This window comes from Bubalus kerabau, chromosome 21, assembly GCF_029407905.1.
Source record: "Bubalus kerabau isolate K-KA32 ecotype Philippines breed swamp buffalo chromosome 21, PCC_UOA_SB_1v2, whole genome shotgun sequence".
In the NCBI taxonomy this organism is placed as follows: Eukaryota; Metazoa; Chordata; class Mammalia; order Artiodactyla; family Bovidae; genus Bubalus; species Bubalus kerabau.
In genome coordinates this window covers 37,662,580-37,793,223 of record NC_073644.1, presented here as the reverse complement: position 1 = coordinate 37,793,223, position 130,644 = coordinate 37,662,580, and the positions used below count along the sequence as shown (strand labels likewise).

The following is a 130,644-nucleotide window of genomic DNA, read 5'->3' as shown; positions in this document are numbered from 1 at the left end:
GATGATGGAGAATTTAAACTGACCTGCCTATTCTTTTCAGTGTCTGTCTTACCAAGGCTTGGATCTTTTAAAATCACCTTATCAGTATAATTCTTTAGAGAATGTTAGGTCGTTCTCCTTTAAGGATAAAATTGCACAAGCACAGCCCACCATGATTTGGTTAATACAACCCCTGGTGTGTTCCACTTCGAGCCTCGCCAGCCCTTAGAGTATCATGGTGTGAATGTGTTCACTTGGCCTGCAGAATAACTGACCTATAGACCTGTTAAACCCTGCCATATGTGAGGGTTCCCACAGGTTAATACTGAATGTAAACTTACAATGAGAACTGCTGTATTCAATTTTTTGGGTTGTAATTTATGCAATTGCTTCTTGTGATTTTTAGAAAAGGAGGCACCTGTGTTACTTTATTACTGTAAAGTTTCTTAACCAAAATTTGGTGAATTTCACTAGTCAGTCTACCTCACATTTTGTTTATGATTCTAAATTGTCTTGTGTTGACAGTACATTCTTGTCCTTTCATTTAATTTGGTGAATGTATTAAATTCTCCCCCACCCCCTAAGAAGAAAGTGTGTTTTCTTTACATTTTCTGCTATGTTCAAAAATGGAATGAGCTGGTTCTGCCAATGTCCGAGAAAGGCCACAAGTCCACGTCATAAGTTGGATAACTCTAAGATTCTATTATTCTGGCTTAACGGTGCAAGAAAGTGCTGAGTAAGTATTTGTGGACTGAAAATCTATAGCTTATCCAAAGAAGATACACACGTATAAAGTATCTACACACCATGCCCACTTGCAGAGTGCTACATAATTATGAATAACAGAGCTAGAAATGATTAAAGAAATGTTAGAAATATCCATGGTACATCCCCGAGCTTTTGTTTTATGGATGGCAACTGTATTCATTTCCATGTCCCATGAAGCAGACTTTGGGATGGTAGAATTGTGTAGTATAACCTAAGGTTACTCTCCATTTTATTTCTAAATTCTAATTTCACCAGCTTTAGCGAATTAACTTCTTATTCCAGGGGGGGAAATGCCTTTCAGTTCTATTACGTTGACAGTGCTAAAACAGCCTTTGATATAGAATGTAAAAACACTCTTTAGGGTCCGAGGTCCCTGGCTGTTGCCTCAGGAGGGCCAGTAGCTATCTTAAGTCTGCTGACAGACCCAGGAGCAAGTAGGACGCTGCCCGTGTCCCACCACACACCCCACTGAGCTGCCCTGGAAAGACTACCAGCCGTGAAACTGCCTGCTGTAGCTCTGTATTCAACTACGGAGAGCTGAACAATATCCAGAGAACACACATGCCTCAGGCTTGTCTTCAGTCATGGCAAGAAGCTCATAAGCTCCCTCTGGGTCTAAGAGAATATCGATAAAACAGTGAAACCCTGGCTTCCCTGAAAAAACAAAAAATCATCACTAAAGATGCAGGAAGGACCTCTGGGACCAAGGAAACACTGTAAATTCCTGTGTCTTAGCTGCCAAGTATTAAGCTGAGGAAAGAATCTATAGTTGACCCTTCAACAATACAGGTTTGAACTTCACAGGTATACTTATACACAATTTTTTTCAAAAAAAGAAAACAATGTACTACAGTACTACACAGTCCCTGGTGGGTTGAATCTACAAAGTGCTAATATAAAGAGCCGACTGTAAAGTTATACCTGATTCACGACTACATGTGGGGTTAGCACCCCAACCCCCACGTTGTTCAGGTGTCCACTGTACTTCAGTGATTATGATAGCAAATGGAATAGGAATAGTTAGAAAAAGCAACAATTAAGTTTTCTTACCAATTCTTTGCTGTTCTAAGACAGAATCTTCCCTTGATCTGCTAGAAAGCCCAAGAATCATGAGAACAGGTAGAAGGCATATGTGTCTGCAGTCGCTACCCCAGAAATCGATTTAGCCACCTTCACCGCCAGCGAACTAACTACAGCCAGGAAGGAATGTGGCTGTGTTCCTACCAAGATGCCCTAGCTGGGCAGCCATGCAAACTAAGTGACAATTAAAATATCAGTGTATGTCTGCTATATTTACTGTTCTTATGATAGTTATGATTTTAGTAGATATATCAAGTTCACTCTTGCACATTATAAACTGATAAAATACTGATTTTTATAATGCTGACAAAATGAAATAAAACCATTGTATGTCCACGTAAGCAAGAGCATAACGTGTAAGATCACAGCGTGTCTGTCTATACTGGTGGGTCCTATAATGTCAATATATTAAACATTCAGCCCAACTATTCAAGGGTAGCTGAGAAAACATTTACAGGCACCTTTATATAATTAGCAATTACAGAATCAACCTGTTGACGTTTGTGACCATTAGCGTTTACTCACGGTATCACTGGGACCTCCACAACTCCAGGGAGACCATGACTCTGTTTCTGTCGTCACTCTTCAGTCTTCAGCGGTGCTGTGACAGTGTCGACGGTTCTTGAGTCTTGGTTTCTACCACTTTCTTCCGGTTCTTCCCTTGCGTGTGCATTCTCACAAGTTCTTCAATAGTCTCTTCTACCCTCTAATTTTATAAACCCCAGGGTGGAGATCTCCTCTAAATCTTCAAATAACTAAATATATTGGTTTAGTTCAAACTTTTCCTAAACTCTGTCTACATGTTCAGTTATATACACCAATAGATATCTCCACTTGGAGATTCAGCAACCACCTTCAAACTGTGAGCAGAACCAAGCTCATCCTTTGCCACCTAATTCTCCAGTATGCTCTTCTCGGCCCAAAATCCACCTTCTCTGCTACCTAAACCAAAATTACCCAGATTCTCCTGTCATGATCTTTCTCTAGTCAGTTATCAACTCTATCAATTCTTCAGTTTTAACTTCTCAGAGTTCATTTGTCTAATTTTCATCCACACATCATAGCTTTAGTTCAATCTGCGTATCTTTCACAAAGACTGCAGCTGCTCCTATAAGCTCGTCTAAATCTAGATTCCTCACCTGTAAACTCTACCTATGTGGCTGTCATAATTAACTAATGCATCACTAGGGCTTCCCTGGTAGCTCAGCTGGTACAGGATCTGCCTGCAGTGCAGCAGGCCCCGTTTCGATCCCTGGGTCAGAAAGATCGCCTGGAGAAGGGACAGGCTACTCACTCCAGTATTCTTGGGCTTCCCTGGTGGCTCAGATGGTAAAGAATCTGCCTGCAATGTGGGAGACTTGGGTTCGATCCCTGGGCTGGATGGTCCCCTGGAGGAGGGCATGGCAACCCACTCCAGTATTCTTGCCTGGAGAATCCCCATGGACGGAGGAGCCTGGTGGGCTACAGTCCACAGGGTCCCAAAGAGTCAGACACAACTGAGTGATTAAGCACAACACAAACACAAGATATCACACATGACAAACACTCAAATGTTAAAATATTATTAATAATTCTCTTCTTGGAGAAATAGCTAGATTGTAAAATTTATTTGAGGGGCTGTGTCTTTAATATAAACACAAAAAGAAACAATCTTCCTAGTAATGGTAACCTTGAAACCAACCAATAAATACAGCCTGTCTACTTCCAAGTCCCTTTGAAACCCACCGAGTATGGCTCCCCAAAGAATCCTAATGCTTATATGGGATCTGGGCCTATGTTATGAGTTTAACAGTTACTAGAACATCTATGCTACACCTGAAGTTTTCATCCTATTTTTAAAAAACCATGGGTTCCCTGTCAGGCAAACATTGAGACCAGCAATGACTTGAAGAGTCTCAAGACCAAAGAGGAAAGCAGTGTCAAGAGTTGGGCCATCATGATGAATGAGAAGAAATGGTCACACTGCCTTACCATTCCACCCTACTGACAAGTACAGAGCCTTACACCACTCAATTAATTTTAAAAGCACACATCTATGGGTGATAATGTGTGTGTGTGTATATATCACAATGATATATATGATATATACCATATATCACAATATGTTGATCTTAATTTAAAAGTCTTAATTTTTAGCTGGTTTTAATGTCAGCTCATAACATTCACCTATATTAAATCATAGTGGTGTTTTCATTCTTGGGCCATGGCTCTTTATTTCTTTGAAAGACCAGAAAATTCCCATGTTAGGATCTTGTCTTTTGGAGATGTTACTGACATACAGATTCTGCAGCAAACTAGTGAAAACTACCTTTTCAAAAACCACTGTTTTAATCTTATTTCAAGGTAGCAAACCTAACAGACTTCCTGAAAAAGCACAATAACAACATATCATTATCACATTTATCACTTAGAAAAAGCTATCAAGTATTTTATTATTTTATTCTACATTATATACAAGTCATAAAAGGCCACAGCAGTTTTTCAACATATAAACCCTTTAAAAGTAGAGGGCACTATGAAGGATAGACAAGTATCAAAATGAAGTCCAATAATGAGGGCATATACCCAGTGTAGTATTTCTGAGGAGTAACAAAGCAGATACCAATTCATACGTATTTAGCTTGCAACTATCGCACAGGTTTCTATGAACCTCTGTGGGACTGCGAATGGCCCAAGTGTGCCAAGTTGATGTTTATCTTAAAAAGTGAAACCAGAATGAACAAATAAATAAACTACAGGGCACCATTCTAACTCCAGTCATTCGTAGTTCTCCAAGAAGGAAAGCTTCAATTCTTTTCCACCTTCTGCTTCTTGATGACAGCAAGAAGCAGAAAAAGAGAAATAGAAGAACAAACTCAGTATTTCAAATTCTCTCTTGCTAAAGGAGCTTTGCTTTTTTTGTGATGATTCCCTTAAAATATGTATCAGACCCTTTAAGAATTAGTTTTGATTCCTAAACACATAACTCACACCCTTCTTGAATAATGATGTAAAAACATTGGTTTCCACTCTGTGAAAATACAATCTTTAAAACTATAACTGGTATCAGCAGATCAATATAAAAAAAATACAGTACCAAGCTACACTGGTATATTGCCACAGTTAAGAACTTCAAGTTATACTTATCACTGAGACCATAGTCCTTGCATTAGTTTTCAGTCCACTATGAACAATTATCTGCTGCATGTAAACATGTCTAAATAACTATAGATAAAATACATCAATCATAAATTTCTGTAAAAGATAATAAAATATCTTCTTTAAAAAACAAAACAACAATAAGCAATTACTTCATTTTTTTTCCAATTTTATGAAAATGGAACAACCTTCTGGTTGTTGCCAGTCCTGAGTTCATTGTAATAAAAATGGCCCTAGTTCCTGGTTTAAGTCAACAACCAATCCATTCTCATCAGTAGATGTCTTCCGATGCCGTAGGCATGAGTTTATTTTAGGTGCTATTTTGTCCATTAATAAAATTATACACCAGAAACTGACCAGTGCCACAGTACTGGGTTGCAAACAGTTTTCCATCAGGAGTAGGGTCTGAGAAAGCAATTTCCTCTTTACTCAAGTATGAGCCATATATAAAGTTACTCCTGTTTGAAAAAAAAAAGGGGGGTGGGGGTGGAAGGTAAAAAAAAAAAAAAAAAAATTAAATTATTTTTAACCATTAAAAGTGGAAAAAACCTGTCAAATAATGTTGTATATTCTAGAAACTTAAAAATAATTGTTTTGTAAAAGCAACAATGGTTATAAAAACATTTACCCCAACATCTTTTCAGGATAAAAACACTCCAACAACTCTAAATAGAAGGAACTGATAAAGAGCATCAAAAAAAATTAAAGTTAACAGTTAAAAAAAAAAAAAGACTGAAAACATCCTCAGAGATCAGGAACAGGGTAAAGCCATACTGCTCATACCTCTTCTATTATCAGGACAATCAGACAAGCAAAAGAAATGAAAAGCAACCAGGTTGGAAAGGAAGAAGTAAAATTATCTTTTCACAGATGACATGATCTTTTATATACAAAAATTCTAAGGAATTCACAAAATAACAGAGCTAATAAAACATGAGTTCAGCAAGTTTGCAAATTATAAAATCAATATTAAAAAATGAATTTTATTTCTATGACCAATTCAAAATGAAATTTAGAAAACAACACTGAAACACACAGTAAATACTCAGTAATCTAAGTAAATACTTAGGATTAAATTTAACAAAGACATGCAAGACCTAAAAAATGGGAACCATAGAGCACTGTTGGAAGAAATTAAAGGAGACCTTAGTAAACAGAAAGACATCCCGTGATTATGAATCAGATGACTTAATATTGCTAAAACGGCATTACTCCTCAAATTGATCTATAGTTAGTGGTTTTTCTGCAAAAATTAACAAGCTGTTCCTAAAATTCATATGCAAATGCAAGAGACAAAAAAACAAACGTAATTTTCAAAATCTCTATCCCTTTGATTAAAAATCAAGCGAGTATTACTCAGCCATTAAAAAGAATACATTTGAATCAGTTCTAATGAGGTGGATGAAACTGCAGCCTATTATACAGAGTGAAGTAAGCCAGAAAGAAAAACACCAATACAGTATACTAACGCATATATATGGAATTTAGAAAGATGGTAACAATAACCCTGTATACGAGACAGCAAAAGAGACACTGATGTATAGAACAGTCTCTTGGACTCTGTGGGAGAGGGAGAGGGTGGGATGATTTGGGAGAATGGCACTGAAATATGTATAATATCATATATGAAACGAGTTGCCAGTCCAGGTTCGATGCACAATACTGGATGCTTGGGGCTGGTGCACTGGGACGACCCAGAAGGATGGTATGGGGAGGGAGGAGGCAGGAGGGTTCAGAATAGGGAACACATGTATACCTGTGGCGGATTCATTTCAATATATGGCAAAACCAATACAATATTGTGAAGTTAAAAAATAAAATTAAAAAAAAAAAATCAAGCAATATATATATAACTTTGTATTTTCCAAGTCTCCTGTAAATGTGTTATCATACTTTCATACTTTAAAAAAAAGAAAAAAGGAATAAAATCAAGAAAAACTATTGAGAGACTAAGATTATTTACAAATATTATTCTTAAAAATTTTCCTAAAAGCTAAACTCCCAAGAAATTTCCCATACTTCCAACATACTGACAATCTTATGCAAATTTTAAATTAATATAAATAAAGGTTATACATTTACGATGAACTAAATGTCAATCTTTATATAAAACTCTGCTTAAATGCTAAACTACTGATAAAGACTTCAAGGATTACATCCAAGTTACCTTAGGCATTCAATCATGCGAGAAGCGATCTTCTTCCGACGCATCATGCTGAACACCCATATGCGGCTGATCCCACAAATTGCAGGCTCTGGTAATGTTGAGCAGCACCAGGCTTTTTGCCTTTCAAATCTGACCTTTTCTTCTTCTGACCTGATAACTGGAAGTTTTTCTTCTATAACTCTGTAGCCCTATATGCAGCAAAATTAAGGGGAAATTCATAGGTGATTTTTTTTAACTGAAGTATAGTTGATTTACAATGCTGTGCTACTCTCTGCTATACAGCAAAGTGAGTCCGTTTACACATACAGACATTCTTGAAGGGGGGGGGCAGGGTGTTTAAAGTGAGACTATTATTAAGTAACTGTCTCATACTGACCTTTCATGAGGTCATCACTACGTCCATCTGGCTTCTTAACAAACCATGGGAACCACTTAGCCTTTTGCTCTCATTTTAGGAAATAAACAGACCTGGATCTACATTCTGTTCTAACTCACTTATTAGTTATGTGACCACAAGATGAAGTTACTTAATTTAGCTTTGGGTTCCTTGTCTATAAACCGGAACTCTCCACCATCTCTTTCAGAGACTTGCAAGAGATTAAATAAGGAAATACAAAGCACCTGGCCATCACGGCTGGCACATAATAGGAAGTGAATGTTAATTTTCTCCACCTCCCATGTTCTAGGACCAGCGAAAGTACACGGGGTGAACTCAGCAGTCACAACTGTTTCTGTGATAGCTGTCATCGTTACAGGGTTCACAGCTGTGCAGAACTGGGACTCAGGATGGCAGAGGAATCAGAAGTTTAGGAAGGTCCTTTCCCTACACTCCTATCTCTTAAAAATAAAAAAAGTACTTTGAAAAACATACATGTCTTCTGCCAGTCTAGTGGTCAAAAAGGGATACCACCACCAGCCTTTCAACAGAATGAGGTACAAAAGTTAAAACAATTAGACAACACAACTGAAAGTTAACCAAGAATAAACAAGCAAGTACTGCATGGCTATGTTCTAATATAAACACTGCGACAAGTCATTTTTGGAACTAGGTAGAATAGAAATTAAAAAAACCACAAGGTCCCTGGTAGTCTAGAGGTTAGGACTCAGTGCTTTCACTCCCATGGCCCAGACTTAATCCCTGGCCAGGGAACTGAGATGCCAGAAGCCACTCAGCAGGGCCAAAAACCCCCGCAACACGTGAGTTTATCAAAGAACACTCATTATAAGCAACCAACCAAACAAACAAAAAAACACTGTAAGAAACAGTCAAAAAACAAGATAGATGTCTGCAATTTTTTTGGAATGCTTAGTCATTTGCCAAACAGACTTAAGAATACTCTATATAAAATTTCCAAATATCCTTATCACTCTGTGCAAATCTGACTTCAAATATCTTTTTCCCCTCCTCTAATTAACTTCGTTTCAATGATCAATTCTGTCTGAAGTTATGTCCCACATAAAAAGCGATACTTCCTTCAAGTGGGTACCTTACTATTAACCTTCCTCAGGAGTCATAAATCATGCTAGCTGAATTGAATTTAAGGGGGCTGAGTTGCTAAGGACAATCCTTAAACACACAACACAGTTATTCCATACACACAGGAAGCACTTTGACATATTGGTAAATCAAGCACAACATTGCTGATATCTTTTAAAAGTGGGACAATCAAGACTCAGAGACCTAAAGCAAAAAATAAATCTGGGGCAATGGAAAAAATAAAGCCACAAGATGTGCAGTATGCAAAATTAACTCAATTACAGGATGTCAAACTTCTATGACTTAGTCCTTTTATATCAAATTTATATCTCCAAACTACCTTGTCAGCTATTTATTTAAATCAAATTTGTGATTACCAATAGCAAAATTCATAAACTTACACAATTTCAGGTTGAATTTTTTTTTCAGGTTGAATTTTTATGTAGCTTAACATATAGACATTAATCACACTATTTGTTTCAACTCTACACCTTATTAGAAAATTTTATGATGAAGCATATATACTTGCAGGCAACTATTAATATACTAAAGGACATCAACTAAACAAAAAGTCAAGTCCAATGCACACTGAATTCATGAGCAAGAACTCAGCTGAAAATAAGACAGAATTCACAGGAGGTCTACCTCAAGGTGAGATGATTAGGAAGTCCAAAATCTTCTGTTTTCTTAAACTGGTCAAACTTGGGACCATCCTATAATATTAACGTACCAATTCTACTATAATTCTATTATTTGTTTACATTTGGCTCTTAAATACAAGCCAAGTCCTCATTAGAGCTCAACCAAAGAAGTGATGACCTAATGCAGGGGTGGGAAATTTTTCATGAAGGGCCAGGAAGTAAGTATTTCAGGTTGTGCTGCATAACTGGCCTCTTGCAACTACTTAATTCAATCTCTGTAGTGTGAAAGCAGCCACTGACAATATTTAAGCAAATCGACATAGCTATGTTACAATAAAATGTTGTAAAAGACAGGCTAGATTTTGCCTTCCAGACTATAATCTGGCAACCCTTGATTTATTTCAGTGCTGAAGCAGACTGAGACAGACATTTCATTAGTAGCCAACAAGGAAACTTCCGAAACAAAATTTAATAGTACTTTTGATTTGTAGAATTTTTAATCTTATATTTACTGACTTAAACAAATTCCCATGCAAGACAACTTCACTGTAGTAAAAAAAAATTATGCACAGGAATTCTCGCATTCATACTCTTCCTTACACAGAATGTTGAAAAATTTACCAGGATGATGTTATTGCTATAACTCTTTAAACACCAAACTACATATGATCATTCTTTAAAAGTCACTTACCCACTGGATATGTTCTGCAATTAGACAACCAACTACCTTTTTGTCATTAGAAATAAACAGAAGTGTTTTTGTTCTGGAATAGCACATGAGTGGAGCCTGCTGGAAACCTAAATCATTATCAACCATCTCTCTAATCTCGTCAACCTGCCAAATAAAGAAAAATTATTATTTTTTAAACAAAAGCATTTTATATATGTAACAATATGCTATTTCAGTTCAATAAATTGAGCATATTATTCCAAGCAGAACATCCTCTGAAGAGTGCTTCTGAATGACTATCCTGATCACTAAATGTTTTTCAAGCTCTGTGGACCAATCTGCAAAAGGAAGAAAGAATGGAGAGTAATGTCAAGCCCAGTAGTCTGGGAACAAGAGTGAGAGCTTCTCTGATAGGTAATAAGGACACTAAGGCTTCCCAGTGTAAGCATCACGGAATGGAACACTGGAGAGAACGTCACTGGAACCTTAGCCAGGCAGGCCACATTGTTCTTCGCAAGCCTTAATTTGTACTCTCATCAGTGGAGTGGAAGTGAGCACAGAGAAAAGGCATAAATGTTTACTCCTTATCAAAAGTTTATAGGGCCAGATATTATGCAAAGCACTTTATGAATATTATCTAATTTAAATCCAACACCTCTTACGGGCTGATAGTTTCTCACTTTGCATATGGAAGAAATAAAATGCAGAGGTTAAATAACTTTCCCATGTCAGATATGGGACACTGGGAACAAAAGAGCTGGGATTTCTGGGATTTGAACCAATAATGCTCAAAGTGCTTCTACCACTTTACCTCCTAGAATTCTTGTCAAGGTCAAATAGAATAAGCTCAAACTTTTGTAGGTATTCAAAGTCAAGATTTTTATAGGCACTCAAACATCTGTTCCTTTGCCAGTTAAAAAAAAAAAAATCTGCAAATATTCAGTCCAATAAACATTCATCTGTGACACTAAGTTTAAAATGCAAATGCCACCTAAGGGGGTTAAGTATTCACACTTCCGAATTGCAGAATACCATGTAACACATTCCTTATTCAGTGATGAAAACCCAAGTCCTCTTAATCCTAGAAAAATATCCCACAATGCAACACTTGACTCAGTTCCTAAAGGCAAATGACTCACAATTCTTTGGATTTTAATTTTTAACCTATTATGGGTTACTAACCAGTAACATACTGAACTGTAGGTTACTAAGAACAAGGATATTAGAAATTTACTCTCAGAATAAAATGACATCTATTAGTTTCAGTTTTATAAATTATGATTCAGATTTGTATTTTGATTCTTGAAATCACTTATGTGGCATTTACTATGTCCTCTATATCATCACTCAAATTACTGATAATATGCAACAGTAATCAATCCACTAAAAATTCATTTCACATATGCTAGACAGTAGTCACGTGAGGATGTGAGAATTGGGCCATAAAGAGGGCTGAGTGCCAAAGAATTGATGCTTTCGAACTATGGTGGTGGTGAAGACTCTTGAAGACTCCCTTGGACAACAAGGAGATCAAACCAGTCAATCCTAAAGGAAATAAGCCCTGAATATTCATTGGAAGGACTGATGCTGAAGCTCTAATACTTTGGCCACCTGATGCGAAGACTTGACTCATTGGAAAAGACCCTGATGCTGGGAAGGATTGAGAGCAGGAGAAGGTAGGGACAGAGGATGAAATGGTTGAATGGCATCATTCACTCAATGGAGATGAGTTTGAGCAAACTCCAGGAGATAGTGAAGTACCAGGAAATCTAGTGTGCTGCAGTCCATGGGATCGCAAAGAGTCAGACAGGACTTAGAAAACCAACAACAACAAATGACACACTACAAAGTTAAAGCATTCGTTTTTCAGTTGGGTTGTGACTAAATGCTGATTTCTTGTTCTCAGAATGAGGTGTTTAAATGTGCTCTGCCAGCAATACATTATACTCTTAAAATCAGCTGCAAAATTATTCATTCTGTGTGAAATCTCACTGGAAATTTACCTTTTTCAGGGCATACTTTGGATCTTCAGGAAGAACCATTATTATCCTGCCATCAGGATATTCAGCTAGAATTCTTTCTTTTTTCCAACCCTAGATACATATAAAAAAAAGAGAATAAAATTTATTTATCACATTTCGTACATCATATTCATGTACAATAAGAAAAATACATCAATGTATTTAAAAATTACAAACATGGAAAAGTATATATGCTCATTAATGTTTAAAAAGACAAGATAAATCAGCTAATTTGTTAAGCACACACAGGTACAATGTAAGCTAATTTCTTTCTACTATTCATTCAGTGATCTAAGACCACAAAAGCATTTCTAAGATATCATTTTCCATTTTAAATTAATTTTGAAAATCACACAGCAAAAGCAAGCCCCTTAAAATCAGTGACTCCCAGAACCTAAAGGATAACTCTCCCAGTTTCTTGATAAGAGAATTAAAGTCTTAAATTTCTCTGGAACATGGTTACCTCCACAAACAAACACTCGTGGTTTTATGTCTGGCATGCCAAAGACCTCCAGGAGGTTTTAAATGAACTGATTTGCATGCAGGAGCCCAATATGTAAGGAATAGTTTTTATTCTTATTGATCACAACTATCAAAAGTCACAAGAAGGATACTATAAAAATATAACTACCTTCTAAGAATCTAATAGGGAAGGAGAGGCTACGTTGTGTGTATCTGAAGTTAAACATACTCAAAAAAAGAGAGGTAATAAACTCTTCTTCAGATCCACACTCGTGGTGATTAATGAGCAGAACCTGCATGAAAAAAAAAACAAAACAAAAGCCACTTAAATCTAGTAAGATGGGACTGAACCAGAGGTTAAAACTAGGAGCTTTGAGGTTAAAAATAAGTACAGAAGGAATGAGCTTAACTGGTTGTTCCATTTGTCTTACCCAACCAACTTTAAATAAAAAGGTTTTTCAAGAAGCAATGTATTTATCTTAAAGAAAACCAGCATCTTTCTGAGATTTGTTTCAGAGTATTAAAGCTCAATGAAACCAAGAAAAAGGCAACAATATTTTTAAAAAACACTATGGCAGGTCTGAAAGGAGACTGATTTTCTTAAGTGATCCAGAATGGTCTTTTGGGAAAGGGTGGTTTCTTAGATGGGGACAAAAAGTCTAGTAACAAACTTTGTATAAACAACTGTTTGGATTAAAGTATTTAAAACCAGAATCTGTTTAAAAAATAGAGCACCCAAAAGTAAAGCAAATTCAGATGATTATTTTTAGGATGGTCATGTGTTCCCAAAATTTGAAAAGAAAAAAGGAGCAGAAACAATAGTCACAGAAGTCATTTTTTTCAAATCAGAAATGAAATCTGAATCATATCCAGACCTGAATATAGGTAAATGTATTGAAAAGGCATAAGAGATATCATCCTCTTTAAAAAACAAATTTACATTAACGTTATTTTGGGGAAAAGCTTTTAAAATAAATCTATTTTACATAAAATGAAAATGGAGACTTTTCATTTTAAAAACTAAGCTACAATTTCAATGAAGAGCTAGAATTTAACTAACTCCAACTTAACAAAGTCATAGTTTCCTGAGCTGAATTATCTAAAAATAATTTGATAAGTTACTTTCCTGTTGTCTTTAAAAATAACAATACTAAAAAAAAATAAAATAAAATAACAATACTGGCCAACATTATACTGTACCATCGGCACTATATAAATTATTTTGCTTTATTGACTTTTTTGTACAAAATTTTCTCTTGAAACAAGTTGAGACTTGCATGTTCATACAGAAAATGTTTCACAATTGGATTTGATACAATTTCAAAAAATGTTTTAAACATGGTTGTTTTTTCATGTATGTGTATAAGCAGAAGAACTGCAAAGGGCAGAGATATTGCTGCTTCTTCAGACAGCATATTTAAGAGAAAACTTTAAGAGTTCTGGATTAAAAGTTGGGGGTTTAAATCCCATTTCTTGGTAGTTACTAGCAATATAATCTTGGGCAAATCACTGCAACGCATTCCCCTTCCTGACCTAGGCTACGGACAAAACAGCTGCCATCAGCCGCATCACTTAGTAGTTTAGAGAACTGCTTTACGATGATTCCTCACACAGAGGAGCTATTCAGGAACTCTTAGGAACTTCCACTCTACCTTCCTAGTGGTGTCAAACTACAATCAATGTACTACTTTAAGAAAACACAATTAATAAAGCCCCCAAAGTTACATGCAAAAATAAGTTCAAACCTTGGACAAGGCAAAGATGAAAGAACCAACGTGGCTAAAAACTGTCAAGTAAGATACTAAAGACATTTATATGCCTCAATTGCAGTTAACTCTTTCCTGGAGTCAATAACCACATGATCCTCCTATCTTTAGAGAATTTAGATGAGACGAAGTCTGTCTGCTGCTTGAAACTGAGGCAGAGGCTGTTTGCTGAAGGGTAAATGTGATTTAGAGGAATAACCAAATAGCCACAGCTTTCTCCAAAGATATAAATTTCAATGCAGTGCCTTTACACCTTTCACCTTTAGCTCTAAGATGTTACACACAGCCCTCTGCTAGCAAGTAGTATTTTCCAAATCCCATTCTTAATTCACCTATCTGGCTGCTAAAAAGCAGAAAGCTTTACACTGCTAATAGCAATCAATGATCTTTTTTTTTTCTTTGCCCTCTGCTGTTCTAGTTATTCTAGACTTTAGAGTCTCAAGAATGGAAGGGGTTTTCCTCTTTTTCTATTTGAACAAGATTACAACTGAAAATAAAATACACTGGGTGGTAGATATATTAATGTATATACAACTGTCAAAATTCATCAATCAAACATTTAAGATTTGTGTGTTAAAATTATATCCCAACTATAAAAGTTCCTACTAATCACTTCCATTAAAGGTTGAATGGAAATATTCATTAAAAAATACTCTGAGAAATAAAATCAGTAACTAGCTTTTCAAAAAGACTAGCAACAAATATGGCAAGGGAAAAAAACCTAGAGGGAGACTCTTTAGATTAAAAGAGATTTAAGAGACATACCAACCAGTGCAATATATGGACCTTAATTCAAACAGTATAGAAAATTATGAGATATTTGGGAAGATTCTGAACCCTGAGGGAATAGCTGCTATTAAGGAATTAAAATTTAAAGGTGTGATTATACTCTTAAAATCTTGTTTATTGCTATGCTGAAGCTGAGTGAAAAATACATGGGAATTTGCTATTTGGTGATAGTGGGGGGGATGGGGACTGACTCTATTTTGGAAAATTCAATCACCCAATTGTCAAAACTGTGCCAAAGGTCCAAGGCTTAAGCAAATACCATTTATTCAGAAGTGAAAAATGAATGTAAAATGAATCCAGTTGGCAGAGTGATTAGACCTGAGGGTGAGACAAGCATTGACTGCAATGGGGGCACAAAGGGGCTTTTGAGATACTAGTGGTGTTTCTTGTCATGTGGGTGTTCACTTTGCAAAAATACACCATTAAGCTGTGCACTCGTTCATTATTTGTGTACTTCTCTTTACAAGTTGTATTTCAATTAAAATTTTATTTAATTACTAAAGGAATTTGAAAAACAGACATTTTAGTTCAACAGCAAGACTAACAGTTGTTATTTGTTTAAATATACTCCAAATACCATTTAAAATTTTTTTTAAATCTTTAGAAACAAAAGTAAATTAAAATTAGCTCATTCAAAATTCAGTCACATGCTCTTTTTGACAGTACCCATGGCACACAGCATAAAAAACTGCAGAAAAACTGCATAAGAGAAACAAATTAGACTCTTGAAATACGTAAAAATATTTCTGTTGAAATGATTTTTAAAAGCAAACATGTACTTATGAATATTTTAAAAGTCAGTAAGACTGTACACCAAGTTATAAACTAAGGTTATTTATGTGATTTAATTTTTTTCCTTTAGGCTTATCTGTATTTCCTGTTTTTTTCTACATTAATAAAATGGTATAATAAAAGTATTAATATACCTTAACTACCCCCAAGCAGAAGGTTTTAACCTTATGTTTGGTTACTTTGTAAAAATAATTCTGTATTAACAACAATACTGTTAAAGATGTGTTTCCATGTTCTCTCCAGGCATACCACTTTTCCAAATCTCTGTGTGTTCACCAACCCAAAACCTCTCTGAACCCTGTCCTGGCTTTTTGAAGGTTTCACCAGAGGTGGGACTGATTAAATCATTGGCCACTGGTAACAGAATTCATTCTCCAGTGCCTATTCCCTCCTAGGATCACTGTGTGAGAACTGAAAGTTCCAACCCTCAGTAGCTGGCTCCCATCCTTAGGCTAGTTCCAAAGGTCATCTTATTAACATAACAAAACACACTGTATCCCATCTCTTAGGAAATTTCAAAGCTTTTGGGAGCTGTGAGTCAGGAACTAAATAAATATTGTTTTTATAAGTCACAGTATCACAAGCACTGAAGATTATCTGAGACAACTTTAGTTTGAAAGTGAGTGAGGTCAATTTATTTCTGAACTAAATTTAATTGTACACACAATGTAACTGCTAAAATTAAAATAATTAAAACCTAGTATCTTATATATGTTAATTTGTGGTAAAGAATCCGCCTGCAATGTGGGAGACGTGGGTTCGATCCCCGGGATGGGAAGATCCCCTGGAGAAGGGAAAGGCTACCCACTACAGTATTCTGGCCTGGAGAATTCCAAGTGACTCTAGTCAATGGGGTCGAAAACACAACTGAGCGACTTTCACTTATGTTCTGCTAACAAGACGTGAATGATATAACTGGTCTATTAAAGCATAATTAAGCACAATGCTTTCTGAAGCTAACCTTCAAATCTGTTAGCTATATTTATTATCACTAGAGTATTTCAAGATTCATGGTTTCCCATTTTGAATGACTTAACCACTAAAAGCAAGCCAACCTGTTTAAGTTAATCTTTCATAGTTTGAAAGAAGGTATTCAGAAAAACAAAAGTCCCATGACAGTGGTTTTTCACTCATTGAGTAAGTCAGGAATAAAAGAATATACACAAGAATTTAAGTTTTACTTTAGAAAAATCGGATTCAATTCTAAAGATGCTTTAAAGACTTCATTCCGTAGGTATGCTATGACGGCAGGATCACCTCCAGTGTACTTCTCTCATTCCCTGAAATATCTGAACTGAACAGAGGCTAGAATCCCTACTCTTCCACTAAAGCTATTTGTTTTGATAAATCATGAAATAATAAGAAGAAAAACTGCTTATGTTGTAGACAGTGTTTGATTAAAATAAAACTTATTCTAATTTATTCTATTTTAAGCTGTACAGAATTAATTCTATATTAAGCAGTACAGAACTTTATTCCCAATTCCTGAACACTGCCCATTTAAAATTAAAAATATAAACAAAAGCCACAGTACAAAATGACTTCTTAGTTCTAAGTGCTTCTCTCCAGGAAACAGACACAACAGATAAACTGGCATTTAAAAAATTTAGATGTTTCATCAAACACTTACGAGTACTTAATGCAAAAGCACAACACTAGGTGCCCAATACAAGATTCACGTAAGTGACAACCCAGAATCCAGAGCTGTGGTCACAGCAGAACATCTTTAATATGGGTGTGCTTTTTTATCCTCTCCATACACTAGAAAAGAATGCTACAAAGTTCTGGAGGAGTTTCTACCTTACAATCTATGTATATCTATGTTTGAAAACAACAAAAGGTAAGAACGTTAACTTTGATGTTAGCGAAGGATGGCCAACTGCTAAACTCAATTCCTTCTCTTGAGCTTATTTCAAAAGTAAATAAAATAACCTGTAGCTCTGTCCCATCAAGAAGGGGGAGAGGGGGGTCTGGGGCAGGAATCAGTCTTCCTCAAGTTGCTCTGCTGCTTTACGGACTTGCAAGAGCCAGGATTTGTTAAGAAGTGACGCCTCCACCTTGTTCCATAAGCTAATTTCCTTTGGTGTTGTACAAGAGCAGAGTACATTATTTCCTGGTTGATTTCCTTACAGTTGGTCTCAGAAATTAAGAACTTCCCTTAAAATTAAGAACTAAGTCTTTTAAACCAAATTTCTTTATAATTTTTGGAAACTGGCTGCAAGAATCAAATAATGTAACTTGAGCAGAATACAATTCTACCAGATTGATGGATGTAAAATAAATAAGTATTTCTGCCCCAGAAGTATTCCATAATTTAGTTACCTGATAGGCCTATTTTTCTTTTTAAGTTGTAAGGATATTAACAGAGTCAAATTGGAAAAGGACAAATTTCAAATGATAAATAAATATCTAGCTATAGATACTCTATATCCACATACCTTATATTTTATTTAGTTACGTGGGAGGAGGGTGTGTGTGGGGAAAAGCAGATGGAATAAGGAATATAAAGGATCACCACAGCAGGGAACCAAAAAAGGAAAACCCCACCTATCTTGGGAAGAAGTAATTGAATAAATAAAACCACGAATATGAATTCTTCAACCAAAGATAAGGATACAAATTTAACTAAAGCCAATAAAGATCTTTTAAATCTAGTGCCTATATGAAATGAATTGGTGATCTCAGTTCAGATATCCTGGAGGTCTTATTAATGTGAGTGTACAGTACTGAAGGTAACATGTATAAAATAAATCCCATTTCAGATACGGGTAAACAGCAATTACATTAAATTACTATTTTCACAAGATATCTGAAATGGTTCAAAATTATTTAAAATTTTGCTATTTCCAAAAACAAATATTAAATAATACCCATTATGCCTCAACTGCACATACATTAAAATATATATACTAAAACATATTTACTTTGTGGGATTTTTTTTTTTTAAGTATAGTACAAATTCTGAGGTTTTAGCCATCAAGAATTGTTCAACTTTAATAAGAAAAACTCTTATGTTAGCAAAGAGAAGGTAAAGGAAATCCCCACACAATCTATTCGGTATAATATACACCACTATCAATCCCCCCAAAAAAGTTGTGTCAAGCTGTTCTGAATACTAAACAGACTTATCAATATTAACAATTAAAATCAAAGGAAATTTAAAAAAATACTCAAGTTGAAGAGCATCACTTGTTAGAAGAGGTATAATAACACTTTAAAAATATAACAATTTAAAAATTAAGTTAAATTAAAAATTTAAAAATCCCACAACATACACCAGCTGGAATGAATTGGCTGGGTTTTATGTTTGGCTTTGTTTTAAAATAAGCCTGTATATATACTACAGGGGCTTTGTATATGGTGCTATTTTCTAAAGACAAATTTTTTTCAATGACTTGAATCTGACAATTCATCTCTAATGATCTGATTCTGCATTTTAGAAGTCATGAATTCCACTTACCACGTATTTTACAGCACTTATAAACTGATTGTGGAAGAGCAGATGCTGTGTTTCATCCTCTGGATTTGAAGCAGTGTAAAGCATGCCACAAACATTACAGGAAACTGCTCCAAATCTTTTTTGTCCTGCATCCTATTTATAAAAAACAAACAGAAGGGTTTTTTTTTCCCCCACGAAAGAATAATATGAGAATATCAGTCTCTAAAGTTATAATGTGAACACAGAGTGAGAAGTGTTTAAAACAACATTCCATGTTCATGACAAAAATGAAGATGCTAACTTTCGAAATCTGTATGTAATTTTATTAAGAATTGTTTTCCATTTTAGTAATCATTCACTCCACAGCATTTAATAACAACTGAAAAGAACTGAGAAAGTATCTTTAACACTACACTCAGTTCTAAAGCCTCAAATGGCAAATACTTATAAATGAGAACTAGTGTGCATTTTGTATCTGTGATAATTCTACCACTGAAGTTTAGAAGAAATGCTTCATAGACTTTTAATTCATACTTGTGCTGTGGCACAGTAACTTGTTACAAAAGGTTTTCTATACTTATCCTCATTTAAAAAGACAAATTACAGCAATATGACCTAACTTTAATATTAATTTTAAAAGCATAATTCCTTTTTTCTTGCTGCTCTGAAACTGGGAAATTTCAACTAATTACTGAAAAAAACAAACAAACAGAATCTAAGACAACTATATCCTAGTGCCTTACAGCTAGGGCCACAGAGCAAAAAGAAATCAAATGGTAAATGAAAGATTGCATATAAAACTAAAGGGAAGCTCATTCTAAAAGACTGAAACTATTGACAAAATATTACCTGAAAATTCAGGGAGTTAAAAAAAATTGCTTGAATTATGGTTAAGATACAAAACATTGTATTTACCATGTTAACCATTTTTAAGTGTACATTTCAGTAGTATTAAGTACACTCACACTGTTGTGCAACCAATCCACAGAATTACTTTTATTTTGCAAAACTGAAACTCTAGGGACTTCCCTGGTGGTCCAACTGGTTAAGACTCCACACCTCCACCTCTACGGTCACAGGTTTGATCCCTAGTCAGGGAACTAAGATCCCACATGACGTGAGGAGTGGTCAAAAAACAAAACAAAACAAAAAACCCTGACACTCTATACCCACTAAACAGTTCCCCAATCCTCCTTGCTCCCCAGCTCCTGGAAACCATCATTCTGCTTTCTATCTCTATGAATTTGATTCTTTTAGGCACCTTTCATAAGTAGAATCATGTAGTATTTGTCATTTTATGACTGACATTTTACTTAGATAATGTCCTCAAGGTTCAATCATATTATAGTATGTGTCAGAATTCCCTTCCTTTTTAAGGCTGAATAATATTCCACCATCTACATACACACCACATTTTGTTCAGCCATCCACCCACTGGTGGACTCTTTAGTCGCTTCCACTCTCTAATTGCTTTAGTTGTGAGTAACAAACACAGATGTGCAAACAACCTCTTCAAGCAGGCAGTTTTCTTAGTAATAACTAAGTATCTACCTCGGTTTCTTTTCCTCACTGGTAAATGGAAAATAAGTCCTACCTATCTCACACTTTTTTCTAAGGCTTAACTTAGTTAATATAAGTGGAGGAAATGGAACAATGTATTGAAAAATATTCGCTGCTATCATGATCATTAACATCATCATTATTATCAACTCTTGACCAGCACTATCCAACAAAAATGTGATCCACAAAGGTAATTTTTAATTTACTAGTAGCCACATTAAAGACTGCAGAAGCAAACCAATAAAATTGATAATATATTTTATCTAACAAGACATACACCAAATGTTATAATTTCAACATACATTAAATATTTGTAAAACTTAGTGAGATACTTTACATGCTTTCTTGTACTTATCTTTGAAACACAGCATACGTGTTTACACTTGGAGCATACCTCAATTCTGGTGAGTGACATTTCAAGTGCTCAACAGTCATATGTGGCTACCACACTGGATGGTGCAGCTTTAGACTCTACTTGTCTAGTTAATCCTGTTTCACTATCATATTGATTTGACTACAGAAACAGTATTAAATTTGATGAAACAACTTTTTCCCTCACTAATCTTTCTCAAAAAGATTTCTAGACAATTCTTACAAAATTATCCCCCCATATTAAAGCTGGAACCAATTATCCAGTACCAAAAAATCCGATTACTTGTGTCACCTGGAACTACATTAAATGTTCCTATTATTTTGGGTTTCTTCATTTTTTTTATATTGTGCTCACTCATTCAAATTAGATTTTTCATCAAACTATCTCCCTCTCTTTTCTACCTTGCACCAAATTGTACTTATTTTCTATTTCAAATTAACTACCAGTTTATCTTCCTGTACAATTACACCATATACTAAAATATACATATTTAAAATCATCTGTATTTATTAAGTTCCATGTTATTTTAAAATTTAAACCAACTACTAAAAGAAGGTAGTGATCAAATGACACATTTAAGAAAATAATGTGAAATAAAGTATCAATCTGTTGTAAATAAAACTAGAAGTAAGGAAATTTGAATTTTTATTGTTATAGGATGGAATCACTGAGAGAGTGGCTGTCATAATACCAAGAATTATTTCCATGATGAAGAATTAGTGACAAAAAGGCTCTGTAGGGGAAAAACATGAACTTATTCCTTGACAACATGCATAAATAAGATGGTGTAATACATTTTAGCTAAAAGGTCAAATTGTATACTTACTATGATCAACTGTTTTTCATCAGCTTTCTCTGCTTCTTTTAGTTTCAAGTCTTTTGGAATTGTTATCTCCAAATGGGAATTACACTTGGGCCAAGAATGATTTGGTGGTATCTCCCTTTGAAAAAACAACCAACCAACCAACCAACTATTAAATGTCATTTCAAATCACTGGTAGAAAAATACTTAGGATTTTCTATACAACACTGTGACAAATAAAATTCCAAGGGGTGTGGGGGCGGGGAAATAAGATTTTAAAAACCAAAAGGAAACCCAAAGAAACAATTCATTTGCAACATAAAAACAAAAAAATGTAGTACCTACTATAGTATGAATAAGTTTTAAGTTTCATAGTTTCAGCAATTTGAGTCACTACGGTTTGTCCTAAATACTGTTTTCAGTAATCAGTAAAGCAAAAATGTCATACTAATTTATTTTGAAAGTAAAGAGAGAACAAAAGGCTTTCAATATACTGAAACACTTTTACATGTTGCTAATATATATCATGAGGCTTTTTGGGCAAAAGGAGCATTCTCATATATTGTTGCTGGGAGTATAAGACTCAACCACTTTGCAAGGAAATTTGGCAAGGCAGGTTAATTCTACAGCTATGAATTTATCCTAGATAGAGCCACATAAGTGGACAAAGATGAGTGTTTACTGCAGGACTTTTTTTCTGATAGAAATAAACTAGAAACAACCAAGGTTTCAATAGAGAACTGTTAATAAATAATGGAACATATGCACAATGAAATCTAATACAGAATTTAAAAGAATGAGGAAAGAAGGTAGAAAATATCTTTTCTATCTTCCATAACACAATGAGAAAAAACTAAAAGCTGCAAAACACTATGTGTAGACACAGAAAAAAAAAGTACACTAAAAACAGAATTTCTATCACATCTGTGTGAAAAACTGATGATTACTAATGCAGCCTTTCAAGGGAAAAAAATTCCCCAAACTCAAAACTTCCAAGTATAAAATTCTGAAGTTCTCATATTTATACTTATATTAAACTAATACCTTACCTGTTATCACTCGTCTTAGATGTCTGATTACAGAGTACACTGTGCTGTTTGGGAATCGAACCTGTGATTTAATAAAAAGATGGGTTATTACTAAGCTTTGTACTAGCCCTCCGCCTAACAGTTAAAAATTATCAGGAAGAAAAACAACCTCAATGCACTAAATGCTTTATTTTTAATAAATACCATTTGATAAAATTAGAGTCACCTTTCTAGGAATTTCTCTTCAGAGAAGAGGCAAAAAAGCTCTACAGAGCTGCAGAGAGATCTAATGGTAGATTAACAGTGTGTCTCTAGTTTCAGCAATAATTACTAGCACTGAATAATCAAGGAAATTGTTTAAATGCTTTCATAATTGTTCATAATAATGCTTTCATAATTATTCAGTCTCTAAACAGAAATAAAGGAAAACATTAGCTTAAAAAAACCTGTAGTCTCTGGAGTTTTAATCACATTGGTGGTGGTTTAAGTGCTAAGTAGTGTCTGACTCTTTCATCTCCATGGATTGCTGCCCACCAGGCCCTTTTGTCACAGGACTTCCCAGGCAAGACTACTGGAGTGGGTTGCTATTTCCTTCTCCAGGGGATCTTCCTAACCCAGGGATCGAATCCATGTCTCCTGCATTGCAGGCAGATTAGATTCTTTACCATTGAGCCACCAGGGAAGTCCTTTAATCATATTACTAATCAAATAATGCAATAACAATTAATTTTCTAGCGAATAAATGCATTTCTGGTACTCATATTATACTTCCTCTTCCCCCACTAAGGGCGTCCCTGGTGGGTCAGGGAAATTCCATGGACAAGGAGCCTGGTGGGTTACAGTCCATGGGGTCACAAGAGTCAAACACACCTTAGCAACTAAGCACTCCTAAGTGAAAAGGTTAAATGACATATGCAATGCAATCAATTATATGAACACAATATTTAGGAATTTCTTTTCTGTTATCTCCTGGTGCTTCATCTGATGTAGGTGAACAAATTGCTATTCAAGGATTCAAAGACTATACTGCCCAATTTTTTGGGCCATGCCATTCAACTTGTGGGATCTTAATTCCCCAACCAGGGACGGAACTCATGCCCCTGGAGAAAAAGCGCTGAGTCCTAACCACTAGACTGCCAGGGAATTACCCTCAAAATATTCATTAGGTTACAAAAATAAACTTTTTTATGGTAAAAGTGAACAGACTATAAGAACTGATTTAATTCAAAGATACAATTACTAAGATGGAAAACTGAGTAATTAAGGTTTAAAGATAAGAACCTGGTAAACTAGTCATTTATACTTGAGAAATAAACTGCCATCATTAATTTAAGCAGTTCATTAAATAACACTTCTCCAGAAAGTTCACAAACAAAATAAAAGATTTAAAAGCAAAGTAGTTTTGGTAGGGAGTCAAAGAATCACCTTAAGTACTGTGCTGCTGCTGCTGCTGCTAAGTCGCCTCAGTCGTGTCCGACCCTGTGTGACCCCATAGACGGCAGCCCACGAGGCTCCCCTGTCCCTGGGATTCTCCAGGCAAGAACACTGGAGTGGGTTGCCATTTCCTTCTCCAGTGCAGGAAAGAGAAAAGTGAAAGTGAAGTCGCTCAGTCGTGCCCGACTCTTAGCGACCCCATGGACTGCAGCCTACCAGGCTCCTCCGTCCATGGAATTTTCCAGGCAAGAGTACTGGAGTGGGGTGCCATTGCCTTCTCCGTAAGTACTGTACACAACCCAATTAACAGACGCAATTCTCCCCCTTCAAAGAATAGTTATCACACATTTGAAAAACATAAGCAATGGTTAAAAGAAGGATTTAACAGGTTTGATAGTGGATATAGTCTTCTGTTATGCTGACAAACAAAATCTCTGAACACTGAGAAATCTAAACAATACTTTCAAAGTATTACCTGGAAATTTGTTCTCTCCTGTATCGATTTTTGCTTGACTGAGCAGAGTTGAGACAGTAGTGGCATTTTCCACTGGATTGTTTTCAAGCTTAGATTCCAAACACAGGCTGCAATTCTAAGCACATATAATCCAAAATGTTAATATTCACTTTTGTATCAACCTTTGGGTCTTACTACAATATTTTCAGTGAATTTTAGCACTACACTAAGAAAATTTAAGATCATATATGGAGTAATTCACACAAGATATGCCTTTAAGAAGTCTCTTTATGATCTCCCTACAAGCTACCCTTCCTCTCGGCATCAACTCTTATTATTCCCCTTCATGCTAGACTGAAAACTTTACCTCTCCCACAGATACACTCCATATCTGCCAGCTCTATGCTTTTTCTGGGTTTCATCTACCTAAGTCTCACTGTCCATTACAACAGCTCATTGTTGGGCACTTAAAATGTGATATGACTAACCTGTGATTTACTGCAGATGTAAATCACCTACCAGATTTTGAGGTAAGAGTACCAAAGAAAAAGTAAAACATCTCAATTTTTAAAACTCATGACACATTGAACCATTATTTTTACATGACAAGTAAAATATATTAACTTTACCAATTTTTTTAAATGTAGCTAGCAGAAATTTTTAAACAATTTATGTGGCTCACACTTTATCTCTACTGAACAATGCTAATCTACAACAGCTTACCCCTGTATAAACTCAAGTCATTAAATATTAACCTCTTCCATGAAATCTCTTCCAAGTTTTCCATTCCTTTTCCCCAAATTTCCCAATCACCTCATCCATCTTTCATGCCCTTATCACTTTCTATTTTGAATTAATTATTTATTAATCTCCTATATACTCTTAAGTACATTTGCAAATGTATATGCTGCTGCTGCTGCTGCTAAGTCGCTTCTGTCGTGTCCGATTGTGTGCAACCCTATAGATGGCAGCCCACCAGGCTCCCCCGTCCCTGGGATTCTCCAGGCAAGAACACTGGAGTGGGTTGCCATTTCCTTCTCCAATGCAGGAAAGAGGAAAGTGAAAGTGAAGTCGCTCAGTTGTGCCCGACTTAGCGACCCCATGGACTGCAGCCCACCAGGCTCCTCCATCCATGGGATTTTCCAGGCAAGAGTACTAGAGTGGGGTGCCACTGCCTTCTCCGCATATGTATATATGTAAGTATATTTTTGTGTATATATATACCTAAGTATATAGTTTCAAGTATATATTTTTTAATCTCCTAATACTCTTAGGAGCAAGACTTATTATATTTATCCTTGTATTTCTAAGAGCTCCTAAATCAGAACTCTGTCAAAGTAGATACTCAATAACTAATAAAGGAAAATAGTGCAAACTCACACAGTAGCTATCTCAGAGGAATGGAAATGTGGTGGTGAACAGATAACTTTTTTGTGTGTGTCTGTATCTATCTGTATTGTAACTCTTACAAAGAACTCCTAACATTATTCTTGAACATTACATTTTTGAAATATGAACATTTTTGTCATTAAAAAGCAGAAAAATTAAAAACAATAAAAATAATGACATGTTAGTAATCAATCTCCATTAGGAAGCTAGAATTACTAGTTTAAAAAAAATCATAAAATAATTGAGCTTTAAAATTAGTAAAATCCAAATACTTTAAATTCAGCCCGAAGAATTCAGAAGGCCTATCAGACAGATGCTTAGCCTTACTAACCATCATCATTTTTCAGTACTTTTGAGACTGACACCATGTAATAAAAAGAAGTAAAATTGCAGACAGCCACAGAAAAAGTTTTCAAATGGTGTAAGGTTTGCTTTTTTACACTCTTCTACTTTCCCAAGTATAAATCCAGCTAGATTCTGAAGCCAGTCAATCTCAGTTGAAAGCCTGGCTCCATCACTTACATGTTACACAGATCTCTAAGCTTCACTTAAATCTCTAAGCCTCACTCTCCTCACCTGTAATATGTGGATAGTAATAGAACTCATGCTGTAAAATGTGGTAACAATTATATGAAGCTCTCCTTTGCTTAATAAAGAAGAAGTGTTCATTAAACAAAAGCTATTATGATGGCTTCACTAAACATCTTAGTACTTATGGGAAGAAGAGAAACCTCTAAGTGACTAGTACAATGTAAGTTCATTAAAGGCGGGACACAGACTATCTTCTATAGCCTTATTAGCATGGTGTCTCGAATGCAGCAGGCACTCAACAACGTCTTGAAACGATATGTTCAACACCACATCTCCTAACCACTCTTTATGATAGTAATCATATTGTTGGTATCCGTGAAAAAGTATCAGTGAAAAAGTTGGAAACAACGTAAAAGGGCATTCACAGAGGAAACCATAAATAAAGTGTGGTATATTTTTTTACAACTATTAAAATACCCGTGTATCAATGAGAATAAACAGTGATCTATTTTGGGGGCTTCTGACACAAACCCTGACTCCTTACTCACTCAAATTTGCTTCTAGACCCAAATGCCTTGAAAGAGAACTTTAAATCACTTGTAAAACTTTCAAGTGACTTTTTTTTCTCAAATGATCTTCTTATATCCAGAGTATGTCACTGTAGAAAGAATTAAGGACTGAAAATCAGGACAGCTGAATTCAAATCTATTTGTGCCACCAAACACGTGGCCTAATCCACATTCTTCTACTGCTCTCAGCTTTCTCATTATAAAATTAAATAACCGAAACAAAATTGGTGGAGTTTTAAAAATCAGTATTATAGAGTACTAAAGTTCCGCCTACTGATTTTATATATTGATATTTCAACTACATCTTAATTTGGAAAGAAATGGTTCAGCTGCTTTTATAAAGTTTCAAAACTACTTCTTAGGTAATCAAGTTTCTTGCAGATATTTAGATTCTGTTTTTCAATTTACTTTCCCATTTACAAAATTTTTGCCCACTACAATTTTATTCTTAGCCTGAGGACTGAATTATTTACATCCTTCAGGCATTTTATCTGCCAACTGTTCAAAATGGCTGCACAAGTCAAAGCAAAAGGCATCTCTGCTAGAAATATTCAAGTTTTATCAGGTGGTGAAAAGTTGACTTGTGCCAGATGAAGTTATTTTAACAACTTGATCAGAACTGAGCCCAATTTCAAGTTCCACATTTTAGTCACTCACTATGAAACAGTTTCTAATCGAAAAAGGAAACAAACCAGTGTGTTAAATGAAAATGAAAAGCTAGAATTTGACAGGTTTGTGCTTCACATAAAATTAAAATGAAGGGTGAAAATAAGGAAACAATGACAAGCATTCATGTAAATATGAGGCATCTAAAGGAGTCAGTAAGTTCTATCACTCACTACAAGACCGGGTTAATGAAACTCTCGCAAACTCCTTACCAAATGACTCTTCCATCTTTTACAACTTAATTCTTAAGCTAAAGTATGTTATAAACACTTAATTCTTATCAGAAAATACTCAGACACCTCCAGGTACATAATGAAAATAGATTACCTTATCCAGTGTTGATTCAAAAGCATCTTTCTTCTGCTTATCCAATGGTTGGTCAGGAGGTGGTTTTATCTGATTACCCAAATGACAACCTTCAGGAGCCTTTTTGGGGATCTTATTCATTTCAACTGCAATATCATTAGGTTTAACATCTTCAGAATTAACTTCTTTCGTTTCTTCCTGCTGGCAAGCTTTATTTTTATCACCATATGGTTTTGACCCTAAAAATGTACTTTGCGTCACTTGCTGATGCGTTTCTAACGCAGGTAGTGAAAAACTGGTTCGTAATAAGCCCGATTTAGGGGAAAATTGAGAGTCTAATTTATTTTGCTGCACAGAGTTAAATTTTGAGAGTTTAATTTTAGTCCAGTTGGAGTTCTTTTTAGTTGAGTTGTTTATTCCATTTAGTATACATTTCACAGGCTTTGTTTTTCTACTGGGGAAAAAACGATTACACTGAACGTCCTGATTCGTTTCCTTCTGATGAAGTATTTGTCTTTCAGTCTCTGTCTCTTCCAATTTTATTTCTGTAGGCTTCTCCTCCTTTACACTTTCCATTTGTGAAGATTCCTTTTTTACCTCTACAGTATCTGACTCAATTTCACCAGCAATTTCTTCACAGAGCTGGAGAATGCTCCCGCGTTTGCTTGTTCCTGCTTGCTCCAGCCCATTGTCTACAGTTTGTTCAGGCACTGATGGCTGTGGACTTTTTTGGGATTTTGCACTGTTATTCACTTGTGTGTGAACTGACTTCTTCATCTCGTTCTTTTTAGAGACCACTGAAGTAGCCACTTTGGATCTTTTTATCTCAGAAGAAGATTTTGTTTCTTCTTTTCTAGTATTCTCCAGACATTTTTCAGATCCTTTTATGCACTGAGAACTAGAAGTATAAGCCGTCTGATGCTCCACTTTGCGCTTTTTTCCTTTGGGGGAATTGATCGCTTCATTAGTTACAGAATTTTCTTCCTCTTTAGAATCAGACTTTATTTCCAATACTTTTCTTTTCACATGTTTCTGATTTGTTTTAGCTTTATTAGATTTACTCTGAGTATTGCTACAGTGCTCTTTTTTTGTTGGCAGCAAACTCTGTTTAACTGCCTGAGCCTGACCCTGAACTTCTCTACTACGCAGAGACCTTGTCGAAACCTCTGTTAGCTGTTGTAGTCTTTGTGATCTCCGGTTGAGCTGTTCACTTGATTTAGGGGTTTCGTGCACTGGTTTTTTCTGAGATATTTTCTTCTGTTTTGTAGATTCCTGTTGTGAATGTCCCTTTACAGTCACCATATTTTTATTAGTAGATTTACTAGCTCTTTTATCAGTGGATGCTGACCTTGTGCTCATGCATGCTCCTAATTCAGGCTGATTCACTTTACTTTCATTTGGAGATTTAACCAGTGATTTTATAGCTTCCTTTGGATCTGATTTTTTGGCTAGATTTTTTTGAGAACCTTGAACTTGTGTTTCTAAATTCTTATCTTCATTCTTTTTAATAACACTGGAGGAATTTTCTTTTGATTTCTCCTGAATGGACATCATTCCTGAGTAAGGTCCTCCTTTTCTGAGTATTTTTGAAATTTTTGTGTCCTAGTAAATAATAAATGCTGAATGTCTAGTATTATTTCTCAGCAGGTCTAAAAAATTCAACTGATAGTGGTACACATTTTCAACAAAAGTACTAGTCTGCTAAGACTTCTGTCATCCTTACGGCATGAAGGCTGAATAATATTTGCTTTACTTTGGACAAGGCAATAGATATTTGAGAAAAATTAAAATCTAAGCTGATATTTTCAGAACTTTTTATGACAAAAATTTTAATTCAAGTTTGATCTGTTTTGTTAATATTTCAATTAAATTTGTTTTCAGGCCTAGCCCTATGACTGGATAAGTTATTTATCACTGACCTGTCTGTTTTGACAAAGTTTTTGAAAATTTTTTTCTTCTGAAGTCTACAGTTATTGGACTTTGATTCATTAGAAACATGTCTTACAGCTAACACGTTTCTTTTCTTGTTTGCTGAGTCTGTTGATTTAAAGTTCTTATTTAACCACGTCCGTTTAATAAAATACTCTATTAATAAAGATTTCCTTTTGTGCTGGCATTTCTGGAAAAATAAAAAAACAAACATTAAATTTTGTACAATCCAAGAATTTGGCAATGCTAACACTACAAAGAAATAACTACAACTTACAAAAACTGTTACTCTTTCTTTCAAATACTTAGTGTGTATACTTAAAATACACTTTAAAACTGTATAAGCAATTGTTGTTGGACTGTTGTGGATCACAATAAACTGTGGAAAATTCTTCAAGAGATGGGAATACCAGACCACCTGACCTGCCTCTTGAGAAACCTATATGCAGGTTAGGAAGCAACAGAACTGGACATGGAACAACAGACTGGTTCCAAATAGGAAAAGGAGTACGTCAAGGCTGTATACTGTCACCCTGCTTATTTAACTTAAATGCAGAGTACCATAAGAAACACTGGGCTGGAAGAAGCACAAGCTGGAATCAAGATTGCTAGGAGAAATATCAATAACCTCAGATATGCAGATGACACCACCCTTATGGCAGAAAGTGAAGAGGAACTAAAAAGCCTCTTGATGAAAGTGAAAGAAGAGAGTGAAAAAGTTGGCTTAAAGCTCAACATTCAGAAAATGAAGATCATGGCATCTGGTCCCATCACTTCATGGCAAATAGATGGGGAAACAGTGGAAACAGTGTCAGACTTTATTTTTGGGGCTCCAAAATCACTGCAGATGGTGACTGCAGCCATGAAATTAAAAGATGCTTACTCCTTGGAAGGAAAGTTATGACCAACCTAGACAGCATATTCAAAAGCAGAGATATTACTTTGTCAACAAAGGTCCATCTAGTCAAGGCTATGGTTTTTCCTGTGGTCATGTATGGATGTGAGAGTTGGACTATGAAGAAAGCTGAGCGCCGAAGAATTGATGCTTTTGAACTGCGGTGTTGGAGAAGACTCTTGAGAGTCCCTTGGACTGCAAGGAGATCCAACCAGTCCATTCTGAAGGAGATCAGCCCTGGGATTTCTTTGGAAGGAATGATGCTAAAGCTGAAACTCCAATACTTTGGCCACCTCATGCGAAGTGTTGACTCACTGGAAAAGACTGATGCTGGGAGGGATTGGGGGCAGGAGGAGAAGGGGACGACAGAGGATGAGATGGCTGGATGGCATCACCGACTCGATAGACGGATGTGAGTTTGAGTGAACTCCGGCAGTTGGTGACGGACAGGGAGGCCTGGTGTGCTGCGATTCATGGGGTTGCAAAGAGTCGGACACGACTGAGCAACTGAACCGAACTGAACTGAAGCTGCTGTGGGTTAGGCTTTGCTGTGGGTGTGGGTGGGCTTGGTGCCTCATTAGGGGTTTGGCTCTATTTTACTGTTTGTGTTTCTTCTGGGGCCAAGCTGAAGGGGCAGCATACTTAAGGCTAACAGGAAAATGTATCCTAAGTATAGTCTTATAAATCGAAAACCTATCTTAAATAAACAGAGAATAGCTGAAAATCAATCTACTCCTTGAGGTTACTTACATTTCCTTTCCCACAAGAAACATTTGATCTTTCAGCCACCATAACTCATAGAATTTGACAAAATCATTCCTTATAATTTCCTTTTAACACATTATACAGCACCTAAAAGTAAAATATTGAGAAATGTTTATAAAGTACAAAGATGTAATTATTTACATCTCATCTATTAATCAATATATTAATCTATACTCCATAATTTTACCCTGTCCCTAACATTAGTTTTCAGAGCTCCATTTACACTTAAGTATAGTATTTCTAATCTGAAGTAAACTATGGCACGTGCATCCAATGAAGTAAGCTTTTCTATTTCAATTTTACATTTTAGAAAAACTTTGTAACAAAAAAAATCATCATACATACAGTGGTTAAGCTAGTAAAGCAAAATCCTACTCTGAGGAAAAATAGTGCATGTAAATAATTACATTCATAGAAAAATAGCGACAGATAAAAAGACATTTAAATATGCAACGTTTACGTCTACTCTCATGTAATACTTAAAAAAAAAGCAATAGATTAAAATGAAGGAAGACAAAACCATAAACCCAAAGGATAAAGAACAAAAGTGTAGATGACAAAAATTAAAAGTACAGAAGCTACAAATAAGGACAAATAACCTCCAAACTCAAAGAAACCTGATCCTAAACTGGAAATTGAGGAAAGCCAAGTGAGAAGCAACTCTACTTAAACCAGAGAATCTCTCAAGCAGCAGAAACGGGCAGTACCACAAGATGGGGAGAAAATGGGACTCACATAAAGGGAAAGATCCCCCACACAGTCATCTCAATTATTACCCAGGTGAATGGGGAAACAAAAATATGATGTTTCAGTACAACAGAACACTCAGCAATCAAAAGGAACAAAGTCCTTGGAGCCACATGAATGAACTTCACAATCATGATGTTGAATGAAAAGGGCTAGACACAAAGAGTACATAAAGTATTTTACTTTTATGAAATTCTAGAAAAGGAAAACTTATCTATAGTAACAGCAAATAGATGAGTCACTGCCTGGGGTAGGAGTAGAGGGAGAGAGAGACTTTTGGAGGTAACAGAAATAATCTCTATCGTGATTGTGATCGTAGTTCCAAGAACGTGCCAATCTGTCAAAATCCACCAAACTGTACACTTTAAAAGGCTGCCGTGTTTTATACATACATTATGCTTTAATAAATCTGCCCCCAAAATAGAACTCTAAGTAACTGATATGGATCTACAACCGAGAAACACAGTTAAACCAAATAAAGCAAGGTGCATAACAGGGTGGACTTCCCCTTGTCATAAAAAGAAAAAAGGAAGACAGTGGGAGGAAGGAAAGGTATAGAAACGTATGCTTGCCTGTGAACACAATAGGTTAGAAGGATGCCCAAGAAACTAGTAACAGTGAAGACTTCCGAGAAAGAGAACTATGGGACCAAGTGCAAGAAGTATGGGGAAAGAAAGCTTACATTTCACTATATACTCCATTTTATTATGTGAACATATAATCTTGTCCAAAAAAGTTACACTTCTTTGAATATATTTAAGTGTATTTGGCATACGGACCAATTATCTTTGAAGGCACTAAATTATAACAATATAAGCTACTTACCTTATTGAAATGAAAATTACATATAATTTTTTTCTTCAAGTTGATAGATGATGCTTCTAATGAATGATACTTCTAATAGCTTCCATGTGTTTGGCTGTTTATCTTAAAAAAAAAAAAGAATTCTATATAGCTAAAGTAAAACAATCTCTTAAAAAACATGAGAATACAAAAACAGTATCATCTATTAATTGTCTATTAACTATTAGAACAACTTGGACTAAGCTAGACTAACAATGGCTTAGTGACGATTTTTCACTTGATATACAAAAATCTTGCAGTTCAATATGGTTACATCTCATTTTCTTATACCATATAATAAATTTGATTTTTCTCTGAAAATAATCACGATCTTCTACCCCAAACCACACCTCCATGGAAGGAGTATATTATTTTCCTTCCCATCAGAGGCTCAGCTTGACCATATGTCTTACTTTGGCCTCATGGTGGACAGAGCATACTTCCCTGCCCCTACAGCTTTGCCATCTGATGACTTGGCCAATGGGATGTTAGCAGAAAAGAGAGAGAGAGATCTAAAATGCCTTTGTGCAATTGGTCTTGCTACCTCTGCCATTACCAGAAGAAGAGTTTCACAGGTAGATGCTGCCTCTTCAGCTCAGGCCCCAGAAGAAACACAAAGAGTAAACCGGAGCCAAACCCCTAATGAGGCACCAAGCCCACCCACACCCACAGCAAAGCATAATTCAAGTCACTTTAACATAAATCACCTAACCCACAGCAGCTTACAGATGTATAATCAACAACAATTGCTTACACAGTTTTAAACCACTGAGTTGTAGGGCAGTTTCTCATACAACAATAACTAATACATATTATAGTTAAATTTTCTGGGAAGCCCCAGATTTACCCAAGATTAGAGGACCAGAGCCTTGTATAACTCAATGAAACTAAGCCATGCCCGTGGGGCAACCCAAGACGGGCGGGTCATGGTGGAGAGATTTGATAGAATGTGGTCCACTGGAGAAGGGAATAGCAAACCACTTCAGTATTCTTGCCTTGAGAACCCCATGAACAGTATGAAAAGGCAAAATGATAGGATACTGAAAGAGGAACTCCCCAGGTCAGTAGGTGTCCAATATGCTACTGGAGATCAGTGGAGAAATAACTCCAGAAAGAATGAAGGGACGGAGCCAAAGCAAAAACAATACCCAGCTGTGGATGTGACTCGTGATAGAAGCAAGGTCTGATGCTGTAAAGAGCAATATTGCATAGGAACCTGGAATGTCAGGTCCATGAATCAAGGCAAATTGGAAGTGGTCAAACAAGAGATGGCAAGAGTGAATGTCGACATTCTAGGAATCAGTGAACTGAAATGGACTGGAATGGGTGAATTTAACTCAGAGGACCATTATATCTACTACTGCGGGCAGGAATCCCTCAGAAGAAATGGACTAGCCATCATGGTCAACAAAAGAGTCCAAAATGCAGTACTTGGATGCAATCTCAAAAACGACAGAATGATCTCTGTTCGTTTCCAAGGCAAACCATTCAATATCACAGTAATCCAAGTCTATGCCCCAACCAGTAACGCTGAAGAAGCTGAAGTTGAATGGTTCTATGAAGACCTACAAGACCTTTTAGAACTAACACCCAAAAAAGATGTCCTTTTCATTATAGGGGACTGGAATGCAAAAGCAGGAAGTCAAGAAACACCTGGAGTAACAGGCAAATTTGGCCTTGGAATACGGAATGAAGCAGGGCAAAGACTATAGAGTTTTGCCAAGAAAATGCACTGGTCATAACAAACACCCTCTTCCAACAACACAAGAGAAGACTCTATACATGGACATCACCAGATGGTCAACAGCGAAATCAGATTGATTATATTCTTTGCAGCCAAAGATGGAGAAGCTCTATACAGTCAGCAAAAACAAGACCAGGAGCTGACTGTGACTCAGACTATGAACTCCTTATTGCCAAATTCAGACTGAAATTGAAGAAAGTAGGGAAAACCACTAGACCATTGAGGTATGACCTAAATCAAATCCCTTATGATTATACAGTAGAAGTGAGAAATAGATTTAAGGGCCTAGATCTGATAGAGTGCCTGAGGAACTATGGAATGAGGTTTGTGACACTGTACAGGAGACAGGGATCAAGACCATCCCCATGGAAAAGAAATGCAAAAAAGCAAAGTGGCTGTCTGGGGAGGCCTTACAAATAGCTGTGGAAAGAAGAGAAGCAAAAAGCAAAGGAGAAAAGGAAAGATATAAGCATCTGAATGCAGAGTTCCAAAGAATAGCAAGAAGAGATAAGAAAGCCTTCTTCAGCAATCAATGCAAAGAAATAGAAGAAAACAACAGAATGGGAAAGACTAGAGATCTCTTCGAGAAAATCAGAGATACCAAAGGAACATTTCATGCAAAGATGAGCTCGATCAAGGACAGAAATGGCATGGATCTAACAGAAGCAGAAGATATTAAGAAGAGATGGCAAGAATACACAGAAGAACTGTACAAAAAAGATCTTCATGACCCAGATAATCACGATGGTGTGATCACTCACCTAGAGCTGGAATGTGAAGTCAAGTGGGCCTTAGAAAGCATCACTACGAACAAAGCTAGTGGAGGTGATGGAATTCCAGTTAGCTATTCCAAATCCTGAAAGATGATGCTGTGAAAGTGCTGCACTCAATATGCAAGCAAATTTGGAAAACTCAGCAGTGGCCACAGGACTGGAAAAGGTCAGTTTTCATTCCAATCCCTAAGAAAGGCAATGCCAAAGAATGCTCAAACTACCACATAACTGCACTCATCTCACACGCTACTAAAGTAATGCTCAAAATTCTCCAAGCCAGGCTTCAGCAATATGTGAACCGTGAACTTCCTGATGTTCAAGCTGGTTTTAGAAAAGGCAGAGGAACCAGAGATCAAATTGCCAACATTCGCTGGATCATGGAAAAAGCAAGAGAGTTCCAGAAAAACATTTATTTCTGGTTTACTGACTATGCCAAAGCCTTTGACTGTGTGGATCACAACAAACTGTGGAAAATTCTGAAAGAGGTGGGAATACCAGACCACCTGATCTGCCTCTTGAGAAATCTGTATGCAGGTCAGGAAGCAACAGTTAGAACTGGACATGGAACAACAGACTGGTTCCAAATAGGAAAAGGAGTACGTCAAGGCTGTATATTGTCACCCTGTTTATTTAACTTATATGCAGAGTACATCATGAGAAACGCTGGGCTGGAAGAAGCACAAGCTGGCATCAAGATTGCTGGGAGAAATATCAATAACCTCAGATATGCAGATGACACCACCCTTATGGCCGAAAGTGAAGAGGAACTCAAAAGCCTCTTGATGAAAGTGAAAGTGGAGAGTGAAAAAGTTGGCTTAAAGCTCAACATTCAGAAAACGAAGATCATGGCATCCGGTCCCATCACTGCATGGCAAATAGATGGGGAAACAGTGGAAACAGTGTCAGACTATTTTTCTGGGCTCCAAAATCACTGCAGATGGTGACTGCAGCCATGAAATTAAAAGACGTTTACTCCTTGGAAGGAAAGTTATGACCAACCTAGATAGCATATTGAAAAGCAGAGACATTACTTTGCCAACAAAGGTCCGTCTAGTCAAGGCTCTGGTTTTTCCAGTGGTCATGTATGGATGTGAGAGTTGGACTGTGAAGAAGGCTGAGCGCCGAAGAACTGATGCTTTTGAACTGTGGTGTTGGAGAAGACTCTTGAGAGTCCCTTGGACTGCAAGGAGATCCAACCAGTCCATTCTGAAGGAGATCAGCCCTGGGATTTCTTTGGAAGGAATGATGCTAAAGCTGAAACTCCAGTACTTTGGCCACCTCATGCGAAGAGTTGACTCATTGGAAAAGACTCTGATGCTGGGAGGGATTGGGGGCAAGAGGAGAAGGGGAGGACAGAGGATGAGATGGCTGGATGGCATCACTGACTCAATGGACGTGAGTCTGAGTGAACTCTGGGAGTTGGTGATGGACAGGGAAGCCTGGCGTGCTGTGATTCATGGGGTCGCAAAGAGTCGGACGCGACTGAGCGACTGATCTGATCTGATCTGAATTTGAGATGGAGTATCATATTCACCTAATTATATAATTTAGTGGATTTTAGTATGTTCAGAGTTGTATAATAATTGTCACTAAGTCCAGAATCTTTTCACCACCCCAAGCCCACTGCAGTCATTCCCTATCCCAACCCCATTCCAGTCCCTGATAGTTACAAATCCACTTTCCGTGGATATGGATTTCACTATTCTGTTTTATATAAATGAAATCATCAATAAACGTGGCCTTTTGTGGATGGCTTCTTTCACTTAACATTAATGCTTTCAGGGCTAGAGTAGAGTTGTTTAGTTGCTAAGCCGTGTCCGACTCTTTTATGACCCCATGGACTGTAGCCCATCAGGCTCCTCTGTCCATGGGATTTCCCAGACAAGAACACTGGAGTGGGTTGCCATTTCTTTTTCTATTCAGTAGGTTTGCAGCATGTATCTGTAATATCTTGTTCTTTACGGGCAGATACTATTTCACTGTATAAATATATCACATTTTATTTACCTATCCATCAGTAGATAAATTGTTTGATGAGATGTTTCTACCTTTTGGCTATCATGAGCAATGCTATGAATCATCCTGAATGAGTTATCATGTGAACATATGTTTTCAAGTTTCTTGGGTATATACCTAAGAATATAACTACTGGGCGATGTGGAAACTCTATGTTTGATACTGGTGGCTTGTCAAATTCATAACCTCTTCTGAAAATTCACCATGTCCACAGGTACCTGCTTTAAGAAACAAAGGTGGGGGCCTTAGGGAGTTCATAAATAGTTATATTCTGAACCTGCGGTCCCTATGCTCTCCAGCAGATTCCTGACCCCAAAGCAACCAATACAGTCACTATGATGCAAGGTTTCTGATCCTGCCACTACTAATATTTTGGAGCAAATAAAAATCTTTGACAGGGAGTATGGGGGTGTGGGCATGGAGGATGTTTTAACAGTTAGCATCCCTGTTAGCATCCTACATCCCTAGTAGCATACCTACTAGATACCAGTGGCACTTTGTCCTCAGTTCTTACAATCAAATATATTCATATTCTCAGACAATACTGAATATGTCCTGGAAGGTAAAAATCACCCCTGGATGAACATTTGGTTTACCTTGTAAGTAAGCCAAATGCCAGAGCTGCACCTTTTCTCAGCAACCTTCTGAGTCCTGAACTAACTTCTGATTTCTGTAAGGCCTAGTGTTGATGATTCCTGTTTTCTCCTTCCACAAGATCTGGCTCTACAAATACAGTCTTCTCTTCCTTATTTCTCTGTGTATCCTGCCAATCCATTCATTATCCCCTATTTAGGGTAATTCAAGTGTTTTTCATGTTCTAAAATGCCAATAAATACTTATAAATTAAAAAAAAAATGTTAAGGAACATAAAATTAAATGAATTACCACTAGCCAAAAACATATAAAATGTTACAACCGAAGCAACAATAAACCATTAACAGAGAATGCAACAGAAACATACAGGAATACGAGGTACTGTCTCTAATAAATTTTTCTCTGTTTCAAGTCTGAACATACTAAAATCCACTAAATTATATAATTAGGTGAATTTTACAGTCCATCTCAAATTACATCTCAGTTAAAAAAATTTTTTTTTTATTCCTGATCACACTGCTTGTGGGATCTTAGTTCCCTGACCAGGTACTATCCTTAATAAATTTTTCCAAACATTCAAAGACAAAAATCTCTTTATTACACTAGATTTATAATAGACATTCAGTAAAACAACGTTATTCTCAACATCATTAGTTAAAACTCTTAAGAAAGACATGGACAATTTAATTTTTTAAATTATCTTCCTCCACCAGTCTCTTACAAATTAGTATTCCCCAAGGTTTGGTTTCTTACCACAAAAGACACACATTAACTCATTTCATTTATACGTATACTTTCGATTACTACCTGTAGACCACTAACATACAAATGATAGCCCAACACAATTTCCATCCCTAGTGCTACTCAGATATCCAACAACATACTGGACATATACATCCTGATGTCTTAAAGGCACCTTAAATTCAGCTGTCAGTCAAGTCATTCCACTATCACCATGCTCCACAATTTATTATACTACTATCTACCCACATCAAGAAAATAAAGCCAAAAAAAAATGAATATGACAGCAACAATGACAAGAGTAACATTTCATTTCCTAATACCAAGTTCTTAGAACAGTTTCTAGAACCATAAGCAGTTATTATTAGTTATAATAATTAGCTGTAATAATTAATATACTGATGTAACATTTTTTATGAAAAGAAAGCATGAAAAAGAAAATGTTTGTCTTAATTATGCCTCATTTCACTTAACTATTTGTCAACTCTTGCCATATTACCATTATCCCTTTCAGCTTCCGTAATTACATTAATCTAAACTATTAAATTATTTACCTTAAAGCAGTAGTTCTCAAAGTGTGGGACAGGGATCCTGCAGATTCCAGAGACCCTTTCAAAGACTCACGAGATTAAAATCATATACCAGTAAAAGATCAATTAAACTGCAAACAGACCAATGAAATTAATGCAACACCGTATGAAAAGGATATAGGTATAGTTTCAGACTCCACACCACAGCTAACTGTTAAGAAATTACCACTTGCTGAGTTTTGCTGTAAAGTCAAAGAAGAGTATCACAATTAATTCAAAATGTTATTCAATCACTCCTCCCAACATATTCCTGTGCAGCTGGATGTATGCTTCAAACAGAACAACATAAAGACTGAATGCAGAAGCTGATAGGAGAATCCAGCTGTCTTTTATTAAGTCAAACAATAAGGAGATTTACAAAAATGTAAAACAGTTGCTATTCTTTCCCTAATCTTTTTTTTGAGGGGGGGGGGATAGTAGTTTTGCATTTAAAAAGTTATTTATGGAAGGGAGTTTGGGAAAGATGATACATGCGTTTGTATGGTGAGTCCCTTAGCTGTTCACCTGAAACTACCACAACAGTTAGTTAATTGGCTACACCCCGAAACAAAATACAAAGTTTAAAGTTCGGAAAAAAAGAGACTATGCCTAAGGTTCTCCTATACAACATGGGAGAATAAAATAATAAATTTCTAAAAAGTTATTTATATTAACCTGTAATTATTTATTAGCTATTTATTATATATTATATATTAAATATATTTAAATTAATATATAGTAACTGCCAATAGATATAACAGACATAAAACAAAAGCTATTTGGAGTCCTATATAATTTTAAGAATGTAAAGGGATCCTGATCAAAAAGCTTGAGACCACTATATTAAAGTAACACTTAAGAGAATTCCTTGACAGTCCAGGAGTTAGAATTCTACCTTTTCAAAGCCAGGACCAGGGTTCAATCCCTGGTCAGGCAATGAAGATCCTGTGAGCTATGAGGTGTGGCTGATAAAATAAAAATTTAAAAAGTAACATCTTAAACCCCATTTTAATTTATATACTGAGCTTTATCTCTTGTGAATTTCACATACACAGCCATAAATCTTTAAAGTAAGCTGAAGAGAGCAGATGACATAAATCTTGACTTCTTCAGGTGTATTATAATGCAACTAAGCATAAAATGTAGCTCTCTCAAAAAAGAAGACAGGGTGGTAAGGTCAACAGAATGATGTTATTTGTCAAAAGTAACCACAGTAGTTGATATAAAGAACTTAGGCAGAAAGTGAGCCAAAGAACTTTTACTGTGCCAAGAAAAAAGGATGCATAGAAAAACATTAAAGTCTGGGCTTGGGGAGGGGGGTGTAAAAGAGTCCTTAAAAAATTATGTACGGTTAAAATCTCACTGGAGTTAGTTTCTAACTACAGTCTCAACTTCTGATCACCTTCAGTTGAGGTTATTCAACTTACTCACAAAGTGTAATATAAATCAGGTAACAAATCTCATGATAAACATTTAACTATTAAAAAAAATCCGTTGTGCAATGCCAGTCTCCTTCATTATTAGAATAATTACAGTCAGCTTTGTGCTGTATGAATGACCAAGCTAAAAAGGGCCACTCAGCAAAAGGGGTTAATGACAATCATTAATTAGGGCCTTTTCCCAGTTCTTCTGGAAGCATAATGTATTGATTTAAAGGGCTAACACAAAATCTTGCTTGGAGCTGACAATTACTTTTTCACTACAAAATCATAATACTAATCAACGAATTTTCTTTATCCAAGAAATAGTAAGATGAGCAGATGTGCATACAGTAGGACAAGTTTTCTTCTAAGACGGGTACTTCCAAAGTCACACATCTGACCCAGGGGCATATACTGCATTCTGCCTAAAAAGGGGAAGTGTCTGTGTTACAGCTTTCTCACTTCCGCACATGCTCTAGGCCTGAATTTGCAGCTTCCAAATTAAGCACTTTTCATCCTACTCTCATATCTAATTCCACGGTGAGATTTTTTAGTGTAGTAGTCGCTAAGTCGTGTTCAACTCTTTGCAACGCCATGGACGTGGCCCGCCAGGCTCCTCTGTCCATGGGTTTTTTTCAAGTTTTTCAAATTAACAACAGTTCCACTGCCGCTGGTGCTGGGCGTACCAAAGACCTGATCAGAAGTCGCTGAATATAACATAATTCACGGCATTCAAAATGTTTTAAACTGAACTCGTGCTTTACCCAGCTTTAAAAAAAATGTTGAGGTGGGAAGAAAACAAAGTACACCCACATCCTACTGTTCTACTAAGTAGCATTCTTTTGTTGGTTTCTGCAAAGACTATTTACTGAAACGGCATTTGATAATACTATCTAAATACTCTGTGCTGCAATTACTTCCTGCAGAAAGAATCCCTTTTCAGCCATCCAAAGGCTACCGGAAAACAAGGTTCACAGTACTTATCAAACCTCAAGGCTTACTCCTTCCTCCTCCCCCTCCCCCTCTCCTGGAAAATACTGTGCGTGTGTTACTCACTCAGTCGTGTCCGACTCGGCGACCCCATGGGCTGCAGCCCGCCAGGCTCCTCTGTCCATGGGATTCTCCAGGCAAGAATACTGGAGTGGGTGGCCATTCCCTTCTCCAGGGGATCTTCCCAATCCGGGTATCGAACCTGGGTCTCCTGCACTACAGGCAGATTCTTTGGCATCTGAGCCACCAGAGAAGCCCTACTGTATTAAGGTGGGTTTTCAATAAAAAAAAATTGGGGATGGGGGAGGGGAAGCTTGAGGGTGTGGGAGAGGGAGTGTTCTCCAGTTTTTGGACTAGCTATCTCTCCCATTCTGCCCGAGGAAAACAAACCCCCATTGTAAAATAATCTTATGAACAGGGATCGAGGACTCAACTCCCTTCTGCTCGCATCTATCTCTACAAACTTCGCGATGGCCCTCAACAAACCCAATTTCTACTCCAGAGCAGCCTGGCCTGCGCCCAGATCCTCGGATCCAACCAGAATCCCTCTCTGACCTTGGACTCGGGCCACCGCTCCCCTCCCAGGCTAAGGATAGTGAAGCCGGGATCCCCACAGCCCAGCCCGCAGACTGCAGAGGCCTCGGGGTTCACGCCGGGTCAGCGGGTGGGCGGCGGGCAGCAGAGCGAGCCGCAGGACCGCAGCTCCGCCGGGGCTGGAGCAGCGGCTTCGGGGGAGAAGACTGGGACGAGGCCCGGCTACCTGCGGGCCGACACCGCCCCGGCCGCCGCAATGGCTGCACGCCGCCACGGGGCTCCAGAAGCCCCGGCGAGACCCTGGCCACGACCCCTCAATACCTTCGACCTCCCAGCGGGCCGCGGCAGGTGATGCGGCAGCCAGGCAGCCGAGCCGCGCAGGTTGGTTGCTTGCCTCCGGCGACCGCGTCCCGGAACCGCCCACTCCCTCCCGGGGGCGCCCGAAGCCGGGACCCTAGGAGGAGGAAAGGCGTGCGAAGCGACGCGACCCAGAGGGTGGGACGGGAAAGGGGAGAGGCGTCCGGCTCTCCGGAGGGGCTGGCCACCGGGAGACGAGGACGACAGAGGCGGCGGGGCGGGCGGGACGCTCGCCTACCTTCCTCGCTCCCGGCCGAGGGTCCGACGCGAGCCAGCAGACCGCCTCACATCCGGGTATCGGGAGACACTCAGCTGCTTCTGCCGCTGCCGCCGCCGCCTCCTCTCCCGCGGTACAGAAACGCCAAACTTCCGGCGACGACGGCGACGCCTAGCCCGTCAGATGGGAGTTACCTGGGACCGTCTTGGGCGCGCTTGCGCAACGCTCTTCTGCCCGAACCCGCTCCGTTGACGTGCCCAGAGCCTGAAGATGGCCGCCACGCTCGCTGCGTGTCACGCCGTTTTTCACCCCGGCCGGGACGGCGGGGCGTCGGGGAGAGGCGAGCCCGCGTCCGGCCGCAGCGCAGGCGCGGTGGGAGGCCTAGCGTGCGCGCCTCCACGGGTGGGCGCCTTGTACCCTACTGGCGGCCGCTTCCCTTGTTTCTCCACTGTCGTCTCGGAATAAAGCCACCCACGCGCCCAGCGGTGGAAGTTTATCTTGAAGATCTGTTGCCAACGGTTCTTCTGTTGTTGCAGGTACTGCTCTCTGCGACTTCCAGTTCAGATACCTCTCATCTTCCACACGAGCCAATGTACAAAAAAGGGAGACGATCGATCCGTTCTCCCTCCTTCCCGGCATTGCACTCCAGCGTCTCCCCAAAATCCAGGGCTTCCCCGTCTCCTTGCACACTTTGCTCCTTGGGCATCAGAGCACAAGAGTCGACAAGAAATTGTAGGAAGTTCCACTAAGTTTAGTAATGGCGTGTGTTAAGACAAAGCTTTGGCTCTTAGAAGCCTCCAAAGATTGAATCTAGAATTCTAGGATTCTTGATTCTACACTGCTTTTGAACACGCCCTCTGTGCTTCTCTTTGCTTATTTGTAGGACTGTGAGGATGGGTAAATGAGTCCTCTTGCCTTTGAGAATCTGAAGAGGTGATCGTAAGTGGATTCTCCCCCATGGTTCTTACTGCCCTCCTTTTTTGAAGCCAAGTCCACCCCAATATACCCTCTTAAGTTGCTGAAGCCTGGTGTTTTTTTTTTTTTTCATCATCTTCCATAAAACTTTATAGAGCTGCCTGTCAGTTTAGTCTGGAGAGGTGCTATGGTTTAAAAACCAAAATGAGAGGTCTTGGTGGGTGAAGCCATTGGCTACGACACCATATCTTCTGATAATTGGCAAAAACCTGTCTGCCGCCCCTCACCCCCACATCCCAAAACCTTGTCACGTTCATTTGTCCCTTGATCAGCACAAGTTTAAACACACCCAATTTATACGGGGATTTTTTTTTTCAGTAGTAAATACTAAACAGTCATCATCAGTTGATTGTTGGGAGGTTGTAGGACCCAGGATATGGATGGGCAGCTGTAAATTAGGCATGGCTTTTCCACTAAGCAGAGGGTCTGTGCCCTTAATGCCAGGGAGTAGACTGCCAACCTGATTAAAGCTGGTTATCTACTACTGATAAAATATCTGACTTTCTAATACATTTTCCTTCACCTTTAGATTGTCAAGACAATTGGTGGAATTTTTTTTGTGTGTAAACCACTTTATCTGTAATAACTCAAATTCTGACATACACACCTACACAAACCATATTTACAAGTTTCCATTCCCCCAAAATAGGCCTTTGTTTTTTAAAAAAGATATTTATTTGGCCATGCTGGGTCTTAGTTGCAGAATGTGGGATCTTTTCGCTGCTGCATGGGAGGTCTAGTTCCCTGACCCTTGCTTTGGGAGCATGGAGTCTTAAGGACTGGACCACCAGGAAAGTTCCAGAGCCTCTGCTTCTGAGTTCTCTATTCACTGTATCTGTATTGGCCACAATCAGGAACATGGGAATCCTTACAAAGGTTACACCTTATAAAACCATATGTATTTATTTTTGATACATAAGGAATTCATTGTTATAGTTTAGTTGCTAAGTCCTGTCCACCTCTTTTGCAACACCATGGACTGTAGCCTGCTGGTCTAATTTTACCCCTATCAAATTGTCCATAAAAAGATTGGTGACAATTAGTGTTGGTGAAGATTTGCATAAGTGAAATTGGTGGGGGTTAGCATGCTGCTCGTGTTCAGTTGCTAAGTCATGTCTGACTCTTTTGCAGCCAAAAGATTGTAGTCTGCCAGGCTCCTCTGTTCATGGGGTTTCCCAGGCAAGAATACTGGAGTGGGTTGCCATTCCGTTCTCCAGGGGATCTTCCTGACCCAGAGATGGAACCAGAGCCTCTGGCATTGGCGGATGAATTCTTTACCACTGAGCCACCAGGGAAGCCCTTATCATTAAGACATCTGCCTCTAAAAATTAATGGAACAGCTGGATTGCCCCGCTGGTTGCATTCTCATTTCCTTATTCTTTTCTTTCTCATGGCCAATCTAAATACTTGTAAATACAAAACCTCAGCTAACTCCAAGAAGACAGAGGAGTCTCATTTTCAGACGGACCCTCCAGCTAGCAGCAAATAAAGGCTTTTTCTTTGTCGCTCCATTCTTGCTGACTTTATTTCAGGACTCTTGACGGTTTTATACTATGAGAGTAAAAATTATTAAAAATTTTCAAGCTAGAAAATAAAAACAAAAATGATGGCCATTTGGTCCACATTGGATCACCAGGGGATTATTTGGAGCTGTTGGGAAGACGGGGATAGATGTTGAGAAGGTAGCACACATAAAGTCCATTACAGTCTTGCTACTCAAATTGAGATCCATGGACTAGGGGCATCTTCATCAACTGAAGGTTTGTTGCTGCTGCTGCTAAGTCACTTCAGTCATGTCCGACTCTGCGTGACCCCATGGACGGCAGCCCACCAGGCTCCTCCATCCATGGGATTTTCCAGGCAAGAGTACTGGAATGGGGTGCCATTGCCTTAGAAGTGCAGAATTTCAGACCCCATGCTGACAGAATCAGAATTTCATTCTAACATTTCCTCCAGATGACATTGATGTTTGATGAGCAATGCCTCACAATATTCAGGAATTCTGATGACCAGGGATGAAGTCCAAGCTGGAGGTACAAATTAAAGCCCTAGTTTTGGAGATCACCTGGACTAAAGTATCCAGCTGGATAAAGTATTAAGGAGAAAGTATCCATTAGAGAAGCGTAACACGATCTCTAGATCTCTGGGCACCTTTTGAGGTTTGTGACCATAATTTAAAGTAAAAATAATCAGTTAAATTCTGTGATTTTCTATAGGCACATAAAGTAATGTTGAGGTTCCTGCTGTTGGAACAGAATTAGCATAATCCTCTGAACTTCTCCCAGAACTAACTTTCATTAACGAGTAAATCTGGTGCTGCATAAAACACGGAGCCCTGCCCTGCCTGTTAAGGGGATATAATCTCAAATCTCCATTACTGAAAGTCTAAACCTGCCCTAAACACCCTCAGCAGTTGCAAGGCACACCTCCAACCGTCAGGGGCCGCAGTGGCGCTTCGCGCAGCCGGAAAGGAGAGTAGCCCAAGCGCGGCCGCGGCGTTTCCGCCGTGCGTCCGTGCGCTCGGCGCGGTCTCTACGTCGGAGCCCCCGAGAGTAAGTGTTTCCGGCCATTCATACGCCCAACCTCGGCTCTCGGTGGTCGGATTTCGTGTCCTATCGGGCCGAAAGGGTGACGGCGCCTCTAGGATGAAGCTCGTGAGGTGAGGAGGTGGCCGAGCGGAGTGGGAGCTGGGAAGGGCCCATCTGGGCCCGGAGCGGGAGGCCTGGCTGCTCCCGATGCAGGAGGCGCGAAAGCCGCGTGCGCGCGCGGCCTGCCAACGGCCTCCGGCGCCCGCCGCTGCAGCCCGGTCTGGCCCGCGCCCCCGCAGGCGCTCGGGCCTGGGCTTCAAACTGGCTTGTGCCGGGCTCCTGCCTGTCTTACTAGAGGTGGAAATAAGGGCCGGACCGGGTGTTCCTACCTAGAGTCATAGAGGCCTTAGACGTGCAGTGCCAGGCTCCCAAGCTCTTAACTCTGGGTGAAAGTCGATAGACTTTGATTGGCGTCGAACTTGTGCTCTAGTCTGGGTTACTTTTCTGTTTCGTCTCAGCATGCAGAGCCGGAAAACGAGTACTTAGAAGCTGCAGAGGTTTATTAAGAAATAATGTAACCCAATTCCGAAATGTTTCAAGTCAGGGATGGACTTTTTGATTTCGTAAGTTGTTTTCTTAGTGTGTTTTTTCCCCTCTTGTTGTTACTCCCTAGACTTTACGTTATACAGTCTGCATTTATTTCCCTGTAGAATAAGCTTTTGATTTAGGAAGAATCTCCCAACATGGGACAGAATCTCTTTGCTTTTTGGACTAATTACACAGATACTCAATATTTCTTCTGGTTCTTATCTGTGTTTAAATTTGGCCTGTTAGTTTTGCATACTGAAGACGTGCTTATTGATTGAAGTAATTCATTCTGTACTCCCTGCAAATAGATTGGGTTTGGTGGTTTTGCTTGAGACTGAGAGGTGGAACATAGAAGCAGAGGTTTCTGATAAATAAGTTTATATCTTAGCAGGCAGCTATAAACTAACTTAGCTAGTTTCCTGTCTGTTCAGTCAAGGATTGTCAGTGTCGACTAGTTTTTGGCCACCTGTTACACTGTACGTTCATAATGGATTATTTTTCTTTATTTTTTTTTCAAGGCAGGGTCCCTGCCTTGTTGGAGTTTTATGTTTTGTGGTGAAGGCAGACAAGTAGATAGTTTCTAGTACGTTTGAAATAACATATAAAATGCTCATTGTTATATTCAGGGTGGCATTTTAGAGAGTGCATTTAAGGTCAACTTTTTGTACATTGTTTTCCTTCCAGTTTTATTGAGATATAACTGGTGTGTGGTCAATACCTGCCAACCTGAATCTATAGTTAAGTTTTATGTAATACTGTTTGAAATCAGTTTGTCTCATTTAAAGACATTCTGTGTTGTGACAGAGACAGAATATTCCTATAAATTTTAATGAATGTACTGAATCCTATTCCATGTCTTAGACTATAGAAACAAAATTTCTAATACCTGAAGAATGTATTTTGCACCAGGAAAAATGGTTGTTTGGCTAAGTGGTTTGCAGATTTGGTTGACTTCTTTCAGTATCTCAGTTGGCAACATAATTATTATTTTACTGTCACCCTGATCAAAAACCTGGGAGTCATCCATGACTTATTCCTCTTGATGATCCTAATAATCTGATAAATTGCCAGGTTTTGGCAGATTTAAGTACCTAATAAGCATCTTTCACTTTCTGTTTTTTTTGATTTTTTAATTTAATAGTGTGGGTTTGGATGCCATTTCAGTGGTATACTAAAGGATCCCATTTTACCTGAATATTTAAGTATGATCTGAGTATCTGAATTTCAGTAAGCAGAAGGAATTCAGATAGTGAAGGATTTATCAGAAAATAATTTTAATTTGTCTGCTTCCTGGCTTGGATGGTAGTGTTTCCTTCTCCTGCCCTCCCTAAACCCTCCCTTGCCACTCCTGTCACACCACTAAGCTGCTCAGACTTCCTTTTTTCCCCCACCCAGTTTTTTAAATCTCACTTCTTAAAAGGTAAATGTCTCATACAATGAAATTTAGCATGCATTTCCCAATTTTGAAAAGTGTATACACCTGTAAAATCCACACCCCTATCTGGATAACAAACTTCTGGTCTCTGTTCTGTTTCATTGGTTTGTTGTTTCTGTTTCTCAGTTGTGTAAACCTTAATCTCTATAATGCTGTCTAGAAGACACCTACTTTGTCATCTAATGTGATGCTCCACTCCATTGATGAAAACCCTTCTGTTGGTCTCGTAGGAGAACTCTTTAACAGAGCTTGGGCATCCCCTGAAAGGAAACTCTTCTCTACTCATTTTCTTGGACTTACTATTCCAGCAGTAATACCTATAGTTTCTGCGTACATTGTGCTGTTTTCTTACTGTATCTTTGCTTTTATCTCTCTTGCTGCATATATTACCAGCCTTTCAGACTTCTTACTAGAAGTCCACTAAGATCTGATTCCTTCCTACTCATGCTACAATATATTCATGATAAAAAAAAAAAACCTGTGCGTATCTCCATTGTGCTTTAAATTTATGTAGTTACTTTAAAAAATTATTTTGTGTGTCTCTTCTTCCTCCTAGAGTTTGAACTCCTTGGGGGCTTAGTCTTGCTCACTTTTAATACTCATTACCAAGCACAGGGAGTACCAGGTAATATAGAATGGCATGTATTATTTATCAAAGAAATATTCTTGGACTGGATAAAACGTGTTTGGATTCAGTTCAAGAGAGACTTTTTTCCTTGACGGCAAATATGGAAAGGGAAGGGATTTAGCACATGGGTTTTTCTTTATATGAGAGCAGGTTTGAAACTTGCTTTTATACAAGATCAAGTAGTTTCCCCTTTTTTGATGGCTATCTATACCGCTTAAAAAGTTGCATTTTTAAGGCTGACTTCCCTTTAATCATGGAAACATTTTAGCCAACTCTTAGTGCTTGTTAAAATCCAAGATTAGATATAAAGTTCCTGATCCCACCTCTCAAATGGACTCTAGCTGTGGGGACATAGGGAATCCCCCCCAGTTGTTGGAATCCTGCAGTTGTGATTGATGCTGTGGTAGAGTATACAGAGAACATACTATACTATAGACCAGAAATCTTGAATATGAGTTGCATATTGGATCAGACTGTAGGATTGTTGTTCACTTTCCTAGATGTGGTTGTGAATCTGTGAACTCTTCAACTTCCTCTGCATTGTTTCATAGTAAGTTGGAGAACAGAATAGATGAAGTGAGGAATGGAAGTAAATGTTATTGAGGCACCTTTCCATACAACTAGGGAAATTGCAGTGCATACTATTAACGGGAATGGGTGCAGACAGCATCCAGAGCACGTTTTCTACATCTAGAAATTTCACTTTGACTTTGTAAACATGTTTTTGGAGTAGTAAAAGTAAAAATTTCCTGTTTATTCTTAATGTCTTTATAGATTTTTGATGAAATTGAGTCACGAAACTGTAACCATTGAATTAAAGAATGGAACACAAGTCCACGGAACAATCACAGGTATGGAGGTTGGACTGAGTTTATAACACTTTTTTTCCCCCTGTCTCTTTGACCTGCAGGCCAGAATTCTTTGTTTGGTTAATAACATTTATTTAGTACAAATCTCCTTCCTTTTGTCTGGAGTATTACATGCACCTTCTTACGTATGTCTCCCCTTAAGCTCTTGTGCTAATACCAGACAGGATTCAGGTTATCCCATGTGCAACCACTGTTTTCTTGATTTATGCCTTTTCCACTTTTGCCTGTATGTGCCCCCTCGAGTGTTACATCTTCCAAAACACATATTACTTTTATTAGAATTTTGTGTCCCCTGTTCAATGGTAAAGTCTTTGAAGATAGAGGATAGGGTTTCCGTATCTGATTATCTTGGGTAAAACACCCATGGAAAATGGGGAGGGGGTGATGAGGAACCATAATTTTACCTAAGCATAACATTTTTGAGTATTTTCTTTGTCTTTTTTTGCTTTAGTGATGTAAAATGTTTGATATGTAGTTTTATATTTAAAGCCACTATGATTTTTCACTAATAGTAGTGTTACACACACACACACCCACCAAAGAGCAGATTTTTTAAAAGAGTTGATGAAAGAAAATGCTATCTTAGCAGATAGCCCCATTCTACTCTCTGAAATATTTACATAACTGGTAATTTTTGTGAGTTTGCTAGAACTTTGCAACACCAATTGCTGTGAAAGGAAATCCATGTAGTATAAGGTTTTGATACATACTGATCGTATCTAAGGAAGCATAATTTTGCTGTTAAAATTCTGTGATTTTAAACAATGATTTAGTCTGCTCTAGCCACTCCAGTGTTTTTGCCTGGAGAATCCCAGGGACGGGGGAGTTTGGTGGGCTGCCGCCTATGGGGTCACACAGAGTCAGACACGACTGAAGCAACTTAGCAGCAGCAGCAGCAGCTCAGTTAATAAAGAATCCACCTGCAATGCGGGAGACCCTGGTTCGATTCCTGGGTTGGGAAGATCCCCCGGAGAAGGGAAAGGCTACCTACTCCAGTATTCTGGCCTGGAGAATTCTATGAACTGGATAGTCTATGGGGTTTCAGAGTTAGACAGGACTGAGCGACTTTCACTTTCACTTCTGAGCTTTGTGTTACATGTGGTAGAGGGGGCTGAGTGTTCTTCCTGCTTTTTACGAATTCAAAATACAATGATGGAAGACAAAAGTAGTACAGTGCAAGATTTGCCTCACAGATAGTAGGCACTTAATAAAAATTTAGTAAATTGGGGGAGCAAAATCTAGTGAAAATCCAATTCTCTCCCCTCACGGACAACCAGTGTTACATTTCTTATATCCTGGCTATATATTTTAGTCCTAACAGTAGGGATAACCATACCATCTACCATAGGGACATTGAGGATTAAACTAAAATGCCTTAGCGTACCATTCCTGGAACATAGAGCTCGTAAACCTAATATAGTACCAACTGTGGCCTGATAGATAAATTGGTTGCCTTCCTTTTTATGCTAATAATTGCCCTCTTTTTTCCCTCCAGGTGTAGATGTCAGTATGAACACACATCTTAAAGCAGTGAAAATGACCCTGAAGAACAGAGAACCTGTACAGCTGGAAACACTGAGTATTCGAGGAAATAACATTCGGTATTTTATTCTGCCAGACAGCTTACCTCTGGATACACTACTCGTGGATGTGGAACCAAAGGTGAAGTCTAAGAAAAGGGAAGCTGGTAAGTTTGAAGGATTATAAACATTTTTGTGTATGGTATATTTATACCCTAATCCACTATTCAAAATATGTTTATATCTGCAGACAACACAGATTGGTTGGTTGCTTTTAATTGCCTATGCTCGCCATGAGTACACCTAGAGTTTCTTACGGTTCCTGGTATTGCTGTTCAAAAGACCAGTGTTGTTTGTTCTTACCTGCTGGTCCTTTGTGCATGGCCTGGTCCCCCATTCCCTGCACACTTTGGAACATCTGGGGATGAACCCTTTATTCCTGCTATTCTGAAATTTCTTAATGACTTAGCTTTTTGTCCATTTCATTGTTCTGGGTACTTGGCGGACCCTTTCCGTATGGATCTTCTTGTATTTTAGAGCTAAGAAATTTACTTGTGTACCTTTATAAATTTCTTCTGTTTTGCTTATTCTGTTCTTTCTTCCTGGAATTCTTAATAATTGAGTTTTCTGACTGAGTCTTTTCTCTTATTATTCTCTCTGTCTTTTATTCTGAACTTGGTGGTGTTTTCTCTGGTTTCTCTTTTTATTTAACCTCTTGATATGCTCTTTATGTTGAAGGCTTTACTGTAGTATCTTGCACTTTGGCCATCCATTGTTTAAGAAGGAACCTGAAAAGAGAACTTCTGGAAAGGGAGGCTGGACTGCTTCGCTGATGGATTCAAAGTAAATTTGCTTCTCCACCAAGGCAACCCCACATTTTAGGATGTGGAAATCTTTTCTGAAACTGGTTTTCTCAGAAAAAGATTCTAGTCACATGGGAGACATGTCTGGCACCCAGCATCATAGGAGCAGGACAGGAGAAAGGGACTGATACTAAACTTAGCACAGTGATTTTGAGACTTTTCCTCTCACCCACACTAAGAAATATACTTTTTTGCATCATGACCTATTCATTCAAAATTTCACAAAGAACTGTTTAGTCTTAATACATGCAGATGCCCTTAAGTTTCCTGTCCTATTCTCTTTCAGTTAAAAAAAAATGTTCAGGCTATACCACATAGCTCAAAAAACACTGACTTGATCTCTCTCTTCGTCCCTCTGGCTCTGTGACTTTTGCTGCCATCCACTTTGCAACTGTTTTCAAATCCAAACCCTTTCTGCTTCAAGGTCTTGAGGTTAATTTTCTCTTTCCTTTCCTGCCTACCTGTCAGGGAAATAGGCTTCCGCGTTGCAGGATGGGAAGAGGGCTAGCCAGTCTGCTGCCCCACATGAGAGCTGGCAGCCTCTCCCCCATGTTTTCAGCCTCCTGCCTCACCTTACCCCTGGCTTCCAAGGTCCTAGGTCATTTTGAGGCTACTCTTCCTTTACTAAACATTTGTTGTTCTCAGTCTGTTTTCTGACTTAGAAATTTGTTGAGATGTTTAAACTACTGCGTTTTTTCTGTGCCCTCGCTCCATGGATATTTGCTATTTTTCTTTCTTTTCTATCGTGAATAGTACCTCAGAGCGAATTGGAGATAAGTGTGGTTAATCTGCCTTGTTTCAAGAGAAGTGCTAGATTTACTCTATTGCTTTGAATGATAAGACTCCGAACGATGAGTAGAAATGTCAGGGTTTTAAAAACATTCATAGATACCTGAAAATAGGAAGCTCAGAGCTAGGATGACCAGGTAACAGGGATATTGTTACTGGATTAAAGTAACAATATGATTGGGTCAGATGACTTAAGATTCAGAAGAATCATGAGGTTGTTATTTGATGCAATGTATCTTAAACTTTCTTGACATGAATTAACTTACTTGGATTCTCTTCAGTAACAAAACTGACACATAGTGTTTCTGTTCTGTTCCATTAGTATGAAATCTCTTTCATCTTTTGTGAAGTTCAGATCATTTGTGTTTCATTTTGTGGTGAATTTGAGGCATGATACAAAGAAAAAATGTTTTAAGCCTTGATGAATTTCTCCATAAATAAAGTCAAATGAAACAAATATTAAGGTATTAGGCCAGCAGTTCTTGGTTCTGTATGATAAAGTATGGGAAGAGGTGACTCTGAGATTACGTTTGAGAGAAGCCGAGTTAAAGCTTCTTTACTGCAGGTGCTGTTGGCGGTGGCCAGGTCACATCAGCACAGAAGAGCATTTACCTTGCTTTGTCTTTCTCTTCCCTCAGTTGCAGGAAGAGGCCGAGGCCGAGGAAGAGGACGTGGCCGAGGCCGAGGCAGAGGCAGGGGGGGTCCTAGGCGATAATGTCTCTCAAGACTACTATCTCAAAGTAGTAAGTATTACGGTATGTTTTTTGGTACAAGTTTCATTTTTGGCGGCCAAGGAAGAGGGCGTGGCCAAGGCAGAGAAAGAGGGAGTCCTAAGTGATAATGTCTTTCGCGATTACTGTTGCAGAGTGATAAGAATTACGGGATATTTTTTGTCCTGGTTTTGTTTATGGCAGGTGGGGCAGGAAGACGGATACCTGACAGAGGAAGATTAAGGCCAAGGCAGAGAAAGGTGAAGTCCTAAGCAATAATGTTGCTGGAGCTTACTGTTTCACAGGGAAGAATGTTCAAGTTTTTTGTACAGGCTTTGTTTGTTTGTAGCCGTTTTTAATAAACATAAATGTAACACATTTGTCCGTTGACTATATCATATTAAGCTTTTAAAGTTCATGTGTATATACTTGATATCAACACAATAAGAGCTAAGCATTACTACTAGGTAGTCCCACAGTAATTCCAATCTTAGATCAGGCTTTTAATTTTTTGAACTATAATATTTCTTTTATGAATGTATATAGAATATATACCTTTTTATTTCACATGCACTGGTGTGTTTTATTGTTTTACCTTGATTCCATTCCGTGGAACCTTTCTACAAGTAAAATAAGTCCTTTTGGATACTTCAGAAACTGAGGTCCTGTGGAATGAGGTCTAAAATTGATTCTCTTCTTCCTGAGTTTGGTCCATGGAGATGTAGTTTCTTAGTAAAGGGTGATGCTCATCTTCTAATTCAGGAGTCGTTGATTTTGTCGTCATTGTTAATGGGGGTTTTTGGGGGGGTTGCCAGACAATGTGTGGGATCCTAGTTCCCCGACTACGGATCAAACTCATGTACATTGCATTTGAAGCACAGAGTCTTAACAACTGGACCACCAAGGAAGTCTCTGTTTTACATTCTCTGCGTTGAAACTGTAAATAGTGTTCACTAGATTATCTGTTATGAGCAGTGTTGAAACTTGTAGATGTGTAATGTACCTATCATTGGCTCCTGTACCAAATACTTTTACAAGTAGTTCTTTAAGAATGAAAAAAAGGCGACTGACTTATTTGCCAGCAAAACTGGATTCTTTCCGATCATTAATAAGGATTTATTGAATTGTTTTAATAGATTAGATTTAGAGAAAAATGTTTCAGTCACCAAGTTGTATGTGACTCCTGTGCCATCGCCATGGACTAGAGCCCACCAGGCTTCTCTGTCCATGGGATCTCCCCCCAAGAATACTGGACTGGGTTGCCATTTCCTTCTCTAGGGAATCTTTCCGACACGGGGGTCAAACCCATGTCTTTTGCATTGGCAGGTGGGTTCTTTACCACTGAGCCATCAGGGAAACCCTAAAGAACGTAAGTCTCAGTACATGGTTTCTTAAAAAGCTAGTTTACTGCTATTTGTTTATAGACTAAGATGAAAACCTGACTGAGGATTGGAGTGAACTAGATTCTGTATTTTCATTTAATCATGTACTTGTGTTTGTTTGTTTAACGAGAAGGAGATATTCTGCAAAGATTGTTACCAAACAGGAGACTTAGGCCTTCTGGGAAGTTAGGTAAATTGAGATAGCAACAGCATTTGTGTGTGGCATGTATGTGTGTATCTTTTTCCATTCTCTGTTTTTGTACCTATTAGTTGAATGCAAACAGAAGGCAAAGGGACCCAGTGTTCATCAAGGTGGGGACAAACGGTAAAGCACAAGTTGTGAATAAACATATGACTCCTGACTGCATGGTACTAACAGGCTGAAAGGAAAACATATACACAATTGCACATTGTGAATACTCTGATAATACTTTGTATTATCTTGTCTGTTTTAAAACCTGTGGAAGCTCATTTTAAGTCAAATGCCACTAAGAAAAAAAATGTTTTAACTGTGCCTTTTTATTTTTTAATTTTTTTGGCTGAGCCACATGACATGCAGGGTCTTAGTTTCCCATCCAGGGAGTCAAAACTGTGCCCTCTGCAGTGAAAGTGTGGAGTCCTAACCACTGGGCCGCCTGAGAAGTCCCTTCAGTTCAGTTCAGTTCAGTCACTCAGTTGCGTCCAACTCTTTGCGACCCCATGAACTGCAGCACACCGGGCCTCTCTGTCCATCACCAACTCCCGGAGTTCACTCAAACTCATGTCCATCTAGTTGGTGGTGCCATCCAGCCATTTCATCCTCTGTCGTCCCCTTCTCCTCCTGCCCCCAATCCCTCCCAGCATCAGGGTCTTTTCCAATGAGTCAACTTTTTGTATGAGGTGGCCAAAGTATTGGAGTTTCAGAAGTCCCTTAACTGTGTCTCATTTTGTGAATTTTAATGTTTCAAAGTTTGTAGTGTGAAACCAGTCTGGGAACACCGTTTAAATATAAGGCTAAACCTAGCGGGTACAGGATTGAATTTGTCAACTTTAATAATAGCCAGTTATTCTATCAGCACAGTGACTTTAAGAATAGCCAGAAGAATTGCAATTTAGTAGCAAACTGTGGCTGAGCACAGGCAACTCCAGAGAACCAGGAAGCGGGCCTTGCTTTGATAGGGCCTGGGGGAGGGAGGCAGGGAGGCCTGGGGAGGGGCAGTAATAAGCAGCCTCTTTTGAAGGAAGAGGCCTCTCATTAGTTGGGTAACTACAGTTTCTGATTGGCTGGGCTCCCCAGGGGACAATAGATGGTTTCTTCCTACTGGATAACCAACAGGCATCACCCTCATCTCCAGATGTTTGAAGTAATTGGGTTCGAAGTGAAGCTGGCCAGTTGGACTGTAGAACTTTCCTCCTTGTCCTGTCCCCTTTGGTTTTCAAGGGTAGGCTTTACCAGGCACGTGGTATTACAAAAAGGATTGCCTTCTGTTTTTATGTTTTGGGGTTGGGTTTTTTTCCTTTTGGCCACACTACTTGGTTTGTGAGTTCTTAATTCCCCAACCAGGGATCAAACCCAAGCCGTCAATAGTGAAAGCACAAAGCTCTAACCACTGGACCGCTGGGGAATTCCCAATTTTATATCTTTTAAAGCTTAAGATTTTGTGAAATTTGGGGGTTTGTTTAAAGAAATTAATGAGTTTATGTAGAAAACTGTAAGTGAGCTAATAGAGAAATTATATTTCACAGCGTGTTTTGTTTTACTACAACTAGATTGGTTAAACAAGGATGGTTTAGTATTTTGAAATGTAATAATGTGTTTAGTAATCAAAATTCACATGGTCTTACATAATATCAGGATGAGTTCAGTTCAGTCGCTCAGTCGTGTCCAACACTTTGCGACCCTGTGAACCGCAGCACACCAGGCCTCCCTGTCCATCACCAACTCCCGGAGTCCACCCAAACCCATGTCCATTGAGTCGGTGATGCCACCCAACCATCTCATCCTCTGTTGTCCCCTTCTCCTGCCCTCAATCTTTCCCAGCATCAAGGTCTTTTCCAGTGAGTCAGTTCTTCGCATCAGGTGGCCAATGTATCAGAATAACATTTAATAACAGTCCTGAAAACCTAAAATGGACTTTGCTTATCATGTTGAGGAAGAATTTTCTATCTACAACCAACAACAGACATTTCTAGAGACATGCCAATTAAAACAACAAAAGAATATGTCTAATATTGGTCTTTATTTAATGTGAAAATTCTTGGTGAATTCACAGAATAAGAGGTGTACTTTTGAGAAGGAAGAGAAATTTTGCATTTTTTAAATTTTCTGTGCAGGACCATGGTAGTGTTCATTTATCTGAATCAGTCTTTCCCCTAAGTAAAAGTTTTAAAGTTCTGTGTATTTCCTATATTTTGAGTAAGGTTAATATATAATATGAGATTTCGTTTACAAAGGGCTTCCCTGGTGGCTCAGACAGTATAGAATCTGTCTGCAGTGCAGGAGACCCAGGTTCGATCCCTGGAGAAGGAAATAGCAACCTACTATAGCATTCTTGACCGGGAAATTCCATGGACAGAGGAGCCTGACGGGCTACGTACAGTCCATGGGGTTGCAAAAGAGTCAGACACAACTTGGTGAACAACAGAGAAGCCAAAATAAAATACACAGAGGCAAGTGACGACAAATTCCAAGCCAGGGGCCTTGGTTTTATGTCTTGACCCATGGGCAGGTTAATCTTCCCTTGGCTGCTGCTTTTGCCCAGTAAGAGCCTCTGGATCACAGACTGATCTACAGCTTGTACAATCTGAATGAGTATTTCATTCTGCAGTTTTAAGATTTGAGCCAGATTTTTTTTTTTTTTTTTTTTTTTGGTGTTATAAACATTTATTTAAAAAATTCTACGGAGGGGAGACGTGGATTCAAAAAAAACACAGAGTCATATACAGAAAAAAATGTACTGGACCAAAAAAAAAAAAGACACCATAGGCATTCCAGAAGGGAGGACAGTGGAAAACTATTTACAGGTCATTTATAAAAGGGCGAGTCTATAAAAGAGTGTAATATCAAAGTATAAATGCAAAATATAGTGGCACATTTGTTTTTATTGGGTATTTTCCCTTAACTGCACACAGATAAAGCTTATGACAATTGCTTTTTGTTTTTCCTTGCTGGAAATATCAAATGTCACCTGAAGGCATTTGGCTGATATGAATCTTAATGCATTTGTAGGTGAAAGGAAACCAGTCATCTTTCTTGGGAAACTGTATTAGTGTTCCCTAAAGAAACAGAACCACTAAAAGATATTTACATATACAAAGAGATGTATTATAATGAATTGGCTCACACAATTAAAAAGACAGAAAACCAAAAATGATCAGCCTTCTGCAAGCCGGAGACCTAAGAAAGTTACCAACGGAGCCCGAAGCCTAAGAATCAATGGTGGAAGTCCAAGTCCTGAGAACTGAGGGAACTGATGGTTGGAAGTTCCAGTCTGAGGGCGGAAGATCAGTTCATATCAATCAGTCCAATTCACAGAGCAAACTCTTGTCTTTCTCTACTTGTGTTCAGACCCTCGACAGATTGGACTGTGCCCATCCAAACTGAACAGGGCAATCTGCCTTACTCAGTCCACCAACTCAGATATTAATCTCATCCGAAACATCTTCACAGACACACCCAGAAGTAATGTTAAGGCAAATACCCACACACGTGTAACCCAGTCAATTTGACACAAAATCAACCTCATGAGAACAGGGCTTTAAATCTGTCTTAATCATCTCACTTTTGTATCTACTCCTTACTGCTAGTCAGCTTCACCTCTAATCCAGTTTCTCCCATTCATTAAGCTGTAGTTTTCTCTTTTGGAGTTATCTTCTTTGTATATTTATACTTCTTTTGGGTAACATTGATATAGTCCATGTGTAAATGTTCTTGTTGGCACCCAACTTAGAAAAACCAAATACTCTGCTTAGAACGTACTGTGCCTCAGTGAGAAGCAAGTTTATTTAAACCAGGATCTTATAATGTGATATACTTCAGATTTATCTTTCAGTAAGAAATAATGTGCTTAAATTTCCTAATTATATTTTTATAATAGGCTGCCAGCCTTTACTCAGTGTTCTCATAAAATGATAACTCTCAGGGAGTATCCCTGAAAATGAAAACCTAAAGATTATCTCTCATATAGGGGTAGGGTATCTCTTCCTCTCTCCATGTTCCTGCTTGAGTCCATAAAATACTGGCCATTGGGATTCCCTGGTGGCTCAGATAGTAAAGAATCCACTTGCAATGCAGGAGTTAGATCCCTGGGTCGGGAAGATCCCGTGGAGAAGGAAATGGCAATCCACTCCAGTATTCTTGACTGGGAAATCCCATAGACAGAGGAGCCTGGTGGGCTACAGTCCACTGAGTCATAAAACCTCAGACAGGACTGAGCAACAAACACTTTCATCAGATACTGAGGGTAGAAGAGGCTTGGCCATTTTGTTTACCTCCCCAAGGAAGACTGTTCTGTTGACATTCCTTAGAGGCATCTTTTAAGAGGTCCTCCACCCTATGACTTCCTCTTTTATTTGTGATCCAAGGATTGAGTAAGAGTGCTCTATATTCCCATAAGCTTGTTCTAAGTGTGCTTCGGGGGAAGAAAAGCATTAATTTTATCTTCCAACCCAAGTTATGTACTTTAATCTGTCTTAACCACTAATAGAGTAGGTAATCTGAACCTACCTGTCTTCTCAGTTTTATTCAAAACCCAAAGATGAGGTATGGTCATCTGTGAAATTTAAAAAGCTGAAATTTTGAAGACCTCGGGTTAAATGGGTTTGGTAGCATACATGGTTAGTCACCAACTCAATATTATGCTCTACTCTTCCAACAGCCCAGTTTTCAGGGGAATAGAAATGTGTCAAGCTCTAAAAGCTTTATTTTCCCACTCAATTTGGACTTATCAGGATCCATTTGGCCTAGTTCTGATTCAGTTCAGTTCAGTCGCTCAGTCATGTCCGACTCTTCATGACCCCATGAATCACAGCACGCCAGGCCTCCATGAACATCACCAACTACCGGAGTTCACTCAGACTCACGTCCATCGAGTCAGTGATGCCATCCAGCCATCTCATCCTCTGTCGTCCCCTTCTCCTCCTGCCCCCAATCCCTCCCAGCATCAGAGTCTTTTCCAATGAGTCAACTCTTTGCATGAGGTGGCCAAAGTACTGGAGTTTTAGCTTCAGCATCATTCCCTCCAAAGAAATTCCAGGGCTGATCTCCTTCAGAATGGACTGGTTGGATCTCCTTGCAGTCCAAGGGACTCTCAAGAGTCTTCTCCAACACCACAGTTCAAAAGCATCAATTCTTCAGCACTCAGCCTTCTTCACAGTCCAACTCTCACATCCATACATGACCACAGGAAAAATGATAGCCTTGACTAGACGGACCTTTGTTGGCAAAGTAATGTCTCTGCTTTTGAATATGCTATCTAGGTTGGTCATAACTTTTCTTCCAAGGAGTAAGCATCTTTTAATTTCATGGCTGCAGTCACCGTCTGCAGTGATTTTGGAGCCCCAAAAAATAAAGTCTGACACTGTTTCCACTGTTTCTGCATCTATTTCCCATGCAGTGATGGGACCGGATGCCATGATCTTCGTTTTCTGAATGTTGAGCTTTAAGCCAACTTTTTCACTCTCCTCTTTCACTTTCATCAAGAGGTTTTTGAGTTCCTCTTCACTTTCGGCCATAAGGGTGGTGTCATCTGCATATCTGAGGTTATTGATATTTCTCCCAGCAATCTTGATTCCAGCTTGTGTTTCTTCCAGTCCAGCATTTCTCATGATGTACTCTGCATATAAGTTAAATAAGCAGGGTGATAATATACAGCCTTGACGTACTCCTTTTCCTATTTGGAACCAGTCTTGTTCCATGTCCAGTTCTAACTGTTGCTTCCTGACCTGCATACAGATTTCTCAAGAGGCAGATCAGGTGGTCTGGTATTCCCATCTCTTGAAGAATTTTCCACAGTTTATTGTGATCCACACAGTCAAAGGCTTTGGCATAGTCAATAAACCAGAAATAGATGCTTTTCTGGAACTCTCTTGCTTTTTCCATGATGCAGCGGATGTTGGCAATTTGATCTCTGGTTCCTCTGCCTTTTCAAAACCAGCTTGAATATCAAGAAGTTCACGGTTCACATATTGCTGAAGCCTGGCTTGGAGAATTTTTAGCATTACTTCAGTAGCGTGTGAGATGAGTGCAATTGTGCGGTAGTTTGAACATTCTTTGGCATTGCCTTTCATTGGGATTGGAATGAAAACTGACCTTTTGCAGTCCTGTGGCCACTGCTGAGTTTTCCAAATTTGCTGGCATATTGAGTGCAGCACTTTCACAGCATCATCTTTCAGGATTTGGAATAGCTCAACTGGAATTCCATCACCTCCACTAGCTTTGTTCGTAGTGATGCCTTCTAAGGCCCACTTGACTTCACATTCCAGGATGTCTGGCTCTAGGTGAGTGATCACACCAGCGTGATTATCTGGGTCGTGAAGATCTTTTTTCTACAGTTCTGTGTATTCTTGCCACCTCTTCTTAATATCTTCTGCTTCTGTTAGGTCCATACCACTTCTGTCCTTTATTGAGCCCATCTTTGCATGAAATGTTCCCTTGGTATCTCTAATTTTCTTGAAGAGATCTCTAGTCTTTCCCATTCTGTTGTTTTCCTCTGTTTCTTTGCATTGATCGCCGAGGAAGGCTTTCTTATCTCTTCTTGCTATTCTTTGGAACTCTGCATTCAGAGGACCAACCCCACGTCCAGGATGTCTGGCTCTAGGTCAGTGATCACACCATCGTGATTATCTGGGTCGTGAAGATCTTTTTTCACAACCAACCCCAAGTCCAAGGAGTAGTGGCTGCGCTGGTGCAGGAGGGCCTAGAGGAGCCATCCCATGTCGAAGGTCAGGAGGGGCGGCGGTGAGGAGATACCCCTTGTCCAAGGTAAGGAGGAGCGGCTGCGCTTTGCTGGAGCAGCTGTGAAGAGATACCCCGTGCCCAAGGTAAGAGAAACCCAAGTAAGATGGTAGGTGTTGCAAGAGGGCATCAGAGGGCAGACACACTGAAACCATACTCAGAAAACTAATCAGTCTAATCACACTAGGACCACAGCCTTGTCTAACTCAATGAAACTAATCCATGCCCATGGGGCAACCCAAGACGGGCGGGTCATGGTGGAGAGATTTGACAGAATGTGGTCCACTGGAGAAGGGAATGGCAAACCACTTCAGTATTCTTGCCTTGAGAACCCCATGAACAGTATGAAAAGGCAAAATGATAGGATACTGAAAGAGGAACTCCCCAGGTCAGTAGGGGCCCAGTATGCTACTGGAGATCAGTGAAGAAATAACTCCAGGAAGAATGAAGGGATGGAGCCAAAGCAAAAACAATACCCAGCTGTGGATGTGACTGGTGATAGAAGCAAGGTCTGATGCTATAAAGAGCAATATTGCATAGGAACCTGGAATGTCAGGTCCATGAATCAAGGCAAATTGGAAGTGGTCAAACAAGAGATGGCAAGAGTGAATGTCGACATTCTAAGAATCAGCGAACTGAAATGGACTGGAATGGGTGAATTTAACTCAGAGGACCATTATATCTACTACTGCCGGCAGGAATCCCTTAGAAGAAATGGAGTAGCCATCATGGTCAACAGAAGAGTCCAAAATGCAGTACTTGGATGCAATCTCAAAAACGACAGAATGATCTCTTTGTTTCCAAGGCAAACCATTCAATATCACAGTAATCCAAGTCTATGCCCCAACCAGTAACGCTGAAGAAGCTGAAGTTGAATGGTTCTATGAAGACCTACAAGACCTTTTAGAACTAACACCCAAAAAAGATGTCCTTTTCGTTATAGGGGACTGGAATGCAAAAGTAGGAAGTCAAGAAACACCTGGAGTAACAGGCAAATTTGGCCTTGGAATACGGAATGAAGCAGGGCAAAGACTAATAGAGTTTTGCCAAGAAAATGCACTGGTCATAGCAAACACCCTCTTCCAACAACACAAGAGAAGACTCTACACATGGACATCACCAGATGGTCAACACCGAAATCAGATTGATTATATTCTTTGCAGCCAAAGATGGAGAAGCTCTATACAGTCAGCAAAAACAAGACCAGGAGCTGACTGTGGCTCAGATCATGAACTCCTTATTGCCAAATTCAGACTGAAATTGAAGAAAGTAGGGAAAACCACTAGACCATTGAGGTATGACCTAAATCAAATCCCTTATGATTATACAGTGGAAGTGAGAAATAGATTTAAGGGCCTAGATCTGATAGACAAAGTGCCTGAGGAACTATGGAATGAGGTTTGTGACATTGTACAGGAGACAGGGATCAAGACCATCCCCATGGAAAAGAAATGCAAAAAAGCAAAATGGCTGTTTGGGGAGGCCTTACAAATAGCTGTGAAAAGAAGAGAAGCAAAAAGCAAAGGAGAAAAGGAAAGATATAAACATCTGAATGCAGAGTTCCAAAGAATAGTTCTGATTAATGACATGTAAATAGAAATCTCATACAGGGATTCTGGAGAAGCTATTCTTTTCAAATAAAAAACAGAATCATCTGTCTTGGGTCTTTTACTCTACATCCCTTCCACCTTCTTCCCTGGAACACAGATGGGATAACTGGAGCTAAGGCAGCTATTTTTTACAATGAGGAAAAGGCCAAGAGAATTAAAGACCTAGACCTTCACATTCTTAAGGTGTTTAACCAGTGCCAGCAACTGTCTTCCCCTGAACTTACTGTTCTGCAACAAAAAAATACTACTTTAGAACAAACTATAGTAAATTGCTTTTTGTATTATCTGTTGCCAAATGCCATCCCTGTGTGATACAGTTTCTAATGAAAGAGACCTCTTAGCCCCTGTGCTACAATATTATTCCTGCTTTGTTCAGTTGACTTGGTAAGGACAGGATGACTTGTAAAGGTAACAATTCTACACATTATTCGAGGTTTAAAATGGAATTTGGCCAGTCTATATGTGTGACAAAGAGTCTATGAATTTATAGCTGGGCAAGTTGGTTGTCACAGTGTATCCTCCATTGCTTTGAGGGATGAGGCCCCTGTAAAAATGGGAATGTTCTACTTGATTAATCGTTTGCAGTGTATTGCTGTACTGACTAGTCTCAGTAGGATTTTGAAGTGGTTTGGTAGATAGTAATTGATTATATTCATCTTAGAATAAGTATTTCCTAGTGGAATTATACTCCACTTTCATTCTGTTTGACCTTTCACACACGCAGAATAGACTGGTACACTGAGCTCCCATAGAGTCACTACCCACCTTCAACAATTGTCAGCTCTGGTCGAACTTGTTTCATCTGTACTGCCACCCATCTCCCCACCCTTACCCCCTGTCATGACCCACTGGATTATTTTGAAGCAGATGTGAGATATTTCATCTATAAATGTTTCAGTGTGTATTCCTGAAAAATAAGGGCAGTTTTTAAAAATATAACCACAGGATCAATGTTAGGGTTGGACTCCATACTTTGACTGCCAAGGACACAGGTTTAATCTCTGGTCAGGTTTCTAAGGTCCCACAAGCTACATGGTGTGGCCAAAAAAAATATAAAGTTTTATAGATGATATTTTTGCAGTTGATTTGTTTTTTTACCCCATTTTGGTTTTTTTCCATGCAACTTGTAAAGTTTCCTGACTTCTTCATTTTACTGATTGCACCCCATTTGGTCTCTTAACATGTTCCTTTGACCCCTGAACTTCCTATAAACTGGAAGTTTGAAGTTTACCTGCTTCAAGTTTAATTTTTTCTCAGTAATTTTTCATGGGTGGTATTCTTTTTCATTGCTGTTTTTCACAGCTTCTTAAACAGTATGACTCAGTGATTGAAAGGCGAAGGCTTAGGGAATTCCCTGGTGGCCCAATGATTGGGACTTGGTATTTCACTGCCTTGACCCTGGTAAGAAACTAAGATCCCACAAGCCATGTGTCGTGGCAAAAAAAAAAAAAAAGTTACTATAAATTCCTTGTTTTTGCCCTCAGAAAGCACAGCTAATAAATATTAGCTGGTTGGTGGTTGTCAGAGTCTGTGGGGATGGAGAGAATGGGTTTCTATTAATACGTATCATGGGGGAATTAGGCAGGTGATAGTAAGTTTGAATAGGGAACTGTGGTAGTGGACATACAGTTCTGTGCATTTGTTAAAACTCATGGACTTGTTCATCACAAAGAGTAAACTTTACATAAAGTTTTAAAAATCCATCAGGATGTGGTAAGAAGGATGGAATACAGATAATCACAAATGAATCTAAGTGTATTACAAGTGAGTCACATAACCACACTGAGTGAAGTTAAGTAAATTTCTCACAGGAGTGTAGGTTAGAAATTCTGAAACGACTTTATCTACCTTTAGTTGTATTGTTCAGTAAATAAGTAAATATATTGTAGACCATCAGAGCCAGGTTTCTAACTTAGAGGAAGAAATTACGAATAAGAAATGATAATTCATTCTGTTGCTGAATTGGAGTCAGAGGTGTCAGTATGGATGGACTCGTTTACTTATAGATGATAGATAAATATAGACATGTGCATGCATTATATTTACATATAATTTTTTCCTACCTCCATTGAAAAGGGCTACAAACACTGGGACCCCTGTAGCAATGAGCATATCTACATCCAGATCTTGATTTTTCTTTTTTATTTAAGATTTTTTTTTTTTTGGCATGGACCATTTTTAAAGTCTTTAATGAATTTGTTACAATATTGTTTCTGTTTTATGTTTTGAGTTTTTTTTTTTTTGGTGGTGGGGCAGTTTGAGGCACGTGGGGTCTTAGCTCACTGAGCAGGGATTGAGCCCACAACCCCCATACTGGAAGGCAAAGTCTTAACCGCTGGGCTGCCAGTGAAGTCCCGGTATCTTGGTTTTTAAATGCCATTCTTTAATAAAAGAAATCAGGACTCCTTGCAGAACTGTATTGATTCCAGGACTGGAATAGAGAAAATAAAATATGAGACTAGACCATCTGGTGATGCCAACCCACTTAAAAAAAATAAAAAAGGCATATTAAAGAGACATAGAAGCCATCCAGAATGCCCAAACTGAAACAAATTGAACAATAAAATAAGGATAGTATTGATATTTAATTACAAGCCAAAGAAAAATACTTACGAATCTATACTGATGTCAACACCTGAACAAAGAAATGGGGCCAGTGGGGGAGAAAAGTGACAGCATTTACTTTCATAAGGATTTCAGTTATAAACACAGAAGGAATGTGAGAAATAGAAAAAGACCATCAGAACGCAACAGTACCCTGCTACAGGCAAGATAAGATCCACCAATGAGTAGAAAGAAATTTAAACAAACAGGATATTTGCATAGTCTCAAAATAGGCCCTCTTCCCTTCCCCACCCCACTCCTGAATCAATTACAAAGGAAAAATTAGTAACTTCTCTGTGGTGAATCCTGACTGACACCACCTCAGCCAAGGGATCAAGGTTAATATCACCACAGAGATCAACATGTACTTTTTCCCCCACCCTAAACCCAACGCGTTTTAGATAGAGAAAGCTATATTAGTAATAAAATGTTATTTGGTTTTGGTTTATAATAGTAAACATCTTTTCATAGCAACATAGTACTTTATATATAGCACTGTCAGTTCATAAAGTATTTTCACATGTTATTAGTATTTCTTTAATCCTCATAATAACTCTGTAACATTGATATTTCTAGCTATATATATTTTTTTAACCATCTGCATTTTCTAGATGAAATCAAAGTCTGGACAGGACAAATGATTTCCTTCAGGTCAAATGGTGAATTAATAGCAGAGCCAAGAATCAACCTCATGTGCTCTGAATTCAAGCCCAAACTTCTTTCCCAAGAAATGATCTTAAAAATAGTAGGAACTATGATTAATGATTATAAAGAGCTCTAGGTAAATATAGAGAATATTAGGCATTTTTACTTCATATTGATATTTATATATCTTATCTATAATATCTATTCATATATTCTAGAATATATGTCATGAAAATATATATGATAGTTTATTGTTCGACATATTTTTCAGAGTCCCTTTAATTCTAGTAAGAAAACCTAGAGGTTTCAAAGGCCATACTGGATCACTCCTATATGGCATTAGAAGGGAAAAAACCACCATCAGAGTCCAGGAGTTAAGCACTATGCGTGTTCCATTTTGAGGCTGGAAAGATAGGGAAAAAAAATCTGAAGCTGTCTGCGCATAGGTAGAGTAAAGCAGATAAGATATTTAAAACTTGCAGAAACCAATTAGTAAGTTGACAGTTAAAAGAGTAATGCTCTTTTGTGATCATTCTGCTCTGTTAATACACTGACAGCCTGTCTATTCATATGCAGCTGGTACTGAATGCTTGATAATATAATTAACAATAAACTGAAAGTACAGATGGTCTAGATATGATCATTGTACCGCTTGCAAAATTTGGGTGCCAGTGTCTAACTCCAGGGGAGGACAACCCTCTATAGAGGGCACAAATAAACAGTTGTCCTGTAATAAGTTAATACTGAGTCATGGTCTTAACTGACAGTGAAGTCTTTCTTACTTGGTCCAAATTACTGTCTTTATTTAAAAGAGATACTCAGTGAGGTAAATTAGTCTTGTCAAATTCTCACCATTTACATTTTTCAAAGTAATTCCCACATTTAAGTGGTTGAAGGATAGAACTGGAAGAAGCTTCTCTTAATTTTAGAATAGAGATAAACAGCACAGTTGAATAATTCACAGCTTGATAATGCATGTGACAAAGTGAAAACTTTTTGATCACAAGGCCTTGAATACATAAATATTCAAGAAATAAAATATATAAATATTGTATATTATAAATATATAAATATTTAGAAATAAAATTTAAAGGAATAAAATATACAACAATTTTTACCTCTTTAGGTATCAATACTGATATCAACAATATATCATTAGGACAAGATTATATAACGTATTTTAGGACAAGAAACACCAGCTTCTATTGTATATGTTGGCCTGTTTGTAGAAAAGGTTAGGACTGAAAGACTCTTTTAAGTGAGAACTGTAGTTAAAATAGCATATTTCCTAAGTATTCTTTATCACCTGACCTTGCAGTTTGGCCTCACTGACTCCAAATTAAGTTCCAAGAAGCCGGATGCTTACCTCATGACCAGCACTTTCTTAGGTTCAGAGCAACAGTGAGATTTTTTGTTGCCATTTTGGCACTGAAGTCTGCAGGGGAAATAGACACTGCTTTAATAGATGTTCTGATTTGGAATGAGGTTGCAAAAACCCCTCCTCTTCCCAGCTCCTGATCTGTATGTAAGATGTACCCTTCCATCAGGGCCGGACCTGCATCTCTTGGCTCTCTGATCAAAGACTAAAACTTTTCTTTGGAAGCAAACTAAACCACGCTTGGTCTTGATCTACTGGCTCAAAAGATACCAGGCAGAAGGTGCCTTTTTGGGGACCGGCTAGGGAGGATCTGTAACAAAATATATGTGTTAGCACTGGGTTCAAGATGTAACAAAATGTGTAGTGTAGGACAGTGTCAAAAATGAAAGAGAAAGCCCGTGTATCCTCTGTATCCCTATTTCTAAAACAATGCTCTGTGAGGCTTTGAATAAATGTTTAATGATGATAATAACCAACAGAAACTGAGGAGACGGCTAGAAAAGACTTTAGGTATACTTCGAATTAACTTTTCAAATCAGAGATCTGGCTTACACGGTAGTATTTTCATTCTTATACAAACCTCTGTTATTCAGCTATTGTTGACTTGCTCTGTTCCAGGCAGTATGCTAAGTGCTTGGGATGTAGAAATAAACTACAGCCTTTCTTTCTCAGAGCATATGAGAGTGTGGAGATACTGGGGAGAATGTGACCCTCCACATCAGCACTTAAAAATGCTCAATTCATTATGATTAACACACAAAAACACACACACTATCACATGCATGTAGAGCTATATTTTATTTTTGTTTATATTGGACCGGCCAAAAAGTTTGTTTGCATTTTTTCATAATGTGACCCTATATATATGAATCAGATTGTTTTAAATAACCTATCAGAAATATCTTTATAAATTATTACACATAGGGCCACCTCATTATTTTTGATGGCTCTACCATGTGGATGTGTCATAATATGCCCAGTCCCTTACGAAATAGGTTATCCTGAATGTCCAAAGCTGCAGCAAGTCTATATCTTTACATACCTGTGCTGGCTTTTCTATAGGATAGATTCCTCAACATGGTCTCTCTTGTATTTTAATGTGTCTGGCCCCACTCCTTCTGCCTTTTTCTTCTCAGGGTACAAACGTGATGTGTGAGCTGCCATCTTGTGTCTGCGTGCTAAGTTGCTTCAGTCATGTCCAACTCTTTGCGACCCTATGGACTAAAGCCTGCCAGGCTCCTCTGTCCATACGATTCTCCAGGCAAGAATAGTGGAGTGGGTTGCCATGCCCTCCTCCAGGCGAACTTCCCGACCCAGGGACTGAACCTGTGTCTCTTATGTCTCCTGCATTGGCAGGCAGGTTCTTTACCACTAATGCCACCTGGGAAGCCCAACATTAAGGTCTGGTAGCTTGAGTGTATCACAGTCATTTGCCTACATATGAATTTTAGAGTTCATTTTATATCTTGTGTCTAGGAGATAACTAGCTATCCTGACTGCCAGGGATATGGCATCAGAAAGAGCCTGTGTTTTTGATGACACTGATGAACATCTATATCAGCCCTGCCCTCCTTACCTGGAGACTTCTTGTGATGCAAGATAATTAAATATTATTATTCCCAAATCAGTGTCAGATGGGTTTCCTGTAGCTGAAAGTACTTTTAATTGGAACAAATGGTGGGAGCCCAATATTCTGGAATCAGTGAAACAAAACGGTTTTAATATTTGTTACTAACACACTTATGAAATGATCATAAATTACATTCTCAGGATTACTTTTCTGTGGATTAAAAACTCACAAAGAAACAATTTAAAATGGTAGAATTTATTTCATATAATGATATATATGTATACACATATACTATTTAAAAAATAATCATGTGGACTATAATCATTATAAAACATAAGTCAGCCTTAATTTAATATTATCAGAGTAAAAGAGCATGTAAAGTCAGTCTAACATTGTTGCATTTGCTTTTCAAAGTTAAGATACATAAAAGATTTAGCACATTGTATTTTATGTTTAGTTTTCATGTTACTATCATTAGGTATAAATACCCTTAGGAATGTGCCAACTTATAACTTACATTCAAATAACCAAAGTCCTATTACAATTACTAAAGTACGGTAAATCACCTAAAATAAGTAATCTAAAAAAATACTAGCCTAAATTAAAACCCTGAGGAATTAAAATCTTTTTACATACACCATAGTTTTGGTTAAGTGCAATTCCATGTTTGTACTACTTTATTTAAGGTCATACTTGGTAAGGCATAGTCAAAATAAAATCTACCTAAATTGCCATCTAAATCTATATTTTATTTCTTGCAACACAGTTGTTTGTTTCTCCAAAAAAGTAGTTTCTGCATGTCATTCTGGACCTCTTCACCACCTGCTGGCTTATTTGCTTTATATACAGTAGTCAAGCGCTGTGCACTAAGCTGAGCTGCCTTTATGTACGGTAGTTCAGACAAAGTGCACCTGAAGAACTACATGCTTGAGAGTTCATGTCCGTGTTCAATCATGGCATGCACAAACTGCTTGAAGACTCGGTCCATGTAGGTGGACTGCCTTGGCCAGATTCCCTCCAGAAAACCAATATGGCCTCCGTAAGAAGTAAGGACCAAAGCAACATTTGGGTTTTGCTTAGCAGTTTCTATTGGAATAGCTTGATGAAAAATGGGGGATGGTCGGGCGGGAGGGTGGATAAGAGAGGGGAAGGAGAGAGAAAAATATATATTAACTGTTGTTAGGAAAAGTGTGCAACTTTATCACTTCTAATCATTTTAAACCAAAATACCATTAAACAAATATTCATAATGAGTATGGCTAATCAAATAAGTCTAATTTATATCAACCACCCATATTCTTCTAACAGTTCATGTTCACATTCATGTACTGGATCATCATTTTTGGAAGAATCAATCGATTGGTTATAACAGAAGTACAGGCCTAGTCTTCTTTTGAGAAATTAAATAATTCAAGAAATGGTGAATACTTCCATTATGCTATAAGATTCCCACTTAGGTGTTACACGAAGGGAAAAACAAATCTTATTACCTTTGTGAGAGTTATAAATTCACTATGTATGACTTTGGTTAACTTGACATGAAGTTAGATTCCTGAGGCCAATTGGTGGCTGTGTTAAGAATCCAAAATTATAGATACAATTTATAAAAACATATATAGATAGCAAAAAAACAATGGCATAAAATACTCACCAGTGGTAACAGTGTTTATCTTTGGGTGGTAAAACATTGGTAATTATATTTTTTCTTCTCTGAATTTTTATTTATAGTTAAGCTCTCCCTACTCCACACCCTTCAATGGAACGGAAGGTAATTTTACTATAGGACAACTGAGACCAGTTCAAGAAAGGGCTGCCACAGGACCCCAATTGCCTGTTTAAAACTGACCTTTCACTACATTCTTTGAAGAATAAACCTAGAGACCCTAAATCAAGGCCTAGGAAGCCAAGTCCTTGTCCTAAATGGGTCCTGAACTCAGATCCTTATCCAGCCAGCTACACCTAAAACAGAATATCTATCTTGGGATCAGATGTGAGAACTTAAGGGGAGGGGCAGATGAAATGACTTGATACTATTTTTGCTTTTCCTTTATCATCTTACATTAAGGGCTTAGATTTAAAGTGCTTCATTTGTCTCTGATGGAATTATTAAGAGCCCCACTTTCACATTCTGGATACACTCAGGAATTTCTAACACACTGATAGTTACAGTCATGTCAGGAGAACAAAAGGCTGGGCCGTGGGAGTCATGTGAAAGATGTTGGCTGCCTGTGCTCTCAGAATGCAGACAATTGTCCACTATTTTCAGTGTGGCTTGGGAAAGAATAAGAAATAATGAGTCTAAACTTCAACCAAGGTCAAAACAAGTTAAATGCTGGGAAATTTTTTTTGGTGGAAGAAGGGCCTGTGAAATACAAAAACAGATGCAGAAATACTAGACTTCCTTAATCCAATGAAAATAGGCTAAACAATCTCCATGTTATTCAACTGATATTAAAGTTCACAGTTTAGGGAATTTCCCGGTAGTCCAGTGGTTAGGACTCCACGTGCTCACTGCCGAGCGCCCAGGTTCAATTGCTGTTTGGGGACCTAAATTCCCACAAGGCTGTACAATGTGGCCAAAAAAAAAGTTTACAGTTTAATTTTTGATTTGTGGTCAAAGGCCAAGAGTTCCCGCTGTCTAAAACTACTTTGATTTAATCATAAATCACACAATGATATCCCCTAGAGAGGTGGGCTTCCCTGGTAGCTCAGACGGTAAAGCGTCTGCCTACAATGCGGGAGACCCAGGTTCGATCCCTGGGTTGGAAAGATCCCCTGGAGAAGGAAATGACAACCTACTCCAGTACTCTTCCCTGGAGAATCCCATGGACTGAGGAGCCTGGTAGGCTACAGTCCATGGGGTTGCAAAGCGTCAGACACGACTGAGTGACTTCACTTCACTTCTTCAGAGAGATGGTAAAGTGACATTTTTAAAAAACTTTGGGGATTTTATGAAATTTTGGTAATACATATGTGCTGCGTTGGTACTCAGAATAGTTTATTTTAATAAAGTACTTGGGGAAATTTTTTTTAAATATTTAGGGGAGAAATAAGAAAAAGTTTTATAAGAAGCTTTGTGAAGTTTCATTAGAAAAAAATTAGAGGTCAAATCTATTTATCCTTAAGACAGGTATGATTTCTGATAGGCATCTTACATTGCTTTAATGTATGAACACAGGTACGTATATCTTTGTTACAAAATTCTGTATATCTTGAATTAAGAGAATGAGGAAGTTAACTTGGGCATAATTTTCTTCTATACAGTATCCAGGGGTAAAACAAACACTTTGCCTTCGAATATGACTTTATTGTCTGAATGTGCTACATTCATTGAGTTATCCAAGGACATCTTATTAATAAAGTCTCAAGCTCTCCTCTAGGTTTAAAAGGGGAGTAATATTCCCCTTTACAAAGCTTTCTGTATAAGAACCGCAGGAAGAAAACGCCAACTATGTCAATGTACTCTTGAGGTAAAGATACTGTAACATAGCCTGTCCAAAGAACAGATATTTGATAAGAAGGAAAAGTTGTAAGAATGAATACAAGCAAAATACTGAGAGCCATAATTTGTTCTGAGGCTCTCACAGTAGACTAGAGAAGAATATATGAAAATGTTTAAAGTGATCTGAAGCATTTGGATACTAAACTATGAATATCAAGCTATTTTTTTTCTGTTTATCACAGTGGAAACCAGCATATGAGTGACATTTTGTTTCTTATTATTGTATTTTCCCACAAAGAACATTATTTTTAAACAGTTGATTCATGTCAAAATGTATACAAAGATGTTAATTTACCATGACTGGGTGAAAAAACATCATCGACAGAATTGAGACACAACACTGGAATCCCTACTGACTTCAGTCTACGATTTGGACTGGCATCGGTGTAATAATCATCAATTGTCCGGTAGCCAAACATGACGGAAGTGAATCGCTTATCAAATTCTCTTATGGATTTAGCCTGAAAAACAGAAACCAACTATATATGTTCTTGGCATCAAAAGAGGAAATAAAAGTATTACATAAAGTTTCTCTCCTACCTTCATGACATGATCCATGTCAATTTGTTTTACAAACATATGCCGGTGCCTGGAAACAAAATTTCAAAAATAAAAAAGTCATTCCCATCTCAAACACACCTAATAATAAGTAACTTAGCACAGGACATAAAGTTGTTACTCAATAAAATATTTATTGACCTTCCCTGGTGGCTCAGTGGTAAACAATCTGCCTGCCAGTGCAGGAGATGTGGGTTTGATCCCTGAGTCGGGAAGATCCCCTGGAGGAGGGCATGGCAACCCACTCTAATATTCTTGCTTGGGAAATCCCATGGACAGAGGAACCCAGGGGGTTGCAAAGAATTGGACACGGCTTAGCAACTAAATAACAATGAACAACAACAAAATATTAATAATTACTTAATCAGACATAGCAGGAATAATAGCAGGTAATTGTTCTGAAGACTCTTTTTTAAAGATTATTTATGTATTTAATTTTTTTAAAGATTATGTGAAAGTGCTACACTCAATATGCCAGCAAATTTGGAAAACTCAGCAGTGGCCACAGGACTGGAAAAGGTCAGTTTTCATTCCAATCCCAAAGAAAGGCAATGCCAAAGAATGCTCAAACTACCGCATAATTGCACTCATCTCACACGCTAGTAAAGTAATGCTCAAAATTCTCCAAGCCAGGCTTCAGCAATATGTGAACTGTGAACTTCCTGATGTTCAAGCTGGTTTTAGAAAAGGCAGAGGAACCAGAGATCAAATTGCCAACATCTGCTGGATCATGGAAAAAGCAAGAGAGTTCCAGAAAAACATCTATTTCTGTTTTATTGACTATGCCAAAGCCTTTGACTGTGTGGATCACAATAAACTGTGGAAAATTCTGAAAGAGATGAGAATACCAGACCACCTGACCTGCCTCTTGAGAAATCTGTATGCAGGTCAGGAAGCAACAGTTAGAACTGGACATGGAACAACAGACTGGTTCCAAATAGGAAAAGGAGTACATCAAGGCTGTATATTGTCACCCTGCTTATTTAACTTATATGCAGAGTACATCATGAGAAACGCTGGGCTGGAAGAAGCACAAGCCTGAATCAAGATTGCCGGGAGAAATATCAATAACCTCAGATATGCAGATGACACCACCCTTATGGCCGAAAGTGAAGAGGAACTCAAAAGCCTCTTGATGAAAGTGAAAGAGGAGAGTGAAAAAGTTGGCTTAAAGCTCAACATTCAGAAAACGAAGATCATGGCATCCGGTCCCATCACTTCATGGGAAATAGATGGGGAAACAGTGGAAACAGTGTCAGACTTTATTTTTCTGGGCTCCAAAATCACTGCAGATGGTGACTGCAGCCATGAAATTAAGAGACGCTTACTCCTTGGAAGGAAAGTTATGACCAACCTAGATAGCATATTGAAAAGCAGAGACATTACTTTGCCAACAACGGTCCGTCTAGTCAAGGCTATGGTTTTTCCTGTGGTCATGTATGGATGTATGGACTGTGAAGAAGGCTGAGCGCCAAAGAATTGATGCTTTTGAACTGTGGTGTTGGAGACGACTCTTGAGAGTCCCTTGGACTGCAAGTGGAGCCAACCAGTCCATTCTGAAGGAGATCAGCCCTGGGATTTCTTTGGAAGGAATGATGCTAAAGCTGAAACTCCAGTACTTCGGCCACGTCATGCGAAGAGTTGACTTGGAAAAGACTCTGATGCTGGGAGGGATTGAGGGCAGGAGGAAAAGGGGACGACAGAGGATGAGATGGCTGTATGGCATCACTGACTCGATGGACGTGAGTCTGGGTGAACTCCGGGAGTTGGTGATGGACAGGGAGGCCTGGCGTGCTGCAATTCACGGGGTCGCAAAGAGTTGGACACGACTGAGCGACTGAACTGAACTGAACTGACCCCTGTATTGCCCCTCCCTCTATCCCTCTCTCCACTGGTAACCATTAGTTTGTTCTCTATCTGTAAGTCTGCTTCTTTTTTGTTTTATTCACTAGTTTGTTGTATTTTTTAGATTCCACACATAAGTGATACCATACAGTATATGAAGCACCTGAAGACATTTTTTTAAAGGTACTTTTTTCTTAATTACAAAGAAGTGACCAGTTGTGCAATAATCAAAAATGTTGTTTCATAACAAACTACCTACACACTGATGCTATGGAGCCAATTTGGCCAAAAAGGCCCCCACTGAAGCCAGACGCTTTCAACTGGGTAAATCAACTGAAGATTTACCGTACTCTTTAAATTGGTGTACTGAAAATTAGGATTTATATTTTTGTGTACCTATTTTTAAATGTTGGTCATTTTTCTTGTATAACTCACATTTTAATCCAAATCCTTCACTTCACTTTTCTTGCTACTGTCCTCCATTTCAGTGACCATGAATAAAAATACGATTCTGTAGTATTTCTAGCAATATTTTATAGTCAACATCCGTGATGTAACAAAGAGGTTGTTCTATAAAATTCATTTTAATTTAAAAAAAGAATAGGTTAAGTTTTTTTAAATAAAGTAATTTTTAATTAAGGTATGTACGTTGTTCTTTCATTAAAAAAAAAAATTTGGGCTGTGCCACTAGACAGAATCCTAACCACTAGACTGCCTGGGAACTCCCCAAAAAGTTGACAATGTCTCATGTCAACTTTCAGGGTAACAATGGTTTTCAATTAAGTTATGTGCAAATTTACTTTTTATTTAAAGTTGTCGATTCACTTTAAAATGCACAGTAACAATCATCAAAAAATAAACAGAAACATCCCATGTTCTTTGTTATCATACTGTTTAACTGTTAGAAGATAACTAAACAATCTGAGAAGGGGACGACAGAGGATGAGATGGCTAGATGGCATCACTGACTCGATGGACATGAGTTTGAGTGAACTCGGGGAGTTCGTGATGGACAGGGAGGCCTGGAGTGCTGTGATTCATGGGGTCACAAAGAGTTGGACACGACTGAGCGACTGAACTGAACTGAACTGAAACAATTTCAGAAAAAAACTAATTCACAGATAATATTTTGGTAATGTTAAGAATTGTGGGGGCTGAGAATATCCATATTTTAGGGGCATGCTCCTAAGCCTCTAAAACATATTATGTTCACAACACAAGCTTTAAAAAACATATTATTTAGCTCTGAAAACACTTAACACATTAGTTACTACCCAGGGGAGAATTAGGTAGTAATAAGATTAGCAACAAGTAGAAAATCCAGGGAAATAGCCCATAGTTATTCAACACATTCAATACTGTTTTTATTCTTTTAGAATAATTTAGAACAGTAATGAAATGGTGATCTTCAAAATGGGGCACAGAGACTAGAGGTTGTACAAGGTACATCGTGGTACAGAAAGAAAACATCAGAGCTCTTATCTATATTTTTAGCTTATACATAAAATCTTTTTATTTTTGTACATATTGAAATTGAAGGATTAATTTGTTACAGTATATAACATAATAGTGCATATAACAAATATATATATACATTAGCAGTGTTGTCCTCTAAAACATTTTACTGTGGCACTTACTCCAAAAAATCTGGAGACATTAGATGTTTAAAATGACTTACTTATTCACGGAAGACTGGAGGCAAGTTGTCAAATAATAATTAAAAAGCAGCCAGTTCAGTGGTTTCTCCAGTGACTCCGTGCAAGCAAAGGTATTCCAACCAACTGAAAAAGTTGCAGCCGCCTTCAAAGGCGTTTTTGGTCCAATTTTGCCCAAATAATTTAAAAGCAGCATTCTAAAATGAGGAAAAACAAAACACAGTGATTAATTCATTCTATATCACAAGACATCCTGTTTCTAATTGTGGACTTTTAACTACGGAGAAGAAACATATAAACCAGTGTGTCTAACCCTTTATCTTGGAAAACCATGAAAATACCTTCTTTCTTTCCTTCTGTTCACATATTTATCTTGAGAATGGATAAATACGGATAGGGAATTTGAGAATGGGACAAAGCATACAGTTGTTAGTTAAATGTGTATCTTTCTTGGAGGTAAAACATCAGGAAAATCCATCGTAAGAGTGGTTTTCTTTTTTGAAAATTATATTGGGGTCTATTAAAAATTTGCAATTCCCTGGCCCCTGGCCCCCTAGCTGAGTATTTAACTTATTATGGGAGGGGTGTTTCAGGCAAACTTTTTCTTTATAGGGCCACAAAGCAAATGGGTTCTGGTGGCCCTAAAATCTCAGTCACAACCATCAATACTTAACCCTGTGACTGTATTTTAAAACAGCCGTAGACATGTGTGAAGGAATGGACATGGCTGTGTTTCAATAAAATATATATGGACATTGCAATTTGAGTTTCATATACTTTTCACATGTTGTGAAATAATAATTCTTTTCCAACCATTGAAAAATATAATAACCATTCTTGGCTCTTGCACAAAAACAGTCAGTCAGACTGGCCTCCGGGTTGTGGTTTGCCAATGCTTGGCACAGGTGAAAAATCACAAGGAGTGGTTTTCAAATGTGTTTGCACACTGAAGTCACCTGAGGAGTTTTAAAAACTGATTGATCTGGGTCTCACCTTGAGACTCGGAGTAATTGGTCTGGATGGCCATTCCAATTGTCTACGCATCCTTGCTCCCTGGGCTTCCTAGGTGGTACTAATGATAAAGAACTGGTCTGCCAATGCAGGAGACATAAGAGATGCAGGTTTGATCCCTGGTTCGGGAAGATCCCCTGGAGGAGGGCATGGCAACCCACTCCAGTATTCTTGCCTGAAAAATCCCATGGACAGAGGAGCCTGGCGGGCTCAAGTCCATGGAGTCACAAAGAGCTGGACATGATTGAAGCAACTTGGCACACATGCACGCCTCGCTCCCTACAGCTCCTTGTCTAGAGTTAGACTTCCTCAATTGTGGCAGAGCAATCAACCCTAAAGTCACTTGTTTTCTTTTCCTGCTCCCTCCTGCTGTTTGTCCTTATCTCCTTTCACATATTTTCCTCTTTTCCTTTTGTTCTATCATTTTTCCTGATTCTACTCTAGTTTTACTTTGGTAAAAGGGACAAGCATGGAATTTAACACAGTACACCAGAAATCCAAGTTTGACATTTACAACTAAGAGAAAGGATAATAGTATAAATTCTGTTTCTCCTATTTTCCATCCTTTATTTCTCCAATTGCTCAGGTTCTGAAATGAGTAAAAATTCTCTCTCATTCTTTTTTTTCCAACCCAGATGGACTACAGAGTGAATGAGATAAGATATTAGATCAAAAAATGGAGATTTCGGGGTTTGCTGGTTTTTTGGGTATTTTTGCTGTTGTTGAACGAGGTTTGTTGGAAATACTACAGCAAAAAGACAGAAATGGCTCCACGCTGTGTTTTGAAATTCATCCCAGCTGTAGACTAAGTGATCTGCAGGCTGGACAGGTGCCAAAAACCAAGAGCTTCAGCATTTCCATTATGTCAGAATCTCCTTCAGTGATTTCCTGATCCAGGGCAGAGACCTCAGGCTGGAGATTTCCCTTTTGAGAACAACTCTTCATAACGACTGCATTCCTTTTTTTATTGTACATGGCTCCCTAAGCTAGTTAAGGGATAAGGCTTCTCTCCTGCAAAGGGGTCATTCCAGTGTCTAGTTGTGGTGGCCCAGTTCTTTGGCTGGCAGTCAAGAGGTTTCTGTGAGGCTGGTGTAATGGGCAAATTGAAAGAGCTAGAAACGAACCTCGTAGGAGCAGGAAGCACCAAGAATAGCTGTGACCGAGTAGATGGGGACACTTCTTGGTTATTACTCAGGAGTAAAATAACATCAAGATATCACCCCATAAAAAGGCCATGTCACTTTGATAAGAAAAAGACTCCCTTTTTTCACCAAGAAAAAAAAAAAGGCAGATAGAAAAGAGAAAGAACTCACAGATTAAGAGATTTAAGAGACATAATCTTTCCATATGTGGACTTTATTTGGCTCATGCCTCAAACAAACTGTAAAAACCAGCCAACAGATTGACAGTGAAATGAAATACTGACATCGAATATTTGATGACATTTAGGAATTACTGTTAGTTTTGTTCAGGTGTAATAATACACTGTGGTGGGTTGTTGTTATTGTTTCTTAAGAGACTCTACCTGTCAGAGACCCATAAATCTCTATAAATGATGTCTGAAAATTATTTTAATGTAATTAGAGTTGAGAAGGAATGGAGGGTAGATTATCCTTGAATTGACAGTCATTGAAGCTGGGGAGATGAATATATATGAGGAATCATACTCTTTCTACTCATATATACTTGGAAATTTCTATACATTTTTAAAGCTAGTCTAGGAACCCAATGAGAGACTGGAATGTGACCAGGTCTCCAGCAGCGTGGATTCCTTGGTGAGACTTAGTTCTGGCTCAAACTGCTGCTTGGCCCCAGGCATAACAGGCGTGGGGATTACCCAGTCTGGGCATAAGGGTCTTAGATGCTTTTGTCTGCTGCATCTCCAAAAGGAAAAAAATGTGTCAAGCTATAAACCACATCCCAGAGTGGTAAACCCACTTGGGAACATGTCACAGTGCTAGGCAGCTAGAAAGGGGACTTCCCTTTCAACAATTTACAAGACATTAATATTCAACCAGCTGCAAAGGCTAATGGTCAAGTTCTGCCTTCAGGCACTGAGACTTCAACTCGACAAGAATAGGCATTTCCCAGGAGCCTCTGAATAAAGAATCAGGGCCTGTTTACGTAAAGTCTGGCTTTTTAAAAATTCAAGAATTTATATGATTAAGGGAAGAAAATTCAGCTGCCACCCTGTCCTTTAAGGTTCTCATTATGGGGCAAAGGAAAAAGTGAAATACTTTTCTTTAAGCACAATTCACAGATTTTGTCTGGGTTTTCTGCACTGATTCAGACTTCTTCCTTTTTAGTAGGTCAAGTCCGACCTTCCATGCTAATGTAAGAAACGTATTCTTTCCTTCTTAGTTTTATGCTTATCAGAATCTAAAAAACTATGGTGAGAGCCAATCTTTCAGAGCCTATCATTTGTAAAGCTGTTCATTTTCAAGTAAGCATGCTCCCAAGACATTTTGAAAATTGACAGATAAATTGACTATAGAATTAAGAAAAAATATTTTCTGTTTCCATGTGTTTGCTGATTTTGGACAATGGTTTAGGTCCTCTAAGCACAGCAAAATGCCATATAATAAAAATTTTGATTTTTATTAAAGCTCACTATTACTACAACAACAACAACAACAAAAAACACAAAAAAAATTAGCACAAATGAGGCTAGGCTTCCCTGATGGCTCAGATGGTAAAGAATCTACCTGCAATGACGGTGACTCGGGTTCGCTCCCTGAGTCAGGAAGATCCCCCTAGAGAAAGGAATGGCAACCCACCTCAGTATTGTTGCCTGGAGAATACCATGGACAGAGGAGTCTGGTGAGCTACATACAGTCTGTGGGGTCGCAGAGAGTCAGACACAACTGAGCAACTAACATTTTCATCTAACCATATGTGATGAAATATGAGCAACCCAAACATTTGCTTTTAAATGCCCATGTAGCTTATGGTCATCAGAAAGAGGCAGGCACTAGGACCACTTCCCTCTAGGACATTTTAGAAAAGAAAAATCTTACCCTCCCATTGACACTCCTGCTGCCAGAAATGGAGCAGAAGGGTACAGACTGTGGATGTGGTGAATGACTGTCTCCAAGTCTTCAGTGTTCGAACAACAGTAAGTCCTTGGCGTCTGCAAGCAACGACAGGTAAAGCACAAAAATTAAAATTGGGAGGGGAATCATTTGTGTAACACAGAAATGTAAAAAAGAGCAAAAAGTCATAACTGGGAGAAAATGACCTTTGTTTGCACACACTATATGAGTCAGGATAATTTTCCATTTTCTGTCTTGCAGTTCAAATTTATGCCATTTAGAGTCAGTACTACCCGAGTTGGCACTAACAAAAGACTCTGATCACACAAGGAAGCCTGGAGGGAAATGGGACAAGACCAATATAAATACCTTAAATTAGACAGATACGCAATACTCTATTCAAATGTGTCTCTAACTAAAGAACAGAGTCAATTTAGGAAGAAAAAGTGGAGAATGATACTTTTTTATAGGAAACCAACAACAACTTAGGCCTGACAATGCCAAAGCAATTATTTTTTTAATATATAATTTTATTTATTTATTTTTATTTTTGGCTGTGCTGGGTCTTCGTTGCTGTGTAGGCTTTTTTCTAGTTGTGGCAAGCAGGCACTACTCCAGCTAGGCTCTAGGTGCGTGCAGGCTTCAGTAGCTACAGCATACGGCAGCAGTTAGCTGTTTCATGGCATGTGGGATCTTCCTGGACCACAGATCAAACCCTTGTCTCCTGCACTGGCAGGCATATTCTTTACCACTGGGCCACTAGGAAAGCCCCAAAGTAATTCTTATTAAAAAAAAAAACAACACAATCAAGCAAACAAAAAACGTTTTCAATAATCCACAAAAAAATCTAAACTGTAATTCCTTCCTGCTCAGGTATAACCTGAGTGCTGTCTACCAGTGAAGGAGGGTGGTTTTTTTTCTGACACTGCCTTCACTCTAGATCAAGCAACATGCAGTCTGCTTTATTAATTAGATATTTTCTTTTTCAATAAGACTTCCATATAACCCCAGCTGCGCGACACTGAAAACAGACACTTAAAATGTTAAAATATGTAAAGCTGATTATGCCTCAATACATAATGCATTAAAACAAATGATTTTCATGTGAACTCCATCAATAAGGGCTCTGTTTCCAGCAGAAAAGCTTCACAGATGCTTTATTTGAGATCTGGGAGCAGAGGGCAATCCTGTCTGTACAATGTATGTGAGAGTGTGTGCATGAATAAAGTATGCATGAGATAAAATAACTAGAAACTTAACAACAAAGAGATAAATCTGGTAACATTGCCCTAATAAAAAAGCCGAAACCAGTTATCTGTACAACCCGGATGGTAATATTCCAATAAAATATGAACGGAAGGTTATGTGTCACCCACCATTCAATCACTAATGCGTAGTCTGAGAAAACTTCAATTTTCACTGATCCCTGCAACTAAACTCAAGGTTAAAACACTCCTATTGCCTACTACCATCTTTTTGAGATCTGCAAATATAAAACTCTCCAAAAGACAAATGTTAACCTCACAGTATTTACAATGGCTAACATTTATTGAATAATTAAATTTGTGCCCACAAAACCCCAAGGCAGATCCTATTTAGGAAACTGAGTTATTAATAGAAAATTGAGTTTAGAGAGGTTAAATAATTCCTGTAAACTCATGAACAGCTAATACACGATGAAGCTGAGATACTTCCAAAAATACTTTGTGATTAAATGCATTTGAGGGGCACAAATTCAATGTAAAATCTAAACAGACCAATGTCTACTACCATGCTTATTCATAGTAACTGCAGAATTTGTCACAAAAATTCAGGTGAAAAAAATATCCTTCTTTAGCATTTTTACTGTATTTGTGTTTATTCACACTGCATAGCTTTAAATTTTCTGTATTATTTAATATAAACAGTTACCAACACATATTCTTGTTATGCAGGCTTCAAGTGAAGTAAGTGTATACATGTGTATACACACTTGCACACACAGATACATGAACATACACACAGAGTTGGTGGTGGTGGTTTAATCTCATGCCTGACTCTTTGTGACCCCATGGTCTATAGCCCACCAAGCTCCTCTGTCCATGGAATTCTCCAGGCAAGAATACTGGAATGAGTTGCCATTTCCTTCTCCAAGAGGATCTTCCTGACCTAGGGATTGAATCCACATCTGCACTGCAGGCAGATTCTTTACCACTGAGCCACCAGGAAAGCACACACAGAGTTGCTGCTGCTGCTGCTGCTAAATTGCTTCAGTCGTGTCCAACTCTGTGTGACCCCATAGACAGCAGCCCACCAGGCTCCCCCGTCCCTGGGATTCTCCAGGCAAGAACACCGGAGTGGATTGCCATTTCCTACTCCAATGCATGAAAGTGAAAAGTCAAAGTGACGTCGCTCAGTCGTGTCCGACTCCTAGCGACCCCAGGGACTGCAGCCCACCAGGCCCCTCCGTCCATGGGATTTTCCAGGCAAGAGTAGTGGAGTGGGGTGCCATTGCCTTCTCTGCACACAGAGTTAGGGTATGATTAAAAATGGCCAGGGGAAATTATTAGGATCTTAGTGCCAATGCCTGTGGATAACAGCTGTTTCCTTATTTACAAGTGGGAAACCCAAAGCTCCATAAGGTTGGGTAATTTACCAAAAGTCACAAAGTAGCAAAGCTCAGGGTTTATGTTTGTAGTAAGTAAACTCCTTCTCATAAAGCACTAGGATTCCATGAGATATGTAATAAGCAAATCGATTATCTGGGACCCTCAGAGATAGGAGCTTCTTTTTCCCTTCATGTTTTTCTCCCAAATGGATTACACTGAGTTGGAAACCAATAAAGCTGGTGTGGAAATGTTAGGTAGTTAGAATAGGAAAAAGGAGTCCAGAATGGCGGTGGCTGCAAGACAAGGAAGGGAAAAGCCCGCGAAAATAGAACAGAGGAAGGTCTGAGGATCTGCGTGAGAACCTCAGGTAGAACAAATAGCACTCCTAGCTAGCCCAATTTACATAGGAGGGGCCCGGCGCAGGGTGGGATGGGGGGGGGGGGGGGGGCGGGGGCAGGGAGCGGGGGTCGGCGGGGCGGGGAGGGGGTGGGGGGGGGTCGCGGGGGCGGGTAAGAAACATATAAGAAGAGGAGCCAAAGGGCCAGGGGTCTCTCTTCTGAGAGCACACCTTCTCTTTCTCTTTCCCGCGCGCACGCTCTCTCGCTCTTCACTTCGCATCTTTTTGGGTTGGCATGCCCTCACACCTTGAGGATGTATTTTCCTTTATTTTCTAAATAAAACTGAGCTGCAACACTGTCTGAGAGCTGTGACGCGCCGAGGGCTTTAACGTCCATCGCTTCACATTTTTGTTGTGACGAGACAGAACCGAGGAAATTACACACTCCCCTAACATCTATTTAACCTGGCTGAAACAACCTCGACGTGGCCCCCGGCAAAGAGGAGGCCAAGCAAAGCAGGAGCCCAACTCAGTGAAAGCTCCCACGGTGGAAGCGGAACGTGAAGAAAACCCAGCGCAGGGGAAGCGACAAGAAGCCCAGTGTGCTGGAAACCGGAACAGCGAAAAACTAACTCAGCAGAAAGCTCACGTGGCTATCTCAGATTCCAGAAGACCTCCAGTTAAGGTAGGAGGCCCTCGCTGCTATGGCTGGAGGGACATATGCCTAACAAAATCTTAATTCCTTTAAAATCTCTCGTTTCTTGTTTCCTCAAACCCCGCCAAGACCAGGCGAGCGGCAGTGGGCACAAGCGAGGGACTCTGGAGAGGCTACTTCTCAGTATGTCCCAAAGGCTCCACTCTCTGCTGAGCCCCAGTAGCTGTTACCCCAGGTGGTGGGGGTTCTTCTGTCCTTAATCTTCTTTGTGCCAAGGATCAAGCCAATGAAAACTGTGAGCACAGGTCAGGTATTCAGCAGATTTTTCCAGCAGGCTATGAAGGGGATTCCTTGGCACATTTTTTCTTCTGCTTTTTCCTCCCATCCTTCAGCTCCTCTCTCCTGGGACTTAAGCCTGGCCAAAACCCATGATGAGTGGCTTCAGGACCTAATGAAGCTCAGGCTCTGATGTCTCATTGCAAAAATTCAGTGAGAGACACAGCGATAGGTGAGAGGTGGATTTGTTAGGATTCAGAGAGAAGTACACTCTTCAGAGTGTGGACCATTGCAGAGGGCAAGTGCTTCCACCAAAGGAATTCGGTCTGGCTAGGTTTTGCAAGCTGGGTGAATTCATATGCTAATGAGTGGGAGGATCATCCCAACCACGGGGGAACCACTCACTTTTCTGTCTTTTGACAGTGCCTTGGAGCTGTTCTGTAATGCTCAAAATTCTCCAAGCCAGGCTTCAGCAATATGTGAACCATGAACTTCCTGATGTTCAAGCTGGTTTTAGAAGAGGCAGAGAAACCAGAGATCAAATTGCCAACATCCGCTGGATCATGGAAAAAGCAAGAGAGTTCCAGAAAAACATCTATTTCTGCTTTATTGACCATGCCAAAGCCTTTGACTGTGTGGATCACAGTAAACTGTGGAAAATTCTGAAAGAGATGGGAATACCAGACCACCTGATCTGCCTCTTGAGAAATTTGTATGCAGGTCAGGAAGCAACAGTTAGAACTGGACATGGAACAAGACTGGTTCCAAATAGGAAAAGGAGTACGTCAAGGCTGTATATTGTCACCCTGTTTATTTAACTTATATGCAGAGTACATCATGAGAAATGCTGGACTGGAAGAAGCACAAGCTGGAATCAAGATTGCCGGGAGAAATATCAATAACCTCAGATATGCAGATGACATCATCCTTATGGTAGAAAGTGAAGAGGAACTAAAAAGCCTCTTGATGAAAGTTAAAGAGGAGAGTGAAAAAGTTGGCTTAAAGCTCAACATTCAGAAAATGAAGATCATGGCATCTGGTCCCATCACTTCATGGGAAATAGATGGGGGAACAGTGGAAACAGTGTCAGACTTTATTTTTTGGGCTCCAAAATCACTGCAGATGGTGATTGCAGCCATGAAATTAGAAGACGCTTACTCCTTGGAAGGGAAGTTATGACCAACCTAGATAGCATATTCAAAAGCAGAGACATTACTTTGCCAACAACGGTCCATCTAGTCAAGGCTCTGGTTTTTCCAGTGGTCATGTATGGATGTGAGAGTTGGACTGTGAAGAAGGCTGAGCGCCAAAGAATTGATGCTTTTGAACTGTGGTGTTGGAGAAGACTCTTGAGAGTCCCTTGGACTGCAAGGAGATCCAACCAGTCCATTCTGAAGGAGATCAGCCCTGGGATTTCTTTGGAGGGAATGATGCTGAAGCTGAAACTCCAGTACTTTGGCCACCCTCATGCAAAGAGTTGACTCATTGGAAAAGACTCTGATGCTGGGAGGGATTGGGAGCAGGAGGAGAAGGGGACGACAGAGGATGAGATGGCTAGATGGCATCACTGTCTGAATGAACTCTGGGAGTTGGTGATGGACAGGGAGGCCTGGTGTGCTGCGATTCATGGGGTTGCAAAGAGTTGGACACAACTGAGAGACTGATCTGATCTGATCTGATCTGGAGCTGTTCTGTCACCTCTGGGTGTGTCATTTAGCTTACAAATGGGGGATTAAGGTTTAGTTGAATTTGACTTGTCATCTTGGACCCAACTGATTTTAATCGGTTTATGTTATGCCCCTGTGCTGTGTCATTCTTTCAAAAGTTGTGCCTGGCCCCCTTCCCTCCTGTTTCATGCTCTTTTCCAGAGCCCCGTCCAGGCCCACAATGTTGCCTCTACAATCTTCTGGAGGAACAACCGAAAAATAGCTGGTCCTTGGGAGGGAAATACTGTATAATATCCAATCCCTCTAGATATTCAGGCCTTCATCTTCCATGTTTCCTACAACATGTGCAACATCAGCATCTGTTGGTGAACCCGCTAGGTGGGTGATGGGCACACAATGCCTGCTAGAAGTCCATCAGTTGGCATCCCTTCAAAGGCAATTGGGCTCCCAGGGATAATGTTTGCCACTTTGGGAGTTAGCCCTGCAGGCCGTTTGGGCCCAAACCCTTACCACCCTTCTCCTAAAGTTACAATCATACCTCCGGATTAAATGTCCACTCCACTTTTATGGAACATCTGGTCTTTTGCCTCTTACCAATTTGTTCTTAAGCCAATTATTAACTCCTACAACTAGGACCCTGCCCCCATGTAGGCAACATCACTCCACCCAGCCTAATTATTAAAATATTTTAATGCCCCTAACAGGGCCAGATAACCCACTCCTTTGTCATTACTTCTGTTACTACCTAAAGTGGGTCTATGACAACGAAATGTTTACCATTGGAGACACCTTAACCTGCTCTTATGGAGGACTAGGGGAGGAAATCAGTCACTTACAATCCCTTAGAGCAGTAAGAGGATAAGGCTTATGACCACTTCACCAGGTTCTCAGTCTCAGGGCACAGGCTTGGATTGCTTCACGTCATGATATCTATTCCCATCTGTGGTGAAGAAACTGGTAATGAGTTAAAATTACAACCCCTTAATTTTACCCAGCATTGGTCACACTGGAGACCTTGGGGATGCTCAACTCCAGTCTGGGGGGTCCTAGGACGTCAACCTTCTTTGACCTGCTTAGGTATCTGGACCTTGAAAGGTTGTCACACCTCAACCTGCTTGGGGATCCACCAGTTCAGGGGTCGCAGGAGGTCTTCACGCCTCAACCTGCCCAGGAACCCAATTTTCTGGAGGCCGACCTGCCTCAACCTGCCCAGGGGTTCAATCTCCAGGAGGCTGTCACACCTCAGTCTGTCTGGGGATCTGCACCCTGACCAAGGGATGCCTGGCTCTCAGGCTGCAACAGTACTGGGTAGGATAAGCTTCAGAAAGACTCTCTCCTAAGGAAGTCCATCCATGGAAATAGAAGGAAGCCTATTATTTGTGGGACTATGCCCAGTCTCAGCAATAACTCAAGACCCCAACAAGAACACCACTGCCTTTCTGGAAAGGCTAAAAGAGGCCCTCCAAAAGTTTACCAATCTGGACTTGGACTCTTATGAGGGACAGGTGATTTTAAAGGACAAATTCCTGTCCCAATGTGCATCAGATATCAGAATAAAGTTACAACAGCTACAGCAGCAGGACTCAGCTGCCTCTTTAGATGAGATGGTCCAGACAGCCACCAATACCTTTTATAACAGAGAACAGGAGAAGGAGGCTAAGGCCCAGGAGAGGGAGAAAAGAAAAGAGACAAGGCATGCCCAGATGCTGGCTGCCTTCCAGAGAAGCCCTATGGCAAACCCCAAGTCCTTAAAGGACAAGGCATGAGGCAAATGCCTAATCTATAGACAGATGGGGCACTGGGCCAAAGAGTGTCCAAACCATGACAAGTCTCCTAAAACGGCTTGCTATAAATGCTATCAACTGGGACACTGGGAGGCACGCTGCCCTTGGGACCCAAGAGCCTCAAGGTCAAGCACCAAGCCTTCCCTCACGATGGTTCAACAGGACTGAAGCGGCCTGCTCCAGCCAGCCCATTGATCACAGATAACCATCATGGGGCTGGAGCCAAGGGTGCAACTGGATGTGGCAGGTAGGCCTGAGAATTTCTTGGTTGACACAGGGGCTACCTACTCTGTCCTAACCTCCTACTCTGGAGCCTTCTCCTCCCAAACCTGTACCATTTGGGGGGCTACAGAAAAAACAGTTACAAAAAGATTCACCTGAGCACTTTGTTGCTGGGATGAACAAATATTTTCCCATGAGTTTCTAGTGGTCCCTGACTGTCCTCCTCCCTTATTGGGAAGAAATCTCTCCCTGCCTTCGAAACCTTGCAGCTATTGCAGTCCTGATAGACGATGCTTTAAAACTCTCTTTTGAGGGCAAACTAACTATTTTTACCAGCCACCAAGTGAAACAACTCCTAAATGGGAGAGGCCAGTTGCAAGCCAGGCTTCAGCAGTACGTGAACCGTGAACTTCCAGATGTTCAAGCTCATTTTAGAAAAGGCAGAGGAACCAGAGATCAAATTGCCAACATCCACTGGATCATCGAACAAGCAAGAGAGTTCCAGAAAAACATCTATTTCTGCTTTATTGACTATGCCAAAGCCTTTGGCTGGGTGGATCACAGTAAACTGTGGAAAATTCTTCAAGAGATGGGAATACCAGGCCACCTGACCTGCCTCTTGAGGAACCTATATGCAGGTCAGGAAGCAACAGTTAGAACTGGACATGGAACAACAGACTGGTTCCAAATAGGAAAAGGAGTACGTCAAGGCTGTATATTGTCACCCTGCTTATTTAACTTATATGCAGAGTACATCATGAGAAACGCTGGGCTGGAAGAAGCACAAGCTGGAATCAAGATTGCCGGGAGAAATATCAATAACCTCAGATATGCAGATGACATCATCCTTATGGTAGAAAGTGAAGAGGAACTAAAAAGCCTCTTGATGAAAGTTAAAGAGGAGAGTGAAAAAGCTGGCTTAAAGCTCAACATTCAGAAAATGAAGATCATGGCATCTGGTCCCATCACTTCATGGGAAATAGATGGGGGAACAGTGGAAACAGTGTCAGACTTTATTTTTTGGGCTCCAAAATCACTGCAGATGGTGATTGCAGCCATGAAATTAGAAGACGCTTACTCCTTGGAAGGGAAGTTATGACCAACCTAGATAGCATATTCAAAAGCAGAGACATTACTTTGCCAACAACGGTCCATCTAGTCAAGGCTCTGGTTTTTCCAGTGGTCATGTATGGATGTGAGAGTTGGACTGTGAAGAAGGCTGAGCGCCAAAGAATTGATGCTTTTGAACTGTGGTGTTGGAGAAGACTCTTGAGAGTCCCTTGGACTGCAAGGAGATCCAACCAGTCCATCCTAAAGGAGATCAGTCCTGGGTGTTCATTGGAAGGGCTGATGCTGAAGCTGAAACTCCAGTACTTTGGCCACCTCATGAGAAGAGTTGACTCATTGGAAAAGACTCTGATGCTAGGAGGGATTGGGGGCAGGAGGAGAAGGGGATGACAGAGGATGAGATGGCTGGATGGCATCACCGACTCAATGGACATGAGTTTGAGTGAACTCCGGGAGTTGGTGATGGACAGGGAGGCCTGGCGTGCTGTGATTCATGGGGTCGCAAGGAGTCGGACACAACTGAGCGGCTGAACTGAACTGATCAAAGAATCCTCAGATATCAAGTAGTGCTGATGGAAAATCCAGGCCTCACTGTATCCCCTTGTGAGGTTCTTAACCCAGCCACCCTCCTGCCTACCCCCATGGGCTCTCTTCCCTTTCACTCTTGCCTAGAAACCTTGGACCAATGGACAAAACCCCAAGAGGGATTGTAAGAAGATCCTCTGACCAATCCTGAGGAAATCTGGTACACTGATGGAAGCAGCTTTGTCTTGGATGGAAAAAGAAGAGCTGGATATGCAGTAGTCTCCAATTTTGAGACCATAGAGGCTAAACCTTTGCTACCAGGTACTTCAGCCCAATTAGCTAAGCTCATAGCCCTGGCTCTAGCTTTAGAGCTGGGAGAAAGAAAGAGTAGCCATTTACACTGACTCCAAGTATCCCTTTCTGGTGCTACATGCACATGCTGCTATTTGGAAAGAAAGAGGCCACTTGACCACCTGAGGGTCCCCAATCAAATATGGTGATCAAATCCTTAGACTTGGAGGTAGTCCATCTGCCCACTGAGGTTTCAGTCTCCCACTGTAAAGGACACCAAAAAGGGAGCATGTATGTGGCATGGGGGAACCAAGCAGCTGATCAGGCAGCTAAGAGAGCAGCATTACAGAACAATGACCTAATAGGGGTTGCCACCTTAGTTCCACAGACTAATTTGCCAGAAACTCCTTCATATACTGAAGGTGAGACTCGTAAAGCTATGAGTATGAGCTTTCAATAAGATCATATGGGGTGGTTCCAAAAGGAGGGACTCTTTTTTCTGCCTTGGAACCTCCAATGGAAGTTGGTTAACTGCTTACATGCCACCACTCATTTAGGGGAAAAGACCCTCCAAAGATTACTAGAAAGGTCCTTCAGAGGAACAGGCCTCCAAATGACTATAGGGCAAGTGGTCTCCTCTTATCCCACTTGCCAATTTAACAACACCCAAGGAGCTCAAAGACCCCAGCTGGCCCAGCCCATCCAACGACATGGGACTACCCAGGAGAGGACTGGCAGATGGACTTCACCTAGATGCCAGTTCCTCCAGAGTATAAATACCTATTAGTCATGATAGATACATCCACAGGATAAATTGAAGGCTTTCCCACCCAGGCTGAGAGGGCTGAGGAAGTGATAAAAAACCTGCTCCATGAAATCATTCCGAGATTTGGTCTGCTCAGGTCATCACAAAGTGACAATGGGACATCATTTACTTCTAAGGTCACCCAAAGTGTCTCTAAAGCCCTGGGCATTACTTATTATCTCCATTGTACCTGGAGCCCTCAGTCTTCAGGAAAAGTAGAAAGAGCCAACCAATTCTTAAGATAACCCAGGAGACTTCCCTGGGATGGAAGGGAGCTTCCATACCAGTAGCTCTCTTCCGCACCCATACTGCCCCTAAGGAATAGGTTGGTCTTGGTCCTTATGAGATGCTATATGGGAGACCTTTTGTTTATGTCAATGACCTCTTCCTAGATCCAGAGGCTCAGACTCCCCAGTCTTATACCATGACCATTGGTCAATTCCAACAGGATATACACTTGTGGGGTATGAACCAGGACCCAAAAGATTCTAACAAGTCACCACTATATGCTCCAGGGACTCAAGTCCTAATTAAAGTCTGGAAAGATGAGTCCCCAAAGGCTCAACTCCAGCCCACATAGAAGGGCCCCTACCCTGTAATACTTTCTACCCCTACAGCAGTCAAAGTACCAGGACATGACTCCTACTCACAAGTCAAGCTGTGGAAGAAAACAGAAGAGGGCACTCAATACACCTGTGAGCCCCCGGAGATCTCAGATACCTATTCAGGACTGCAAATGAGTGCCATTCTAATGAACACCCCCAAAATCTAGTTTCTGGGGATAAGATTTCTCAGGACAGCTCTAAAGAGCCAATGGCTTGGCAGGGGTTATACTCCAAAACAGACAGGAGATAGATCTGATCCCTGAATAAGAAGGCACTTGAGCCATCCTGGCAATGGGAATTTGGAGTTGACTAATGCCCCTACTAGTCCTTATTATGCCATACTGATGCTGCTTATGATTGCTCCATGTATTATCAATTGTCTAGATAGCATATTCGAAAGCAGAGACATTACTTTGCCAACTAAGGTCCGTCTAGTCAAGGCTATGGTTTTTCCTGTGGTCATGTATGGATGTGAGAGTTGGACTGTGAAGAAGGCTGAGCACCGAAGAATTGATGCTTTTGAACTGTGGTGTTGGAGAAGACTCTTGAGAGTCCCTTGGACTGCAAGGAGATCCAACCAGTCCATTCTGAAGGAGATCAGCCCTGGGATTTCTTTGGAAGGAATGATGCTAAAGCTGAAACTCCAGTACTTTGGCCACCTCATGCGAAGAGTTGACTCATTGGAAAATACTGATGCTGGGAGGGATTGGGGGCAGGAGGAGAAGGGGACGACAGAGGATGAGATGGCTGGATGGCATCACTGACTCGATGGACGTGAGTCTGAATGAACTCCGGGAGTTGGTGATGGATAGGGAGGCCTGGCGTGCTGTGATTCATGGGGTCGCAAAGAGTCAGACATGACTGAGCGACTGAACTAAACTGAATCCATTTTGTCTCGGCCCAGGTCAACAAGCTACAGCATGCAGTGCCAGTTCAACATGGATATATAAAACTACTGCTGACCATGGAAAATATCACTGACTGTTAGATGGACACCGCTATAAGGACTCTGAGGCCTGAGATTAGAAAAAGGGGGAGGCCCAATGCCCCTCGCCATCCCAGTTCAGCAGGAAGTAGCCAGAAAGACCTCGATGCCCCTATTCCCAAAGAATTGGGCCTCCCATCTCTTGAGGGGAGAATATTAGGTAGTTAGAATAGAAAAAAGCACTCCAGAATGGCGGTGGCTAAAAGACAAGGAAAGGAAAAGCCTGTGAAAAATAGAAGAAAGGAAAGTCCAAGGACGGGATCGAGGCCCTCAGGTAGAACAAACAGCACTCCTGGCTAGCCCAATTACATAGGGCAGGCCCAAGGGGAGGAAAAAACATATAAAAAGAGGAGCCAAAAGGCCGGGGTCTCTCTCCCACGCGTGCATGCTCTCTCTCTCTCTTCTCTTCGTGTCTTTTGGGTCCGCATGCCCTCACGCCTCAAGGATGTATTTTCCTTTATCTAAATAAAACTGTGCTGTAACACTATCTGAGAGCTGTGATGTGCCAAGGGCTTTAACGTCCATCACTTCAAATTTTTGTTGTGATGAGACAAAACCGAGGAAATTACACTCCCTTAACAGATCAAATCTCCCAGCATTCTGAAACTCAGCATACCCAGAGCCTTTCTGGCCTCATCTGCCTGGCTCCAGCCCTTCCCTAGGCTCCCGTGATGACTGTGTCCCATCCTCCTCTGGCCGCTGGCTTTCCATTTCCTGCCAGTTCCTGTCATTCTTCCTACCACCCCAAAAGGGAGAATTCAGTTCTGGAAGTTCTGTCATAGGCCTGCATCTGTTCATTCTCTGGTCCACATCCAGTTCTGGAGGTCCCGTTTACCTTCACAGCTTCACCAAATACCTCTCATCGTTCAGTCACTCAGTAGTGTCCAACTCTTTCTGACCCCATGGACTGCAGCACGCCAGGCTTCCCTGTCTTTCACTATCTCCTGGAGTTTGCTCAAATTCATGTGCATTGAGTCGGTGAAGCTATCTAACCATCTAATCCTCTTCCGCCCCCTTCTCCTGTTGCCTTTGGCTCCAACTAAACCTGAATCTCCAGGCTCTTCCTTCTTCCTGAGCTCCAGATGCAGATTCTTAAGTTCTAGAAGTAAAGTACTATCTGTACTTCAAACTCAAAATGCCCCAAAGCAAACCCTTTTATCTCTTCATGAAAATTACTAATGCTTCCCCTAACTTCCCATTTTCCTATGAATGACGTCTGCATTTTCTTAGTTAAAACTAGGTGACATTGCCTTCTTCCTTTCCCTTAATCCACAGTCAATACACTTCCAAGTCCTATAGCGTCTTCCTCTCCAGAATCTTTGCAGGACACACAGGCAAGCCCTTCTTTCTACTCAAGTAAAGACCTGGTATGTTAGATTCTCTCAGAAGGCCCCTGGGACAAAGGTGAGTGGTTCATTTGAAGGTATAGCAGCGAGTGGGAGCAGGGGAGTGGTGAGTAAGTCAGGAATGGTAGGAAGCAATCAGGAATGTTAGCCAGCAGTTTGTGGCTGTGCATGACTGGGACTCAGTCCCACTGGGGACTTTGGGAAACTGTTGAACAAAGCTCAAAGTTATCTCAACCGAGTGGCAAGGGAGCTGGGTTATTGATCCACCAGTTGGTTTCATGGAGAAGGAAACAGCAACCCACTCCAGTATTCTTGCCTGGGAAATCTCATGGGCAGAGGAGCCTGGCGGGCTCCAGTCCATGGGGTCGCAAAGAAGCGGACACGATTTAGCGACTAAGCGCACAGTTAACTTCACCACTGCTGGAGGCATCCTGGAGATTAACCCCCTGGCACCCGGTCTGCCCTCAGTACAGGCTCAGCAGCCTTCTGTGGCGCGAGGAGGCCCTCCCCATGACCCCTGTTGGAGATGCGAGTGCCTGCGGTGGGAAGCCATCAGGTAGGCTAGATGGGAATGGTACGTGTCAAGAGGAAAAAGTCGTGGGAGGGGTGTGGCACCAGCTTTCTCAGCTCCCAGGCCTTTGTACCTTTCGCTTGGACCATGAGGTGATACCCTCTGACATGGTTAACTCCCAGTCTTTCCTAATAACCATCCATAATCACACATCCCACTCACTGCGAGATTAATCTTCCTAGAGAACATTTCCAGCTCTAATCAGGACAGAGTTTCTGATTAAAACGCTCCATTAGCTTTCCATTGCCGACTGAATTAAATACGAAGTCCCCTGTTGAGGCCCTTCCTAATATGCCCATCACCCTTCCAGCCCTGTGCTTCACTGTTCCTCCATCTGTATGGATTCTGGCCCATGGACCCTGCCCCTCTCTCGTCTGCTAAGTTTCTCAATGCCCTTGCCACCTGTGTAAACTTCTGCCACATGGCCTGCAAGGTCAGCTCTGCCTGTTGAAATCATGCCTTGAACTAATTCAATAAACATCAGATAAAAGGTCAGACTTGGCCCCTGTTATCCCAAGGAACTCACAGCCTTTCCCAATTCTATCCCGACTTGTCCTGGCCAGCCTGCTCCCAGCCCTTGTGATATATGTGAGGCTCTCTCTCTTACTATGGCTCATCTCCATCTCGGACAGTCATTAAACACTTGTCAGATAACATGGAAACACACAGGATGGAAAGTGAGATGACCTGGTAACTTCAGACATGCAAAACTATGTAGTTATATCACACAACCTCTCGCTACCTGACGGGGCTCCAACAGGAAACATCGTATGCTTTCTTCATAGGACTTCACTCCCACTAAAGAAAAAATTCATCTAGGACACACAGCGAAGACATTTATGGGGGGTAATACATCAAATTGGCAGAAATTTTCTTCAGATTTGAAGATATAAATTTATAGCATCTTTTTAATTAAGTTAACTGGAGGATGATTACTTTACAATGTTGTGTTGGTTTCTGCCATACATCAACATAAATATACACATGTCCCCTCCCTTTTGAACCTCCCTCCCACCTCCTACCCCATACCAACCCTTTAGGTTGTCACAGAGCATCGAATTTGAGCCCCAAGCTTCATGCAGCAAATTTCCACAGGCTATCTATTTTACATATGATGATGTATATGTTTCAGTGCTACTCTCTCAATCTGCCTCACTCTCCTTTCTCTGCTGTGTCTGCAAGTCAGCTCTTTCTGTCTCTGTCTCTTTCACTGCCCTGCAAACAGGTTCATCAGTACCATCTTTCTAGATTACACATATATGTGTTAATAAATGATATTAACATCTTTTTAGATAAAGCATGTTAGTTAATTCTCTTCTTCCCAACCCAGGGATTGAACCCAGGTCTCCTGCATTACAGGCAGGCTCTTTACCATCTGAGCCACCAGGGAAGCCCCAGTTGCTGGGGGCTACTATTAATATTATTACTAGCAACTATCATATTGCAGTAATCCTTGCCTTATTTCATGCTTCCAGAACAGAGGTAAAGTAAGCCACATCTAATCACTAAAAGAAGGAAGAATGACCTGGCAGGATTCAATTGAGCGATGAACTCCTTTTATAGTAAAAAGAGGATGAGAAAGGTATTCTCCAAAAACGCAGAAAAATCTAAAGGAGAGATAATCTTCAAGCAGACATTGGACATAAGTATTTTTACAAGTTAGAATAATTTGATGATAATTACAAACCAAGATTATGCAACTACGATCAGAGAGAAACAATAGTAATTTCTTAAATGGCTATTAGAGTTAATTTTCTTTTTTTTTTTTAACACCAAAACATTTCATATTGGGATATAGCCGATTAACAATGTTGGGATAGTTTCAGGTGAACAGGAAAGGGACTCAGCCATACGTAAACAGGTACCCATTCTCCTTCAAACCCCCTCCCATCCATGCCAGCACATAACACTCAGCAGAGTTCCATATGCTATACAATAGGATTTTGTTAGTTACCCATTTTAAATAAAGCAGTGTGTACATGACTGTCAGAAGTTAGTTTTTAAAAAAAGCTTTGATGAGAATAATGTAGTAAAATTAATTATAAATTATTTATACATAATAGATCAGAAAAGAATAAAGCATATATTTTATATTTATCTATGAATGATATCTAATTTACCCATAACTTCCAAAAAGTAGACACAGTGATTTCTCCTTATCCCGAAAGAGAATTTTCTTGTCCTGATTTAGAAGTCATTTGTTTTATAAAATGCAAATTTCATTTAAAAAATGTGGGGAGTATAGAAAAAATTAAAATTCACCCTGTTAATCGGATAGCCTGACTCTCCCTCGCTATTCTGGGAGCAGATTAATTTGTTAATCTGAAGAAAAAGCCATAACCCGGGACCTTTCAATGCCTGCCACATATCCTACACTGAACCAGGCCAGCTCATAAACAGTTCAGTTTTCTGCCCAGAAAAAAATAAAACTGGAAAAGGTACACAAATATCTTTTTTTAAATCACTTACATTTCACATTTACTCTAATGTCTTGGTAAACATCAAGAGCTTAAGATATTTCATTTTACAGTCTTCTTCTTACTAGCATTTAAAGGTCTGTACTTAATTATTTGATATGATGATGCTTGAATAAACTCTGTGAAATCTTGTGTGGATGTAGGCTACCCCAAAAGGGATAATCCATTTATAATAGGACTAACTATGCTTCTGTCAACTACAAATTGGCACTTACCAAGAGCACTGCCAACGACTGAACAACAAAGGCATTTGCCAGCTGCCTCTACGGAGACTGAGCCCCATGCTGCTATAGCTGTTGACCTGCAACAACCCCTGAGGGACGTCAGGGGAGTGAGGCACTCTGGGCTGCAGGGAATCTGGTGGACTTTAGATAGTTGTATGTTTTTAGGAACAGATTTTTATGATCTCAATCCTTGCATCTCCTCATATCTAGAGAAGCACTAAATCCCTTCATGGTGACATCAGATCCTCATGACTAACAAAAAACCTTTTGTAAAATGAGTGCTTCATGGTATTGAACTCCCCCTTCACCAAAACCTTATATATTGACTTTCCCCCACTAGCCGCTTTGGAGCAGTCTCTCAGAGCTATCTGGGATGCAGCTTCCCGGGCTGCAGTCCTCATTTTGCCACAAATAAAACTTAACTCACAACTCTAAAGTTGCACATCTTTTTTTGTTGACACTTCTTAACTGCTCTCCACGTTTTTGTTGTTGTGTTGTTTTCTTTTCACTCAACCTACTCCCAGTCCAGTACTTAGTGAGCTGCCCAAATCATTCTTAGGAAAACTGACCCTATTTCTGGAAGCTGAGTTTGTTAAATAAGGAGTCAGAGAAAACAAATGTATGTGCATCTCTAAGCAAAACCAGCTCTACAGTGAATAATCATTTCACGTCCATGGATAGACATACAAAACCACCAGGTAGCCAAACATGCCTGAGAATTTAATTATTTAAAATAACCAACCACAAAACAAAGGGCCCCAGGAAATATCCTGGCCAACTCTGAGGCCAAGATAGCCTGTATGCCGTGTTCCTGCTAACATTCTGGATGGCTATCACACATGCTTACGCAGTCATGCTGCAAAGCGACTCTGATAAATGAGCACAGTTTGTTAGTGGCTTAGAGCAGGTCAGCCACACAGACAGGAGTTCTCAGATCAGGATCCTGAGAAACCTGGCACTTCCCACCACCTCACAGTGATTTTCAGCTGGACCTACAGAAAGAGGGCGTTAGGACAAAAACAGACCCGGGGACTCCACCCCAGGTCAAATGAATCAGAATCTTTGGAGGATGGTATTCAGAGATCAGAGATTTTTCGAAGTTTTTTCAGAGGATCCTACTGTGCAGCCAGGGCCGAGAAGGAACTGCTCAAAGGGACTAAAGAACCAGGGTGAGAGCTGAGCCAAGAAAGGAGGAGGCTGCAGTGACAAGAATGACAAAGCCTACCTAGAGTGACTGGGGAAGAGGAACGTCTAGTTCTACAGGGATTGCCTGCAGCGCACGGAGAAGTACTGCTAAACAGCTCACAGCAAAACCCCTGGCGGCTCAGACGGTCAAGAATTCACCTGCAATGCAAGAGACCCGGGTTCTATCAGAAAGAACCCTGGAAGGAAATGGCAACCCACTCCAGTATTTTTGCCTGGAGAATCCCATGGACAGAGGAGCCTGGCCAGCTACAGTCCGTGGGGGTCACAAAGAGTCGAACACAACTGACTAACACGGCACAAAGAAACCGTTCAATAAATGGTAGCTGGTTATCACATCATTGTTGCTCCTAAAATTATAACTGTTATTCCTTAAAGATATACCATTCCTAAAATTCTTTTTTAAACTTATTTTTAATTGGATGATAATTGCTTTACAACGTTGTATTGGTTTCTGCCGTACAACAACATGAATCAGCCATAAGTATACATATATCCCCTCCCTCTGGAACCTTCCTCCCACCCCACCCCCACATCCCACTCCTCTTAGCTGTTGCTCAGTAGCTAAGTCGTATCTGACTCCTTGCAGCCCCATGGACTGCAGCATGTCGGGTTCCTCTGTCCATAGGATTTCCCACCCCTCTAGGTTGCCACAGTCCTGCAGTCCATGGCATGCTACAGGCCATGGGGTCGCAAAGAGTAGGGCACTACTTAAAGACTGAACAACAGATTGTCACAGAGCGCCCTGTGTTATACAGCAACTTCCCTCTAGATAGTTCACTGAAAATTGTTTAAATATAGAGAAGTGTACAATCTTTTGCACACCCACCAAGAGTTGATATTAGTGAGTGATATCACCTCATAACATTGATAATACTGAGATATTACAAGATATTACTGAACTGCACCTATCAGTGCTAGAAGAAAATTCTAAAGGATTCAACACACTCATATCCACACCTGACTGATGACCTTCAGGGGTTGTTGTGATAGGTAGCAGAAGAGGCTATCTGGGGAAGCATTTAGGAAAGAGCAAACGTGGGTGGCACACAATGGCTGGGTATGGGAAAGGCGGTGCCTGAAGGTGAGAGTCTGAACTGTGCCCTGGCCTGCCATGCACTGTATGTTCCTCCTCCAGCAAGTCCTTTATCCCTTGTGAATTTCCTAAATCCCTCCCTACCCCATTAACTTCCAAGGTGGAAAAGCTCAGCAGGGAACAAGAGCATATTTCTCTAGATCTGAGTCCTTAATTAACCATCCAAAGCACTGGAGATTGAGGCAAGATCCCTCTCTTCGAAAACCTTCTTTATCTCAACCCCCAGCTTTTCAGCCTGACTTGACCAAAAGCCAGAGCTGAAATGTTAAGACACTGGACAGTCGGAGTTCCTGCCCTAAGACCATTAATCAGCTTTATGACCTCAGGCCTGTCAGCCCACTTCTCCAGAGGTGTCCTCATTTATTAAATGAGGGTTTTTTCGTGTTTTGTTTTGTTTTGTTTTTTTGGATTAGAGGATCCCTGAAGCAGAGCTACTTAAAGTGCCAGGCCAGGGTGAGATAAGGGGCTGATGTCAGAATGTAAACCAGTGTGCTGCTTCTCTCACCCAGACAGTGTTTCTATGAGAAAGAAAAAACAATCAGCTCACCTCCGCAGAGTGCTTGGAGCTGAAGTTGGCTTACATTCTCTCATCCTGTTAGCAATGGTGTCCGATAGTTTGAAAACTGGAAGTTGGCCCAGAGACCACGTTTGGAGTAGCATGGTTTTAAAGCATTTTCTGGGTTTCCCTGGTGTTTCAGACGGTAAAGAATCCGCCTGCAACCCGGGAGACCTGGGTTGGGAAGATCTCCTGGAGGAGGGCATGGCAACCCACTCCAGTATTCTTGCCTGGAAAATCCCCACGGACAGAGGAGCCTGGCAGGTTGAAGTCCATGAGGTCGCAAAGAGTCAGACATGGCTGAATGACTTTCACTCAAAGTATTTAAAAGTATTTTCTGGCTTCTGCTCCACTGTTGACCCTCCCCCGAACCCACTGAACCAGCTCTAACTTGAACTGGAAAGTACTTGAAGGAGGCTTTTCTTTTCTTTTTTTAATATTTATTTGTTTTTATTTGCTTATTTGGCCATGTCAGGTCTTAATTGCAGCACGTAGGATCTAGTTCCCTGACCAGGGATGGAACCCAGGCTCCCTGCAATAGGAAAACAGAGTCTTAACCAATGGACCACCAGGGAAGTCCTAAGCCTTTTCTTTTTAAGAACTTTATGAGGCGTGGTTCACTTAGCATACAATTCACCCATTTAAGATGTGGATTTTTAAAGTATATTTAGAATTGTACAACTATCATCAAAGTTTTAGAACATTTTCATCACTCCCCAAAGAAACCCTCCACCATTAGCAGTCACTCCCGCTTCCTCAGCCCAAGGCAGCCACTAATCTACTTTCCATCTCTACAGATTTGTCTATTTGGAATATTTTAGAATTATAAATGAAATCATATAGTATGTGATCTTTTATCTGGCTTTTATCTCTTTCACTAAGCATAATGTTCTCAAGTCTCTTTCATATTGTGGCATGTATCAGTACTTTATTCATTTTTTAATGCTGAATAGTAATCCATGACCTAGCTGTACCACATTTTATTTATCCATTTGTCTGTTGATGGACAACTGTTTCCTTCCATCTTTTGGTTATTATGAATGTATGGGTGTGTGCTTAGTCGTGTCTGACTCTTTGAGACCCCATGGACTGTAGCCCACCAGGAGCCTCTCTCCATGGGATACTCCACGCAAGAATACTGAGTGGGTTGCCATTTCCTCCTCCAAGAGATCTTCCTGACCCAGGGATCAAACCCTCATCTTCTTACGTCTCCTGCATTGGCAGATGGATCCTTTACTACTAGTGCCACCTGGGAAGCCTGGTTACTGTGAATAATGCTGCTATAAATATGTGTGTACAAGTTATTGTATGAATAAATATTTTCATTTCTTGCATATATACGTAGGAGCAGCATTGCTGGATCATACAGCAACTCAATTTTTCAGTTTTTGAGAAACTCCCAGAATATGTTCCAAAGTGGCTAAGAGGGTTTTCTGGTTGGGTTTAGGGACATAGAAATCTGCATAACCCTATAAATAAAAGGAGAGGGAGTGTAACCTTTAACAAACTCAGGTTTCACTGAGTTCTTTGTAAATCATCATTCCTAAACTAAGCTGGGAACATGACAGTTCCCAAAGTAATCACTAATATGAGGAAGTTTGTGTATAACTTGGCTTCCTGGATTCCTTGAAAACCAACCTGCAGAAAATTGAGAAAAGGCACTGTCCACCTTGAGGATGCCTGCAGGGATATCTGAGGATTAGTCTACTAAGACTGGGACTCTCTGTCTTCCACACCTCAGAGGCCCAGAGAGGGAAAAGTGCAGGCTTCTCATTTCCCAGCAAGCAAGGCTTCTGGCTTTCTCTCAATCTTGCAAAGACTAATTAGAAATAAGGACAATATGGTGCTGGAAGATTTCTACTTTCTTATTCTGCTTTGCAGGGGCCATAACCACCCCTATAAATTCTAAGTATATCACCAACTTATTTCAGCAAATCTTTTCCTCTTGCTTTTCTTCCACCCTTAAGAGAATGGCTTACCCTAAATTCTATGTCACCTTCGCTAGCTCTCTTGGATTAATTTCAGTTCGAGTCAGTTCCTCTCCCTGTTTGATCTTTGCTGATTCATCTCTTGTTCTTTATTACGACTATCCTAAAGTCTTACTTACTCTGGGTCTAGGCTATATTCAGTCGTTTCTGGAACAGGGAAGGTATAAATACTCATAGAGTACCTCTAGTCTGAAACAGTCATTGTTCATAGCTCTAAGGCAGAAAGAAGAAAGGCTCTCAAGAGCTCTCAATATCAAAGCCAGCTCTAACAATCAATATTGGCAATTCATTTTTGTGATCCATTTGGGTACAAATATATATTAAATTATATTTCATTTTTTGTTATTGATCAGTCATTAAGTCATGTCCCACTCTTTTTGATCCCATGGACTGTAGCACGCCAGGCTTCCCTGTCCTTCACTATCTCTCAGAATTTGCTCAAACTCACGTCCATTGAGTCAGTGATGCCATCCAATCATCTCATCCTTTGTTGCCCCCTTCTCCTCTTGCCATCAATTTGTCCCAACATCAGGGTATTTTCCAATAAGTCGGCTCTTCTCATCAAGTGGCCAAAGTATTGGAGCTTCAGTTTCAGCAACAGCCTTTCCAATTCAGGGTTGATTTCCTTTAGGATTGACTGGTTCGATCTCCTTGCTGTCCAAGGGACTCTCAAGAGTCTTCTTCAGCACCACAGTTCAAAAGCATCAATTCTTCAGTGCTCAGCCTTCTTTATGGTCCAACTCTCACATCCATACATGACTACTGGAAAAACCATAGCTTTGACTATATGAACTTTATCGGCAAAGTGATATCTCTGCTTTTTAATACACTATCTAGGCTTGTTATAGCTTTTCTTCCAAGGAGAAAGCATCTTTTAATTTCATGGCTGCAGTCACCATCTGCAGTGATTTTGGAACCCAAGAAAATAAAATCTGTCACTGCTTCCACTTTTTCCCTTTCTATTTGCCATGAAGTAATGGGACTGGATGCCATGATCTTAGTCATTACGTTTAAGTCATTTGATATCCTATTCTTTTTAAAGTTAGATCGAATTAGCGTTTAGGATACAGGTATTTGCTCTGGGTATCAGTTCATCAGAATTCAACCAAGGCACTGTAAAAGACGCCAGAGACCAAGCTTCTCTTATCCTCCTGCTTAGAACTCAATGAGTTCTTTAGAAGTAAAAAAAAAAAAAAAATTATCTAATTACTATCCCTTTGTAAAATCTCCCGAAGTATTCTTGTGGAGATTTTTTTTTTAATCTATGCAAATTTATGGGGCTTTGCCAGTGGTTCAGAGGTAAAGAATCTGTCTGCAATGCAGGAGACTCAGGTTTGATCCCTGGGTTGGGCAGATCCCCTGGAGGAAATGGCAACCCACTACAGTATTCTTGCCAGGAAAATCCCAGGGACAAAGGAACCTGGCAGGCAGAGTCGAACATGACTAAGCATGTAGGTGCAAATTTATGGCTCAAAGTTACTGGGTTGCTGCCTTCTTTCAAAGTAAATTTCCAATTAAATGTAAATGCTCAGGCAGAAGTTTTCCCAAGCTTCCTCCTATTCATCTTTTTTTCTCCTCCTTCCTGTTTGTCATGTTCTAAGAATCTATCTTTTGCTAGACCAACAGTTCCTAAGCACTCTCATCCACTCCTGACCTCCTGGTTCCACTGTATACCCATAATCCATGATGCCTTTCTCCAGTCTGTATGTCTCTTCTGACAGCCAGTCTAGTACATCTGAGTGTTTACGAGAAATTTCCACCTGGATGACATCAAAGCATCCCCAACATCTAAAACTGAACTTGTTATTTTGATAACACCCAAATCTTGTAAATTCTCCTATATTTCCTATTTCGGCAAATATTACCCTTCACCATATTAGCCTTTTACAATTCAGCAAAACTAGACATGCTGACTGAGAAGGCAATGGCACCCCACTCCAGTACTCTTGCCTGGAAAATACCATGGACGGAGGAGCCTGGTGGGCTGCAGTCCATGGGGTCGCTAAGAGTCGAACACAACTGAGCGATTTCACTTTCACTTTTATGCATTGGAGAAGGAAATGGCAACCCACTCCAGTATTCTTGCCTGGAGAATCCCAGGGACTGGGGAGCCTGGTAGGCTGCAGTCTATGGGGTCGCATAGAGTCAGACACGACTGAATCGACTTAGCAGCAGCAGCAGCAGCAGCAGCAGCAGCAGCAGACATGCTGACGTTGACTCCCTTCTCTCCACTTCCCACAATACAATGAATACTATTCTTTCTGCCCCAGAAAACCCCATCATTTCTGTTCTCTTCCCCGACCTCTACATTCACACTCTGGATTGTTGTTGTTTGGTTGCTCAGACCAGGTAGGCTAACCGTGTGCTTATGTTATTGATGTTTGTTGTTTGGTGTCCAACTCTTTGTGACCTCATGGACTATAGCCCACCAGGCTCCTCTGTCCATGAGATTTCTCAGGAAAGAGTACTGGAGTGGGTTGCCATTCCCTTCTCCAGGGGATCTTCCTAACCCAAGAATCGAACCTGCATCTCCTGCACTGGCAGGCAGATTCTTTACCACTGAGCCACCAGGGAAGCCCCTCACACTCTGAATAGATCTTTAGTAATTGCCAAACCTCCAAGCCTCCTTCCCCTCCATCACTTTTCTGCTGCAGTTTTCTTTCTAAAACATGACTAAGTTATTTTATATGTCAATTATACATCCATAAAAGAGACTTTAGAAAGAGTTAATGGTTCAACGCTAGGTTCCTTGGGGTTCTACACATGACTCTTCAAAATCTGGCCCTCCCTTTCTGAGAGAATTCCTAGCACTTCTTGAGCAATAAGAAGGAGCACAGCACAAACGTCAAGAACATAAGCACACAGTCAGCCTACCTGGTCTGAATCCTGGCTCTGAATTTCTTGGTGAGGGCACATTCTTAGCCTGCTTGTGCCTCATTTTCTTCATCTAGAAAATGGGGATCATGGTGGCTACGCTCACATAAATCACAGGGTTGTTTCTATTGCTGAACATCAATAGGAAAAGACATAACTGATATATTCGAAGGACCCAATAAACATTAGAGAAAATGATCACCATCGTTATCCCTCCACGAATAAGGACTTGCTGTCTACGCTCTTTAACATCTCGTTCTTTATGCTGAGAAAGCTTCTCTCTCCCCTCTGCTGGTTCAATACCATAACCTTTAAGATCCAGCTCAAACCCACCTCCAATGTTCTGTTCTCCCACCTCCCCCGGGAGTTAGTTACTCCTTCCCTCTAATCTCTGCAGCCGTAAGACACCTTTTTGTGGTCACAATTAGCACCGTACTGTGTATATTTTTATATATCTCTTGCAACTTATGTACCCTCTCTTGCAACTCAAGTTTCCTAAGAAAGGGTTAGGACTGTGTGTAATAATGTGTGCATTCTTCACTATGGCCTTGTACAGGTACCTGATTTAATAGGCATACAACACAGCTTTGCTGAACAAACAGATCGTTTGTTCTCATTTTATGGGACCAAATGGCCTTTACTTTTCAGCATGTTATTTTCTTGAGAGGCTAAGACCATGCCTTTCCCAGCTTTGTGTCCTGGAAGCATCTGGAAGGACACACAGCAGACAGGAGCTGCTCAGAAATGACTGGCTTGGTCCAGAGCCAGTGACACATTCAAATCTTTCCTCTTAGAGTACCTGCAAACCCACCTATGAGATTCCTACAGGGCTGCAACAAATAAGGAAAGTGGACTCTTCACCTTCACAAGGAACTGGAGTAAGACCAAAAACACTTTATAACTTTAGTTTTTGTAATCAGGTTGATCTTGATCCCCTCCAGGATTTATCAAGCAAAGTGCAAGAGCTCTTTTCTCCCCCCAAATTCTCATAATGTACCAACATAGTGACATGATTGTAAATTTTTATTTCCAGCATGACTTAATTATTGATAGTCTTAATATCATTCTCTATCAATGATTCAAAAAAATAGTTCTTTCTATTCTGATAGAATTGCCTTTGACCTGTTGAAGTGGTGAGGGACTAACAGTTGAAAAGCTTCAAGAAAATTTCAGTGAGTGTAATATTTCTCATTCCGACTCAGATAGTGATGATTTTTCAAGAGATGCAACAAATTCTATCCTAGCAAAAGCTTAGGGGTTAGAAACGGGGGAAAAAAACTGATTTAAAATAATATCTCCTCTATGTAAACTTTGGCACGCAAATAAGCATATAACATGCAGTCAATCTGTTTCACAATAACAGTAAATTTCTTAAGTAAATCAAGTATTATTCTATTGGTTAATTTTTTTTTGGCACTAGTTAATTTTTAAAGAAAATGTGTTTTTCATTAAAAATGATGTTGATAAATATTTGTTGACACTAACCTACAGTAAGTATAAAAAGTTGAGTTACAAAATAAAGCCTTATTTAAAAAAATAGAAATATGTAACATTTTAAAATTTAAATATAAGATCTGGATGAACACAGACTAAGAGGATTCCCCTGGTTGTGTAATTATGGGTTTTACAAGTTTCCTTTTTATCCCCTTACCCGTATTTTTCCACAATGAACTTGTATTATTGATATAATAAGTTATCTTAAATCAAAAAGAGTATCTTTTTGTTATAAAACTGGATTTCTTTAAAAATTAAGCTGCTGTCATTTTAAATTTACTTACCAGGAGATTCTCCCCCGCCACTCCTCTGTTGTTAAAAACCACATATCTAAAAACCAAGAAAATAATTTTTGTTATTTTTATGCATGATCTTGACAATATAATATTAAAATCCTCTTCTTGGGCCTGTATTAGAGCATTAAAAGGTTCTTAGAAATCTGTTCCAAAGAAACAAGGATGTTTGATAATGTCATTAAATGCACTAAAATACATTTCTAGTTCTCTAAAGTCAACATATGGATTCAAACCAGAAAACTATATATCAAAGTGGTATTAAATTTTCCTACCCAAAGCAGAATCTTTGCAACTTCTTCCTATGTTGATGTGTAGTCCTCCAACAAATAATAAATTCAGAATAAAACAATTCTGAATACAAGTCAAACTTAAATGTTTTTGCTTCAAATTAAAAAATGTCTTCTAACTATTCTATTTATAACATGAAAATGTTAGTCACTCAGTCATGTCTGACTCTTTGTGACCACATGGACTGTAGCCCGCCAGGCTCCTCTGTCCATGGGATTCTCCAGGCAAGAATACTGGAGTGGGTTGCCAATTCCTCCTCCAGGGGATCTTCCTGACCCAGGGATTGAACCCACATCTCCTGCATTGAAGGCAGATTCTTTACTATCTGATCCACCAGGGAATGAGCATCTATTCCTATCCTGAGAAATAGCTCTTGCACCCTCAAAGCTCAGCAAATAGACAGACTGGAATTTTACCTGCGGTGAAAACATCATGCAGGTAGAATTGCGAGGGACACGGCACCTGAGCTGGAAGGCTGGGTCCCCACTATGCTACTGCTTGCTGTTCGGCTGACCTGGGGGAGGAAAGAATAGCTCTGTGTCCTACAATCCTGTTTGCCTGTCCTGGGTCAGCGGTCATAAGTGAAGGGCTTTAGAGTAGCACAGGCTGACAGTAACTATACAAAGACCATTAGCTAATTAGTAGCAATGGTAGTTGCAACATCACGCTACCTTTACGCAGTCGTTCTGCACTGACAAACTTTCCATCAACCATAACCCCACATATGTATTTTTGCCATCTTCACACAAAATCCTGACGTGTCTGCATGGGTTCTCTTTGGCTTAGTGAATCTATATTCATGTCAATTAAAATTCATTTTCTTTTTGTCTATCTACTTAACTAATCAATCAAGATTATTTAAGGTTCTAATTTAACCCTCCATCCCTTTTGTCTATTTAAAGCATTTACTATCTTTGTTTTCATGATGTATTTAACACAAAAGAAATAAATACAAAAAGCCTATAATTAAGAATATATAGAACAATTTTGTATGTGCTCTAATTGTTTCTTTCAAGGTACTGTTGATCAACGTATGGGTTCTAGCACCAATGAATTGAATATTCACTAATAAATACTCATGACTTGGATGGACTCAGGGGGTTTAGATTTTACTTCAGGATGTTTTTGCAAAGGAATTCTTTCTCGCATCTGAAAGGTTATATAGACAGCTTTATTAAGCCCTACTGAAAGAAGAGGCCCTACTAAAAGGCCCTACTAACAGAGTTTTGCCAAGAAAACCCACTGGTCATAGCAAATACCCTCCTCCAACAACACAAGAGAAGACTCTACACATGGACATCACCAGATGGTCAATATCAAAATCAGATTGATTATATTCTTTGTAGCCAAAGATGGAGAAGCTGTATACGGTCAGCAAAAGCAAGACTAGAAGCTGACTGTGGCTCAGATCATGAACTCCTTATTGCCAAATTCAGACTTAAATTGAAGAAACTAGGAAAAACCACTAAACCATTCAGATATGACCTAAATCAAATCCCTTTATGACTATACAGAGGAAGTGACAAATAGATTCAGGGGATTCGATCTGATAGAGTGCCTGAAGAACTATGGACGTAGGTTCGTGACATTGTACAGGAAGCAGTGATTAAGACCATCCCCAAGAAAAAGAAATGCAAAAAGGCAAAACGGTTGTCTGAGGAGGCCTTACAAACAGCTATGAAAAGAAGAGAAGCAAAAGGCAGAGGAGAAAAGGAAAGATATACCCATTTGAATGCAGAGTTCCAAAGAATAGCAAGGAGAGATAAGAAAGCTTTCCTCAGTGATCAAAGAAATAGAGGAAAACAATAGAATAGGAAAGACTAGAGATCTCTTCAAGAAAATTAGAGATACCAAGGGAACATTTCATGCAAAGATGGGCACAATAAAGGACAGAAATGGTATGGACCTAACACAAGCAGAAGTTATTAAGAAGAGGTGGCAAGAATACACAGAAGAACTGTACAAAAAAGATCTTCACAACCCAGATAATCACGATGGTGTGATCACTCACCTAGAGCCAGACATCCTGGAATGTGAAGTAAAGTGGACCTTAGAAAGCATCACTACAAACAAAGCTAGTGGAGGTGATGGAATTCCAGTTGAGCTATTTCAAATCCTAAAAGACGATGCTGTGAAAGTGCTGCATTCAATATGCCAGCAAATTTGGAAAACTCAGCAGTGGCCAAAGGACTAGAAAAGGTCAGTTTTCATTCCAATTCCTAAGAAGGGCAATGCCAAAGAATGCTCAAACTATCACACAATTGCACTCATCTCACATGCTAGCAAAGTTATGCTTAAAATTCTTCAAGCCAGGCTTCAACAGTGTGTGAACTGTGAACTTCCAGATGTTCAAGCTGGATTTAGAAAAGGCAGAGGAACCAGAAATCAAATTGCCAACATCCGCTGGATCATCAAAAAAGCAAGACAGTTTCAGAAAAACATCTACTTCTGCTTTATTGACTCTGCCAAAGCCTTTGACTGTGTGGATCACAACAAACTGTGGAAAATTCTGAAAGAGATGGGAATACCAGACCACCTGACCTGCCTCTTGAGAAATCTGTATGCAGGTCAGGAAGCAACAGTTAGAACTGGACATGGAACAACAGAGTGGTTCCAAATAGGAAAAGCAGTACATCAAGGCTGTATATTGTCACCCTGCTTATTTAACTTATATGCAGAGTACATCATGAGAAATGCCAGACTGGATGAAGCAAAAGCTGGAATCAAGATTACTAGGAGAAATATCAATAACCTCCGATATGCAGATGACACCACCCTTAGGGCAGAAAGTGAAGAACTAAAGAGCCTCTTGATGAAAGTGAAAGAGGAGAGTGAAAAGGTTGGCTTAAAACTCAACATTCAGAAAACGAAGATCATGGCATCTGGTGTCATCACTTCATGGCAAATAGATGGGGAAACAATGGAAACAGTGACAGATTTTATTTTGGGGGACTCCAAAATCAATACAGATGGTGAATGTAGCCATGAAATTAAGAGATGCTTGCTCCTTCGAAGAAAAGTTATGACCAATCTAGACAGCATATTGAAAAGCAGAGACATTACTTTGTCAACAAAGGTCCGTCTAGTCAAAGCTATGGTTTTTCCAGTAGTCATGTATGGATGTGAGAGTTGGACTATAAAGAAAGCTGAGTGCCGAAGAATTGATGCTTTTGAACTGTGGTGTTGGAGAAGACTCTTGAGAGTCCCTTGGACTGCAAGGAGATCCAGCCAGTCCATTCTAAAGGAAATTAGTCCTAAATATTCATTGGAAGGGCTGATGCTGAAGCTGAAACTCCAATTCTTTGGCCATATGATGCAAAGAACTGACTCATTTGAAAAGACTCTGATGCTGGGAAAGATTGAATGTGGGAGGAGAAGGGCACACCAGAGGATGAGAAGGTTGGATGGCATCACTGACTCAATGGACATGAGTTTGAGTCAACTCCGGGAGTTGGTGATGGATGGGAAGCCTGGCGTGCTGTAGTCCATGGGGTCGCAAAGAGTCAGACATGACTGAGCAACTGAACTGAACTGAACTTAAAGAAGACACATGTTTTAAAATCTCAGAACTCTGATTTGAGAAAAGGCTAGAAATATGAAATTTTATTGACTAGTCAGAGAAAGATTTTAAATATACTACAAAAACATGCAGGAAAGTTAAAGTGCTGCATGGTCAGTTAATCTTCGCTAAGAAAGAATGGCAAGACAGCCACTTGTATTTATTGCCTAAGCACCTAAGTAACACAGGAATTGGAGCTAAATTTAATTATGACCTTGAAGCTTTCCATCATTCAGAAAAGAACCACTTTCAGCATGCAAACACGACTTCAGGATTAAAAATGGCTTCCAAGGTAAGATATCATCATGTGACTGTCCCGAGAGAAGGGGACAGAGCTAGTGAGGGGAAAGAAAGTGATGATCTGCACACTCAGCAAAGAGCAGCCTACACACCTGGGATTTTCTTCCAAACTGCAGACAGAGATGTCTGCACTTTCTTTTAGCCAACTCTGAACAGTGGCTCACAGCTCCAATACCTCTTGCTAGACGAGAAAATGTACTGACCCCTCCACAGGCCTTTGTTCTTGACCCTGTTCAATCATCTGTATGTACTTCTATATATTAAGATATGCGTTCACCACAGTATCTACCTCTAGCCTTGGGAATGAGGCAGAGAGATACAGGAGGATAGACAGGGCAGCTTTGGAGGCAGGAAGCCTGAAGGCTTCCACATGGCTCCCTTCTCCCATCCAATTGGTGACAATCAGTTAGCTGCTCTCGTTTAACCCCTTTTCTGCCTTCACCATCATCAGGGGACACTTTAGCAAAATGAAAAGAACTGGTTGAAATACAGCTACTCTTCCTAAGACATTTGATAGGCCCCTGTTAACTTTATAACTGCTCTATCCAAATTATTTTCACAATTTCTCCCAAACTATTTATCTATTTATTTTTTAAGTTTTATTTATTTGACTTTACCAGATCTTAGCTGCAACATGCAGGATCCATTCAAACTCTTAGACGTGGCATCTGGGATCAAGTTCCCTGACCAGGGCTCAAACCCAAGCCCCCTGCATTGGGAGTATGGAGTCTTAGCCACTGGACCACCAGAGAAGTTCCCTCCCAAGTAATTTTAGAGGGTATGTATATGAGGGAAATTGTTCTGTAAAACTTATTCTTCCTATGCATTTTAACTATTTAAATTTTCTTCTTAAAACAGGTAAAATACAAATAAAGAGGAGACACTAAATAAATAAAATCTGGAATTGAGAATTTTCTATGACAACAGACCACATTAACTAGGAAAGCTCTTAATGAAGGTCAAGTAAGAGGCAGAGAGCTACCCACAAGGCAGGATTTCTCAACGTTGGGCACTATGGGCATTTTGGATCAAGTACTTCTTTGTAGAAGGGCTATTGAGAACCACTGTTACAAAGAAATGAGTCAGATAGCCTTGAATCTGCTCAAGCCCAGTGATCCACAAGAACAAAGGAATTTTTATCATACAACTTTATTTTTCAGTTCTAAGATTCCACGAGTCTTTGAGTATGAATGAACAGAATAATCAGCAAAGTCTGGAGTGAGAAGAATATTCAGGGATCAGTATTTTGATTTCAGATAATAACAACAGATAATATTTATCAGTGTTTACTATGTGCTAGATCATCTTCTAGGCATTTTACATGAGTATTAATATTGGAATGACTCATTCATTCAAAAATTTATTGAACAGATTAGTTACTGGGTTAAAGATTCAGTTCGTGCTTATAGGAGAAAAACAAAATAAAAATATAAGGTTCCTGGCCTCAAGAAGAAAACGTGAAAGTATTAGCTGCTCAGTCGTGTCCGACTCTTTGTGACCCCAAGGACTGTAGCCCTCCAGGCTCCTCTGTCCCTGGGATTCTCCAGGCAAGAACACTGGAGTGGGTTGCCATGCCCTCCTCCAGGGGATCTTCCCGACCTAGAGATCAGGAAGACCAAGTCTCCTGCATCACAGGCAGATTCTTAACCATCTGAGCCACCATGTAGGAATGTAAAAAGTTTCTAAGGGATGAGAAAATAGATCATGTTAGGCTAATGATACTAGGCTAATGATAGGAACTAAAGAAAATTAAAAAAAAAAAAAAAGTTAGGATCAAAATAGGCTTAGGGTGCAGATTGCCAGGCTAAGGAAAAATGACAAGGAAGTTCTGCTTCCAGAAATGTCATGGTAGATCCTGCAAGGCCAGCCCTTCCATAGAATAATAACTAAATGCTTGATAAATTATAAAGGCAATGGAGAACACCCAAAGCAGGCAGAAACTAAATGGGACTTGACACTTGGAAGAAAAAAAATGGCATTGGGTAAGTCTCCTTTCACAGCTTTTTGCCTGAGGGGAGGCACCAGCTGGTATTATCCAGTAATAGATAAAGGTCAAATAAAAATGTTCAGTCTCATGGGGTTGAAAATCAGAAAACAGAATTTGCTGCAACTATAAGAGAAAATGAGGAGGGAAACCTCAGAAAAGAGAGAGATACAGAGGCAGAGGCCTAAATTCTGGATAAAAACACTAGGTGCAAAGCTCTGACTGAGTTTTCTGTGACATGGGCCCCAAGCAGTCCAGTTAAGGATGAAAACCTGAACAGAGACCTCAGCTGCTGTCTACTGCAGATGGGACAGAGTTTGAAGTTTGAATTTACTCAAATTATCTGCCTGAAAAACAAAAATTAGTCATTAGAAAATGTATAGAAACTCTTCAGAAATACATAACAGAATCCAGAGTCTCTACAATGGATCATTCAAATTGTTCAGAACAAAATCCACAATTACTATACTGTGAAGAAACAGAAAAATGTGGCCCAACTCAAGAGATAAGATAATCAATGTAACTGCAGCTGAGACAGTCCAAGGTGTTAGAACTAATAGGCGTGGATTTCAAGCCGCTTTTATAACTATCCTCAAGGACATAGATGAAAATTAGCTTGTAATGAATTTTCCAGAACAATAAAACCTATCAAAAATGGAAAGCCTAGGTTAAAAAAAATACAATACTGAAATAAAAAATATTCACTGGATTTGCAAATTGCAGTTCCAATCTCAAGATGAGAGAGGGAAAAAAAAATTGGAAAAAAATGAATAAAATTTCATTGATTTGGGGGACATTATCAAAAGATCAAACATGCCTGTAATTTTGGATCCAGAAGGACAGGAGAGAATAGGACAGAAAATATATTTAAAGAAATAATGGCCGAAATTTTGACAATTTTGATTTTAAAAGACACAATTCATAGACTCAAAAAGAGAGAGAAAAGTGACAGGGGAAGGAGGGAATCAAAAATCATAAAACAGTAAAATATTAAACAGTAAAACAGTAAACTCGATATCTAGCATATCAATAAAGACATTAAATGTGATTGGACTTAAAAGCTTTAATTAAAAGGCAGATGTTGTCAGACTGGATAAAAACCTTCAAGACCCAACTACATGCTACCTACAAGCAATGCACTGAAAATAAACACAGATACTTTGAAAGTTAAAGTATAAAAAAAGATATATCACATAAATGATAAGCCTAAGTAGGACAGAGTGGATACAGTAATATCAGATAGATGTCACAACCAGAGACAAAGGAAGACATATCATAATGATTTAAGAATTCATTCACAGGAAGATTAACAATCATAAATGTACATGTGACTCATAACAGAGGTTCCAAATACATGACATAAAAATTGATAGAATTAAATGGAGAAATAGAAAATCCATAATCATAGTTGATTTTAACATCCTCACATCAGCAAGACAAAAAAATTAGTAAAGATATAAAGTATTGAATAACATTAACAACTATCTTAGCCTAATTCACATTTGTATAACCTAATCAACTATCTTAACCCGATTTACATTTGTATAACACTACATCCACAGCATAATACATTCTTATTAAAAAATGATAATACCTGAATATTTCCAACCTCACTAAGATCAGAAAGACATCAAGACAGATACATATAATTCATATACTTACTTCTAGAATATGAAGCATCAGAAATCAAACACATAATTAACGAGAATATATCACTGACCACATTAATGCCCAGCTCCTGATTATCACACGGTAATGGGGAACAGCAAAAGTTAATTCATAAATCATGAGCCTCATTCTCTCATTCTCTTGTTTCAACTCTTTCCCTATAAAATCTATTCTCTGAGTAGGAAACATGATTTATTTGCCTGTTGTGTCTTCAGTTTTCCTGATAAAATTGAGTCCTGTGATATTACAGGTCTATAAGTAAAAATCACGGGACTTGAGCTAATTGTTCCCAAGTTGGGAGCCTGAGATATCCAAGGATGTGAAAAGGTAGTAAAAGAGAGTCTTCAAAAATGACCAAGATTTCAAAGAGCCTAACAGAAGTCAGTTGGTGATAGAGCTGGGAAGCCTGGCGAGCTGCAGTCCATGGGGTCACAAACAGTCAGACACGACTGAGTGACTGACCTGAACTGAACAGAAGTCGTGTATTTTTCTGTAGCAAGGCTGCACAGTGGAAACTTAACCCTGTCACACTGCTTAATTTTGGTGAAATTACTAACACCATAGTTCTGTTTTTGGTTGGTAAAATGGGGTTAGTAATATATATCTTGGAATTGAGTTCATATTAAATAAAATAACTTGTGTATAGCACCTATTATGTGGCAGGCACTCAACAAAGCTGAATTTAATTATGGTAAACAAAAATAGCAATTCTAATTATTTCTTGCTGATCACAAGCTCTAAGTGCCCTCGTGAATTTAAAACAAAAAGAGACCAACAAGTTAACATTTAACTAAATGCAATTTATTAGGCTAAATATTTCAAAACCAGGGCCACAAGGGGAAAACGTCAGTTATCTTTGATGTGAGGAAGCTGAAAACCTTATTATACCATTAGTGTCAAGAGTTCTCTTTCAACATTCTCTGAAAACGTCTTATTGGAATCTTTTTTCCCCATTAGTGCTCCCATTTTCCCTAACATTTACTCAGTTGTTTTCTGACATTCTCATATTTTATCTTACTAATTTGAATTCTAGCTGGGTCTCTTTGGTATTTCTGTTAACTTAAGACCCAGATGAACTAACCTACAGAAAATCCTATTTAAGAACAAAAGCGTTCTACGTTAATAATAATAATAATATTTTAATAAAAAATAAAATAAATAATAATAATGAACTAACAGGAATTACTCTACGTCACAGCTCACTGCTGCCAACTTTATCTCCTCAAACCGAGTCAGAGACATGTATGTGTTCTAGAACGTAGATTCCAATGGCTGCTCTACCTTAGCCAAGTCTCACCTTCCTTCTCCCTGTTCTGCCCACCGCCTGGCCAGGCACACTGCTGTCTCTGGGCTTCTCAGCTGGTAATAGGGTCAAGCAGTAAGTACCTCATTTCCATCTGAACAGACTAAAAGAATGATGCTCCTTGGCCAGACTAAAAGAATGTGAGGCATGTGGGATCTTAATTCCCTGACCAGCGATGGAACCCACGCCCAATGCCCTTTGCATTGGAAGTGCAAAGTCTTAACCACTTTATCGCCAGGGAAGTCCGAGGGTCTTTTCTAAGCCAGACCATGGCCTGATTCACTTCTTTAACTTTCCTAGCTTAATGGTTTAACAAATGTTCACCATGGGCCAAGGTTCTTCATACATATTACATGCAATCCTTATAACCTTATGAAGTATAGGTGTCTTTACAGATGAGAAAATTGAGGCACAGATTAACTAAATAATTCGTCCATGGAAACATGGGTAGTATGTGACAAGGCTAAATTCTGAATGCAGGCAGATTTGACTTGGTGATCCACTTAAACAGCTCACTATGCTGTCCCATGCTATCTAAGCTAGTAACATTAAAGTCTCTTTTTCCAAAAAGATGGGTGCTCTGAACACAGAGTACCCTTTGAGTGCATGTCAGCTCTGATAAAAAGAGCCTTGTCCCTGAAAGTTTGTTAATTAAGGTATCATTTTATAGTGGAACATCTAACAGCAAGTTCCCTAGAGAACACAATCACTTGTTGGCATCCACCATATCCTTTCCCAGAAATGCCATTAAATAAGCTACATACCTCATTCAGTGCTTTCTAACATTTAGCATTATCTCATCTAGGCAGTCTCATGAATAATCAAGTTAACTGACTCATTCTCAAAACTTCAAAAATGAAATTATTTTAACAACAAATCATAAACATACTTTCAGATAAAAAACATTCTGATGTTAATTTAAAATGATGTTTTATCTAAGATACTGCTTTTAGATTGTTGTTCAGTCACTAAGCTGTTTCCAACTCTTACGACCCCATGGACTACAGCATGCCAGGTTTCCCTGTCCTTCACCATCTCCTTGAATTTGCTCAAAACTCAAAAGCTCAAAACCATGAGTTTGCGCAGACTCATGTTCATTGAGTTGGTGATGCCATCCAATCATCTCATCCTCTGTCACTCTCTTCTCCTGCCCGAAATCCTTCCCAGTATCAGGGTATTTTCCCGTGAGTTGGCTCTCTGCAGCAGGTGGCCAAAGTACCGGAGCTTCAGCTTCAGCATCAGTCCTTCCAATGAATAATCAGGGTTGATTCCCTTTAGGATTGACTGGTTGGATCTCCTTGCAGTCCAAGGGACTCTCAAGAGTCATCGCCAGCACCACAGTTCGAAAGCATCAATTCTTCGGCATTCAGCCTTCTTTATGGTCCAATTCTCACATTCGTACATGACTACTGGAAAAACCATAGCTTTGACTAGTAGTCAAAGTTCATCCTTTCGGTTTTGTGCCTGATTTTCAATAGTTCATTCTCCTCTTCCTTCCTCCATCAGGAAGAGTCTTCTGACAGCCCTCCACTGTGCTCTTAATGCTTCAGGAAAAGCTAACCATCTAGCCTCCGCTGGTGCTACTTCCTCTACATAAAAAAATGTGCAAGCCCAAGCTCCAAACTGGAAAGTGAAGGAGCATTTACAATTAGTCAAATTTTAACCTCTTGAAAATCATCTCTCGCTTTAACGGAAAGAAGAACAAAGGAGTAGCTCTTAGGCTAAAACAATCTACAGTAGCAAATAGAGAAAATTAAAAAGACAGAGAAAATACAAAAAGTGATAAAAGGAGACAACAGATATTAGGTTGATGTATCTGTATTAGCAACTATGTGGCGTAATCAAGAAATTTTGAGTTCTCTGTATGTGATGTGTATTTATTCTTCCTGAAACATTTGTAGCTCTAAGAGTTACAATAATGGTAAGTTTTAAACTAGGAAACATAAATATCTCTAATTTTCTTCTTTCCAATAAGTAAAAGAGTTATTGATGGTCAAAGGTTGACACTGGAATTGTTTGTATTTCTGCATTACTTTCATGTTGAAAAGACATTTGCTGAAGCATTTTGATCCACTTGACCTTTACTTCTTTGTCAACTTCATACATCTATTAAACATCTTAAAATTTAAAAAATAAATCATTGCCCACTTTAAATATCTCAGAAAGATAAATGATGGACACTGGCATCCTTGCTCCCAATAGTGGGCTCTGCTGTGAAGGACAGGAGATATCAGTCCTGTCAAAGCACAGAAGAAAATCAGTGCTTTCTGTATTTTTTTAATGTTCTTTAAAAATCAATTTTTTTTTTAATTTCTTCTTTTTGGCTGTGCTGGGTCTTCGTTGCTGCGGGGGCGGGCTTTTCTCAAGTTGCAGTGAGCTGGTGTGTTAAGTGTTCACTTGTGTCCAACTCTTTGCAACCCCCTGGACTATGGTCTGCCAGTCTCCTCTGTCCATGGAATTCTCTAGGCAAGAATGTTGGAGTGGGTAGCCATTATGTTCTCCAGGGGATCTTCCAGATCCAGGCTTTTGAACTCAGGTCGCCTGCATTTCAGGCAGATTCTTTACCACCATGGAAGCAGTGAGCTGGGGCTACTCTCTATTTGCACCGCGAGGGCTTCTCATTGCTGTGGTTTCTCTTGTTCTCACAGGCTCTAGGGCACACTGGCTTCAGTAGCTGCAGTGCAAGGGCTTAGTTGTTCCACAGCATGTGGGATCTTCCTGGCTCAGGGATCGAACCCAGGTCTCCTGCATTGGCAGGAGGATTCTTTACAACTAAGATACCAGGGAAGCCCCTGTGAGTATTTTTTAAGTGTGGCAAGAAGGAAATTTTTTGAAACATAAGCCTGCAATCTTGACTAATTCCTCAATTGATCCTTTTGTCCTCTTCTGCTGTTTCTCTCTTTTCTCTGTCAAAATTTAACTGTGTGACCCAGGAATTCCCTGGCAGTGCAGGGGTTAGGACTCCATACTTCCATTGCAGGGGACTTAGGTTCAATCCCTGGTCAGGGAACTAGGCTCCTGTAAGCTGTTGGCCAAACAAACAAACAAATGTGTGACTCACTCTTGCTCTTGTCTCCTGAGGCCTTTTATGCCCAGCAGCTGGGCTTCCATCCTCCTGCCCTGCTACATCTTCTCAAATTGTGCTTTATCCGCCCTCATTCTCCTGGCCCTTTCAGTTGCATCCAACCATGCTGACCTATTTCTTTCCTCTATAAAATGTCTCGCTTGCTTCCCGGTAGTACAGAATCCTGGCCCTTGCAACGCTCTGATCAGTCAGTGCTGGAGACTGTCAGGGATCTCTCAATGTCCACCCTCCCCTTCTTCTGCAGTAACAGAGTCCCCTAGTTTCCTCTGGGTACATAGCTGCTCCAAATAAAAATTTTACTCTCAAACATCCTTTCCAGCTAAGAAAGAGCAGACCCATGTGAGGAAAGCAAAACTGACAAGCACATTTGTTGCAAAGCATCCTTAAAAAAATATGGTGCCTTCTCTAGTCTCCGTTTTTCCTTCTTCTTGGGGGTTGGAATGCAGATATGACAGCTGGAGCTGAAGCAGCCATAAGTTATGAAGTGACATGAGAAAAGAAACTTACTTTTTTCCAAAAAGTATTTATTTATTTAAAGTATTTATTTATTCAACTGAGCCAGGTCTTGGTTGCAGCATGTGGGATCTAGTTCCCTGGCCAGGGATTGAACCTGGGCCCCCTGCTTGGGAGTGAAGAGTAGTCTTAGCCACTGGACCACCAGGAAAGTCCCAAAACTTGCTCTTTTGATGCTACAGAAACTCAGTCCACCTTCTTAGATTTTCACATGAGAGAGAAGTAAACCTGTATCTTATTTAAGTCACTGTTAGTTTGAGTTTTCTGTCACTTGAAGCCAATCCTGGTCCTCTCTAATGAATTTCTTCTTTATTACTGAATATTCTCTGTCAGTTCCACTAGACAGTGTTTATGCTCTTTGGGAACAGAGGTTCTGATACTGTACTTGATTGTGCCAAAATACTTAATAACTGACCTAGACACCAATGAACTTATTATTACACGATTCTAGACAGGTCACTCTTTTTAAATATTAGTTGGGGGTGGCATAAAATAGATGAATGGTCTCTATAGAAGATGATTAAGATGCTCTTAGAGTTACCATTTTTCTCTCTGACCTTACTTGAACTAGTATACAGTATAGTGTTTGTTTCAATCATGTCTGACTCTTTGAGACCCCATGGACTATAGCCCACTAGGCTCCTCTGTCCATGGGATTTTCCCGGCAAGAATACTGGAGTAGGTTGCCCTTTTCTCCTCCTGGGGCTCTTCCCAACCCAGGGATCGAATCCGAGTGTCCTATGTCTCCTGCATTGGCAGGCAGATTCTTTACCACTGAGCCACTGGGGAAGTGTTGGAACTTAATTCACAGAATGGGAAAAAGATTTAAGAAAATAGGATATCATCCTTGTATACAAAATAATACCTCTTAGGCTGTGTTATTGAATAGAATTTCTTTTTAAAGAAATCTTAGAGAAATGAATGAGATTTCCAGCTACTTTATCAATTATATGGGTATAACTTATTACAGGGAATAATTTTTTCTCCAGTACTCTGGTTTCTGTGAGGGCTTCTCTCTAAATACTCTCTTGGCCTCCTGGTCGTCTTGCCTTATTTGCTCTCTGGGAGCTGAAGGACTTTTCTAATTGATACAATTTGGAAGAATGACTGGAGTTGTCTGACTTGCAAGTTCTCTTCTCCTCCCAGAGGCAAGTTAATTCAGCAAGTACAGGGTGCACTCTGCCAGTGAAGGCAGGCCAAGTATTTCCATTCAGTTTCATTTACCTTTGCCCTCCTCTGCTCACCATTACCTTAAATGACCCTCAGCTTACTTTCCTTTCATTATTAATTTTGAATTACTGGACTTTAACAGAAAAGTTCTGCCTCTTTGTTAGTTTTGGGGTACAGGAAAAGACATCTACTTAAGAGTAACAGTAAATTTTTAGGTTTCAGTTGTCCACATGAGAGGAGTTAGGTTGTCTCTAAATCATATCTCACCAGTGAAACGCCAATGATTCCCTGGTGACCTGACAGAATGCACAACCCTCCCTATAAACTTGAACTTTACATAAGATAGTAACTGTGGCTTGAAGGCACATGCACCCTCCTGATATTGGGGGTGCTCATGCAACTCTATTGTATAAGAAACATTATCATAATGTATATGCATTCCTGTGAGGAAACTAGATGTTTCCGAAGAAGCAGGTTTGCTTGTACTTGCTCTTTAAACTATTAAAAAAAAACTGTTCTACTCTTGTCAGGGAATAGAAAGCTCACAAAGGAAGACAAACATATCTACAGATCTGCTTTGTTCAAGGCATGAAACCACCTCTACAACCTAATTCGTTTCAGCTCTGTAGTAAGTGAGAAGCTATCTTGGGGAAGCTAAAAATTAGTTGCCCAGGGTCCCTCAGCAAGTGGCAGTTCCAACATTTGAACCCAGACCTGGCTTTAAAGCCCATGCACTTCCCCCACATTACACACCTTTCCCCAAGCTCTGTTATCTGCTTCATCCCATGTAAGGGATCATCAGTGACTTAGATCTGTTTTGCAGCCTAAGGACTCAGTCTAGACTTGTACCAAAGTACAGGACCCTTTTTTTTTTTTTTTTTTTTATGTCAGTGGCACTGAAACCACCTGACTGTCTCCAATAGATTGCAAACATACTTAATAGGAGGTGGAGTCTAAATTCTTACCTGCTGACTTAAGGCTGACCACATGACTTGTTTTGACTACAATCTGGGAGAAACAATATTGTGAGCATGCTTAAACTGTAGTGTTGGTTGCTCAGTCATGTCTGACTCTTTGTGACCCCATGGACTATAGCCCGCCAGGCTCCTCTGTCCATAGAATTCTCCAGACAAGAATACTGCAGTGGGTTACCATTCCCTTCTGCAGGGGATCTTTCTGACTCAGGGATTGAACCTGGGTCTCCTGCACTGCAGGCAGATTCTTCACTGTCTGAGCCACCACCAGGGAATGGGCCTGAAGAAGACTTGCAGCTGTCACTTTAGATTCTTTAAAAAAATTTTTTTTAATTTTATTTATTTATTTATTTTGGCTGTGCTGGGTCTTCATTACTGTGCATGGGCTTTCTCTAGTTGTGGTGAGTGGGGGCTACTCTTCACTGTGGTTTGCAGGCTTTTTATTCTTGTGGCTTCTCTTGTTGCAGAGCACAGGCTCTTGAGCAAGGGCTCAGTAGCTGTAGTGCACAGGCTTAGTTGCCCTACAGCATGTGGGATCTTCTTTAAACCCATGTTCCCTGCATTGGCATGCAGATTCTTAACCACTGGACCACCAGGGAGGTCTGACTTTTGGACTCTTGGGACCCTCTGCCACCCAGTGAACACTGGTGAGCCTGATGGAGGCTGAAAGATCACGTGGAGCTGACACGAACCATTGCTGCAGATGACTCCCAAGCCCAGAGTTGCCCTGGCTGCTGACCGCAAATGCATGAAGCATTCCATCCAAGGCAAGAAGAACCACCCAACTGAGCTCAGCCCAAACTGTTGACACACAGAATTGTGGGCAGAAATGCTGCTGTTTTTAGCTACTATGTTTGGGGATAATTCGTTATACAACAAAAGCTAGCCCTCTCAACGTAGGGTCAGAGATTCCTTGCAGTTAAAAACAAATTAGGTTAGGCCCAAAGGCTATTGAAAAGTGTACTGGTCATTGCTTATTCATACATTCTGCTACCTTCAATCCAGTGTGACTCATCATTAGAGTTCCTGAAACCCAAATAAGCTGTGTCTTCAAGCAGCCAACAGAGAACTGGTCTACCCTGTCCCTCTCTAGGCTCCTTGTGATAAGGGCAATTAGCCATAACTCTTTGTTTCCCCTCACAGTGTAAAGCCTTCTTTATTGTACATTCTCAATAAAATTTCTGAATCAGTAGAAGAGATTTTAGCCCTTAGGGAAACTAGAACCTTCCTAAACTGTTTGTCTGTAGTGCAGGAGACCCGGGTTTGATCCCTGGGTTGGGAAGATCCCCTGGAGAAGGAAATGGCAGCCCACTCCAGTACTCTTGAAAAATTCCATAGATGGAGGAGCCTGGTAGGCTACAGTCCATGGGGTGGCAAAGAGTCAGACACAACTGAGCAACTTCACTTTTTCACTTTCACAGCTTTGAAGCACAGTGTAATGATAGCCATGGTAATAAAATTTGGAAAGTTTCACAAGTGATGGAAAAAGCCACACCTGCGGGCAACTCTACAGCTGATGAGATTCAGTCTTTGAGTTTTTACTACATTGTGTTTTGTTTATTTATGTATATAGTTATACATACATGTATACATTCTTATATTCTTTTCCATTATGGTTTACCTTGCTGCTGCTGCTAAGTCACTTCAGTCATGTCCGACTCTGTGTGACCCCATAGACAGCAGCCCACCAGGCTCCCCTGTCCCTGGGATTCTCTAGGCAAGAACACTGGAGTGGGTTGCCATTTCCTTCTCCAATGCATGAAAGTGAAAAGTGAAAGTGAAGTCGCTCAATCTTAGGAGACTGGATATAGTTCCCTGTGCATACAGTAGGACCTTGTTGTTTATCCATTCTGAATGCAATAGTTTGTATCTATTAACCCCAATCTCCCAGTCCATCCCTCTTCCTCCCCATCTCCCTACAATTACATTGTTTTCATTTTTTAAAGATTATTTTTTGATGTGGCCCATTTTTTAAAAGTCTTTATTGAATTTGTTACAATATTACTTCTTTTTATGTTATGGGTTTTTGACCAAGAGGCATGTTGGATCTTAGCATCACAATTAGGGATCAAACCCCACTCCCTGCATTGAAAGGCAAAGTCTTAACCACTAGAGTGCCAGGGAAGTCCTCCTCCCCTTTTTTTTCTTCAAAGATTTTTTTGATGTAAACCGTTTCTTAAAAGTCACTGTTTTTAAAAGCACTTTCTAAATCTTGGGAGACAGTTCAGGCAAAGTATAGAATCAGCAATTTAAATATGTACAAAAGGCTTTACGATCTGTACTTTTTCAGCATGACTAAGTTTCAGCAAGATAACTGGAATCAATCAGAACTAACTAAATGGTGCTTAAACATGGGATAATAATAAAATTCCTGCTATTTCTGAGTACAAATTTAACTGGAACCATAATTCTGGAATACCATCTTAAAGCTTCCAAGAGACTGTCACCTCATGAACAAAATCAGCTTTATATATAAAAAAAATCAGAGTCAACTTATTAAAATTGAATCAGCTATTATGGTATTTTCTTCTTTTTTGTGTGTGCATTTTCTTCTTTATATGAAAATGTTTTTATCACTATAAAGTCAACATCAGTTTTTTACACAAACAAGTCTTATAAGTTTAAGAAGAGATAACAACTCTACTTTAACTGCAACTCAGAGCATTCCACAACCATAATTACCATTGGCGAAAAAAGACTAAGTCTCAAAAAAGCAGTACCTTTCACATGACTCTGCTTTAAAATTTTAGAGCTGAACCAGAAACTTAAAGTTGCTAAGTTGCTCGGAAAAATTAAATAGGATCTGGTGACTGAGTTAAATAGTAATTCTTAAAAGTGCTGCACCATCGTACACTGGGCCCTGGCCTTGTGCACCTGCAAACTCAGGTGGACAGAAATGGCACAGATCACCTTTGGAAAAATAAGGATGACCTACAAGCTGATTCTGAATATTTTGTACCACTTGGGATCTGATCTGATGGGAGAAGATTAGTGGATCCAGGGTTCAAATATGAAGTCTGACATGAGGGCCCCTGTGTGGTCTCTCAGGGGTTTGTAATCACTGTTCTCCTAGCAATCCCTTCACTGTGACCTACTGCTTCTCAGGCGTAGATCCTATAATTCCTAGGTGATTCTAATTTCATTCATTTGTTTGGCCAAAATCTGTTACTCAGTGATGAAGTGCTATTTTCTGTGAAATGATTCATTTTCCTGAAAAAAGAGGGAAAGAAGGAAGCAGGGAAAAATAATAATTTAGAGGATTACTTAATCCATGAAAGAAATAACAAGTATTTCAGAAACAAACATGTAGACGCAGTGAAGCCTCATTTAAAATGAATTAAGTGAAAAATAAAAGAAATCATTCATGGGTACCTGTATCCTAGTTCTTCACTGAGGTGGATCATATGAAGGATATAGGATTCCTTGCTTGTTCCAGTGAGGCCAGGCAACAATAAGACAGTAGGTCGGGTGCTGGTGTCCATATAACGCTTACTGTTATCATTATCAAACCAGTCCAGGGAGATCTGTCCTCCATCTGCAGTTTTAATAAGTTCACTGAAAGAAATAATACAAAAGATATACTCCTTTAGTGTTTCAAGTCATGGTTGTTGTTGTTTTTTTTTTTTTTTTGGCCACAACACATGGCATGTGGGATCTTAGTTCCCTGACCAGGGATCGATCAAACCCACAACCCCTGCATTGGAAAAGCAGAATCTAAACACTGGACAACCAGGGAAGTCCCGCAAGTCATGACTTAGTGTTACTTCTTAATTCTGTATATATACCTGACGTTATTTAGTCATCTTAAAATAACTTTTTTCTGCACCCACTAACACACACGTCACTTTCTTCCATTGCATGGATGTCACGAAATTAGTACAATAAGTATTTTCAGCAAGATCAGTAAAAGGTAGTATATAAAAATGAACTTCAAACTACGTCACATACTTATTTTAATCATTTCCTCATTACTCTGAAATACCCAGCATTGAACCCCTATTTGATTGAGGTCATCCAAATAATTCAACAGGGAAATGATGAATAAGTAAACTGCTGATCTGGTCACTGCTCTTGCTGTCTTCACTCTATGATGCAGTCTCCTCATAGTGCATATTACAAAATTGGCTTCTTAAAGGTTTCAAAGTACTTCTCACACAGTATCTACAACCTTGAAGAATTTTCCCAAATAAATAGTGCAAGTTCCAGACAACAAAAGAAATTCCAGAAAGGAATAGATGACTCAGGAAAATTAATAATAAGCACCATTTAAATCTCCTGGTTACTGATATATTCTGGACCACATCTTTTAACACCTTAAGGACATTATCATTGAAATCCATTTGCTTATCAATATGATAAGCATTTTACTGGGGTCCATCACAGAAAGTCCAAATTAACTATCACCCATCTCACCCCCACCACCAGTTCAATGTACATCATCAAAGAATCTAGGTTCTCAGAGCCAGATGCAGGGCAAATTGGGAAAAGAGTAAGTCCCAAGCACCTCTGTCATCTTAGAAATAAACCGTTTACACCAGAGCACCTCCCCAACACAGTGATGAAAGGTGACACGTGAATATCTTCCTGCGGTTGCGCGTGTGTGGCACACGTACCTTCCACCTTCATCCCTCCTTGCTCTTCTATATACTTCCTAAGCCAGAGGTTCTACGAACCAAACACTGAAAGTATGCAAAACACTGTGACTTTGAAGAAATGACTGAAAAATGGAAATTTACATACTTCCTGTACTGCACCAGGGGCTTGGAAGTGATGAAAGGTCTCAGCAGCGTCTGTCCTCGACTCTCCCAGCACCAGACGGTCGGGTAGTAGGTTTCTGTCACCACGGGACAGTGGTCCTGAAGGAAGCGGCTAAAACTCTCACCCCCCGTCACTAACTGGGGCTTCTGTGGAGAGAGCCAGTATCAGTGAAGGGCCCAGAACAGAGCGAAGTTTCTGCCAACCGTAAACCAGTAACAAACGCAGACTAGTCCCCCAGCGCGCGAGACCCGTCTGATTAATATCCTTCTTGGAAGCCTGATGGAAGTTCTTCAAACACAACGAACCTAAGAGCGGTTTATTAAACCTCTCTAGGGAAAGGCGAGAGTTGACGCCCGGGAGTCACCCTGAAAAATGTTAAGAGAGCATCTCGGGGGCAGCTCCGCCGGGTTAGCTAAAGGTGACCGGGCAGCGCCACCCGCGCCGAGGTCAGCAGGGTCCCGCGCTCTCGGAGGGCATCCATCAGATGCCGGGAAAAGGGACCCCCCGGATGGCCCCGGCCACTCGCCCTTGGCTTGCCAGCGGCACCTCCGGCTTCGCCTGCTGTTGTCACTCCCGGCAAAGCTGCCCGCGGCCCTGCGCCAAGGCGCCCGCGCCATCCCCCGGCTCACCTTGGCAATGCTGCTCAGGTAGAAGCAGGCGTAAGCGACGCTGAAGCCCAGGATCAGGGAGAAGCCCACGCCTGAACCGAAGAAACCCACCCGGACTTGATGCTCCAAGTAGTGCGAGAGCTCCCGGGAGAGCATCCGCAAGTCCATGGCTAGGCGCTGCATGGCGCGGGGACCGCGGGCGAGCGGGTCTTGGGGCGGGAGGCCGACTAGACGGCAACAGCGGGCGCTGCGCTTCCTCGTACTTTCCACCCGAGCGGCTCCAGCCCGGCTAAGCGCCGCTTCCGCCAGCGGGCGCGGTCGATCAGCCCCCGGAGGCGTAGCCCGGCCCCCCGGCCGCCGCTGGCTCCGCCCCGGTTTCCCCCGGGCCGCCCCCACCGCCTGCCACTCAGGAAGCTTCCAGAGGCGCGGTGCCAAGCTGGGCCACCGCCAGGGCGGAGGAGGCGTCTCCGGACCAAGTCGCCGTCAGCCCGAGCGAACCCCCGGAGTGGGGGGTGGGAGTGAGAGTGGGGGTGGGAGAGCGAAGATGGAAATGGGCCTGGAAGCGTGCTGTCAGGTTCTGGGGGAGTGGCACCTGCCCCGGTGACCTTGACCGATTCTGCCAGGGTCTTGGTTAATCCTGTATGTAATAAACTAGCAGGTTTAGGGTACCGGGGAAGGATACCCTGGACTTACAAGATTTGGGGAGTTCATGCATGTTGGGAGAATGCCCTACATAGTGAAAAGAAAATCCTACATCCCCCGAGGAAGCTGTGTTGCCTCCCGAAAACTATCAAAAGAGAAAAAATACTCTATAAACAGTCAACAGTGAGGGCAGTCGTACTGACTTTAAATCTCCCTGAATCCTTTAAGTAGCTGAGTATGCCTTAAATGAGAAGTGGTTCCTGAAAATAAATGAGATCAAGAGTAGGAACTGTGGAGAAGGAAATGGCAACCCACTCCAGTATTCTTGCCTGGAAAAATCCCACAGACAGAGGAGCCTGGTGGACTGCAGTCCATGGGACTGTAGAGTCAAACTCGACTTAGCAACTAAACAAATAAATAAGCTCCTTGAGGGCAAAAAAAAAAAAAAAAAAAAAAAGAGTAGGAACTGGGATTCAACATTTTTAAAAGCTTATTTGTGGTTCTTTAACGTTTTCAACTTATAGACACATGGAAATTGAGAGTTACCTAAAGTACAGAGGAGAAACCATTTATGAAGTAGCCCCTGCTAGGCTTATTTATGGCAACATGACTAAAGCCAGGAGCTGCTCACATGCATCTGAAGGGATTAGAAGATTTAACAATCCGTTGTTATGAGCTCCTTGCACCAAAAGGTACCAAGAGTGCAAAGGGAAAAAGGCAAGGGCTGTGTAGACTATGACAGATTTCACAGAATTGTAAATTAATGGTATAAATAAGTGATAGGGAAATGGAGTGGGCAAGAGTGAGCAGTTTATGTTGTTTGGCTATGGTTTGGTCTTTGCAACTTGATGGTTGCCATTACTCAGAATAATTGTTATCTTCACTGAGCCTGTGTTGTTTTTCAGTCTGTAGAACAGTAATTTTTGCCTTATAGAGTTATTCAGTTCAGTTCAGTCACTCAGTCATGTCCAGCTCTTTGCGACCCCATGAATCGCAGCACGCCAGGCCTCCCTGTCCATCACCAACTCCCGGAGTTCACCCAGACTCACGTCCATCGAGTCAGTGATGCCATCCAGCCATCTCATCCTCTGTCCTCCCCTTCTCCTTCTGCTCCCAATCCCTCCCAGCATTAAAGTCTTTTCCAATGAGTCAACTCTTCGCATGAGGTGGCCAAAGTACTGGAGTTTCAGCTTTAGCATCATTCCTTCCAAAGAAATCCCAGGGCTGATCTCCTTCAGAATGGACTGGTTGGATCTCCTTGCAGTCCAAGGGACTCTCAAGAGTCTTCTCCAACACCACAGTTCAAAAGCATCAATTCTTTGGCACTCAGCCTTCTTCACAGTCCAACTCTCACATCCATACATGACAACAGGAAAAACCATAGCCTTGACTAGACGGACCTTAGTTGGCAAAGTAATGTCTCTGCTTTTCAATATGCTATCTAGGTTGGTCAAAACTTTTCTTCCAAGGAGCAAGCGTCTTTTAGTTTCATGGCTGCAATCACCATCTCCAGTGATTTTGGAGCTGAAAAAAATAAAGTCTGACACTGCTTCCACTGTTTCCCCATCTATTTCCCATGATGACTAAATGAAATAATGTATGTGTTGGCCTCCATCTGAATGCAAGTAATTCTCTTTCAGTCACTGACTCTTGTACTTGAACACATCCAGAAACTCAAAGGCATATGGTGGTTGCCATCCTTGACAATTTACTTGCCACATTCTTTGCAATGCCTGTTCCTGCTTTGTACCCTGCCCCACCAACAGATACATGTATATGTCATTTTGCTTAA

The 130,644-nt window shown here is 39.9% G+C and overlaps 4 protein-coding genes and 1 long non-coding RNA gene across 12 annotated transcripts; 2 read left to right on the top strand and 3 right to left on the bottom strand.

The window, feature by feature from the left end:
• Positions 1–3,419: 3,419 nt before the first annotated feature.
• Positions 3,420–43,596, bottom strand: ESCO1 (establishment of sister chromatid cohesion N-acetyltransferase 1). Of its 6 annotated transcripts, XM_055559079.1 has the most exons (13): positions 43,458–43,574; positions 39,903–40,009; positions 33,463–33,564; positions 31,876–31,977; positions 28,323–30,420; positions 24,862–24,976; positions 22,974–23,034; positions 21,949–22,063; positions 19,211–19,342; positions 11,924–12,013; positions 9,942–10,085; positions 7,133–7,320; positions 3,420–5,423 (listed from the first exon to the last, which is right to left on the bottom strand). In XM_055559079.1, the coding sequence occupies exons 5-13, from the start codon at positions 29,853–29,855 to the stop codon at positions 5,276–5,278; spliced, it is 2,526 nt and encodes an 841-aa protein (XP_055415054.1). In that variant the 5' UTR covers positions 29,856–30,420; positions 31,876–31,977; positions 33,463–33,564; positions 39,903–40,009; positions 43,458–43,574; the 3' UTR covers positions 3,420–5,275. The 6 variants fall into 6 exon arrangements, 5 of the variants coding, with proteins under 5 accessions (XP_055415054.1, XP_055415053.1, XP_055415056.1 ...); XM_055559078.1 differs by lacking the exon at positions 39,903–40,009 and having other exon boundaries at positions 43,458–43,596; XM_055559081.1 differs by lacking the exons at positions 39,903–40,009; positions 43,458–43,574 and adding an exon at positions 43,184–43,382.
• Positions 38,218–46,742, top strand: LOC129636028 (serine/arginine repetitive matrix protein 1-like). The gene is made up of 4 exons (XM_055559303.1): positions 38,218–38,227; positions 42,747–43,972; positions 44,320–44,375; positions 45,543–46,742. Exons 1-3 carry the CDS (start codon positions 38,218–38,220, stop codon positions 44,335–44,337), a joined length of 1,254 nt encoding a protein of 417 aa, XP_055415278.1. The 3' UTR covers positions 44,338–44,375; positions 45,543–46,742.
• A 155-nt stretch (positions 46,743–46,897) lies between these two features.
• On the top strand, positions 46,898–54,719 carry SNRPD1 (small nuclear ribonucleoprotein D1 polypeptide). Of its 3 annotated transcripts, XM_055559083.1 has the most exons (6): positions 46,898–47,070; positions 47,458–47,562; positions 50,365–50,441; positions 51,955–52,146; positions 54,270–54,374; positions 54,546–54,719. In XM_055559083.1, the coding sequence occupies exons 2-5, from the start codon at positions 47,546–47,548 to the stop codon at positions 54,344–54,346; spliced, it is 363 nt and encodes a 120-aa protein (XP_055415058.1). In that variant the 5' UTR covers positions 46,898–47,070; positions 47,458–47,545; the 3' UTR covers positions 54,347–54,374; positions 54,546–54,719. The 3 variants fall into 3 exon arrangements, with proteins under 3 accessions (XP_055415058.1, XP_055415059.1, XP_055415060.1); XM_055559084.1 differs by lacking the exon at positions 47,458–47,562 and having other exon boundaries at positions 46,902–47,070; XM_055559085.1 differs by lacking the exon at positions 47,458–47,562 and having other exon boundaries at positions 46,945–46,963.
• Positions 54,720–66,491: 11,772 nt separating this feature from the next.
• On the bottom strand, positions 66,492–70,601 carry LOC129635890 (uncharacterized). The gene is made up of 3 exons (XR_008706518.1): positions 70,471–70,601; positions 68,883–68,951; positions 66,492–66,698 (listed from the first exon to the last, which is right to left on the bottom strand). It is a non-coding gene; the product is annotated as an uncharacterized LOC129635890 (long non-coding RNA).
• A 171-nt stretch (positions 70,602–70,772) lies between these two features.
• On the bottom strand, positions 70,773–128,529 carry ABHD3 (abhydrolase domain containing 3, phospholipase). The gene is made up of 9 exons (XM_055559111.1): positions 128,232–128,529; positions 127,585–127,748; positions 126,217–126,399; positions 107,989–108,034; positions 82,053–82,165; positions 78,048–78,221; positions 74,507–74,555; positions 74,262–74,427; positions 70,773–71,562 (listed from the first exon to the last, which is right to left on the bottom strand). The coding sequence occupies exons 1-9, from the start codon at positions 128,391–128,393 to the stop codon at positions 71,384–71,386; spliced, it is 1,236 nt and encodes a 411-aa protein (XP_055415086.1). The 5' UTR covers positions 128,394–128,529; the 3' UTR covers positions 70,773–71,383.
• Between the last annotated feature and the right edge of the window lie 2,115 nt (positions 128,530–130,644).

What these genes read in the sequence shown, in the direction of transcription:
- ESCO1 (XM_055559078.1), bottom strand. Translation starts at nt 29,855, where the DNA reads ATGATGTCCATTCAGGAGAAATCAAAAGAAAATTCCTCCAGTGTTATT. An exon ending in TCTAAGACGAGTGATAACAG is followed by an intron (nt 22,064 to 22,973) that starts GTAAGGTATTAG and finishes GTTTTTTCAAAG; the next exon opens with GGAGATACCACCAAATCATT. An exon ending in ATGAAAAACAGTTGATCATA is followed by an intron (nt 19,343 to 21,948) that starts GTAAGTATACAA and finishes TTTTATAAATAG; the next exon opens with GATGCAGGACAAAAAAGATT.
- SNRPD1 (XM_055559083.1), top strand. An exon ending in AGTCCACGGAACAATCACAG is followed by an intron (nt 50,442 to 51,954) that starts GTATGGAGGTTG and finishes TTTTCCCTCCAG; the next exon opens with GTGTAGATGTCAGTATGAAC. An exon ending in GTCTAAGAAAAGGGAAGCTG is followed by an intron (nt 52,147 to 54,269) that starts GTAAGTTTGAAG and finishes CTCTTCCCTCAG; the next exon opens with TTGCAGGAAGAGGCCGAGGC.
- ABHD3 (XM_055559111.1), bottom strand. Translation starts at nt 128,393, where the DNA reads ATGCAGCGCCTAGCCATGGACTTGCGGATGCTCTCCCGGGAGCTCTCG. An exon ending in AGTGAAGAACTAGGATACAG is followed by an intron (nt 108,035 to 126,216) that starts GTACCCATGAAT and finishes CTTGGTTTTTAG; the next exon opens with ATATGTGGTTTTTAACAACA. An exon ending in ACATGGATCATGTCATGAAG is followed by an intron (nt 74,428 to 74,506) that starts GTAGGAGAGAAA and finishes TCTGTTTTTCAG; the next exon opens with GCTAAATCCATAAGAGAATT.